General features: G+C 47.8%; 4 protein-coding genes across 10 annotated transcripts in view; 1 reads left to right on the top strand and 3 right to left on the bottom strand.

Annotated features, from left to right (window-relative positions):
• Positions 1-27,629, top strand: part of VPS37B (VPS37B subunit of ESCRT-I) — a 30,496-nt gene extending 2,867 nt beyond the window's left edge. For 2 of the 3 annotated variants that reach the window (XM_002823913.4, XM_054528376.2), the window contains exons 2-4: positions 21,906-22,077; positions 24,416-24,498; positions 25,343-27,629. In XM_002823913.4, coding sequence (XP_002823959.3) covers positions 21,906-22,077; positions 24,416-24,498; positions 25,343-25,834 — 747 coding nt within the window. In that variant the 3' untranslated portion in view covers positions 25,835-27,629. Of the gene's footprint in view, positions 1-14,744; positions 20,981-21,905; positions 22,078-24,415; positions 24,499-25,342 lie in introns of those variants that run through there. The other variant, XM_054528377.2, reaches the window with a different exon arrangement.
• A 2,244-nt stretch (positions 27,630-29,873) lies between these two features.
• HIP1R (huntingtin interacting protein 1 related) lies at positions 29,874-57,805 on the bottom strand. 3 transcript variants are annotated; one of them, XM_024256087.3, is made up of 32 exons: positions 57,556-57,805; positions 44,496-44,559; positions 43,980-44,122; positions 43,730-43,786; positions 42,613-42,693; positions 41,720-41,796; positions 41,334-41,395; positions 38,669-38,809; positions 37,883-37,940; positions 37,717-37,792; positions 37,441-37,581; positions 37,228-37,289; positions 36,937-37,009; positions 36,670-36,853; positions 36,489-36,577; positions 36,285-36,401; positions 36,107-36,208; positions 35,617-35,811; positions 34,589-34,736; positions 34,403-34,489; positions 33,890-33,997; positions 33,640-33,776; positions 33,302-33,412; positions 33,008-33,066; positions 32,747-32,777; positions 32,614-32,676; positions 32,299-32,399; positions 32,038-32,143; positions 31,783-31,906; positions 31,632-31,693; positions 31,310-31,516; positions 29,874-31,118 (listed from the first exon to the last, which is right to left on the bottom strand). In XM_024256087.3, the coding sequence occupies exons 1-32, from the start codon at positions 57,610-57,612 to the stop codon at positions 31,071-31,073; spliced, it is 3,171 nt and encodes a 1,056-aa protein (XP_024111855.2). In that variant the 5' UTR covers positions 57,613-57,805; the 3' UTR covers positions 29,874-31,070.
• An 8,234-nt stretch (positions 57,806-66,039) lies between these two features.
• CCDC62 (coiled-coil domain containing 62) lies at positions 66,040-118,670 on the bottom strand. Of its 3 annotated transcripts, XM_024256649.2 has the most exons (13): positions 118,486-118,670; positions 115,503-115,695; positions 111,883-112,049; positions 107,383-107,484; positions 104,559-104,730; positions 101,358-101,459; positions 96,022-96,110; positions 95,222-95,337; positions 91,588-92,313; positions 86,849-86,993; positions 79,185-79,334; positions 69,152-69,245; positions 66,040-66,151 (listed from the first exon to the last, which is right to left on the bottom strand). In XM_024256649.2, exons 1-12 carry the CDS (start codon positions 118,519-118,521, stop codon positions 69,192-69,194), a joined length of 2,052 nt encoding a protein of 683 aa, XP_024112417.2. In that variant the 5' UTR covers positions 118,522-118,670; the 3' UTR covers positions 66,040-66,151; positions 69,152-69,191. The 3 variants fall into 3 exon arrangements, with proteins under 3 accessions (XP_024112417.2, XP_054384349.1, XP_054384348.1); XM_054528374.2 differs by lacking the exon at positions 79,185-79,334 and having other exon boundaries at positions 66,135-66,154; XM_054528373.2 differs by lacking the exon at positions 66,040-66,151 and having other exon boundaries at positions 69,152-69,242.
• Positions 118,671-122,130: 3,460 nt separating this feature from the next.
• Positions 122,131-139,830, bottom strand: DENR (density regulated re-initiation and release factor). The gene is given in 8 exon segments (NM_001131123.1): positions 122,131-123,977; positions 124,088-124,227; positions 125,394-125,510; positions 127,621-127,704; positions 130,093-130,177; positions 130,812-130,831; positions 138,879-138,993; positions 139,738-139,830. Coding segments are annotated over 7 exon segments (597 nt in total). The 5' UTR covers positions 138,985-138,993; positions 139,738-139,830; the 3' UTR covers positions 122,131-123,932.
• Positions 139,831-141,660: the final 1,830 nt, after the last annotated feature.

Below are 141,660 nucleotides of genomic sequence, written 5' to 3'. Positions count from 1 at the left end.
ATGATGCCTGTTAGTACTTAACACAGCCCATCAGTAGGGCTCAATAAAAAGTAATTGCAATAATTAATCACTTATATTAATAGTTCTCTTTTTGAAAGATGACTGACAGACAATCATTAATACCAGATCATCCTGAAAGTTACTAGGATCCCATTTCAAGAATGTTGAGTCAATTATTATTTGCAATTAGCCTAAAAAACATTTACGTTTTCCTTTTTTTTTTTTTTTTTTGAGAAAGGATCTTGCTCTGTTGCCCAGCTGGAGTGCAGTAGTACAATCTCGGCTCACTGCAACCTCCGCCTCCTGGGTTCAAGTGATTCTCGTGCCTTAGCCTCCTGTGTAGCAGGGCTCACAGGTGTGCACCATCACACCCAGCTAATTTTTGTATTTTTAGTAGAGGGGGTTTCAGCATGTTGGCTAGGCTGGTTTTGAACTCCTAACCTCAGGTGATCCGCTTGCCTCAGCCTCCCATAGTGCTAGAATTAAAGGCGTGAGCCACCGCACCCCGCTGCCACCAGCTAATTTTTTATTTTTTATTTTTTGTAGAGAAGGGGTCTTGCTATGTTTTCTCTTGAATTCCTGGCCCTAAACCATCTTCCTGCCTCGATTTCCCAAAGTGCTGGGATTACAGGCATGGGCCACCACGCCCAGCCAAACATTTATCTTTCTGTGGTCAAAATGATTATGTATTTGAATAGGTATAGGGTGAAATGGTAAATATAACAGGCCTTTCACAGCATAGAGTCTCTTAACCTGAACCGAAGGATTTCTTTTTTTTTTTAAATTGGCAGAAGGAAGTGTTTTAAATTGTAGAGTAAGGCTTCTTTAAGCCTGAGGGGATATTTTGTGGAGGCTGGAAAATGTGGCTAGGTTTTGAAGGCATTCACTGTTAGGTTTAAGTGCAGCTGTTCATTATGCTTCACTTACATTGTTTTAATTGTGGCGTGTGAGTTTCAGTGCAGTTTAAGTAGTGAACATGATTTCGGAGCTACAGTCCTCATTTTCTGGGCCTCTGTGTCAGTTTCTCTCTTCCTGTTCCTCCTGTTCATTATGCAATTCCCTAAATGTAGTATATCCTTCATGATCTTATGCTCTTGTCTGTGCTGCAGGCTAATGTTGCATATGCATGTATTTTATTTTTATTTAAAGTTATTGTTACATGGCAGTGGAATGTGCCTTCATCTGTCCACTTTAACCCCATTGGACTTGCAGGGCACTCCCTTAAAAGGAACTGTCGCTTAGGGGATTAGGCAACTAAACCGGACCTCTTGAGTTACTTCTTCACTGTGCTTTCTGAGGAAATGCTGATTGGTTGCTGCTAAAGATTCCACTAACGATTCAAATTGGGGATCTTTGTTCCCATGGCATGAAAATGCCATGCCCGCTTGCAAAAATGCTGAGGGTCTGAAAGACAGATTGTTTTGTGGAAAGTAAAGAGCTCTGGTCTGGAAGAAGCTGTTTCCCTAAGGCGTGTTCGGGTGTGATTTGTGTGTGGGGCTGAAAGCTACTGCATGAATCATAATGGCTCATTGAAATGTATTGACCTTGCTTTAAATCCGGGGACGGCTCCCGAACACACTCTGAATGCTGGTGAGACTGTTTTAGAAGCTAAGATTTGCACTCTTGAGTATAATACTACTGGAGTTTGTTTTTATCCGTGTTTTATGATCATTATGTACGTGTAAAGGCTTCAACTTCTACGTTTAAATCTTTTCCATGGACCTTTTACATGAGTAAAAAATTACTGTGCCTAGGAATATGTACTGAAATTCAGTTGTATGTCATTTTATCGTTAAGTGAGGCATCAAGATTTCATGGAAAGCATGGAGCTGAGGTGTGTGACTTTAAGTGACTTAAACCTTGTGCTTCAGTTTCCTCAACTGTAAAGGAAGGATAATATGCCTATCTTTTAGGGTACTTGTAAGGCTAAATGTCACAACAGAAGTGGTACAGAGGAAGCATTCAGTAGCGGCCAGCTCCCTTTTTTTAAGATGCAATTTTCAGAATATGTAGACTGGCTTAGATGAAATTTGATCAATTTATTTATTTGCTCTTCTGCATTTGCTAAAAGTGCAGTGGGGGTGGCATCGCACAGTGGTCGGAGTCAGAACTGGCTTTTGATACCAGTAGTTGACAAGTATTTAGTCTTTTTAATTGTAGTTACCTCACTGGAAATTAAGGAGAAAATAACAATAACCTTTTTCATAGCATTGTTGGGTAGATTAAATGAAATAAGTAAGATGCCTAATATGATACTTAGCACAGAGTGAACACTTGGGAAATAGTTATTGTCAGCTAACAGGCGTAGTTTCCTTGATGCCCAAATGGAAGATTCCATTTCAGTTCCACAGCTCTTGAACACTTCCCTGTGCAGGGCATTGTAAGGGATAGATACACAAGTAGGACATAATCCCTAGATTATAATTTGGGAATAAACTAAAAACAGAAATGTCTACAATACAAGAGGGAATAGGGAGTTTGTTAGGGAAGATGAAGGGCTCTAGAGGTAGATGGTGGTGATGGTGGCATAATAATATGAATGTACTCAGTGCCACTGAACTGTCAACTGTTCTCTTAAAAATGGTTACGATGGAAAATTTTATGTATATTATACCACAGTTTTTTGAAAAAGAGAATAAGAAAAGGCCAGGCTGGGTGCAGTGGCTCACACCTGTAATCTTAGCACTTTGCGAAGTCAAGGTGGGAAGATTACTTAAGCCCCGTAGTTTGAGACCAGTCTGGGCAATATGGCGAAACTCCATCTCTACGAAAAATAAAAAAATTAGCCGGGCATAGTGCCACACACCTGTAGTCCCAGATATTCAGGAGGCTGAGGTGGGAGGATCGCTTGAGCCTGGGAGGTTGAGGCTGTGGTGAGCCATGATCATGCCACTGCACTTCAGCCTGGGTGACAGAGTGAGGCTGTCTCAAAAAAAAAAAAAAAAAGCCAGATGTGAATTCTAAATGACATTGAAGTTCAGATGAAAAAGCTCTCTGGCTACATTAGGTTTCTGATGCAAGAGACAGACTTTTTTTGGTTTTGTTTTTTAACTTACGTCCCCACAAAACAAAAGAGACAGACTTTGATAGGTAGGTAAACGTTAAGAAAATAAATGATTAAATAGAATAATATCTACCAGAGGGCACAGAGAATAAGGAACTTTGTGTACCTGCCACCCAGCCGAGGAAGTAAACACTGCCAACCAGCGGAACCCCCCACCTTGTGCTCTGCCCTCCGTGTGCTCTTCGCCATGCCCACTGTTGTGAATTATTTATTTCTCTAAGGAGGCTTTCGATGGACAAAAGTGGGGGCTCAGGAGGAAGTGACACAGGCACAGAGGCAGGAAAGCAGGGATGGGTTTGTCCGACGAGTGAGTTCTCGTCTACTTTGACCAGATGGCATGTACTTGTGTGTAGAGAAATGACAAGAAATAGGGCTGGTGAGGGGGAGTGCCAGGGTGTGCGCCCCGTGGTGGTTAATTTAGGAGGAAACAAGGAGCTTCGTGACCATTCTGGAGCAGAGAAGCAGTCGGATGAAACTTTTTTTTTTTTTTTTTGAGACCGAGTTTTGCTCTTGTCTCCCAGGCTGGAGTGCAGTGGCACAATCTCGGCTCACCGCAACCTCTGCCTCCCGGATTCAAGCGATTCTCCTGCCTCAGCCTCCCAAGTAGCTGGGATTACAGGCACGCGCCACTATGCTCGGCTAATTTTGTATTTTTAGTAGAGACGGGGTTTCTCCATGTTGGTCGGGCTGGTCTAGAACTCCTGATCTCAGGTGATCCGCCCGCCTCGGCCTCCCAAAGTGCTGGGATTACAGGCGTGAGCCACCGTGCCCGGCCTGAAACTGCTCTTTAGGAAGGTTAATCTGGCAGCAAAGCGTGGGCTGGCTTGGCGTGGCAGGACCAGGTTGGCGGCAGAAGTGGAGGTTAGGAGGAAATTAGGATTTGAGCTAGGGCTCTGGGAGAGGTATTCGGACCAGCTGGCCAGACTCCCTTTCTCACGTCCCCTCTGCTGCTGACCTGAAGTGCTTTCCCCACCTCTGTCACAGGCACGTGGTCCCTTAGCTTCTTTGTATACCTCTCCTGTGGCACTTGACACACATTTTGTAAGTCACTTCCCTGTGTCCCCCACTGGCTTGGGGGCTGCATTTTGTCATGTTTGTCTTTTTGTCCTTGGCACCCAGCACAGAGCCTGGCACCCAGGATGTGCCCGGTTAGTGCTGTTGAGTGAGTGGTGATAACCGGGCTTCAAGTGGAAGTGAGTAGGAGACAGGGCTCTGGTGAGCGGGGAGGGGAGGGGCAGTGGGGGTGCAGGAGGGAGGGAGTTATTGAGGCTGGATTCGGCTGAGCATGAGGGATGGGCAGGGCTCTGTCCTGCAGGCAGTTGGAGTGTGGTTCTGGAGCTCAGGGGGAATGCTCTGCTTGGAGATAGAAATTCAAGCCATTCTCCTCCAAGTGCTTGTGGAAATCAAGGAGAATATAAAAGTTTGAAAGGCCACTAGGAGCTATTAGTGGGTTGGGAGAAGGAAAGAGGTGCCATCGAAGGGAGGGGAGAAACGAGAGAAACAAGTTGGATGACCTAACATCCTGTTAGAGACTGGCTGGAAGAGGAACCCAGAAGTAGACTGCACTGTTTGACCCTCACCGGTTGGTCGTATGCAGAGTGGTTGTGCTCTTGAGCTGAGGAATGCCAGCCTTGTTGCCTGTTTGGCTTTGATTACAGTATTTGTAGCAGAATGTTTCTATGGGGATTCATGCCAGGTACGCAGTGGGAGGTGATCTAGAAGACTGTGTGTCAGCCACTCGTAGGTAATCACTGGCGCTCAGAACATGCTGAGACAAGAGTTCTCGTTGGTTTATTTCCTTCCCCAGCTATGTGAGTTTTCAAATTTCATCATTGGAAATGATGTCTTACCCAATGATACAAAAGCAGAGGAAATGCCTTTGTAGAATTTCTTCCAAGGGAAGAATGAAAGTAGAGAGGTGACTTAGCTTAGCTTTGTTGTCTCTAGAATACATTACAGTGTGTCAAGGGAAAGCTTTTCAAAGTATTTGTCAAGGGATTGTGAGGAACATAGTCCATTACTTTGTCAAAGAGTTTATGTGAAAAGTAGATATGTGAATAATTTCTTATATTTCAAGCAGCGTTAGAGCTAATGTTTCTTTTAAATCAAACCTTTTATCTCCAAGGTTAACTAATGGCACCTCGAGGTTATATTTATATCTGCAGCCCAGTGTCTAGGATAGTAAAGGAACATAGTGCAAATTCATGTTTGTCATCAGAGCTGGTTGTGGTGGCTGACACCTGTAAATCCAGCTACTCTGAAGGCTGAGGTGGAAGGATCTCTTGAGCCCCATGAGTTTGAGACCAGCCTGGGCGACATAGTGAGACCCTGTCTAAAAGAAAAAAAACAAAAGTGGTCTAACATGTTTGCCATCAGACAGCAGTTTTCATTAATGTGAACATGACTGAGGTCAAGAAGTTTATTCATGTACCCAGCCTTTGCGGAGCATCTGTGGTGTGCCACTTGGGGGATGTGAAACCAGTAACCACATAGTTTTCATCATTTAGGATCATGCAGGTGTACAGGGTACATGTGAAACAGTAGTGAGGCCCACACGCTGGTGGGGGGAGATCCAGTAAGCCTTTGGAAGGTGGGGGGTCAGCAGGGAGTGTTTCCTGGAGAAGATGAATGACTTATAAGTTGTGATTCAGAGAATGAGTTAAGAGTTAGCCAGGTAATGAGGGAGAAGGGCTTCCAGGCATATGGGAGGAACAAAGGCACTTAGGGAAGAAGCTGGGACAGAGTGTGTGTGCGTACAGGAATATTATAAGTATCGCTGGAGGGACCAGGGCAGGATGTAGTGGGGGCTGAGGCCCAAAAGGCAGTCAGGGACCAGATGGCCTCATATGCCCTGTTAAGGAGCTTGGGTTTGATCCTCTAGGCAGGGAGCCGTTGGAGGATTTAAGCTAGGGAGTGCTGCGGTTGGTCACACTCGCCGTTTATGTAGATGATTTTGGCAGCCAGGGGAAGGATGGATTTGAGGGGGATGAGATTAGAAAGCTGGGATATGAGTTAGGAGGCTGAAAGATGGTTGATAAAAATGATCTTTGGGCAGCCAAGATAACTGACTTCAAGGACATATACTGGACTCATAGCAGAGCCTGTTGAGTCTTGCTTTGCACACAGTTCAAATAATAATTCACTTAGTCATATGGTTTATCTGCCAGTGGCAAATGTTAAGACTGGGGAAAAACTAGAAGAACCAATAACATCATCAAGAAATAAGTGACAGAAAGAGGAGGCAAAAGTCATAAAAGCTGTACAAAAATTGGAAAGTTGACTGTTGAAGCATCGTGGTTAAGACAGGATTTGTGTTGCTAGGAAACTTTGGGACAAGTATTTAACCTTCCTAAGTGTCAGTTTCCTCCTCTTTAAAATGGGAGTTAGTAATACCATCCTTATTGAATTATTCTGAGGATTAAATAAGATGTGTATAAACTATTTTACACCATGCCTGGCAAGAAAAAGGACCCAGTAAGTGGAAGCTGTTACTGTGAATACATTTTGTGGCCGTTTGATTAGGGTAGTGTTTTCCTTAGATCTCTAATTTTGTGGATGTTAATTGTATTATAATTACATTAAAAAGAGTTCCATGGTAAATAAATTTGGGAATTAAAGAGGGGTTTGTTTTTTGTTTTTTTGAGACAGGGTCTCACTCTGTCGCCCAGGCTAGAGCGTCGTGGCGTGACCATAGTTCACTGCAGCCTCCATCAAACGAGCCTCCTGAGTAGCTGGGATTATAGGCGCTTGCCACTACGCCTGGCTGACTTTTTTGATTTCTAGTGTAGATGAGGTCTTGCTATGGTTGCCTAGGCTATTCTCAAACTCCTGAGCTCAAGCAATCGTTCTGCCTTGGCCTCTCAAGTGTTGGGATTGTAGGCGTGAGCCACCACACCGGCCAAGAGAGGTTTTGTTTCTTCTGCTAGAGTGTGGTGAAGCTCCAGAGGGGCAGCCTACACAGTATTTCTCATTCACACTTCATTGCAGCTCTTAGAAAAGCTCACAGGACTGAGTCCTTGGGGGCACACTTTGGCAAATGCTTATTTAGGGGAGAAACATACCCGTCTGCTTCCATAGCCCAAGGGTATTGCTCTATCAGAGACAGCACCATAGTTACTTGATATTCATAACGACAATTCTAGATCATCAAGGAAAGCTACCTTAGTTTCATGTACTCTGTTTAAGAAGGCAGGGAAGTATAATAGTATGTTTTATTTCTGATCCCAACTAATCAAGCTTTTAAAAATAATGTTTTACATGTTTATTATAGAAAATTTGGAAAACACAGCCATAAAGAAGAAAAGTGTAATCACATCATATCACTACCCAGAGATAAACACTGTTAACAAAGCATTTAAGTTTTTTTCCTTTGTTGTCCCCTTTTGGGATGATTTTTTAGAGTTTTTGTAGAGTTTTTGTTTGATTTTAACCTAAAGTTATACTCTGGGTATTTTCTTATTTTTTAAATCAGAATATTCTTACATGACATGATTTTTAACAGCTATGTGATCTTTCGTGTGGATATGTCATTTATATAACCATTCCTTTATTGGATATTTAGGCACTTTTTTGCTGTCATAAATTATAATGCAGTTAACATCTTTGAAATCTGTTTAAAACAAATCCGTTAAAGTGATCAACATTTAACTTTTTTTTTTTTTTTTAGTAAGTCTTAAGTGTCTAGGCAGTTTTTAGGTAAAATATCTGATCCCCTACATGAAATATGATTATATAGTTTTTTTATTATGAAATTTCAGTGGAGTAATCTCAACAGATTCCCTTTTGACTAATCCCTTTCCCTAACCACAGACTGAAAAAAGAATTCCATTGTTAGAATAGCATTTTCTCATTTAAACAGAACAGAAGATGAGTAATTGGAGTCGTTTGAGAGTTAAATTTTATCTGTTGAACCAAATTCCGGGTCAGGTGTTGGAAAGTTCATGTCATGATGTATTTTAAACAATTTTAAACAATTTTAAACAAAATTGTCAAAAGATACCGTCTTACTAAACATAAATCCAGGGTCCACCTGGATAGGCACTTTCTTATCTGCACCTGTGTAAAGACTAGTCCGAAGAATTCTTAGACATGAATTTCCAGAAATTGTAAAAAGGAAATAGAGATGAGGGGGAAAAAACAAGCAAAACAAACAATAAAACCCGAAGCTCTTCCTAAACAAATGAATGCTTTGGTTGTTGGTCCTGGCCAGAAACTATTAATCAGAAAATCAGAATTTAGGAATTCTGTCTTCCGTAAGCTGCTTTTTTTTTTTTGAGATGGGAGGGGAGTAGAAGCTATTAACTGACACCCCTCATGCTCATGACTAGGTATCTGGACATTTCTGCTCCCACACTGGAATCTCATACACACACAGGATCAAATGTGTTCACTCCCAGATCTGTTCATTCTGGTTTTGTTACAGTAGTTCTGTGGTTCATTAAATCCTGGGCAACTGGATTTTTGCATGAGTGCGAAGAGAAAGTTATTTCTACAAAAACTGTCAACTGAGTGCTTTGGAAAGCATTGATATAAATTGATTCTCTCGAAAGAAAACTTGGTGGTGAATTAGGTTTGGACTAGATAGGGGGAAAGTGGAAGAATTCCCAAAGGATTCTGCCCTCTGATTGCTTATCCAGTGTCCAGTTCTCACCCCACATGAAAAGACGTGGTCTATTTGAAAAAGAACTTTTGGAACTTGAACTAGTGGACCCCTTCTCTTAAGAAAAGACCTTTACCTTAAATGAAACATTGACAACAGATCTTTAAAATGTTTAGTGTGTGCTTTAACCAAACTGCTCAGTTACAGGGACCTAACTGGTTCTGATGATGTGGAGTGGAGGGCTCCGCTGTGCGTTTCCTGGCCTTTACTGCTGAGATTCTAATTCGGAAGGCCTAGGATAGGGCCAGAGGACACAGGCAGTTAACTTTGTGATCAGTGTGGGTGTCCCATCTTGTCTTCTGATCCTCACTCCTGCCCTCCTTCCTCCAAGGTCTCCAGTTATTCTGAAGCCAGTTAGGACGTTTTATAACATATGCCAGTTATCAGAACCATTGACACCTGTTAGTATATTTCTTTATTACTGACACCATCATCCACATAATAAGTCCAAGAAGAAGGGAGAGCTTGTTTTTCCTCTGAGTATTAGAAAATATGTCTTCTGGCCAGGCGCGGTGGCTCACGCCTGTATTCCCCAGCATTTTGGGAGGGCAAGGCAGGCGGATCACGAGGTCAAGAGATCGAGACCATCCTGGCCAACATGACGAAACCCCATCTCTGCTAACAATACAAAAATTAGCTGGATGTGGTGGCGCACGCCTGTAGTCTCAGCTACTTGGGAGGCTGAGGCTGGTTGAACCTGGGAGGTGGAGGTTGCAGTGAGCTGAGATCGTGCCACTGCACTCCAGCCTGGTGACAGAGTGAGACTCTGTCTCAAAAAAAAAAAAAGAAAAAGAAAAAATATGTCTTCTAGGAAAAACCAAACCCACCCTTGGTAAGTTGTGCCTGCCAGCCCTAGAAACTGTCAAGTGTGTCACTTTCCATCTTACCTAGGAATAGTCCATTTATTTTCGAGCCTAGCTTTTTGTGTTTCTGTGGTTAGCTGCACTCACACGTACCAATTTTTAGATTCACGTCAGCTACATATGGAGGGAATCGTTTGAGTCTAGATCCCACTGTCTGTTCCTTTTCGAGGGAAGCAAGTTTTCTCTCAAGAAGGATTTTGATGTCTCCGATAAAAATAGCTATCTTTATTAATCTAATAGTTGGAAGTTAGAGGTTCTGTGTGTGGAGTGGGTTGTTTGGTGGAACATTCGATAAGCAGCTGGTAAGTTTCCTTCCTGAGTGGGCTGTAGCCTTGGAGATGGTTTCACACAACCCCCAGGATTGTCGTATTTTAGGACTGTTTCATAATGTTCTCCGATTCTTTAACTATATTTCTGTATTTTGCAGATCTTTTAATTTTGTCAACATGTTAAATAGTCCAACTCTGCAACTGTTAAGTTTTTTTCAGTAAAACTGGATTTGAATTAAGCCACATTGATGTGTTTACAGCACATCTATGGGGCATCGTAGGCTTGGATTACAGGCTTCACCTGAACACCTGAATTCAGGTGGAGACTGGTGAAATGAGTTTGTCATTGGGAATATCTTTTTACTGAATGAAGGTGAATTTGGGCTTTTAAATAACCTAGCCTTTAATGTAAAGCTCAAACTCAAATTGCATGTTACTTTGGTGAAATTTACCTTGAAATTAGTTGGTGCGATAAATCAAGTATAGTAAAATAAAAAGAGATGCAGTTAACCTAGCTGAATGTACGGCAGCCTTTCTTTATCAAACGTAACCCATAAGCCTGCTGCATTTAAGGTCTTAATGCAATTTGAGAATATTTCTAGTAGTAGAATAGTACAAAAGCTAAGATTTGTTTTATTCCTTTTCTTTGTGTTATAGATAACTTTGAATTTAATTTTATCTGGAGAGGAAAAGATGAAAATCAAATTTCCCACCAAAAGGAACTAGTACTCCTTTGAGAAGGGCCAGCTCAGCTTGGGGGCAGCAAATGTACAGGGTGGGTCTTAGACATACTTTACTGGAGAGCAGGGCAGCAGTGGTGTCCCAGAACAGCCTTTTATCGGAGATAAAAACTTCATCACTTCATAATGATACTCCCAAAAAGCTTATGGGTCATTTTTGGAGTTTGCTCAGGTATGAACTCAGTCTTCCAAAAGTTGGTTTAAAAAGAAAAAAAAAAAAAACCAAGCATTTATCCAGCTTTTCCTATATAAACTGTATTTCACATAGTCAGATAGATGAGGCAAAAAGTTTTTTATAGAAGAAATTTGAGCCAACACATGCAGAGGATGATATTAAAGGATTATTGTTAATTTTGCTAAATATGATTATGGTATTGTAGCCAGGGTTAACAAGTTCTTACCTGTTAGAAATGTAAAATTTTTAAGCGTGAATGATGATGATGCTCGAAGTTTGCTTTAAACTACTTTAAAAAAAAAGTGGGAGTTTAGATGAAGTAAGATTGGCAAATGTTGCTAATTGTCGAACCTAGGAGACGGTTATACATAGTTTCATCATACTCATCTCTCTACCTTTACTTTTTGAAAGTATCTTCGATAAAAGGTTTTTTAAAAAAGATATAAATAGCAATGAACCTTAGATGATTGTTGCTATAACGTGAAAATAGAGAAATAGTAAACTAGTAGGTTTCCGTTTGATCCTGTGCTGGAGCGTAGTGGTGCGATTACAGCTCACTGCGGTCTTGCCTTCCCTGGCTCAAGCAATCCTCTTTCCTCAGCCTCCCAGTAGTTGGGGCCACAGGTGCATGCTGCCATGCCTGGCTCATTTTTAATTTTTTGTAGAGATGGGGTCTTACTTTGTTGCTCAGGCTGTTCTCCAACCAACTCCTGGGCTTAAAACAATCTGCCTGCCTGGGCCTCCCAGAGTGCTGGGTTTACAGCCATGAGCCACCATACCTGGAATAATTTATTTTTAGAGATAGGGTCTCACTATGTTGCCTAGACTGGCCTTGAACTCCTAGGCTCAAGTGATCCTCTTGCTTCAGCCTCCCAAGTAACTGGGGCTACAAGCGTGAGCCACTGCACTGTAGTAAGATCGCAGCTCTGGAGGGAGTTACTAGCAGTTGTAACTTTGACAGCTCATTTAACCTTCCTAAGATTGTGTTTCCTGTCTCTTGAGTAAAATGAGGACAAATTTGTCTCACTGTCGCAGAGGATAGAATGGAGACAGTGGAACTAAGAGAAGGTGGCACATGCTAGCCATGCTCAACAAATGTCAGCAAATTTTGTTGAAATGTGGAAGATGCTGACAAGAGCAAAGTTTTCAGATCAGCACCAGTAACTTGTCTTACTTAAACCGTTAAAATCACATCTGTTTTGATTTTTCCCCTTTTTCTCTTTTGAGCCTTTTATTGGAAGAGCAGATGCAGTTTGTGCGTGTATGCACTGCTGCAGTACGAAGTGAATGGCACCCCCTGGAGTTGGGCAGTGCACAACGCTCAGTGCCTTACGTGGGAGGATGGGCTTGACTGAGACTCTGAGCCAGACTCCCTGTGATGATGGTGTCTCCCCCAAGCCTGGCACACAGAGGTGCTTCCCAAGTATTTCTTGTATGAATGAACGAACAGATGAATGGGCCAACCACTGTGCTGGAGCATGTCATTGTGGCCCTGATGAGCTGTAGATATGGAAGCTTGGGATTAGGGTTTTTCTGTGTGTGTGTGTTTTTTTGTTTTTTTTTTTTCCTTTCTGTGGAGATCGGTGCCTCACTCCGTTGCCTGGGCTGGTCTTGGTCTCCTGGGCTCAAGCAATCCTCCTGCCTCTGACTTCCTTAGTGCTAGAATGACAGGCGTGAGCTACTGCACCGGTGTGTAAATTACACATGTGTAAATATAGTGGCTTCAAGGCTCTCATGACAGTAATGTTACTCTAACATTCTGATACGCTTTCTAAGTGGGAGAGGGCTGATTTCAGTGAAGAGAAGCGTCGCACAAAGCCAGCTTGTGTCTTTGTCTCTGTGTGTGTGTTTCACCACAGTTAATGGGTAGCTTCGCTTTCCAGCCATCAGTGTGATCATCTTCATTTTTCCCCTTTCCATTTCACTGCCAAACTGTTATCACTGCTGGAGTAAAAGCTAGGAATGCAAGTAGTTTCCCAGTTTATAGCTGGTTGTATCAACCCATGACGTTACTGTTTACGAATTTGAACATTCAAAAAGGCTAATCTTCAAAAAAACTTAGCAGGATTTTCATAATGACTGACAGATAGTGGCCTGAGGCCCCAACTATGAAGATTCTTATGGTTGAAATTGAGCAAGTTTTTTTTGGAGTACATTGGCACGATCTCGGCTCACTGTAGCCTCTGCCTCCTGGGTTCAAGTGATTCTCCTGCCTGCCTCAGCCTCCCAAGTAGCTGGGACTACGGGCACACACCACCATGCCTGGCTAATTTTTGTAGTTTTAGCAGAAATGGGGTTTCACCATGTTGGCCAGGCTGGTCTCCAATGCCTGACCTCAAGTGATGCGCCCGCCTCGGTCTCTCAAAGTGCTGGGATTATAGGCGTGAGCCACCGTGCCCAGCCAAGCAAGTATTTAGCTATGTGCCTGTGTTAGCCTAGGCACTATGCTAGGTTCTGGGCACAGGGGAATGATTAAGACATGGTTCTGCTCTTAACGGGCTTTATGGTCACCATTAAAAGAGTGGATGTGAGCTCAAGTGTCATTTTGTGTCATGGGGTAAACTGTTCTAACTATTTCAGTCAGGCTTTTGGTGAGACATGGCACAGTCAGCATGAGGGATTGGTAAGGAGTTGAATAAAGGGATTCCCCACAAGGAGAGGGCAGCGTGGAGACCCCCAAAGCCTGATGCAGGATTAGCAACAGCCATGCACTTCTCACTTCAGGCCTGAGGGAGGGGCAGGGGAGAGGGCTGCCTTGGAGGAAGGGAGGGTGGGAGGACCTGGCCCAGCTGCAGCCCCACCTCAGCGAGGCAACCCGGGGAACACTCCCCATCTCCGCTGTCCCTTTTCATCTTCCTCCTACCGTTGATCCTCATTGCTGAATCCAACCAGAACCTGAGGGTGAGTGTCCCGGTGAAGGGTTGGTATAGGTCAGCCAGGTGGCTGCTGGGGCACAGAGCAGGATAGACAGTGGTTTTCAAGAACAGGTGGAAGATTCCAGCACTGTACTAGTCCTGTGGCTGCTGTAACATGACCACAAACTGGGCAGCTTGCAGCAACAGAAACTTAATTCTGTCACAGCTCTGGAGGCCAGAAGTCTGAAATCAGGGTACCCTGTTCCCTCTGGAGGCTCTAGGGGAGGACTCTTCTTTGCGGCTTCCAGCTTCTCACATGTGCTGGCGTCCTGGGCTTGTGACTACATCATGCTGTCCCCGTCTTCACATGGCTTTCACGTCTGCCTCTGTCTTCTCCATGTGTCTCTTAAAAGGACTCTTGTCGGCCGGGCAGCGTGGCTCACGCCTGTAATTCCAACACTTTGGGAGGCCAAGGCGGGCAGATGACTTGAGGCCAGGAGTTCAAGACCAGCCTGGCCAACATGGTGAAACCCCGTCTCTACTGAAAACACAAAAATTAGCTGGGGGTGGTGGCGTGCGCCTGTAATCCCAGCTACTCAGGAGGCTGAGGCAGGAGAATCTGAGGCAGGAGAATCGCTTGAACCTGGGAGCGGAGGTTGCAGTGAGCCGAGATTGCCCCACTGCACTCCAACCTGGGGGACAGAGCCAGATTGCCTCAAAAAAAAAAGGACTCTTGTCATTGGATTAGGGCCACCTAGATGATTAAAGATGATTGCCTCATTTCCAGATACTTCATTACATTTGCAAAGACCTTTTTTCCAATAAATGTAGGTTCTAGAGATGAGGGTGTAGGCACATCTCTTTGGGGGAGGGGGGCACACCATTCAGCACACCACAAGCATCCTGTCACTCCCAGGAGACTTAAAACACCTTCATGACACAGCAGTGGACAGGTTTTTTGTTTTGTTTTTCGTTTTTTTTTTTTTTTTTGAGACGGAGTCTCCCTCTGTCACCAGGCTGGAGTGCAGTGGCACAATCTTGGCTCACTGCAACCTCTGCCTCCCGAGTTCAAGTGATTCTCTTGCCTCAGCCTCCTGAGTAGCTGGGACTACAGGCGGGCACCACCCTGCCCGGCTAATTTTTGTATTTTTAGTAGAGATGGGGTTTCACCATGTTGGCCGGGGTGGTCTTGATCTCTTGACCTCGTGACCCACCCGCCTCGGCCTCCCAAAGTGCTGGGATTACAGGTGTGAGCCACCGCACCCGGTCTAGCAGTGGACAGATTTTATGATTCTGTTTGTCATATTTAGTAGCTGCACTCTCCTAAGGACAGGAACCTCACCTTCCTGTTCACTTTTCTGTCTCCATTGCCTGTACTTCCCAGAGCCAGCCCGTGATGATGCCTGAAAAAAATTTTTTTGATGTATGAATAGATGAACAAACAAGCACAGAAGAATACAGTGTGAATACAGTGAAGCCAGAGGTGTACTCTGTGAATACATGAGACACCCTTGAGCGGAATGGTTTCAGTAGATGTATTGAATGAGGTGTGAATTGTATCTCAATCAAGCAGGGCCTCAGGGAATGCCCACCACTAAGGGTCTAGCTCTGTGTGGCGTTGGTGGGGCTGGGGGAAGTTTAGAAAAGGCTCCATTGCTAAGACCTTGGTTACGGTAGGGTTTGCAGCAGAGATTTGGATAGGAGGGCGTTCCAGGCTGAATAGCCAGTGTGAACAGTCTTGGTGGGAAGAGCATTTTATATTCCTGGACCTAATGCTTGTTTAACAAGATGCTTGCTTGTGGCTGGGCGCAGTGGCTCAAGCCTGTAATCCCAACACTTTGGGAGGCTGAGGCGAGAGGATCGCTGGAGCTCAGGAGGTCGAGGCTGCAGTGAGCCATGATTGCACCTCTGCATTTCAGCCTGGGCGATAGAACAAGACCCTGTCTCAAAAAATAAAAAAATCACAATAAAGATTGCTTGTTAAATAACATGTGATTTATTTACTTTGCATAAATACTATGCCTTCTGAGAATGCTGTAGGTGCGGGCATACTTTGTTTTTATCCTAACGCAGCCCAAATTCCAAGTACACACTGGATTTTGAGCATTTAAAGGACTTCCGGTGCTATTAAGGATTCCCATTTGTTTGTTCAAGTTTGCTAATTGAATTCAGTCATGTCACTTACTTAGTTGTTGTATTATATTACAGTGTGAAGGGGAAAAAAGAACTGCTATGAGTATCTTTCCATGAAGAAGTTTTAGCTTGGAAATGTGGGCAGATTTGTCTGCCTTTGTGTTTAGGAAGGCACAATTATAATTACAGATGGAGGAGCTAGACACTGGCCAGCTGGAATCAGAATTTCACATTGTAGAAGTGTCTGGTCTGGAAAGCATCCACGGGAAACCTACACCCTTGACCCAGCATTGGCCACAGAGCTGCAGGCGGTCTCCCGCCCCTGTCTCTGCCCCTGCGTGCCTCTCCTTTGTAGCAGCCATGGTATATGCAGAGGGGACTGTAGATCTCTTTTCTTTCTTGCTGACTTTATTTTCTACCACACTCCCCCAACCCAAATAAAGAAATAATGACATGTGCATTTGAGATAGTGTGTGGTTTTGTTTTGTTTTTTTTCTCTTTCTGAGATGGATTCTTACTCTGTTGCCCAGGCTGAAGTGCAGTGGTGCGATCTCAGCTACTGCAACCTCTGCCTCCCAGGTTCAAGCAACTCTCGTGCCTCAGCCTCCCCAGTAGCTGGGATTATAGGCACCCGCCACCGCAGCTGGCTAATTTTTTTGTATTTTTAGTAGAGGTGGGGTTTCATCATTTTGGCTAGGCTGGTCTCGAACTCCTGACCTCAAGTGATCCGCCCGCCTTGGCCTCCCAAAGTGCTGGGATTACAGGTACGAGCCACCATGCCCAGCCAGACTGTGTGTTCTGAGAGAGTTACATATATTAATGTAAGCATCCCAAGAGATAAAAAGAGACCTCCACATTTCTGCCTGGATAAGTATATATAAGATACTTTTTTAACTTAAAACAAAAAAACGCTTTCTCTACCAAGTTATGCATGCTTGCTCTAATGAATCAAACACTGTGATAGTTAAAAGTAGAAAGTGGAAAGTAAAAAAATCATACCACTCGGGCTGCTGCTGTTACCCTGGGGTGAGCATGCTTCCAGAGAGTTCTCTGTGCTCATGCACAGATAGGTGGGCAGAAATAAGTTTAGACAAGCCAGGTCCTACTACAAGTGCTGTAATCAGGCATCTCATTTTTCTTCACTTACGAGAAGTAATGGAAACTGAAGTGAAACTGAGTAAATTTATAAGATGTTTCTTTACCACAGAGAGATTATTTCCTGAAAAGACTTTTCTATGGTTAACAAAAAGGATCATGAGAATGATTAAGAGGTTGGCATCACTGTTTTCAATTTCAGGTATCTGTTGGTGCCTACCATGAAACAAAGACAGTGGCAACTTAAGATTTTTTTTTTTTTTTTTAGTTTGATGGTTCCTAAAATACCTCTCAGCATTCTCAGATTTACTGTACAGATTTGGTCACAGACATTGAGGCTGGAATCAGTCCAAGAGGGGTGGAGAGCCGGGTGTATGTGGCCAGAGTGGCTGCCATCTGGGCCTTGCTGAGTGGTGTGTGCTGCGCCCGTGGAGGCCTCCCGGGCCTGTCCTGGCCAGTTTGCCTTTGCTTTGCAAATGAACAAAGCTGTTGTTTCTCCTCTCCCTTTTTTTTTTTTTTTTCCAACCGTAACAACGAAAAGATTGAGGAAAGAGTTTCTACATTGATTGTAGCATCCAAGGTGTGTTCTGGGGCAGGTTTTGAGTGTTAAAAAGTTTTATCCAATTCTTAAGAAAAGACATCCACCTTCAGCACCTGCATCCTGGCCATTGTCCCCACTGCCATTATCCTGCAGGGTGCTGTGGCTATTCTCTGGGTGGCCACTTAGAATTTACCGTATTTGTCTGGGTGTGGTGGGTCATGCTTGTAATCCTAGAACTTTGGGAGGCCGAGGCAGGGAGATTACTTGAGGTCAGGAGTTCAAGACCAGCCTGGCCAATGTGGCAAAACCTCGTCTCTACTAAAAATACAAAAAAAAAAAAAAAAAAAAAAAAATTAGCCAGGTGTGGTACACACCTGTAATCCCAGCTACTCTAGAGGCTGAGGCACGGGAATCGCTTGAACCTGGCAGGCGGACGCTGCAGTGAGCTGAGATCACGCCACTGCATTCCAGTCTCAGTGACAGAGCGACTCTGTCTCAATTTTTAAAACAAGTTATCGTATTTATATAAAAACATCTGAATACCCAAAGGATATAAAAAAAATCACTGCCAGTTTAACAGTCCTCAGTTGGAGTTTTGTTTTTGTTTTTGTTTTGTTTTGTTTTGAGACGGAGTTTCACTCTTGTTGCCCAGGCTGGAGTGCAATGGCACGATCTTGGCTCACCACAACCTCTGCCTCCCAGGTTCAAGTGATTCTCCTGCCTCAGCCTCCGAGTAGCTGGGATTACAGGCATGTGCCACCATGCCCAGCTAATTTTGTATTTTTTGTAGAGAAGGAGTCTCTCCATGTTGGTCAGGCTGGTCTTGAACTCCTAACCTCAGGTGATCCGCCTGCCTCAGTCTCCCAAAGTGCTGGGATTACAGGTGTGAGCCACCGCACTCGGCCTCAGTTGGAGTTTTATTTGGCCTCTTTTGATGCCTGGTGGCTTATGTGTGTCCTATACAAAACAAATTGCCTTTTCTCCCCAGACCCCAGAAATGTGGACACGTGAGTTGTCTTTTTATTATAGTGCACGCTTTCCTTGTGTTCTTCTCCTCTAGGACTTTCTAATATGTAGAACAAGTGATTTTGACTTGACTTAAACCCTACGGAAATAAGATTTTCTTTGTAGATGCATTTTTATGGTGAAACTGAAGCAAAAGTCTTCAGCTTAGCAGTATATATCAACAGGGAGCTTTGAAGGCAGCATCCATGCCTGGCCCCTCCTGAAGAGCTTGACAGGTGGGGGTTGGTCGGGACATTGAGATTTGTAACAGCAGCCTCCCTACTCCCCAGTAAACGGGGATCGTAAGGCACAGCCGAGGCTGAGACTGCTGTGGGGTAGTCTAGGCCGCCTGCTGGAATGTCGGTCGGTGCTGCATTGAGCTGTCTTTCAAGTGGTTGCGTGGGAGACCTGCACTTGCTGTGTGCTACCTTGACTGAGGACTTTTGAGGAAATTCTGTTTGACAATTACTTTAAGGTCCAGCGTGACACCCTCCCTCAGACTCAGTCTCTAGTGACTTTCTGATGGGAGCGCCTCTGCTTCATCGAGGATTGGAGGCACTTAGTGCTCAACAAATTTAGGTCGCTTTTTTTCCTCCACAGTTTTGTTACCTCCCTGATTTGCCAGGCTTGGCTTTGAGTGAATTTTGGCTTTTTTGGGGTTGTGGGGGGCTCTCTGATTCATTCAGCAGATCTTCACTGAGTGGCAGATGTGTGCAAAGTGCTTGGGATGCCAAAGACAAGTGTGTTGTCTGTATTTAGTGTTGGGACAGACAGTGATTGAGACAACAGATTTAATCTTCACTGATGACAGTGACGATGCCACAAAAGACGTGGGCGCTGACAGAGGGTGGCTGCTGGTGTAGGCAGGATGGTTAGGGACCTCCTTTCTCAGAACTGACCGGGAAGGGATGGTGGGGACCAGGCCATTTGGGGCCTCACAGATCAGGGCTGATGAGTTTGGCTCCATTTATGCTTGACTCAGTTTATTTGAGGGTGGGAGCACTCCTGTTTCTCAGAATTCCCTGTGCCTAACCCCAGGCGTGGCAGATAATACTCGCTCAGTAAATGTTTATTGAACAAATAATTGATTGAGAGTGATGGAACACATGCAACTGTGGGGCTGGGAGCAGGAGCGCGAGGCCTGTCTCTGAATGCAGCCTGGACAGCGTGCCCTTCTCATCCGCCAGGTGAGACCAGCAGGAAAAAGCCATCTCAGCAGTGGTTGGTGGTTGTATTTATGGTTAAATTTTATTTTGAGATGCTCGTAGTCTCACATGCAGTTGTAAGAATACTGAGGGATCCTGTGTCCCCTTCTCCCAGCCGCCCCCTGGGTAACATCTGGTGAAATTCAACGCACTCTCAGCACCAGGATCGGGGCACTGATACTGCCAGGACACAGAACATCAGGACGGCTCCGTCCCCGTGCAAATCCGTCATGTCGGCCTTTTATAGTCCCACACACACCGCTAATATGTTCTCTGTTTTTGTGATTTTGTATTTCAAGGGTGTTGTCTGCATGGGGTCGTGGAGTGAGTGGCCCTTTGGGGTTAGCTGTTTTCATTCAGTGTGATTCCCTAGAGCGTTCTCAGTCCCGCCAGTCAAGTTTCTTCCTTTTGCTGCTGAGTGGTATGTTGTGGCCTGGCTGGCCTGCAGCTTGTTTAACCATTCACCTGTTAAAAGACACCTGGGCTGCGTCTCGATTTTAGTTGTTACAAATAAACGTTGCTCTCAACAGTCCTGGGCAGGTTTTTGTTGAATGTAAGTTTTCATTTCTCTGATATAAATGCCCAAGAGTACAATTTCTGGGTCATAGGGTAGTTACATATTCAGCTTTATTAAAAAGTGCCTGTTTTCCAGAGTGGCCATACAGCGGTTTTTGTTTGTTCTTTTAAATGGCTTAACAATGGAAGGAAAGGCGCTTCTGCAGGACCTGGCATAGAAAGCCCATGGAGAGCTGCCCTGTGGGTGGGGAAGCGGGTGACGGGAGCCCCACTGCTTCTCAGAAACCCGAGTGACACTGCGTCTTTCCAGTCCCAAGATTCTCCTTTTTTGCTAAAGGCATCAGAAGAGATGAAAGCATTTCTACTACCCACATTTCGGGGACACTCCTAGCTTTTACTTTAGAGTTGGGAGAGAGGCTTGGTTTTCATTGTCATTTAAATCCTGTCGGGTTTTCAGCAGAGCCTGATCTTTAGTGCCCTGGGTGCAGCTATCGGTCTGGAGATGCAGATCACTGTCTGTTGAAAAGAGCCCTCCTGCTGGGGTTAGGGATCTCCTGATTGAGGCATGGATCCAAGGGCTTCTTTCTTTGTTTCTCTGATTCCCTGAGCCTCTTCCTTGTGTGTGTGGTGCATGTGCACTTGTGTGAGCGCACCAGGAACCATGACAGCAATCAACGAGTATGACTGGGGGTGGGGAGCAGAGGCAGCATGGCCAGGAATCTGTACTCGAGCTACCAAGAGGAAGGAAGTCGCAGCAAAAATAGCCTGGGTGGGGTGGTAGAAAATATTAAGGGGAAAATGAGATGACTGGGGTGGGGTTGAAGAAGAGCTGCTTAAAGAGAAACAGGGACACACACTGGGTAAGGAATCGCGTGCTGTTGAAACTGACAGTGTGGAAGGAAAGTTAGGTGGCGGCGGTTGGGCTGTGATAGAGGAAGCCGATCACCAGTGAGTGAAAAGGGAAGTGTAGGGTACCCACGCATTTGTGTTTTTTGTTTAAACTTTGGCTAAGTTTTGCTAGGAGCGTTTTGCCTTTTTTTCTCAGACCTTCTACTCTTGTCTTTCTCCCCTAAGTTCTGGGCATGTGGCTTCTTCTCTACTTACCAGGGTAGCCTGTCATTGCTTTAAAGGACAAAATGAAATCCCCGATGGGCAAAATATGTCTCCCTTCTTCCCCCAGCTTTTGGTTGGCTTTGCTCACCCACCAACAGCTAGGAGCTGGAAGGCTCAGAAGAGCTGGGGCGGGCGTGGAGAGACAGAGGAACCCCGGTGGCTGGAACACAGTTCCTTCCCAGGGTCTCTTCAGCTTGCTGGTTGGACCTCTCAGCCGGCTTATGAAGCCTGAATTGACATCATGCCAACTGGTCTCCTGCTGATAAGTGATTCCTTAACTTCCTCTGGAGCAGCAGAAACTTGTTTTGAAAAAAATCAGATTCTAAAATCTTTACAGCTGTTTACTTCTGCAAGCACAATGGCCGTAGTAAGGAATTCAAGTCACAGCGCAGCCGTGGCAGGGAAGGCTCTGCATGGAGTCACAGGACAAAGCCTGTCCTGGAAACGTGCCGGAAGGAAGTCGGCCTCATTCTTTACGACGGGCAGCAGCTCCAAATGAGAAACCAGGGGGCTTGGCTCTGGGTCGGTAGCATCTGCCTGGCATGCGGTGCCAGCTGTGGAGACCAGTGAGGCGGCAGCAGCTGCAGTGGGATCATGGGGTGTGCGTGGGGACCTCAGGGGTTTAGGAGCTGATATACTTTTGGTTCTCATCATCTTGTGTGTTCCCTGCAGACACAGAATGTTCAGCTTAACAAAGAAATGACACTTGCCAGCAACCGGAGCCTAGCAGAAGGAAACCTTCGGTACCAGCCCCAGCTGGACACGTTGAAGGCACGCTTGACCCAGAAATACCAGGAACTCCAGGTTCTCTTTGAAGCCTATCAGATAAAGAAGACCAAATTAGGTAACTTTTTAAGGGTGATCATTCGAGAATAAAGAGAGAAGGACACATTTTCAAGCTATTGCCCTACCAGGAAAGAAATATTATGGAAAAATTTCAGGTTAAGATAGCGACTCTACTGCAGTGAAGAAATAGCTTATGTATATTATTTATTTATTTTTAGAGACGGGGTCTTGCTCTGTCTCTCAGACTGGAGTGCAGTGGCGCAACCATGGCTCAGCGCAACCTCCTGGGCTCAGGTGATCCTCCTGCCTCAGCCTCCTGAGTAGCTGGGACCACAGGTGTGCACTACCCCAAGCAGGCTAGTTTTTCATTTTTTTGTAGAGAGGTTGTCTTGCTATGTTGCCCAGGCTGGTCTTGAACTCAAGCCATCCTCCTGCCTTTGCCTCACAAAGTGCTGCTATTACAGACGTGAGCCACTGTATTGGACTAGTTTATGTATGGAATATGGAGGGCCCCCAGACCTGCAGCCTCTCTGCACTTGCGGTTCAAGAGGGCAGGGTGTATAGCAGGACTGCCCCCTCCTCCCAGTGGCCCTGACTGGTGGCAGTGACTGCTGAGGTCAGCCCAGGTCCACACGCACCTCCAGGGTCTGCAGCGTGAAGCAGGTGGCAGAAACGTGGGTACCTTGGGGCAGTTACCGGAAAAGGGGCTGGAGATGAGGAGGAAGCCAGCCAGTTTAGCAGTCACCAGTTTAGAAGAGGAGACTTAACCACTTTTTAAATTCAAGACCCTACCTTCTCTAAACAGCATAGAAAAAGCTTTCTGAATTATGATATTAAACAGATGTCTTATGCCGTTTGCCCGTTTGTTTTATGCTGTTTGTTAATGGTAAAAAAAAAAAAAATACGCATCACTGGAACACTTCATTTTAATGGCATACTTTAATTTGCAGCCATTAGGAGGAGACATCAGAATTAAAGACTGTTGAGCATCCTGAGTGCTTTTGATAGTTATCAAAGGGACATTTAGATAAAGTCGGAGCTGGGGGTGGTGGCACACGCCTATGGTCCTAGCTACTTGGGAGACGAAGGAAGGAGGATCGCTTGAGCCTTGGAGATTGAAGCTGCAGTGAGCCATGATTGCAGCCCTGTACTCCAGCCTGGGCGACAGAGCGAGACTATGTCTCCACAAAAGAAATGAAATAAGCCGGGGGTGGTGGTGCTCGCCTATAGTCCCACCTACTCTGAAGGCTGAAGCCACAGTGAACTGTGATTGCATTACCGTACTCCAGCCTGGGTGACAGAGACCCCATCCCTTAAAAGAATTTGGGTTAAAGATCACCTTCTGCAGTGAGGTTTACAGTGATGTCTGTCACTACTTGCTATCATCTTGTCATTTTCTCCATTAACTTCAGTAAAAATTTACGATCACACACCCAAACCAGAATGACGAAAAGTAAAAAGACCGGCAGTAACAAGTGCTGGTGAGGTGCCGTGCATCTTGCTGGTAGGAGTGTCCGTGGGTCATCTGGGCCTTGTAGGCTGCACCGTCACAGCCGCCTCCTTTTCTCGTTTCACCTGGGGAAGGTTGTTGGGTAGCACCTGCTAAAATGAAAAGTGTGTATGTGCTGCAGCTCAGCAGCTCTGCTCCTGGGTGTATACCCAACAGAAGTGGACATTAATGTCTCTCAGAAGACAGGTACAAGAATGTTGTATCTTTATTACCTTAGAATAAAATTTGGAAACAATAAAAATGTCCGTCTACAGAGTGATGGGTACATAAAGTCTGTTTACACAGTGGAACACTACATAGCATTGGAAAGAAATGAACTGATTCACAGACCTGAGCAGGGTCTCAGAGACGCGGTGCTGAGTGGAAGAAGCCAGCAGAGTGTATCCTGTACTCTCTGATTCCAGGATGTGGAGTCAAGACCAGGCGGACCTCCTCTGTGGTGGTGGAGGCCAGCGTAGGGGTTATCTGGCGGGTGCAGTGGGCGTGAGGGCGCCCAGTGGAAACGTTCTGTGTCTGGATCTCGGGGGTGGTGGTTGGGGGTTAAACACGTGGAAATTTGACTTATACACTTAAGATGTGTATACTCGATGTAAGTTACCACTCAAAACATAAAGGAAATACAAAGTGGCATGATGAGAATGTCACTGTCCCATATTTGAAAACAGCTGGCTGTAGAAGCAGCTGGTGACACAGGTTGCTCTGACATGGGATGTTGGCCCCTGGGTACTGGCTTGGTGCACTTGTTTCCCCTGTAGGTTTTCAAGCCTTTCACATTCAGCTTCCTGGAAAGGAAGGTGCAATCCAGCCGTGGTCTGTGTGGACGGCATCATGAAGGGCTTTACCTGGACGCCTCTCACTCTTGTCGTGCCTCTTGCTTCTTTTCCAGACAGACAGTCTAGCAGCGCTTCCTTGGAGACCCTGTTAGCACTTCTTCAGGCAGAAGGGGCCAAGATTGAGGAAGACACTGAGGTAAAGCCAACCAGCCTTGGTGGAATCCTTGGGGCGCTTTGGGCAGTCAGTGGGCCCACTGCCTCCAGGGACCGTGAGTGCCACACCGCCACGGCTAGGAGGTGGTGCCTCCCAGGTGTGCGGGCTGTATGCCAGCAGGCAGCCTGGCCTGTGTGCTGGGGAAAGTGCCAGGCAGGGGTCCAGGGAGCAGCAGGGTGAGTGAGGGCCAAGAGAGGGCATGCGTGCCACCCTGTGAACTCCAGCCCTTGGGGCCAGTGGCGAATTACCACGTGCCGTGGTTCAAGGGCCAGCTGGGGGCTACGGAGCTTCTGGGACACGTCCAGCTGCGCATTAGAGCCTTGAGCCTCGCCAGGCGATAAGGAAATGAGTCAAGGTCGAATGGTGCGCAGTTGTCGCAGGCTGGGGCCGGCAGGGTCTTGCCAAGATAGGGCTGGGTTTGATGAACTCTGAAGACCTGGGTGGCCCCGGTGGGCACAGGTGTTTCTGTCTTGCTTACCCACCCAGGTCGAGTCTGTCAGTCAGGGTGCAGCCGCGTGGAAGCAAGGAGGTGTTGGACTCCAGCGGGCTCGAGAGGGGCCTGGGACCCAGGAGTCAGCTCCTCCGCCTGTCACACTGGTGGTGGGGTGCGCAGCAGGGCTGTCATCCTCTCCACCTAGTGGCAGCCCATGCTGAAGCCTGAGCCCATGACCTCTGGGATCTGGAGCAGGAGCGAGGCCCTCTGGGTGGTTACAGGGAGGGGCAGTGTCGGAAGCAACTGGGCGTTGCCTCTCCTTGTGCCTAGACCCGTGAAGGGAGCATCCTCCCCATCTGGTTGTCCCTGTAACCAGGTTTCTGCCTCTTTCAGAACATGGCAGAGAAGTTTCTGGATGGAGAACTTCCTCTGGATTCCTTCATTGACGTCTATCAGAGCAAACGGAAACTGGCCCACATGCGACGGGTGAAAATCGAGAAGCTCCAGGAGATGGTGCTAAAGGGGCAGAGACTCCCGCAGGCCCTGGCCCCGCTGCCGCCCAGGCTGCCCGAACTGGCACCTACTGCCCCCCTTCCCTACCCTGCCCCAGAGGCCAGTGGGCCCCCCGCCGTTGCACCTCGGCGCATCCCCCCCCCACCACCCCCGGTGCCTGCAGGACGCTTAGCCACCCCGTTTACTGCGGCCATGAGCTCGGGACAGGCCGTGCCGTACCCAGGATTACAGTGCCCGCCCCTGCCCCCCCGCGTGGGCCTCCCCACTCAGCAAGGATTCTCTTCGCAGTTCGTGTCCCCATATCCGCCACCTCTCCCCCAGAGACCCCCGCCTCGGCTTCCTCCACACCAGCCGGGTTTCATCCTCCAGTGAGCGCCGGCGCGGTCCTTCCCGGGAGACTTCTTCCGCCTGGCGTGTTGTGCTCTGCTCACGGGAAGGAGGCTGGAGGTCCGCTCTGTGCCAAGGGCTCTGGGGCCCTGGGCCAGCGTGTCCGTCTGATTTTAGAACTGTAGGTCAGTGGTGAGTAGTAGGAGCCCAGGCTTTGGGCAACAAGGCAGTTGTGTGTGCCGGGTTGCAGCCTGACACCTGTGCGTTGCATCGGTTTGCATTCTCCGTGTGATTTCTAAGTATCTTAGCGTTGATGAACTCATGTTTGGGAAGAAATAGGCCTCTCCCCCAGTCCCACTTAGAATCGTGGTCCTTCCATTGCAGTTTTATTTAATGAGCATGGTTCATGATACTTATTTTATTTTCGAAAGACAGTCCTATGTGTCTCACCCACCGGCCACTGCAGCCCTGGTGAGGGCGGGTTGGCGCTGGCCGGCCTGGAAGAGCGCCGTGGCCGGGCTGCCACCTGCGGCTGCGTTGTTGCTCACAGAATCTGTTGGGGAGAGGTCACCATAGTCACCACCTGACCTGGCTGCTGCTCTTGCTTCAGAGCCACAAGCAAAGTTTGCACTGGGCCCACCGCCGAGTCCAGAGGCCGGAGAACGGCCACCGGTGTGGGAGGGGAGCGCACGAGTGGGACTTTGCACAGCAAATTGTGTCCCCCAGCTCCTCCTCTCCCTCCTGCCTGGAGCCGGCCCTGAAGGTTTCTATGAAGAAATAATCCCCCAATATTTTTACTACGTGTGTGATTTTCCTGTTTTATATTGAAAAAACTTTTTTGACACTCCCAAGACCATTCAGGGAAATTTTATAAAAAATGCAGATACTGTCTTGAGCAGATTGAAATGCCGATGAAGTGGATGCAATTTCCTTTTGTGCAAGCAGTGCACGGTGCCCCCCTCGGGTGTCCGTGCTGTGCCTTAGCTTCCCCAGGTGCCAGGACTCACACCTGCTAGGGGCTGGGTAAGGCCCCGGCTCTGCTTTCTCTGAAGGGCTTGTCCAAGTTCATTGCCCTGTTACAGGTGGTCAAGACGTCCGGCCACCTTGACCCAGGCTACCCTTAGCCAATATCCTCTGCCCCTGACTGGCTGGTGGCTGGGCCTCAGGGTGGGAAGCGTTAGGGGTTTGGCGAAAGCCCACCCCATGGGATTGAGGGACGGGGCTGCACTCCGACCATCTGCACCTGCTCTTCCCCCCACCCCTGTGGGACCTCATCTTCACGTGCCATGTGTGCTGAAGGCCCAGGGCCCAGCAGGGGACAGTGGCACCTGTTGACCGAAAAGGCCGAGGTGCTTACCAGTGGACCTTCTGGCCTGCCACTCCCCTGTCACTTGTCAGGCATCCAGGGCCCTGACCTGTGCCTAGCCGCCAGGGTGACAGAAGGCAGAACTGAAGCGGGGTCTGTCCCACTGGGCCACCGGCCAGGCCACTGCCTTTTGTCCTCAGTGACCGTACATTCCTGCTCTCGGACTTGAACTCTACTGTAACTGTTTTCTTAAAGGAAATGAAGCTGTACAGGACGATTCACTGCCATGCCAGTCAGGCAGGCTTGCCATGTTCTGTGATTCTCGAGTGAGCGGTGCCACCCGTCCCCATACCTCTGCCACCGGCCGCTGTCGGGGATGCCACAGCCTGGCCACGGTCGCAGCCAAACGTGAGCTTGGCATCGAAGTTGCAAAGCGGCCCCTGGCCAGGCTCGCCATCGCTGTTCAGGGCCGTGTCCGGTGCTGTGGCTGTAAAGCTGTAGGACCCTTTTTAATAAATAGAGAATTATTAGTAACAGGCCTGTCACTTATTTACTTGAGGACGTGGATGTTCATGATGTCTGGTTCTGAAACATCAGTGATCAAAGTTCCAGCAGGGAAGCTGGCTGGGACATCTGTTTTTTGAAGCTGAAGACAAAATCTCTGCCTGTCCAGGGCCCCTGGCACAGGCGGGGCCTCTTACCCTCTTGGTCACCAGAGTCTCATAAACAGCAGTCACGGACAGAGCATGTTCTGTGTCTAAGAGCGTGTCTTCAGGATCACAGCCACTGTGTCCAAGTAGGGGACTGAGGGTGACCTCAGGGCTCAGACTGTGCCTGCTCTCTGTCCGTGAGGTTGCCGCCACGTGCTGTGTGAATGGTGGTACTTGTTAGGATTTTCTGTGTTGGTTTTTAGTGGGAAAACCAGTGGCTCTGATGTTTTGCTTTGGGGACTTGCCAGCAGGTGTTTCAAGAAGGCGGTTGCCTCTGCCCACTTCAAAGCCCAGTGGGTGCTGCTTCCTTCTCTAGGCTGAGAGGAGGGGACCCTGCAAACTCTGCCTCCTTGCAGAGCTACAGAACTGCCCTGTGCCCGCCGCCCCGGCTGAGCCCTGTGCCTGCGTCCTCACCACCCCGGCTGAGCTGTGTATCTGCGTAACAATGCCCCTGCGAGGGACTTGAGGAACTGAGATGAGAGCAAGCTCACCTGTTGCTGTCTCCTCTAATAGCTGCCATTCCTGGCACATCATTGTTCTATGAGAATGTGCAGGAGAAATTTCTGTGGTTTTTCTGTGAGGAAGAGGGAAGCATTTCCTGAGAAGCCAATTAGCCTTATAAAGTGTCTGATAGTTTCTTTCTTCCCAGTGGCTGCCAGAAAGCTTATAGCCAAATCTGTTGTCCAGTCCAGGGAGGATGCTGGACTTCACAGAGTCTTGTGGCTCCTGAACCTTGCCTGTGGGAGCCTCTCCTCCCGCTGTGTGTTCCGTTCACAAGGAGGACCAGGGAGAGGCAGTGATAGGTCCAAGAGGGTGGGGGAACAGGACCAGACCCCAAGCTCCTGCTTTCTAGCCCCACACTTGAGGCAGCCTTTTCAATTAAAGGTTTCGGCCAGGCACAGTGGCCTGTAATCCCAGCACTTTGGGAGGCTGAGAGGGGCGGATCACTTGAGATCAGGAGTTCGAGACCAGCCTGGCCAACATGGCAAAGCCCCCATCTCTACTAAAAATACAAAAATTAGCCAGGCATGGTGGTGCACGCCTGTAATCCCAGCTGCTCGGGAGGCTGAGGCAGAATTTCTTGAACCCGGGAGGAGGTTGTAGTGAGCCAACGCACACCACTGTATTGCCGCCTAGGTGACAGCAAGATTCCATCTCAAAGTTTGGTCATTGAGGACTGAAGAATGATTAGTTAAGTGTTGTCAATGCCTGTCGATTTTCGTTTGTATCTGGTGGAGAATCAGTTCCGTTGGTGTTTTCCGAAGCCATTTTGCCGTGTGAACAAGAGCCAGGCACGGGGTCTGTCTTAGCCCTCGTGGTCAGTTTGCAAGGCCCTTTCACCCTAACCACCTGGCACAAGCACCCTGGCCACGCAGCCCCAGCTGAGGCCTCACTTCATCCTCCAGGAGACCTGGGCACAGGTGGGAGGCTTGTCTGAGGCCATACAGGAGCCAGCCAAGGGGCCTTTTCTCTCCCCTGACCCACCCTGTGCTGTTTCTCCATAAATGCCAGTGATCTTGGCAGGGGTAGTACAGGTGAGCGCCCCCACCTCAGCCTTCCCTCTGGCATGTGCTCCTGGGTAAAGTGGGTGCTTGTGAGGCTGCCACACACCCAGGGACGTTCACCCTTCCAGGTTTCCGGTAAGTGCAAAGGCTGTGTGTGGCCATGGCTCAAGTCCAAGCCAGCCGGGAGTCAGGGTACCCACCTTAACTTAGCAACTGTCAGGCATGGTCTCAGACACACTGAGGGGGTCAGCAACTGCTGGGAGCCCCAGGGAAGCTGTGGGCATCGAGGCTGGGAGTGCAGGTGGCCTCTGTGGAGGCAGCTGGCTCTTGGCCTCCTGTGTAAAAGGAGGGCCCTGAGGCCCATAAATCCTCCCAGAGATGGAAGGCAGACACACACAGCCAGTGACAGCCCTGCTGAGCTTTTCTGCAGTCCCAAGTACTCTAGCATTAAATGCAGACACGAATAGGTCCCCACCCCAGCGCCTGGCCAGGGCCTAGGCAAGGGAACACGTGTCCCTGGAGGAATGAAGAGCCAGGCACAGCCCCTCCCTCTGGGGCATCAGTGACAACAGTCAAAGTGCATTTTATTGCCAACAGAACACTTCAGGAGGAAATGCTAACACAAAGCCAAGGCGCTGGTTCTGGCTCATTTTTGCTCCTCCTGACCTTGGCCAGTATCTGGTAGCCTTTCCAGAGCACAGGGTGAACGGCTAAAGGGCTAGGGCTGGGGCTGGGGCTGGGGCCGGGGACGGGGTGCGGGGAGCAGAAGGGCATGGCAGCTGCTGGCTTTGTCCTCCCAGCCTGGTCCCACCCCTCCTGCCGCTCTCCTCAGGCTCAAGGGACACACATTCATTCAAATCTGATGGGCAAAGCCAGGGCCTAGTTTGCTCTAGCTGCAGGGTCCCCTCCCTGAGGGCACTGGTCCAGCAGCTGGGTTTCTGGGCTTTTTCTGGCTGAGCTGGAGGGCCTAGGGCCAAGCCCACTCTCCGGAGGGCTGGAAACCACCCCTTCAGGTGGGCAGTGGGGCGCGGCCAGAACGGGGGAATGGAAAACAGGAAATGGGGGTGGCTGCAGATTCCAGCTGGAAATGGAAACTCCAGGAGTGAAGGCAGCGCCTGGGCCGCTATGTCTTCACCTCACTCCCCAGAAAGCGGCCCCTTCCAGCATCTGACCCCTCCTGGGGGCTCCCATCACGGAGGCCCGAGGGCCAGGCCTGAGGAGTAATGGGCGACATTCCTCTAGCCCACCCAGAGCTTGGTCTGCGGAGACCACGCAGCTGGAGGGCCTGGTAGAATCGGTGCCCCAGAAGGCCACAGACAGGATGCCTGACCCCCGTCCCATCAGCCGGCACGGGCTGTGTGCCTTCCGTCCATCCACGACCTTCAGGAGTCCAGAAGGCAGGGAGCCCCACGCTGGCCCAGTTTCCCAGTGTGCTGACTACAAACGTAGAAAGAAGAGCTCTAGCTCGGAATATTAAAAACACTCTATTTTCTGAAGAGTTGAGGCTCAGGCCTACCGGGTCCTGGCTGCACCCCAAAGTTCCTTCTGCAGGTAAATAAGAGACAGACATCCAGAAGCACCACCCACATGGCCCAGGACCCTGTAGGCTCAGTAAGGGCCAGGGGCCTTGAGGACACTGATGCAGACGGTGGGGCAGAAGGCTTGGGCACCAGGTGGAGGGGCAAGGCCCCTCGGTCCTGTCAGGGCAGTTGCAGAGGCCCAGGCCTGTCACCAGCCACCCTGCTGGACCCCTGGGGGGCCTAGTAGTTCACGAGTTGAGCTGCGTAGATGCCATCCTTTTTGTCAAGCTGCAGGGGTTAAAGGTGGGGGGTCAGTGGTCACGGCCAGGCTCCTGGGGCCCCACCTCTCCCTTGAGCAAGCTCCTCCCGGCATGTTGTCAGTGGTCCCTGACTTCCCCAGGGACGTGCACCATGTGCCTCTCTAGGGCTGGGGATGGCACCCCCATCCAGGAACTCCCCCATCCCAGTACAGACGGCACCTGGTGGTCCTGTCTGGGGGCCACGCTGGGCTTCTGGGCCAGGGGTGGTTTCTTGGTGGTTACACTTCGGGGGGCAGTGCTGGGCCGGATGGCCGCCGCCTCTCCAGGGCTGCCTGATGCCCCAGCCAGCACATAGTGTTGCTTCCGCAACTCCCCCAGCCGCATGCGTTCAGCCTCCAGCGTCTTCTCCAGCTCCAGGACACGCACCTGTAGCCACACGGCCTGCTCAGCCCAGCCCAGCCTCCCCAGGGAGCTCTCTCCTGGGTCCAGGCTTCGCTCGAGGGATGAGCTCAGAGGTCACGGGGCAGCCATGGGCGCCTACCTGGGTCTCCATCTCCTGCTTCTTCAACTTGATGAGGGACAGGCCGGAGAAATCCATGGTGTCTGGCCGGAGGACAAGGGGGTGAACATCTGGGCGCCCACCCCCATTCAGTCTCGGGAGCCAGCAGCCCTCGTTGGCACCTGGCACTCACCTCTGTCCTCAATCTGCTCCTGGCCTGACTTGGTGGAGGCCACCACACTGGCAGCCCTCTCATTGACTGTGCGAGAACATTCCTGCAGGCGGCTCAGGTGGGGGCTGTGCTTGTTGGCCTTCACCTGAGGGGCGAGAGGTCAGAGTGGGCCCAGGTCTCCCAGCTCAGGGCAGCAGCAGGCCTGGGCTTGGCAGCCACAGCCCAGGCCAAGCTGGGCCCAGAGCCCGGTGTGCTGCTGTCGGCGTGCAAGCTCACCTTGGAGGCCGCCACCAGCTGGGCCGTGCTGGCTGCGATCTCGTGGGAGCAGACGATGAGCTCCTCATACTTGCCCGTGTGAAGCACCACCTTGTCAGCCGCCTCCCTGCGGGGCAAGGGCCAGTCAGGGCCAGGGTCTCTGACCCCATGGACAGCTGGCACCACTCCACACCCCCTCTACTTTCTGCACCCTGTTGACCCCCAAACTGCTCCAACTGGCAGGAAGCAGCCCCCTGCACCCCCCTACCCAGGGGAACCTACACCAGCTGTGTGGCTCCCCAGCCCACAGCCTTGGAGGCCGAGATGAGGCCTTCGGTCCAGCGCGAGTTCTTGGCGTAAAATTCCTGCTGCGTGGCTGCCCCCTAGTGGCGATGGGAGAACAGGGCAGGACATGCCAGTCAAGGACACCAAAGGTGGAAAGGGGTCCACAAGGGCCCTTCTCCCCCTCACTCTGGCCATAGGGCAAATCCCTGAGGCCTCCCTGTGGTAGCGGATGGGGGGTCTCATGCCCAGGGTGGCCTAGGCTAGGGGTCAGGCTCCTTGTGGACTGTGCCCTGCTGCCGGCCGGCCCCTCACCCTGCCGCTCTCCACGATTTCCTTCTGCAGGCTAGTGGATGTCGTCACCAGGAGCCGGATAGCCTGCCGAGACCAAGACAGCAATGACTGGTGGCCCTCCAGGTGCAGACCCCCCCGGGTCACAGCCCCTCACCTTCATCAGGTCTGTGCAGGAGTTGAGGATCCTGGGGGAGAGAAGGAGAGACTTAGCTGCTGCTCTGCAGGACAGCCCGCAGGGCAGCCCACACGACACCATGGCGGGCCTGGCCACAGCAGGGCTCAGCAGCTGGGGAGAGAGTGTCTGCTCTGAGCCAGGCCTTCCTTTCCCCTGAGCAGAACAGTTGGGGGCAGAACCTTAGGGGCCATGGGGAGCCCACCTCAGGCTGGGCCTGGAGGGACAGAAGGGGGGGCTCACCTCTCGTTCACCTCCAGCTTCACCCCCGAGCTGGCGTGGCGTGCCTGGTTCATCATGTCCTGCACCCAAGAACAGAGCTGTGAGCTGGCTGGGAGGAGGGGACTGTGGTCCTGGGAAAGCCAGGGCTGCCTCCTGCCCTCTCAGCTCTGACCTCACAGGCCCCTGGAAAACACCATCTGTCCTCTGTCTGGAGGCTGAGAGCAGGAGTGGGTGCAGCCTGTACCCAACCCAGTTGGGGCCTCTGGCCCCCAAAGCTCCACAGGAATGAGGGGAGTCCCCAGATCCCGTGCTCACCTCGATCCTCCGCACGGCATCTTCAATGGCTGCGGATGTGGCCGCCATCTCCTTGTCTACCATGGCCCCCAGCTCCTCCTGCCGCACATCTAGGCTCTTGGGTTTCAGTTCCTGGTGAGGATGGGAGTCAGACAGGGGTAGCCTCCATCCCCTCAATCCCACGGGCAGCCTGGGAAAGAGGTTGGGGGCCACAGGGATCGAGGAGGGTGCATGGTCCCCACCCTGTGTCCTGAGGCTGCAGGCTCCACGCACAAACACCTGTTCAGCCAACCCAGAGGCGGGTGCAGAGGTCAGAGGCAGACCCAAGCCTCTCAAACCCACACTCAGCTGTGCCTCACCTGGCCCAGCTGAAGGATGCCCTGCAGGGGTGTCCGCACCAGGCTGGCCTGCATGTGCCGCAGAGCCTGCCGGTCCTGCAGCTGCCCCATGAGCTCCAGAGCCCGGGCCCCACACTCCCTGCAGGTGTCTATGAGACCTGGGGTGAGAAAGGACCGTGAGTGGAGCCCTGCTCCCACAGGCCCCACAAGGACCCCCAGGGTAGACAAGCTAGTGAGGCGGACAGAACCTGCCATCCCAGGACCCACTTACGGTCGGCAGGGTCGGTGGGAGCTAGGTGCGAGGTGGCACCGCCATTGACGATGGTATCCGCAGCCAGATGGGAGAAGCGGGTCAGAGCTGCCACCAGCGTGGAGGCATCTGTGCGGGTGTGTGGGGCCGAGGTTGGGGGAGGATGACACTGAGACACTAGCACTGGGACCACCATCAGTGGCCAGCTATCCCAGGAGGAGGAGGAGGAAGAGGAAAGGAGGGCTCGGCAAGACAACGTCCAGGAGGCAGTGGGAACCACACCGCAGTGTGTGTGGCCCTGGGCCCTTCAGTGCTCTGCCACCTGCAGACATATGGTGGCCCAGGCCCCAGAGGCAAAAGCCTATTTGTCCACAGGGCAGGGGTGGGTTCCTGGGAAGGAGCAGGCAGGGGGCATCTGCTTGGCTTCCCAGAGAGGTCCCTGCTGTCTGTAAACCTCCCAAAAGGCAAGAGGTGGCCATGGGCACTGGAACTGGGACACAGCCCCCGCCTCCGCGCTGCCCTGGCTACACTCACCTGCCAAGGTGGTCAGGTACTGGGCGTGGCCCTCCTCCAGGGCGCTCACGGCATCCAAGGCCTCCTGGGCCCTGCTCACCAGGTAGTCTGCAAGCACAAGGAGAACTGAGGTCCCTGCCACCCGCTGCTCAGGGCTGGGGATGGGAAGGAGGCAGGGGAGCGGCTGAGTGTGGCCCCACTGTCTACCTGGGGAGCTGGTACAGCGCAGGTGCAGGGGGTCATCCAGCTTGCTCACAGCATCCTGCAGGATGCCCGCGGCCTCGGCAGCAGCGCCCCGCAGCACTGCGAACTGCTCGTCCAGCAGCCTCTGCCGCAGCCCCTGCTCCTGAGACTCCTGGCAATGGGGGGTGAAGAGGGCAGGTTAGAGACCCTCCCCAAGGCCAAGGATGTGCCCCAGCCCTGGACCGACCCATGGGCCACCAGTTGGAGCCCAGCTGAGACCCTCACTGGTCGGGGGGTGGAGATTTCTAGAAAGAGGCTTCCCACAGTGCACAGCTCAATAATAAAAAGATAACCCAATTAAAACGTGAGCTCAAGGTCCTAAAAGACATTTCTCCAAAGATACACAAATGGCCAGGTAGCTCATGAAAAGATATGTAGCACCCTTTGCCATCAGGGAAACACAAATCAAGACCATGAGAAATCACTCCACACCCACTAGGATGGCTAAAATAAAAAGAAGACAATAAGCGTTGGCAAGGATGTGGAGAAACTGGAACATTCATGCGTTGCTGGTGGGAGTGTAAAATGGTGCAGCCACTTTGGAAAACAGTCTGGTAGTTTCTCAACAGGGTAACAGAGGTGAGACCCAGCAGTTCTACTGGGTTCCACACACATTAGCTATCTATCCAAGATAAGTGATGGCAGATATTTACACACAAACTTGTGCTCAAAGGCCCACAGCAGCACTATTTACAACAGCCAGAAAGTGGCAACAACCCCAATGTCCACCAAGTGATGAACAGATAAACACAATGTGGTCTGTCCACACGGCGGAGTACGACTCAGCCATAAAAGGATGAGGTGCTGACACAGGCTATGATGTGGTGACCCTTGACAACGTGATGCTCAGTGAAGAAGCCGGACACAAAAGGATGCATCGTGTATGATGCCCTTTACGTGAAATCTCTAGAACAGGCAGATCACGGAGAGAGATCGATGGCTGCCAGGCGGCAGTGAACTCAGCAGTGCTGCTGCATCTGGGGAGGCCATACCCTCTCTGCCAGCCGGCCCTGCAACTCGCTCTGCTCCTGGGAGCTGCGCTGCTGCTCCCGGCTCAGCGCCGCCTCTGTCTCGCGCACCAGGCTCTGCGCCGCCAGCAGGTCTGCCTCCCGCTGCCGCACAGCTCCACTCAGCGCATCCTTCTCCGCACTCAGCATGTCCAGCCGTGAGCTCAGCTCCGACTTGCTCTATGGACAGACATGGACACCTGGTATGTGAACAGAGCTCCCAGGCCCCGCCCACCCTGCCCCCACACTTACAAACTGGGCCCTGGGGGGTTAGTGATCACTTCCATTAGACTCAGGGCTCCCTGAGGACCAGCGGTAGGTCCTGTCTCCCATGTAGCCCCTGGGTCTGGGTCAGGGCTGCATCCCAGGATCACCGAGTGGCACCCAGGTATGGCCCGTTCACGGGAAAGAGGACCTGACTTCCACCCAGGACTGGCCCCAGAACCCCACCCCCAGTCATCGAAGCCAGATGCACCTGCTCTGTGTGGCTCAGGGCCTCCTGCGCGCGGGCCAGCTCTCCGGCCTTGGCCTCCAGCTCCCTCTTGAGCTTCTCCAGCTGGTCACTCTGCTCCTCCAGCTGAGACAGGACAGCGTGTCACTGGGGCAGTGGGCTGGGGATGCCGGGGCAGGGCCCTGTGCCACAAGGGACATACCTTCAACTCTGACTCCCGCTTCACCTGCTCCACCTGGAAGGCCAGCTGCTCCTTCACCCTCGCCACCTCCTCCTGGCTTTGCTGCGTCACCGTCAGCTGCTTGGCTGTGTCCGCGTTCTGCACGGGCAGGGGAAGGGCTCATGCTCTGCTGCCAACCCCGAGAGGCCCTGCCACCGGCTGGGATGGAGAATGGGCTGCACCTACCTTTCTAAGCAGCTCTGCGTGCACATGGACGAGCTCACTGTGCTTTTCCTTCAGCTTGTTGTAGCGCGCCTCCGTGGCACTGGCCTTCCCTGGGGGCAACAGGAGAGGCAGTGATGCCCCGTGTGAGGTGGCAGGGGCTGGGGACACACCCTTGGACCCCTGTGGCCGAGGCCCCACGTACTCTCAGCCTCCTCACGCAGGCCCTGGCTCCGCTCGCCCTCCAGCTGGGCAGCCCTCAGCTGGGCCAGCTCGTGGCGGAGCTGCTCATTATCCACCAGGGCCTTCTGCTTCTGCTTCCGCTGCTCCTCCAGCTCACCCTCCAGTGCATTCACCTGACTCTTCAGCTGCGAGATGTACCGCTGGGCCTGCGGGAAGAGGTGTGATGTGGGGCCCTGCCTGAGCTGTGAGGGGCCCCGGCCCCCGCCCCCGCCCATCCCCACCCTGGCACCTCCAGCTTGATCTTCTCCAGCTCAGAGCGGAGCATTTCCACCTCTCTCTTCAAGCTCTCAATCTGGAGGTCCCTGGGGACAGAGGTCCTGGGGTTCAAGTTAAGTCAACCAGAACAGTCAACAGACCCAACACAGGAACTTGTCTCCTCCTCAGTGGCCACTCAGGATTTGGGCACCTCACGGGTTCATGTTCCCCACCCGTGGCCTTTCCAGACAGAAATGTCCAGAGCACAGCTCAGCTGAGGCCGTTTCCAACCACTCCCAGCCCAGTCGGCTCCTCCAGCCCTCACCTGTCATCCTTCACAGAGCCATTGGGGGGTCCAAACGTCTGATCGAAGAGGTCAGCCACCACCTGCCACAGCAAATCATGGTGACCCCTGCCTCACTCACCTGTGCCCTCCAAGCCGGGCAGTGGGCAAAGGGAGGGCTGGCCACCCAACACTCCCGTTGGCCTCATGCTGCAGCTGGAGGACTGGGGGACATGGGCTGGGCAGGGGGCTCACCACTGGCTCCCCCGCGGGGGGCCCTGTGCTGATCTCAATGAGATTCTCCGGTTCCTCGTCCTCCGGGGCCTCCTCGGGGATCACCACCACCGGCTTGATGTGCTCAGCCAGGGCTGAGGCCCGCAGGAAGTTAGGGGGTCCCTGCAGGGGCGGCAGGTGGGACCTGCTCAGCTGTCCCCCAAGCAACCCTCCTTCCGCCATCTCCATAGCCTGTGTGGGGCCCAGCCAGGTGCCTGGGGTCCTCGAAGGGCCTCGGGGCCCTCCTGGGGGAGGTACCTCGGGCAGCCGGGGGATCTGGATGAGCCGCTTGAAATACAGCATGTCAGAGGCTCTGCGGAAGAAGTTCCTGAGGCTGCAGAGATGGTGGGAAGTTCGGGTTCAGGAAGGGGCCACGGAGCCTCTCCCCCACCGGCCTTAATCCTGTCCCTGTCCCAGGCAGTACCTGTGAAACTGCTCGTGGAACCGGTCCCTGTGGCCTTGCAGGGTGTCCGCAGGGAGACCTGGAGGGTGGCACAAGTGTAACAGGACTTCTCTGCACACTGCTCAGGGGTTCACCTGCCCTGCCTTGTTCCTCCGTATGCTACAAACTCACAGATCAGAGATCACCCGAGACTGGGCCAGGCCCGCTCTCCCATCGGGAGGGGGAGACCTGTGGGAGACGCTGTGGGAGGGCTCAGTTCAGACTGAGCTAGAGAAGGAAACAGCCAATGGAAAGGAAGGCGCTGCGGCCACATCTCACCTAACCCACACCTGGCTTCAGGAGGCACTAGCAAGCCGCTTTCACCAAACACATTTGTCCCGGGCTGACACTAACACAGTGGTTCTCAAAGTGTGGTCAAGGGACGAGACCCTTTCAAGGGGTTGGTGAGATCAAAACTCTCCTAACACCCCAGACACCTTTTGCCTTTTTGCGCTCGCACCCCCAGGGTGCCTGGCAGGAGATTCCTGAGAGCAGGTGGGGCCTCCGTCCTGGCCGAGCCAGGCATTCAGTTGTAAAAATGAAAACCGAGCCACTCACTAAGTTTTTTGCTTGGTAAAGTAGTGGGGTTTTTTGTTTTGTTTTGTTTTTTTCATAAAATGTATGTTATTTCTATTAATGGGTAGTGGGTTTATTACTGCCATTTTTAAACGAATAAACCTCTAATTTTTCGACTTTGTTTTTTGACAGTGAACGTCTAAGCCCCATAAACATAGCCTTCCGGGCCAGGGGCCGCCCTGGGCCACTCACAAGAGTGTAGCTTGAACAGGAGCTTGACCGTGTAGTGGTAGAGGTGGCTGCAGTCCTGGATGACCTGGATGAGCGGGGCCAGGCGGCACTGGCCTGAGGACATCTGGGATACGGCGATGGCCGTGTTGAGCTGTCGGAAAACTGTGCAAAAGGGGCAGGAGGAAGAACGTGAGCCCTTGGGAGCTGGGCAACCTGCCCAAGGTGGTCCAACTGCGAAGCAGGGCCCTAAGCCAGCTCCCACACACCAGTGTGCCCCCTGCCTCCAAGACAGGAGCCTCGCGTGCTGGTGGCTGCCCCAGGTCAAGACCAGATGCTCCCATGAAGGAGGTCAACGGCAACAGCAAGGTCAGGGCAAAGGAGCTCCAGCCCAGCTCAGCAAGGGCTTCCAGAGACCTCCACCTGGGAGCCCAGGACGAGGTGCCCGACTGACAAGGGTGACGGACAGCTCCATGCCCACGGGCCTCAAACCCACACTGAATGTTAGAACAGGAAGGAGGCTCACGATGGAGCACCCCAAATGCCTAACTTTACAGATGTGGGAACAGGCAGGGCTTCTGCCAAGTCACATGGCACTAGGGTCACAACTTGGCTCTGCACACCCCAAGTGACCCTGAAACCTCGCTTGCCCCCAGGGCCCATCTCCCCTGCCCCTGACAATCGGGTCTTGTATCAGAACTACCAAGTGGGAGGGACAAAGGACAAACATGAGGCTGCCTCCTCCTTGGCTGGCAGCTTCTCTGGGGCAGAGAGAAGAATGACAAAGAGCAGGCAGCTGGCCAGCACGGGAGAGCAGCCAGAGAGCCCCCGCTGCACAGACCTGTGCCCCGGCCCCTCAGGTCCTGCTCCCGCCTTGCAAGTGTGATGGGACCACTTGCAAATCTCTGCAGCAACAGGGGAGAGCCTGGGGGGGAGGGGCAAGAAGGAATACACAAAGTGCTGCCCCTTGCCTTTTTAAAAACTTAATCTCTAATTACATGTCATGCTAAGTATGTTTTCCTTGCAAAAAATTACAGCACACATAAAGTACTGCTTGGATCTTAAACACGTATGTCTACACTGTTCGGCAATCTGCTTGATTTCACACAGTAGAATGTTTTCTAGATCTTCCCGGCCATCCCAGATTCGACACGTCTCTCTTCCCGCCACCCTCTGTTCTCTGCTCTGCACAGACAGCGAGATGCAGCCAGGCCTCTGCCATCACAGATTCGACGCATGTCTTTCTTCACCGCCGCCCTCCATTCTCTGCTCTGCCCAGACAGCGAGATGCAGCCTCCGCTGAGGCATGTTTAGGACGTTTGTGTTTCTTTGCTGTTACAGGTCCTGAGGCAGGGAAGCCCCTGCACCTGTCACCTCTGCAGATCTGGGAATTTCTCCAGCAGATGCTGGTACACCCCTTTGTGCTTCATCAACACACCAGCGTCACCAGGTGGGGAGCGTGCCTGCGTGTGTTCACTTCCCTCGTGGGACCACTGCCTGCCCACACTGGCCTTCTCCCATGCCAGGGGTACCTGGCTCCTAGCTGGTGGCCTCTGTGCTGAGAGGCTCAGACTTAGCACATCTCTGCCAGGACACAGAGCCTGGTAGCCCGGTCCTGCTGCACAGTTGGGGCCACACCTTTGGACACCTGACCTCTGCTCTCCACGTCAGATCCTGAGCAGGCTCTTCCCAGGCACAAGGGTCCAACTCTGAGCCCACCTCTCACCCACTGGAACTGAATGCCCATCAGGCTCACCCAGCTGCAGAGGCCAGACCTGGGGACTCAGGGAGGCTGCCCAAACTGCCTCTAACTCCCAATTTTCCCTTAAGGAGGCATTTGCTTCTTGCCCTCTGATGAAGAGCACTGAGTCACCCATGAGTTGTTTTGAAGCTGCCACCCAGAACAATCAGTTCTCCAGCCTGGAAGCTGAGCCCTCTGAGATTTCCTGTCCAACAGCGGCCGGGTTCCCCCGCTAGGAAGTCTGACGTGACTCAGAGGCTTTCTAGAGCAGAAAATGGCAGGATGACCCAAACCTCTCTTTCAACTGGGCTCTGCAGATGGCCCAAGGCTGGGGCAGGAACCTGGCAGGGTGGCTCCTGTGCACACCTCCTCACCCTCCCCGTCTTGGGGCTGATGGAGTGACACTCACTGGATGGAAGGGATGGCTGAACGTGTATCCTGGATGTACCCGCTGGGGCCTGCCATGCTTTGGAGGGGCCAGGAGGCCCCATTACCTATCCCTGGAGGTGCAGGGACCCCAGGAGGGGCAGGGGCAGGGGCATTTCTTTTGTTTTGTTTTGTTTTTTTGAGACGGAGTCTCACTCTGTCGCCCAGGCTGGAGTGTAGGGGCACGATCTCCACCGCCCGAGTTCAAGTGATTCTCCTGCCTCAGCCTCCCGAGTACTTGGGAATACAGGCGTGCGCCACCACGCCTGGCTAATTTTTATATTTTTTTAGTAGAGACAGGGTTTCACCATGTTGGCCAGGCTGGTCTTGAACCCCTGACCTCAAGCGATCTGCCTGCCTCGGCCTCCCAAAATGCTGGGATTACAGATGTGAGCCACTGCGGCTGGCCAGGGTCATTTCATAGTGATCAGTCGGTCTGATCACTCATGTCTTTTTTCTTCTCGTCCCATCTCTGGGGACTTAGCAATACACTCAGACCCCCGAAACCCCTTTACGGCTCACCTGATTCAGAAAGCTTCAGCTCACAATCCATGTAATCAAACATCTCCACAGTGAGCTGGAAGCTATGCAAGAGAAGTGGAGGAAGAGATGAAAAAGGGTGGGTGGGCCCACCAACTCGTCCTGAGACCCCCCCTCCAGTGGGGATGGGGGCGTTGCCGACACCATGGCTCTGGTGAGTCAGCATGCCTCTGCCAGGATGACAGTCCTTCAAGTACACCCCACCCTTTTAACTTCACCCTCTGTCCTTGGGAGCATGAGCGTCAACCAACAAGGCCACGGACTCATTCAACTCCACTGCCCCATGCGGACGCCTGGGCTTGAGACGCAATAGGAAGGAATGGGGAAGCTGAGGGGAAGTGGCCATGCAGCCATGCAGAGTGACTCACATGTTGTTGACATCAGTCCCAGCTGCCTTCTCCAGTACCTCGTCTGTCACCTCCAGGCCCGCAGGAAACTGGGGATGCTGTGGAGAGAACCCCCACCCAGCGGCCACTGAACCAGGGCCCCCCCCCCCACCCAGCGGCCACTGAACCAGGGCCCCCCCCCACCCAGCGGCCACTGAACCAGGGCCACCCCCCACCTAGCGGCCACTGAACCAGGGCACCCCCCGCCACCCAGCGGCCACTGAACCAGGGCGCCCCCCCCACCCAGCGGCCACTGAACCAGGGCCCCCCCCCACCCAGCGGCCACTGAACCAGGGCCCCACCCCCACCCAGCGGCCACTGAACCAGGGCCCCCCCCCACCCAGCGGCCACTGAACCAGGGCCACCCCCCACCCAGCGGCCACTGAACCAGGGCCACCCCCCACCCAGCGGCCACTGAACCAGGGCCCCCCACCCAGCGGCCACTGAACCAGGGGTCCCCATGCTGGGCCCTGGGCCCTGGGCCCTGCTCTTGGCAGACCCAGGCTGTGGTCCACATAGGTGGCAGAGGGCAGTGGAGGGGGTTGGGAGGAGGGGAGCACCCGGCCAGGACAGCGAAGACTGAGGAAGCCCAGTGCTCATGTCCACGGAAACGCCTGGGGAAGCCCGTGCCCACGTCCACGGAAACGCCTGGGGAAGCCCGTGCCCACGTCCACGGAAACGCCTGAAGTGTTCCAGGAGCTTCCTGATGCCCTGGCTTCCCTGTCTCCCCTTTAGTCATAGTCGGGACAGGAAGGTGAATGGAAAGACTCATGGAGAGGACAGATCCCACCCTTGATGTCCCAACATGTGCCATAACGTCACAGTGGGAAGAGCCCACGGGCCCCTCAGCCCCATGCCTCCCCCAGGGAAACCACCTTGAGGTGGAAGGAGATCTTGGTCAGCAGCAGCTTGGTGTAGACATTCACCAGCTGTCCGTAGCGGTCATGCAAATGTCCCTGTGTGAAGACAGACAGGGTGAGGGGCCACGGCTCGTGAACACGTCCAAGAGTCCTCAAGGACCTGGGCATGACAGTGACCCACCACCGGGCACTTCTTCATTCAACAAACGTCTTCTCCCGGCCTCCACCCACCTCCCTCTCTGTCTCTAGCTTTTTCCCTTAATCTTCCTCCTTGTCATTCCTGCCAAAGAAACTCTTGTGAGAAGAGAGCTCTTTGTCCAGGGCAGCAGGCCAATTCTGAGCAGGGACGCTTTATTAAAGTGCTGGTGCTGGCAGGGAGGCACATCCCGACGGGCGCCTGGACACATCCTCCCTGCTCCCTCCTCCAGCCCCGTGGCCCCTGCGGCCGGGCCAGCTGGGCCTGCATCTGCAGGTGGCACCATGGGCAATGTTTTCCTCGCTTTAAGGGAAGTGAGTCAGGGCAGTGGTTCTGGGTTGGATAATGCCCTGGTCAGGCCTCCCTGTGGGTCCAGGGCCTGCCCTGCTCCTATGTCCCTGCCCAAGCAGACGAGCACCCCACAGTGCTCCAGAGAGAATCAGGCCAAGGCCCTCTGCCCACCAGGGACATCTCTAACTCCTGAGGTCTTGCAGTGCATCCATATTGCAGGCCCCCCAGGGCTCTCGGGCCTTACTGTGTCTAAGGATCATCCAGCAAGTGTGCTCAAAATGCAGACCTCCAGTCCTGATTCTTCAGCAGCAGGTCTGGGGGAGCCCAGGAACCTGCGCCCTGCCACAGGCTCTCTAACCACCACTGAGGTGCCCGGACTGTGGTGTTGCCACATTTCCCAACTCGTGAGGACTAAAGGGCCCGGGTGACTTCAGAGCTGGAGGGCCCACTGGTTATGCGTGTGGAGCGCCCTGGGCTAGGCCTTCAAAGGCAAGCAGCATCTCCTCATGCTGCCCCTCCCACTGCGGCCCCTGGGAAAACCCAGCCACCCGCAGGGAACTGCCCACAGGGAGCCACCCTTCGCTCAGCCCCACATGCTCAGGAAAGCCCTGAATGCCAGGCAGGACCTAGACTGGCTGGACCTACCCACAGGTCTCCGATCTCCCGGATGTTGCTGCGGTACCGCTGGCAGTCATGCAGCACCTGCAGCGCAGGGAACATGGGAGAGGGGGAGCGTCCAGGACCCTGTGGTAGGGCCCTGAGACACGCACTCCCCACCCGAGGCGGGAGGAACAGCCCAGAGCTACGGGGACAGGGACAGGAACAGGGCCAGAGCCCGCATGTCAGCGGGACAGTGCCCCAGCTCCGGGGAGCAGAGGAAGCAGCTGCTACTCACATTGGGGTGCCCGTCTCGAAGGACCTTGTGGAGGACATGGCAGAACTTCCAGCTGAGAATGGAGCTGCTGGGCAGCGGCAGTCCAATGGCGTAGGACCAGAAGGTGAAAGCCCCCTTCTCGTGGTGTGTGCCCAGAATGATGCCTGCAATGTCAAGGCCAAGTGTGGAAGCAGAGACTGGAGCGCGGGGGCTCAGCAAACCCGGCTGAGAGAGGCCAGAGCCGCCGGAAGAGGGCCGGCCCCCAGTCACGTGCCCATCAACCCCGGGTCACCAGAGCTCCAGTGTCCAGCCAAGGGGACAAGAGTTAGGGCAAGACAAGGAAACCTTCATTGGGCCCAATGGGGGCGTTTTTGTGATGAGACTGAGATGGGAAGGAGCCAAGCTGCACAGAACCCTCCTCCCTGGGCTCAGCGAGGGACCTTGTGATCCCGGCACAGCTGACCGCAGGCCACCTGCAGCGCTGTGCTGCTCCCACATCCACACCCAACTCCTGGCCCAAGAGCCGGCCAAGGATACGCCGGGCGTGCTTCTCCTTCACGGGGGCCTCCTGGGTGTTGATGGCTTTGCTGATGCTGATGGCCTGTGAGGGACAAAGGAGCAGTGTTTAGAGCCCCAGGCAGCCACCCCAGGAGACACCACCCCAAGGGGGAGAAGCACAATACTGAACAGGATTCTGCCTGGGTTCAAGGCCAGCGGAGCGATGTGGGAGACAGGAATCCCCTCAACCTAAGCCTCTGAAGGACTTCCCTGTGCCTGATCGATGCAGCTGAACTACACTGAACACCAAGAGCTCCAGGAGTCAGGGGACAAGGACCAAAGCTGGGCTATGGCTCCGGGAGGCCATCCTGCCCAAAACCTGCATGACTTGACTCTCCTGCCAGATGTGGTGCCCTGAGCCGCAGGTCATGGCCCAATGTGGTGTCCTCCGGCCCTATCTCCCCTTGGGGAAAAGCAGCTGAGACTGGAGCCCCCGGCTGGGGCCCACCTGGCCTTTGCGGCACCCCATGAAGGGTGCACATCACATTGTCCCCACTCTCTCGGGAGGCATTCTCAGGAAACTTAGGCTAAGCCCAGGGCCTGTGGCCCACTGCCCCATAGGCTGCCCCTCTCCTGGGTGGGGCCTCGCCCTGTTGAACTGTGTCAAGCTCCTGCTGCCACCTGCAGCCCAGCCAGGGGTGGAGGAAGGCCCGAGTGGGATCTGCAGCTGTCACCCGGAGCTGCGCAAGTGGCACCTTCACAAAGTGCCACCTGACCAAGGCCAGAATCTCAGCATCCCTCCCGCTCCACCTACGGCAGTCTCATCCCCTCCCCCACCCCCGGCTACTGCCTCCTTTTCCGAGAAGGCTTCCTGGACGTGACTGTGCTCTCGAGGAAGGCTCACGGCGGTACTGTCACTACCACCCAGCCCTGGCTCCGTGGGGCATGGGGTATTTCTCATGCGGGAACAGGTCTGCTAAACCTCTGTCCCCCACCACCAATGTCTGTGAACTGAGAAGAGCTGCCCAGGCCATGGGCGGGAGGGATGGGGCCTCGACAGATGCAGACACTGAGATAGGACATGCAGCTCCGGGCCAGCCTTTCTCCCCAACCCCCAGCCTCAGCCAGGGCAGCTGGGCTCCTGAGCCACAGGCTGGCCTGAGCCAGGCAGGCCTTGCAGGGCAGGGAGCCGGCTTGCAGGACAGTGCAACCCTCCTGCGCTTTCTCCCCAGACGCCACTGCGCTCTCCCACCCAGCACCGGAGCAGAGGACATCCAAATTAGGGTCTACTGTGGAATTTCCTCTGTGAGAAAAGCCAGCCCAGGAAGCTGGGGGGCCCTTCCTGGTGGGACCTCAGATGGGAGCTGGGGGACTGTGGGGCTGGGCCAGGCAGCCTCTGGGCCGCCCCCGGCCCCTAGCGCGATGCTGGCCCCCTTTCACACACAGGGCCCATTGTACTGGACCCTCCCAGGCAGGCGTCCTGGGGCTGCCCTGAGCCCTGCTCCCCGTACTCAGGAAGCAGCTGCGGTCCCATCTCAAGGAACCAGGACCTGAGGAAACGCACAGAGGCTCTGGTGGGCCTGATCCTGAGGGCTGCCCAGCCAGTGGACCCCAGGCCTCAGCTCCTTCCTTGAACAAACTCGTATCCACCAACTGTGAGAAGCCATGGCTGTGAGTGTCACGCCCCCACTGAGGCGGAACATTGCCCATGACAGCAGCGATGATGATGATAAGGATCCTGAGTGCCCAGCCCCAGCTAGGCATGGGCAACTCGCCTCCCAGCAACAGCCCAGGGAAGTGGTGACTAACTCATTTTCCTGGTGAGGAAACTGAGGCACAGAAGGCTTATATACTTGTCTGTACAGCTAATAAGGACAAAGGCAGGGTTCAAAGCCAGGTCTGTCTGATTCCACAACCTGTGTCCTTTAGTGACTCTGAACAGCCCCCAGGCAGTTCCTTCCGTGGGGAGGGGCTCCCAGGGCAGGAGGCAGGGGCTGTGACTTCCCCCAGCTCATCGGCAAGCAGCTGTCCCGTCACAAGCCAGGCGTCTCCGTCTCCGGGGTGTGTAACCCCATCCCCAGCTGCCGACACCTGAGCTGCCACCTGGTTCGGAAGATTCCTGGCAAGAAAGGTGGAGGCGAAGTGACTGGTGCAGACCTGGCACCAGAGAGGCTGTAGACACAGAGATGCAGGGGTTTCTCCTGACACTGAGGAAACCCCGGGATGGGGCTGAGATAGGGACCGTAGAAGCAGAGAACACATTCTGGGGGAATGGGCTTCCCTCTCCTCTTTGTGAGGAAAGACACAGTGAGGCCAAGGTGCAGCCACCCCTGTGTCCCCAGGCCCTAGGCTCCAGATGCCCACTCAGCAGAGCTCCAGCTCCCCACACCCGGCACTCTCACACCCTCCTGAGGCCGCCCTGTTGAAATCTGCACCTCCTGGACGGATGGACTCCGAGGGCCGGGCACCCTCAGACAGTGGAGTGTTTCCTTATTTATCACCCTCTCCCCTCACCCAGCAGTCAGCAACACGAGGGGAAGCAGATCGGCCTATAGGTGCTGCTGAACCCCCAGCTCCTCAACAGTGCCTGGCACACAAATGACTTTCATGGCAGGAGGGAGGCCCCAGGAATGCAGCGTAACGGGGCATGCCTTGGGCACATGGCATGGTCTGCTGTGCGCCTGGGCCTCAGTGCTGCCTGCTCCCCGCGCTGGCGGCAGGGGACAGGATCCGTGGCAGCAGGGCCCTCCCGGGCAGGGTGCCGGCTGGCTCTGGGAACACAGCCCCGTTGTGTCTAGGATGGGCAGATGTGTGCACCAGGCTCGGAGCGCCACACAAGGAGGCACAGTGCTCACACAGTGGGAGTCTGTGGCTGCTTCGTGGGCCTCGCCTCTGACCAGGCAGTAGCAGCTAAGCCCTGTCCCAGGAGAAGCCCGGCCAGGTCCCAGTGATGTCCCACCTACTCCCGTCTGCTGCTGACCCTCCCTTGCGGAAGTGGCTCCAGGGGTCTGAGGGACTGCAGCAGCGCAGGCGCTCAGGGGCTCACTCTGTGGTGAAATCCACACAGGGTGTCCTTGACACAGCTCTGCTCTGAGGCTTACAGTCCCGAGGCAGGTCCAACTGCCAGCAATACTTGGTTCTGGGTCCTGAGGTTCTCAACATGCTATCCTCATAGCTGCCGAGTGGGGTGAACGTAGTTCTCCCCATTTTGAAGGTGGGGACACGGCAGTGTGCCATGGGAGGTAGAGGGCTGCCCGGGACCATCCCTGGGTTCTCTCTAGCCTGCATTTGTGCCCCGTGTGGCCCCTCGGGCCAGAACAACCCCAGCAGCTCTGACACAGGCCAGAGGCTGGCTGGTCAGCTGCCACAGAGACACCCCTTTGGGGCGGGGCGCCGCAGCCTTTGAGGAGTGGAAGGGATTGATTATGGACCTCAGCTCAGGGTGGAAAAACCCAGTGCTAGAGAAAGGAAGATCATAAGGACACATGTGACCGCGCTGGGGTCTGTCCACTACTCAGCACCCACAGCTCCCATCCGGCTCCCAAGAAGCAGGGGCCTCACACAGAGCCTGGCAGGGCAGTTTCCACACAGCTGTGAGTGGCTGTGGGACCAGGGCTCTGCAGGGGATGCAGTGATAATGTGCAGCATGAAAGCATGAGGAGGGGGATGCTGTTCTTCCCACTGCTGGGCACAACAGGGAGGGGTGTCTGGCTGGGGCAGGGGAAGTCTCTGGAGGAAGCAGGACAGAAGCGGTAATGGAGGGGGACCAGGCGCAGTGGCGCACGCCTATAATCCCAGCACTTTGGGAGGCTAAGGTGGGAGGATCACTTGAGCCCAGGAGTTCAAGGCCAGCCTAGCAAGACCTCATCTCTACCAAAAATAATTTAAAACTTAGCCGGGTGTAATGGTGCACGGCTGTAGTCTCCTGCTACTCAGAAGGCTGAGAATTGCTTGGGTCCAGGAGTTCCAGGCTGCAGTGAGCCATGATAGCACCACTGCACTCCAGCCTGGGTGACAGAGTGAGAACTTGTCTCTAAAAAGTAAAAATAATAGGCCAGGTGTGGTGGCTCATGCCTGTAATCCCAGCACTTTGGGAGACCGAGGCAGGTGGATCACTTGAGGCTAGGAGTTTGAGACCAGCCTGGCCAACATGGCAAAACTCCCGTCTCTACTAAAAATACAAAAATTAGCCGGGCATGGTGGTGTGTGCCTGTAATCCCAGCTACTCAGGAAGCTGAGGCAGAGAATCGATTGAACCTGGGAGGCTGCAGTGAGCCAAGATCGTGCCACTGCACTCCAGCCTGGGCAACAGAGCTAAACTCCATCTCAAACAAAACAAAACAATAATAGAGAGTTCCACAGCAGCTGTGAGACACCTTGCGGAAGGGAGCTGGAGGGTCCGCAGAGACAGCAGAGAGGGGCAGAGTGAGGTCAGCTCCTGCCTGGTTCCACAGACCCTGCAGCTTTTCGGGGCTCGAAAAATCTTCGGAGTCCATACCCACGCCCCAGGAGCCACCTGCTCACAACTCTCCGAGCCTGCTCTTCTCCTGCCCAGTGCCAGCAGCAAGAGGGGCCTGACCTTTAAGGGCAGAGAGTGGGGACAAAGCTCAGGGGTACCCAGGGGCCCAGGGGGCAGGTGAGGCTCTGCAGATACACTCAGGATAGCTGGCATCGCCAAGTGTGTAAGAACATGCCCTATGCCATAAGGCCAGCAGACAGGTCTCAATAACCTATTAATGAAATCAATTTTATTGAGCTCAGCCTTGTACTGGGCCCTGAGCAGACAGCTTTGTTCTGGTGTTACCTCATTAATACTCATAAGGAACCTCAGAGCAGGCGGGCGGGGGAGGACACTGAGGCTGCAGGTTAACCACCTGTCCAAGGTCATAAATAACAAAAAAATGTGGGCCAGAGATGGAGCCCCTCAGGCCCCTCCCAGGCGGCCCTGGGCTGCATGGCCTTCACAGTTCAGGGTGCGGGGTAGGGCTGGGTGCGGGAGAAGTGTGTCAACGTAGACATCCTTATTGTCCCACCACAGGAACCCCGCTCCCCAAGGGCCTGCTAACATGCCTCCAAATTGGGAGTGGGCTCTGGATCAGGATTTGTTCAAATCCCGAGTAACGAAGGCCTTGGGGCTGGCAGAGCCAAGGGGCCTTCCCACTGCCCCCATCCCTTGGGGTGAGGGCATCTGCCTCTGGGCTGTGGCCTTCAGCTCAGTCCAGTGGCCAGGGGGAGCCCAAGCCCCAGGATACACCTGCCCTGCTTCCAGGAACAATCAGGCCAGACGGGGCCCACTGACTCGTGAGCAGCCCAGAGCTGCGCTGGTCCCTGGACCACCCTGGCGAGCATCTCAGTGAGTGCTGCTTCAGAAGAGGGGAGATCAGGCAGGGGACGCTCTCGAGAGGCTGCTGGCCCAGGCCTGATGTGGAGTCCAGATGGAAACAGACTGCAGGAATGGGCACTGTCAGCAAAGCCAGGCGACTGAGCTGGGAGGCTCCAGGCAGCGGCCGCCCCACACGCCAACCCCGCAGCACCCTGTGGCCCAGGAGGCTCCGGAGTTGTCTGTCCACCGATCATACTGTCCCCACCTCCAACCCCCGAATACAGGGACATCTTCCTTCCTGCTCTATCTCTAGGCCCAAACCAACATCTGGCTGTCAGCAAATCCCCACTGGGCAAATGGAAGGGTGAACACTCGAAGGAACAAGAGCTCTTTCAAAGACAAGTACTGGACGACTTCAGGGCACTGAGCCTCTCTTTCTCCAGCTAATAATTTATCCACTAGAGCTGCATAATAGAAATAACTATAAAACAATTTCTATTTTTAAAATCAACGCTGAAATGAATCAGACGTAAGCCTCCTTGTGCTGTATTATCGTGGCACCTAACAGCAGCACTTGGCAGGGACAAGAACGTTCTTCAAAGAGCTGGGGCACACGGACGGACGCTGGCAGAGCGGTGGGTTATTTTGCTTTAACATTTCCAAAGAGTTGGTTGAAGGACAGAGAGATCTCATTCAAATGCGTTTGTCCCCTCAAAGGCCATTGACAGAGCAAACACAGGGTTTCTGTAGCTGAGGAGGCCGGGATACAGCCACATGCAAAGCAGCGAGGTGGACAGCTGGGTCAGCTCCGGCAGACAGGAAGTTAGGGGCAACTGCTCCGCTCCATTTAACCTGTATCTCCCCTCACTCTCACCCAGGCCTGCTTGGTCCTGGCCACTCTGTCATTTCAGCGTTTAGGAAAGCTCCCGAGGGGAGCATGAGAGCCCAGGTTCCTTCCCCAGGACGCTGGTTACAATGTTGTCGCCTGACCCACTGCCATCTCCGCCCCAGGCTTTGTGGGTGACACCCAGTAGTAGGAGGACTGTTCCTGCATCACCCCTCTGCCAGGCTGGCTCTGGAAGTGACAGGCAGCCAGCTCGTGCAGTTTTGTTCCCTGGGCCCTGGTGACATCACTCCACAAACCCGTCTGTCCCAAAAGCCAGGAGCCTGAGTCACCTCCAGGCAGATGAACCTACTGCAGTTTGAAGATCATGTTTATTTTAGCCAGAGAAAAAACAATCTCGCCCCAAATAAACTTTTCTCCAGGCCTCAGTCATTCTCTAGAATGGATGGCCATGAGCCTTTCAGACATCACCAAGAAGACAGCATCAAAGAAGGGAGACCACTGGCCCCTGAGCATCCACTCATCCAGCCACTTACGACGTGGCCCTGCCTGAGGACCCCAGGGTAGGTGGCCGGTGCAGGTCTGGGCAGTTGCTCGGGGAGCTCAGCAAGGTGACACACTCCCACTTCTCAGGTGAGCCTGGTCTACACACGTGCCCACCCCATGTCTGTCTGCTTCCTCCCGCTCTGCTGGGCCAGCCGCAGTGTGTCAGGACAGATGTGGAAGCAGCACAAATAATGTCATGAGGACTGGGCAGCACAGAGAGGCTTGGGCAGGAGGACGGCAGCGGGTGGCTGCACAGAGGAGGTGATATTCAAGTCAGCATCGCAGATTACCAAGTTGGGCGGGGAGGGGGCGGGTAAGGGCATCGCCAACAGAGCAGCCAAGGCGTCTCAGGTTAGCCGGCTGGGTATCCCTGTCCCTCGGCCAAGCAGGCCTGGACTCCACTCAGAGGCTTTCCACTTTAAGCTGCTGGGATCCAGTGGCTAGCTGGGTTTCATTCACGAATGACCGGTGCAGCGCTGGTTGGGAGGCTGGCGTCTGGATCAGGTCAGAGAAGGGGCCTCGTCTGCGCCTGTCCCTATTCAGAGGGTGAGCAGTTCTGCCAGGGAAGGCTCTTGCTGGCTTTGTCCGCACCTCCTGAGGCTGTCGTCCCCCAGAATATCCTCCCAACCCTGGAGAGTCTTCATAATGTGGCACCTCTGGGCTCACTCTTCCAGGGAAGTGCTGTCCCCACCTGCCTGAGTCCCCCAACCTCTGTGCAGATCCACTTTTCTCCCCAACCGCCCCAGCACACAAGGCCTCCGCTTACAGCTAATCTAAGGGCACTGGGCAGAGCCCAACAGGGAGCTTGTTTCTTTCAGCCCAGCCTGCTCTTCCGAACACAACATAACAGCCAACACTTACACAGCATTCACTACACACCAGGCACTATGAACACCTGTAAATCTTCACAACCACTCCAGGAGGTATGTAATATTATTGCCCCCATTTTGTAGATGAGGAAACTGAGGCAGAGTGGTGAAGGGACAGAGCCAGGGGCTGAACCTGGAGCTTGCTCTTGACTGCCCTGCCATTCCACACGTGGCCACAGTTCGCATCTCTTCACCTCTTAGAGGGTACAAAGATGACTCGGACCTTCCTGGGGCATACCCCAAAGCTACAGGAACAGGCCAAATGGTGAGACAGCAAGCGGCGCTCAGGAATGTGTCACGGGCATCAAAGCACATCAGAGACAGGGAGGGGGAGGTCAGGGATGGGCGGCCCCTTCCCACCCCAACCTGGACCAAGAACAGCCTCTGGAATAGCTCTCCCAGGGAGGCAATATGCAGCCCAGGGGTCGGGAAGTCAGCGGCCTGCCGGGCATCACCACGACGGCATCGCCATGTGGGCTGATGGGGTGGAACCGAGCAGAGGATGTCACGGGGCGAGACAGCAGTGGGCACGCCCAGGAACGACGAGCTCAACGCCCGTGCCATGCTGCGGGCAAATCACTCCTATACACGTAAACGTTGCCCTTTTCTAAAAGCCACCAGATGATTCTAACACTTGCACTGTCCGGCACAGCAGCCGCTGGCCGGTGGGGGCTGTGAGTATTGGAAAGGTGGTGAGTCCAGACTGAGATCAGCTGTGAGTGTCCAGTACACACCTATTTCAAAGATTTAGTAGGAGAAAAAGAATGTAAATTCTCCTACTCATAATTTTTGTGGCAATTACATGTTGAAAGGGCTATCTTTTGGATATACTGGGTTAAATAAAATATGCAATTACAGTTAATCTCACCTGTTTCTGTTGACTTTTCTAGTAGTTACTAGACAATCTAAAAGTACACACATGGCTTGCCTCTGGTTCCTCCTGGACAACACTGCTCTACTGTGCGCCGGGGCTGAGAAGCCCTCAGTTGTCAATAAATGTTAATCTTGACAGGATTTTGGTTTCACGGGGGATGCTAAGCATGTATGTCATCGACCTGGAAAACTGGACCTACGAACTGTTTCCACATATTGCTGCCCTAGACAGTCCCTGCCCCGCAGGAACCCCTCACACCTGGGTAGTTTTATGTCTACAGTTAATGCTCACCTGCCAGACTTGGCTCACTCAGCAGTGGCCAGAGGCCTTGCAATGTAGTAAAGGGTTTCTCTCATCCTAACCTGAGAGGAATCTTCTGGGCTTGATCTCCATCCTCTGGGCCTGCAGCGGAAACTGAGGCCCAGTGAAGCAGAAAGGTTCACAGATCAGGAAAAGGCAGGACTCACCATTAGCATTTCCAGTACTCCTAACTGAGTCCTTCTCCATAATATGCTTCAAAGATGCTTTCTTCTCTAGATTTTAAACTTTTCAGCAGAGGGAGGGAAGGGAGAAAGACGGTTGGGCCGAGTATCTGCTGAGGCCCTGCTATGCCCTAGGTGCTGTTTCATGTTTACATACTGGATGTATTAGTTCCTTATGGCTGCCATAACAAATCACACAAACTCGTAGTTCTGGAGGTCGGAAGTCTAAAACAGGTCTCACAGGACTAAAAGCAAAGTGTCAGAAAGGCTGTGTTTCCTCCTGGAGGCTCTAGGGAAGAATCCATTTCCTCGCCTTTTCCAGGTTGTGGAGGACACCCATACTCCTTGGCTAGTGGCTCCTCCCCAGCAGCAGGCGGTGAAGTCTTTCTCACACGGCCTCACTCCAACCTCCTCTCCTGCCTCCCTTGTCCACATTTAAAGACCTTTGTGATTACACTGAGCCCACCTGGTAGCCCAGGAGCATGGCCCCATCTCAAGGACCATCTCAGCTGATGAGAAACTCTAATTCCAGCTGCAACGCCTTACTAAGTCATTAACATAGTCACAGGTTCTAGCTGCCACACGGTCTCTTTTATACCTTACAACAGCCCTATACGATAGCTGGAACGATCTGTATGGTTTTTTTTTCAGACAAGGACATAGATTTACGAGTTAAGCAACTTGCCAGGGACACAGGCTAGAGCCTAGGTCTACCTACCTACTAGTGTCTTTATGATACCACACCCTCTTTTTAAATGGTACAGGCAGTGTTCAGGTTCCAAATACAAGCATGCTGTATTTTGTAGTATTCTGTATTCAGAAAACAACAGCAACAAGACAATAAAAGTTTGTCACCTCCATATTGAAAAGGGTTTTTTTTTGTTTTGTTTTTTACCAAAGGGACTAAAGTCATAGGGAAGAAAAGCATACACTGGTTTTCTGGACATTCCCTGGGATTATACACACACACCATGCAACAATCACAGGCACCAGCTCCCAGCAGGCACATGATCGCCTCTCTTCACACTCCTGAGCGCTAACCCCAGAGATATTTGCAAACAGAGTGTGTCCTGTCAAAAAAGCTCACAGGAAAGCTATTATCTTCCTCCTGACCCAGGAGCCCAGGGGAGGAAAGCGAGGTTGGCAGGCTAGTGAATATTTAAATTCTAAGCCAGCCTAGTGCTCCTGCCACAGCACACAGTGCACAAGCAGCATATTACAAAGGAAGCCAGGTCCCTGGACTGCATGTGCTAATTTCTGTCCCGAAGGAGACATGGAAGTAGCAACCTCAGCTCTCCAGGTCCTTTTCCACCACGGGGCCTGGCTGGCGGCTCACCTGATTATTTCTGGGAACGATCTAATTAAATATTAACCACGTACAAAACCTCATTCTTACATTCCTCAATAAGTCACTGTGAAGACGAGCAAACCCAGACAATGAACTCAAACTCCATCTTTCCAGAAAATGGGGCCCGAGAATAGGTAAGTCCTGTGACATTCACCCATTGCAAAGTTACTCATTGTAAGTGGCCCTCTTAGCCTCTGAGAAAAACCCAGAGCAAAACAAAACAAAACAATCCACCTTTGGTGAGACGCCTGTAATCCCAACACCTCGGGAGGCCGAGGTGAGGTGGGTGGATCGCCTGAGGTCAGGAGTTCGAGACCAGCCTGTCCAACATGGTGAAACACCTTCTCTACTGAAAACACAAAAATTAGCCAGGTGTGGTGGCGCACGCTTGTAGTCCCAGCCACTTGGGAGGCTGAGGTAGGAGAATCACTTGAACCCGGGAGGCGGAGGTTGCAGCGAGCTGAGATCATGCCATTGCACTCCAGCCTGGGCAACGAGAGAGACTCTGTCTTTAATTTAAAAAAAAAAAATCCACCTTCTTGTGTATCAAACCAACCACTAAAATGTGTGGTCCTGTATCAGAGAGTCTCTCTTTGACACTCAGGAAGGTTGCCCTTCTTATCATTTAAGAGTAAGATCAATGAAGTTGGTCCTTCACATCCCATCTCCTCCATGTAGCAATCAGACCTCTTTATGCCTCCTCAAAGGCACGGGAAAAAACTCAGTGAATAAACAAAGTTTCTGACAACATCCAGATCTGTCTGCCAATTCAGGTTTTCTCCCTATGATCTACAAGTTCTTGGCACAATTATGTATTGGTGACTTTAAATTTTTTTAAAATGACGGGCTAGCCGGGCTGAACCAGTTCATGGTGATGAAGCTCACAAGGATAAATTGGTAATTTGCAGCCACCTGGGTTCCAGCACGTGGCATTTCTAAAGCCTTGATATCCTCAGGATTTATTATCGCTTTCTGGGTCAATCCCAAGCACAAAGGTTAGAAGGTCTCCCTGCGTTCTCTCTCATTTCAAAACGAAAGCTGTTGTAGAGTGCATGTGCTAACTAGATGTGAAGGCAACCGCAGAAGTCATCGCTCTCTGCAAGGACAAGTGGGACGGAACTTGCAAATAGCCGCCACAAACGCAAATGTCACCAACCTGCATTAGACAGAAGTGGGAGGGGTCCTCTGGCTTCCTTTACCTCTAGAGTAAAATTTTTCAGCCATTTCAGTCCTGGTTGACTTATTTTGGCAAATAAACAAGTATGCCCCCCCTCCACCGCCCATCCCCCAAGCCTGAGAGCACTTCAAGAGTTTGTAAAATAAAAAGCAACAGGAAACCAGAAACGCAGCAACGTCTGCATCGTGGGTCCCCGGCACAAACACAAGTACAAAACGCACACCCGCGCCCTTATTTAATTTCTAAAGCCTTCCCAGGATAGGCATCATCTGGAAGAGATACAAGCGTGGGAGGCGCAGGAAAGGAGCCCCAGGAAGTTTCTGTCTGTCGGGCGCCGGTATTTAATGAGGGGGTGTGCACCTATTTATACGTGGGCAGCGCTCGGGCAAACAAGTCTGGCGACATACGAGAAGCTTTTCACCCAGCAAATAATAGGAGACTGTGCAGCCCTGGGAAACTGCTCACGAGAGAAGGAAGCTGGGAGTTTAAGGAATTTCCTTTAAGGAAACTGCCCGTGGGGGCATCGGTTTCAGCGGGTAGGAGACGGGGGCAGGAGCCGGCAAGGAGAGGCACGGAAGGGCGGGGACCCCAGTCGGGCCGCGCCGGCCCCGGGAGCACCTGGATCCCCAGCCCCCTCGGCCCCCGGCGCGCTGGGCTCGCGCACACCCAACCCCGGCCCCATCTCCGTCCCCCGCCGCCTCAGCTCCGGCGCTCCCGGCCCGCGCACACCCTGACCCCGGCCCCCTCAGCCCCGGCGCCTCTGGGCCCGAGCGCCCGGCAGGAGCGGGGAGCGCGGCTTCCGGTTCACCTGCGCGCCGGTCGGCTCGGGCCGCGGAGCTCTCGGAGAGCCCGGGCGGACACAGGCCCTGCCCCCGCGCCGTCCCCTGCCCCTGGCCGGCGCCTCCCGGGCCCCAGCCGTTCGCGCGTGAGAGGACAGGGACGCCGCTTGCCCGCCCGCCGCCCGCCGCCCGCCACCCGCCACCCGCCACCCGCCACCCGCTCGCCTGGGTCTTGTCGAACTGCTCGCGCTCGGCCTCCAGGCTATGGCCCGGCCTGCGGCTCAGCACCCGCGCCGGCACGTTCTTGATGCTGTTCATCCTGCCGCCACCGCCCGCTCTTGCCCGGCTCCGTCCGCGCGGCTCACAGCCTCACGGTCCGGCAGCCCCAGCCTAGGCACCGCGAGGCCACCGCGCCGCGCCCGGGTCCGCCCGCCGGGGAGGAGCCTGCCTCGCCCCGCCCCCAACTCCAGGGCACGCCCCTCCCCCGCACACCTCCAACCCCGCCCCCCGCGCCCGCAAACGCCTCGCCCGCCCCCAACTCCAGGGCACGCCCCTGCCCCCGCACACCTCCAACCCCACCCCCCGCGATCTCGGGACACGCGCCTCTCCCCGCACACCCCCAACCCCCCAACCCGCGGCGACCCCGGCACACGCCCCGCCCCGCGCACACCTCCAACCCCCACCTCACTCACAAGGTTGGGGCACAAGCCAAAAGCCCCCCCCAGCTCCTCCCCACCTCTAATCCCCTGCCTAAACCCGGAGGGGAAGGGAGGGGGAGGGGGAACCCATCCCTCCTTCTTCCACCCAGGGTAGGGACCCCGGCCAATTCCCTCTCCCCACCCCTTCCCCGAACTCACTAAGTCTTGTCTGCACCAGGGCAAGATCTGGTTAATTGGAGAAAATCTGGCCTCCATGAGCCTGGTCGGTGGCAGCACAGATAGACGTTTTTTTTCCTTTTTGGTCTTAACGTATGTGTCAAAAGGCACACAATGACACTCTCCTCTCTTTGTGCAATTCTGACATAGCTGCAGCTGTTATCCATGCGGGGATGCAGGACGCATTTCCAGAGACGCAGCCGGCTCCGCAACCGGACACCTCGCCAGCGCCAGGGACAATGGGGGCTGAGGCCGGGCGGTATTAGGCTGGGACAGAAGGCAGGCGGATCTGAACAGCAAAGTACACTGAGGAGATGCCGCCAGGGGTGGCGTGAGGCTTTTTAAAAACATTATTTTTGGCTTCCCCTTAAAATTACTGGTCACAAGACTGAAGTAAAAAGATAAATAAAAGCCCAGAGTCCTCTCTAAGCGTAGCTCTCAGATGGGTATTGTGTTTCTGCTGTTTCTCTTTCCTATCGGAATGCAGATGTGGAATCACACATAAAGGTCCCTTGCTTTTGAAGGGAGAGGCACCGCCTGCCTGTAAGGAGGAAAATGACGACCACGTAATCCTGACCCTTGTCTCCCTAGTGAGACTGTAACCTGTCTGAGGTCAGGGACCCTTTCCTTTTCTTTCCCTTTCCCTCTCCCTTTCCCTTTCCTTTCCTTCCTCTTTTTCTCTTTCTTTCTTTCTTTCTTTTTCTTTCTTTCTTTCTTACCTTTCTTTCTCCTTCTTTCTTACTTTCTTTTCTTTTCTTCTCTTTCTTTTCTTTTTCTTTTCTTTTTTTTTTTAACCGAGCTTCACTCTTCTTACCTAGGCTGGAGTGCAATGGCAGGATCTCACCTCACTGCAACCTCCGCCTCCTGGGTTCAAGCAATTCTCCTGCCTCAGCCTCCCAAATAGCTGGAATTACAGGCATGTGCCACCATGCCTGGCTAATTTTGTATTTTTAGTAGAGACGGGGTTTCTCCGTGTTGGTCAGGCTGGTCTTGAACTCCCGACCTCAGGTGATCTGCCTGCCTCGGCCTCCCAAAGTGCTGGGATTACGGGCGTGAGCCACTGCACCCTGCCAGGGACCCTTTTCTTTAACTGATTCCTCACCCTCCAGCCCAAGAGCTAGAGCTGACCCCAAAAGATACATTTGCCAAGACTCTCCTCTCACTCCACCAAAAGGAGAAATTAATCCTGTTTTCTCTAATTCCAATCACTAAAAAGCTTCTTTATCAGAATAACAGTAGAATCACAATAGTTGATATGTATTGAATGCTTATTATTTGGCAGGCACTGGGCTAAACCCTTCATATGTAACTTAGTCAACTTAGTCGATAGCTGTGCTGGAATAAAGACCACAGTAAAAGAGCTTTTTGCTGTACTCCAGCTGTTTCTCACACTCCTTTTTCCACAAGGAACAAAAGTGGTTCTCCTGTGATCCTTCACGCATATACAGCATCCCTTTTCAACCAGGCAACAGCTCCTCTAGGTCTAGCACATCTGCCACAGTGACTTCCCATTAGCAACCGGCTTTTTAAATAATCATAGAGCCTATTACTGTGCCAGGCACCAGGCTCAGCATTTGTTAAACAGTATCTCACTTATTCTTCTTTAAAGTTGTTGATGAGGCTGGGCACAGTGGCTCACGCCTGTATTCCGAGCACTTGGGAAGGCTGAGGCAGGTGGATCACTTGAGCTCAGGAGTTCGAGACCATCCTGGGCAACATGGTGAAACCCCATCTCTACCAAAAAATACGAAAAACTTAGCCGGCCGTGGTGGCATGCCTATAGTCCCAGCTAGTCAGGAGGCTGAGGTGGGAGGATCACTTAAGCCTGCAAGGCTGAGGTTGCAGTAAGCTGAGATCACGCCGCTGCACTCCAGCCTGGGCAACAGAGTGAGACCCTGTCTCAAAATAAATAAATAAAAATAAAGTTATAAATAAATAAAGCATCAATAACTTTTTATTTATTTATTTATTTTTTTTGAGACAGGGTCTGGCTTCATTACCCAGGCCGGAATGCAGTGGCATAATCATAGCTCACTGCAATCTCTGCCTCCCGGGCTCAAGCGATCCTCCTACCTCAGCCTCCTAAGCAGCTGGAACTAGAGGGATGCACTATCATGCCCAGCTAATTTTTTTTTTTTTTTTTTTTTTGAGATGGAGTCTCGCTCTGTTGCCAGGCTGGAGTGCAGTGGCACGATCTCGGCTCACTGCAACCTCTGCCTCCCGGGTTCAAGCAATTCTCCTGCCTCAGCCTCCTGAGTAGCTGGGACTACAGGTGCCCGCCACCATGCCCAGATAATTTTTGTATGTTTAGTAGAGACGGGGTTTCACCATGTTGGCCAGGATGGTCTCGATCTCTTGACCTCGTGATCCACCCGCCTCGGCCTCCCAAAGTGCTGGGATTACAGGTGTGAGCCACCACGCCTGGCCATGCCCAACTAATTTTTAAAATTTTTTTGTAGAGACAGAGTCTCGCTACGTTGCCCAGGCTGATCTCAAACTCCTGGGCTCAAGTGAATTTGCCCACCTTGAAAGTACTGGGATTACAGGCCGAAGCCACTGCACCTGGCCTCTTGATGGTATTTTTTACAGACCAACAAACAAGCTCAGGCTCAGAGAGTTTAGCCCAGGTTCATACAACTGGCAAACTGTGCATTCGGGATCCAGACCCAGATGTGCCTGATTGCAAAGCCAGTGCTCTCAACAGCCACGCCATTTGGACTACATTTTGTGATCAGTGACTTTCAGTACTATACTACCTTGGGCTTGCTGTTTGGGACCCGAGAGCACTCTCCTAATACATCTCTAAGGGATTGTACTTTATGTGCTTGTAGGTAAGATTTTGAGCTATTAGAGGGCCACCCTGTCTTACTCAGTTTTATGTACTCAATGCCTAGCGGGGCACCTGGCACATAGCAATGTTCAATAAATGTATGTGAAATGAAGGGCTGAAAGAGTGAGTAAACAAATACCCCATTTGGTATACTTCAGCATATAGCTAATCTCACGAAAGAGCATCACTGAGGACATAAGGATACAAACTTCCCTACTCTTTTGTTTGTTTGTTTTGTTTTTGAGACAGGGTTGCCCTCTGTCACCCAGGGTGGAGCGCAGTGGCGCGATCTCAGCTCACAACAACCTTCGCCTCCTGGGTTCAAGCAATTCTCCTGTCTCAGCCTCCTGAGTAGCTGAGATTACAGGCATGCGCCACCACAGCCTGGCTAATTTTTGTGTTTTTTTGTAGAGACAGGGTTTCACCATATTGGTCAAGCTGGTCTCAAACACCCCACCTTAGGTGATCCACCCGCCTCGACCTCCCGAAGTGTTGGGATTACAGGCGTGAGCCACGGCGCCCAGCCCAAACTTCCCCACTCTTAATTTTTCTGGTTCATCTCGCTAACATCTTCAGGCAGGAGGCCTCGTCTACTATTGTCCCTGTCACTGACTGGCTATTTTTTTGGGGGTGATACAGGGTCTTGCTTGCTCTGTTACCCATGCTGGAGTGCACTGGCTGGATTATGGCTCATTGCAGCCTAAACCTCCTGGGCTCAAGTGATCCTCCCACCTCAGCATCCAGAATAGTTGGGACCACAGGTGTGCACCACCATGCCTGGCTAATTTTTAAATTTTTTGCCGAGACGGGGGTCTCACCACATTGCCCAGACTGGTCTTGAACTAATGGACTCAAGCAATCCTCCCACCTCAGCCTCCCAAAGTGCTGGCATTACAGGCAGGAGCCACTGCTCCCAGCCTGAGATTCTTCACGCCATCAGAATCAGGGTCTGTTTTGGTGTATCTTGAGGGCTGTTGAATTCCTGCTCACCCCTATTACAAAAGCAAAGCAACTGGAATACAAATAAGACCTTGTTTTAAGGAAAATCCAAGATGCACAGGAGAGTTTACATCATCTGGCCCACTAAAACATGGTATGCTACCACACCCGCACTGACTTATCGACTCGTATGCATCATCTGGCCCCAGCCTCTGTCTCTGGCTTCATCTTGCACTATCCTGGCCCATCAGGTCCCAGATGCGTCATGTTCCCTCCCACCTCAGAGCCTTTGCACAAGCTATTGCTACTGCCTGGAATTCTCTTCTGCTTCCTGTTCGCCCTACTTAGCATCCACTTGTCTTTAACTCTTGGCTCAGATGTCACTTCTTCAGGGAAGCATTCTCTTAACACTCCACCCTTCACCTGAGTCCCTATTATAAGCTGTCATCATATCTCAAAGCTTTCTTTTGTAGCACTAACCAGTCTCTCGTGAACTATGTATGGGATTCTTAGATTAGTGTGTTTCTACGACTAGATTGTCTGCTTTGCTCACTGTTGTGTCTCCAGTGGCCAGCAAAGCACGTACTGTGTGCTCAAAATTCTTTGATTCTTTTTTTGTTGGGTTTCTTTTTGTTGTTGTTGTGGTTGGGTTTCTTAAGCATGCATCTGGCTGAGAACCCACACATCATCCTTTAGAGAACTGATTCATGTACACTTTTCATTCAATCAACTTCTCTCAAAGACTGTTCTGGGTGTTTTTTTGTTTGTTTGAGACAGGGTCTGGCTCTGTTGCCCAGGCTGAAGGCATGGCTCAACCTCAGCACACTGCAACCTCCGCCTCCCAGGTTGAAGTGATTCTTGTGCCTCAGCCTCCTGAGTAGCTGGGATTACAGGCACCCACCACCATGCCCAGCTAATTTTTGTATTTTTAGTAGAGAGGTGGTTTCGCCATGTTGGCCAGGCTGGTCTCGAACTCCTGACCTCAAATGATGTGCGAGCTTTGGCCTCTCTAAGTGCTGGGATTACAGGTGTGGGCCACTGCACCTGGCCCCATTCTGGTTTTTAAACCTCCCTGTCAGCTGCAGTCTTGATGAATGTGTCTGGTTTCTTATTTTGATCCTATTCACTCTGTTCTCTATCACACCGGAGGTTGCTAAGATTATTCTGTTGAAGGCCTAGAATAATGAACTTTCCTGCAATGTGTCCTAACAAAATCATCATCAAATGGCTCAAGAGAAACAAAAGTACAACACTGCAAACCCACCACCCCAGCTACAGGTGTCAAACCACACAAAGCCACAGGAGAAGACTCCAGGATCAGTTTGCCAGAACATAACAAGGATTCAGTCTTCAGTCTCCTTCCTGAAACATATGTAGCCAACTTTATTCCACACAGCCAAGAAGTTCTACACATTCTCTTGGCACTTTTGGGGTAAAGCTGCTTTTAGTGTTTATGTTTTATCTTAATTCAGAACTTTTTTTCTTTGGGGGTATTTCTATTTCTGTTTTTAAAAATCTGTTGGCCGGGTGCAGGGGCTCACACTTGTAACCCCAGCACTTTGGGAGGCTGAGGTGGGTGGATCACCTGAGGTCAGGAGTTCGAGACCAGCCTGGCCAACATGGTGAAACCCCATCTCTATTAAAAATACAAAAATTAGCCAGGCATGGTGGCAGGTGCCTGTAATCCCAGCTACTCGGGAGGCTGAGACAGAAGAATCTCTTGAACCTGGGAGATGGAGGTTGCAGTGAGCTGACATCGTGCCACCGCACTTCAGCCTGGGTGACAGAGTGAGATTCCATCTAAAAAAAAAAAAAAAAAATTAGGCATGGTGGCACGTGCCTGGAGTCCTCGCTAATTGGGAGGCTGAAGCAGAAGAATCACTTGAACCCAAGAGTTTGAGGCTACAGTGAGCTATGATGATACCACTGCCCTCCAGCCTGGGTGACAGAGTGAGACCCTGTCACTAAAAATAAAATAAAATAAAAATCCATTCAGAGATTCTAAAAATACCCTTATGTCAGTCTTTTCCAATGCTGAGATTATTTCTGGCAGGCAGATTGTAGTATAATTCATTTGCCTCCTCTTCGGATGTGTTGATCTTAAGAATGTTGGTGATAAAATATAAATGCTAAAATCTAGTTTTATCTTGTAACTTTCGAATATGCTATGAGACTGCCTCTCTGCATCCATTAAAGTATAGAAAAAAAAAGGAGACTGCCTTTCTAACAGAAATTGCTCAAAGCTTAGGTCGGGTTATCTGCACTCCACATTCACTGCAGCACTGCTCACAACAGCCAAGATGTGGAAGCAGCCTAAATGTCCATCAACAGATGAGTGGATAAAGAAATGTGGCGGCTCATGCCTGTAACCCCAGCACTTTGGGAGGCTGAGTTGGGAGGATCACATGAGGCCAGGAGTTCAACACCAGCCTGGCTGACATGACCAAACCCCATCTCTACTAAAAAAAACAAAAAGTTAGCCAGGAGTCGTGGTGGGCACCTGTAATCCCAGCTTCTCAGGAGGCTGAGGCAGGAGAATTGCTTGAACTCGGGAGGTGGAGGTTGCAGTGAGCTGAAATTGAGCCACTGCACTCCAGCTGGGCAATAGAGCGAGACTCCGTCTCAAAAAATATATATATAGTATATATATACACAATGGAATACTATTTAGCCATAAAAACAAATGAAATCCTGTCATTTAAATAACTTAGGTTGGGCCAGGTGTGGTGGCTCACGTCTGTAATCCCAGCACTTTGGGAGGCCGAGAAGGTGGATCACAAGGTCAGAAGTTCAAGACCAGCCTGGCCAATATGGCGAAACCCCGTCTCTACTAAAAATACAAAATTTAGCTGGGCATGGTGGCGCACGGGAGGCTGAGGCAGGAGAATCGCTTGAACCTGAAAGGCGGAGGTTGCAGTGAGCCGAGATCACGCCACTGCACTCCAGCCTGGGTGACAGAGAGAGACTCTGTCTCAAAAAAAATAAAAAATAAAAATAAAAATAAATAAATAAATAACTTAGGTTGAGCTAGATACATTGCTAATATTAAATTTCTCATTCTTTTTTTTTTTTTTTTTTTTTTTGAGATAGAACCTCACTCTGTCACCCAAGCTGGAGTGCAGTGGTACGATCTCGGCTCATTGCAACCTCCGCCTCCCGGGTTCAAGCAATTCTCCTGCCTCAGCCTCCCAAGTAGCTGGGATTACAGGCGCGTGACACCACGCCCAGCTAATTTTTTGTATTTTTAGTAGAGAGGGGGTTTTGTCATGTTGGCCAGGCTGATCTCGAATCCCTGATCTCAAGTGATCCACCTGCCTCAGGCTCCCAGAGTGCTGGGATTACAGGCATGAGCCACCACACCCAGCCGAAATTTCTTATTGTTGGATTGCATATGGAACGATAAGGTGGTGGGATACAATAGGTGTCAGGTGTCGTAGGTACTATAATCCTATGAGCTAAAATACATTTAGCCATAAAATCATGTTTAATTGTTATCAAATCTTTTAGTTCCCTGACATTTTCCTATTTAGCATCTATTCAGTGTTGCCTTTTCACTAGGCAAGTTGATGTACAGCCATGAACATGAAAAGGAGGAGAAAATTTAATATTTTGATTCTTAGATTGGAAGTCAGCCTCCCAAGGGTCATTTTAGGTTTCTACTTGGCAGGCAGCAGCTCAGAAGCAACTATACCTTTCTCAGTTTTGCTCTGGACAGCCCAGCCTGAGGGAGAAAGCACGCATTGATAAAGAACATAACCAAACCTCACCCAACTTCTCTTTTCAGCACCCTAATTAAAAAGGCTAAATGAGGTGGCTCTTCCCCACTCATGAAAATCATCTCTGAAGTAACACTGAAACCTGTTAACAAAGGGGCATTTATTCAGCACAACAGAACTTTGATATCTGCAATGCTTAAAAAAATACATCCCCATTCCTGAGGAAATTAACTTGCCAGGTTCAGTTTAAAGCGATGAACATTCCTTCCTTACTTTACTCCTGTAAAATAAAAAGAAACCAAGGAAACATATTTTTTCTTTAATATTAAAAATATCTTTTATTGACTGAAGTTGATCTATTCTTTTAGAGAAGACACAGAGGCATATAGTATAATCTTTAAAAAATTAAATTACAAGTTAAAATGGAAGTGTTTTAGTCTTTAAGATTTTTAAAAATGCATCTAAAACTTGATCTTCCAGCAAGCTTTTGTTTGTGTCAGTAGGTGGGACTACTATAGACCCAGAAAGATGGGGCTCTGCTCAGCTTGGGACAGAAGGACCTCGAGCTATTTTCCAGTTACATTTTATATTTTATATCAAAGCACCTTATGTCTATTTACACAGCAAAGTCAAGAACTAAAACCATGAGAGAATACTATTTCTCATATATTTTGAGCTGACTCTGATAAGCTATTATTTAGAATTTAAATATATGCACAGATTTTTAAAAAATCAGATAGTTAAAACAGCACTTTCTATGCAGGGGTTCTTTCTCTATTTGAGGTTCACATTTTTAAAGAGCTTCTCTAACTGTAGTCTGTATCTTTACAGAGAAGTCTTTTTCATTCTTAGCATAATTTCAAGTTTTTATATGTACAATAAGGTCTACTTTCTTACACATGAAAATATTTCTTCAACACAAAAATGGTTAATTTGAAAATAAAGTGTAGATGTTTAAAAATTAACTTTCTAGTTCTGATCCCAGCTGGAATTAAGTGCTGTTTATGAAGAACTACAATCCTCTTTCAGTTTTACGGTTAAGTATTCATTGAGTATTGGTGTCTGCTTTCTGCCTTCCACATAGATGAGAAATCTGCTTTTGGATGAAGAAAACACGACGTTAATAAAATACAATCAATTAACATTGGAGAGCATGATATAAGCTCCTGGCATCTAAAATATTAACTGTACATCCTGATTTTCATCAGCATCAGGACATGCAAAATACTATAAATATGAAAACTCAGCAGAGAGAGGGAGGGGAGAGAAGAGGAGGGATGGGGGCGGGGATGGCGCTGCTCAGGCTCCCTGCTTCCCCAGAGTCTTTGAAACGCTGATATGCTTACCTTGAAAAGATCTGAAATGCCTGTACGCTTTAGCTTATCAAACTGGGTTCTGAGGAAACCGCATATGAAATGCAGGTTTGATAGAAGTAAACACAAATCCAGAAAGTGCTTACTGGGTCAATAAACGTTTTTATGAAGATTTTACCCCATGTAAAACTTTTTTTTTTTTTTTTTTTTTTTTGAGACGGAGTTTCGTTCTTGTCGCCCAGGCTGGAGTGCAGTGGCCAAATCTCCACTCATTGCAACCGCCGCCTCCTGGGTTCAAGCCATTCTCCTGCATCAGCCTCCCCAGTAGCTGGGATTACAAGCATGCACCTCCATGCCCGGCTTTTTTTTTTTTTTTTTTTTTTTTGTATTTTTAGTAGAGACAGGGTTTCGCCCTGTTGGCCAGGATGGTCTCAAACTCCTGACCTCAGGCGATCCGCCCACCTCAGCCTCCCAAAGTGCTGAGATTACAGGTGTGAGCCACCGTGCCCAGCTACCTCATGTAAAACTTCTATAAAGCTTTACTCCACATAAAGACTTCTTGGCCAGGCGTGGTGGGTCACGCCTTTAATCCCAGCACTCTGGGAGGCCGAGGCGGGCAGATCACTTAAGCTCAGGAGTTCGAGACCAGCCTGGCCAACATGGCGAAACCCCGTCTGTACTAAAAATACAAAAAAAAAAAAAAAATTAGCCGGGCATGGTGACACATGCCTGTAATCCCAGCTACTTGGGAGGCTGAAGCAGGAGAATCGCTTGAACCCGGGAGGTGGAGGTTGCAGTGAGCCGAGATCGCGCCACTGCACTCCAGCCTGGGAGACAAGAACGAAACTCTGTCTCAAAAAAAAAAAAAAAAAAAAAAAAAAAATTAGCCAGGCGTGGTGATGCGCACCTGTAATCCCAGCTGCTTGGGAGACTGAGGCAGGAGAATCGCTTGAACCCAGGAGGTGGAGGTTGCAGTGAGCTGAGATTGCACCACTGCACTCCAGCCTGGGTGACAGAGCAAGACTCCATCTCAAAAACAAACAAACAAACAAAAAACTTCTTTCTGGACAGACAGATGAAATGCTGAAACATTAATTCTGATTTTTTTTCAGCTATAATTTTTTTCTTTTCTTTTTTTTTTTTTTTTTTGAGACTGAGTTTCACTCTTGTTGCCCAGGTTGGTGTGCAATGGCACGATCTCGGCTCACTGCAACCTCCGCCTCCCGGGTTCAAGCGATTCTCTTGCCTCAGCCTCCTGAGTAGCTGGGATTACAGGCATGCACCACCACACCCAGCTAATTTTTTGTATTTTTAGTAGCGACAGGGTTTCACCATGTTGGCCAGGCTGGTCTCAAACTCCCAAACTCAGGTGATTTGCCTGCCTCGGCCTCCCAAAGTGCTGGGATTATAGGTATGAGCCACCATGCCTGGCCCATATACCATATTTTCTTTATCCATTAGTTGATTGATGGGCATCTGTGCTGGTTCTGTATTTTTGCAATTGCAAATTGTGCTGCTATAAACATGTGTGTACAAGTGTCTTTTTCATATACTTTTCCTCCACGTAGATACCCAGTAGTGGGATTGTTGGATCAAATCAGAGTTCTACTTTTAGTTCTTTAAGGATAACCTCCACACTGTTTTCCATAGTGGTTGTACTAGTTTACATTCCCACCAGCAGTGTAAAAGTGTTCCCTTTTTACCACATCCACGCCAACATCTATTATTTCTTGATTTTTAAATTATGGCCATTCTTGCATGAGTAAGGTGGTACTGCATTGTGGTTTTTCTGTTTGTTTGTTTTTTTGTTTGTTTGTTTTGAGACAGAGTCTCACTATTGTCACCTGGCTGGAGTGCAATGGAATGCGAGCTTGGCTCATTGCAACCTCCGCCTCCCAGGTTCCAGAAATTCTCCTACCTCAGCCTCCCGAGTAGCTGGGATTACAGGTGCCCACCACCACACCTGGCTAATTTTTGTATTTTTAGTAGAAACGGGGTTTCACCATATTGGCCAGGCTTGTCTCGAACTCCTGGCCTCAAGTGATCCACCCGCCTTGGCCTGCCAAAGTGCTGGGATTACGGGCATGAGCCACTGAGCCGGGCCCGCATTGTGGTTTTGATTTGCATTCCCCTGATAATTAGTGATGTTGAGCATCTTTTCATATTAGATTCTGATTTTTAAAGCTGTGTCTATGTATTCACTTCCCTAGATTTAAAATTCTAGGTATTGAGAATAATAACTGTTGTTTTTTTTTTTTTGAGACAGAGTCTTGCTCTGTTGCCCAGGCTAGAGTGCAGTTGTGCCATCTTGGCTCACTGCAACCTCTGCCTCCTGGGTTCAAGCAATTCTCCTGCCTCAGCCTCCCAAGTAGCTGGGATTACAGGTGCCCACTACTGCACCTGGCTAATTTTTGTATTTTTAATAGAGACAGACTAGGCTGGTCTCGAACTCCTGACCTCGTGATCCACCTGCCTCAGCCTCCCAAAGTGATGGGATTACAGGTGTGAGCCACCGCGCCTGGCCTTTTTATTTTTTAAGAGACAAGGTCTCACTGTCTTCCCAGGCTGGAGTGCAGGAGAACTTTTTGATCTGCATTTATTTGCAAGTAATTGACATTTTACTCTGATTAAATTTAGAAGTATGCATAAATCGGTCGAGCAAAAGAGAAAGTATTACAAGTCAAACAAATGCATGGCCTTGACTCAACGTTATCGATGTTCCCAAGTTACTTATTAAATATTAATTGAGATATAAGGTGAGATAAGCAAAGGTGACTTACTCGTGATCACGATGAATACTGAAGTTGCCTTTTGTTTCCTTCAATAACTGACAAAGGTATTTTTTTGAGCTGACTCTTCTGGGACCTCTGACTTCTGGAAAACAACTCCCAGATTAGTATCCAGGATAGAGAAACTAGAAAATTCTTAAGAAGACTAAACACAAATATAGCAGGAATGCCTTTAAAAGACGTTAGATGAGGCTGGGCGCGGTGGCTCATGCCTATAATCCCAGCACTTTGGGAGGTCAGGGCGGGCGGATCACTTGAGATCAGGAATTCAAGAGCAGCCTGGCCAGTATGGTGAAACCTCATCTCTACCAAAAATACAAAAATGAGCTGGGCATGGTGGCGCCCACCTGTAATTCCAGCTGCTTGGGAAGCTGAGGTGGGAGAATTGCTTGAACCCAGGAGGTGGAGGTTGCAGTAAGCCAAGATCATGCCACTGCACTCCAGCCTGGGGGACAGAGTGAGACCCTGCCTCAAAAAAAAAAAAAAAAAAAAAGAAAAAAAGATATTAGATGAAGAGATATCTGCACTCCACTCCATCTTCACTGCAGCCAAGATGCAGAAGCAACATAAGTGCCTGTCAGCAGATGAGTGGATCAGGAAAACGTAGCATATACGCACAATGGAATAATATTTAGCCATAAAAACAAACAAAATTCTGTCATTTGCAACAGCGTGGATGAACCTGGAGGACATTAGGCTACGTGAAAGAAGCCAGGCACAGAAAGACAAATACTGCCTGATCTCACTTACATGTGAAATCTAAAAAATGGGGAACTCAATGGCGTGAACCCGGGAAGCAGAGCTTGCGGTGAGCCGAGATCCCACCACTGCACTCTAGCCTGGGCGACAGAGCGAGACTCCATCTCAAAAAATAAAAAAAAAATGTGAAACTCATAGAAGCAGAGAGCAGAATAGTGATTACCAGGAGCCTGGGGAGGGAGTGGATGGGGAAAGGGGAGCTACTGGTCAAAGGTAGAAAGTTTCGATTAGACAGGAGGGAAAAGTTTTAGTGATCTACTTACTGCATAGCACCACGACTATGGTTCATAATAATGCACTGGCCCGGCGCGGTGGCTCACGCCTGTAATCCCAGCACTTTGGGAGGCCGAGGCAGGCGGATCACAAGGTCAAGAGCTCGAGACCATCCTGGACAACATGGTGAAACCCTGTCTCTACTAAAAATACCAAAATTAGCTGGGCGTGGTGGCACGCGCCTGTAGTCCCAGCAACTTGGAAGGCTGAAAGGAAGGAGAATCGCTTGAACCTGGTAGGTGGAGGTTGCAGTGAGCCAAGATCACGCCACTGCACTCCAGCCTGGTGACAGAGTGACACTCTGTCTCAGAAAAAAAAAAAAGATAAATAAATAATGTAGTGTGTGTGTGTGTGTGTGTGTGTGTGTGTTTAAATTTATAGAGACAGGGTATCCCATTGTTGCCCATTTCTGGCTTCATGTGATCCTCCCGCCTCAGCCTCCCAAAGGGCTAGGATTACAGGTGTGAGCCATTGTGCCCAGCCAATAATAATGTATGATATATTTCAAAATTGTTAAATGAATAGGTTCTAAATCTTTCCACTACAAAGACATGATAAGTATGTGAGGTGATAGATACGCAGCTGGTTTAATCATTCTACTATGTTATATACATATTATAACATTGCACTATACACTATAAATATATACAATCATTATTTGTCAATTTAAAAAAGACCTTAGTGGCTGTGCGCAGTGGCTCACACCTGCAATCCCAGCACTTTGGGAGGCTGAGGTGGGAGGATCTCTTGAGCCCAGGAGTTTGAGACCAGCCTAGGCAACACAGGGAGACAAAAAATATACTTAGAAAAAATTAGCCAGGTGTGGTGACGCACACCCGTAGTCCCAGATATTCAGGAGGCTGAAGTGGGAGGACCGCTGGAGCCTGGAAGTTTGAGGCAGAAGTGAGCCATGATCGTGCCATTGCACTCTAGCCTGAGCGACAGAGTGAGACCCTGTCTCAGAAAATAATAAATAAATAAGACCTTAGGGAATGAATAAAATATAATGAAGTGACTGCATACAATTGCCATCCATCCATCCAACAAAGGCTTCTTGACTTCCCATTCATGTGTGGGGTCCCCTTTGTCTCTAATCTGGAAGGACTTCTCTGTCTGCTTTACCGTGTGTGTTACAGCTAAACGCTGGCCATCAGCTAATGCCCAGATATGACTGGCTCATTGTCAGTCCTAACACAGGCACCGATCCAGTGATCTCTAAGTGAGCCCTGTTGAAAACAATGGTCAGTAGTTAAGCATCAGCAACTCTAAGTGCTGCGGTGCCTCGTTAGCCTTCTTAGGTGTCTGGGTGGGGAAAAGAGGAAGGAGGGGAGTGGAGAGGTGAGGGGGAGGAACGAAGGGGAGATGATGTCTGAAAGACTCCGGTGCATTCCGTGGTGACCCCTGGCTTGTAGGTGAGCCCACCTCCTCACCTCCTCCTGCCTGTGTGGCCTGCATTCCAGCCACGCTGGGATCCCTCACGGTTCCTCAGGGGCACCCAGGGGTGCTTCCAGGCCTCTGTGCTTTTACTCATGCTGCTTCCTCTCTATGCAAATTGCCCATGTATTTTACCATCTGATTTTTTTTTTTTTTTTTTGAGACAGAGTCTCGCTCTGTTGCCCAGGCTGGAGTGCAGTGGTGCGATCTCGGCTCACTGCAACCTCCGCCACCTGGGTTCAAGCAATTCTACCGCCTCAGCCTCTCGAGTAGCTGGGATTACAGACACGCCACCATGCCCAGGTAATTTTTGTATTTTTAGTAGAGAGGGGGTTTTACCATGTTGGATGGGCTGGTCTGGAACTCCTGCCCTCAGGTGATCTGCCTGCCTGGGCCTCCCAAAGTGCTGGGATTACAGGCGTGAACCACTGTGCCTTGCTACCATGCTATGTATTTTCTCTTATTCGTTTAAAAACTTCATTCTAAAAGGGATCTGCAGGCTTTATCAGCCTGCCACGAGAAAGGCCAAGAGCCCCAACAGGTAACACCAACCATCTCAAGCCAGCAATAAGGACGGCCAGGCCCACGCAGCAGGCACAACTCCAAGCTCAGTTTATGGTAGGGTCCGCTCCTCACCCCTACGCTCGAGGCAAGGAGGAAGCCCGCCATGAGGCAATGTGCTCAGCTGTGTGCTTCCTCTTACTCTCGCTCCTTTCTTCTCCTTTGTCTATTTTTAAATTATTGGAGTTTTTCTTGAATAGTTTAAAAATCAAAATAATAAAAACAGGTATAAACTGAGAAGTCCCGCTTCTGCCTCATCCCTCATGCCTCCTATTGGTAAAATTTATATCATCTTTCCACTGTGTCTTTGTGCAAATATATATTCTTATTTCCATCCTCTTTCTTTTCTTCTTCTTTTTTTTTTTTTTTGAGACAGGATCTTGCTGTATCGCTCAGGCTGAAATACAGTTGCTCAATCACAGCTCACTGCAGCCTCAGATTCCTGGGCTCAAGCGATCCTCCCGTCCCAGCCTCCCGAGTGCCTGGGACTACAAGTGTGCACCACCATGCCCCACTAATGTTTTTAAAAACCTTTTTTTGTAGAGACAGGGCCTAGCTATGTTGCCCAGGCTGGTCTCGAACTCCTGGGCTCAAGCAATCCTCCCGCCTTGGCCTCCCAAAGTGGTGGGATTACAGATGTGAGCCACTGCTCCTGGCCATCTCCTTATGTATGTGGAATGCCATATGAACCTTCAGTATCTTGCATGTTTCTCACTTAGCAATATATCTGGAAATATTTCCACATCCTAGAGCACCTCATTCTGTTCTATGGCTGCTCAGAACTCCACCGTGTTGGTGGACCACAGCTTATTCCCTCGGTTCCCTTTTGCTGGACACTGGGTGGCCTCCTACCATTTGCTATTGTAAAGCAATGCTGCAAAGAAACATGTGTGCCTATGCCATTTCATACACATGCAGAAGTATCCGTGGGAGAGATTCCCAAAGTGACACTGCATCGTCAAAGCGTCAGTTCTTCAGTGATTTTTAGAAAACACTGCCAATTTCCCCACCAAGAGGACTGAATCATTTCATGCTCCCTGGCAACGTGGGAGAGTGCCTGTCTCACAGCAAGGCTCTGAATTGCGACCCTTGTCTGTAGCGACAGATGGCAAAGCCCTGGAGAAGCACACACGCTGCTCAGAACTTTACCCTGCTTCCTTATTGCAGAAATTAAGAATTTTTAAACAAAATTATTTGCTTTTTTGGTACCTAGCTGTACTCAGTACAAAGGCATGGAGGGAGGAGTTTGTAAAGCATGTTGCCAGGTAAATCCCTTTTATTTAAATTCTGTCTTCCCAATATCTCTAGAATCAGTTAATGCACCAGAAAATGTATGATATCTGGAGCCAACAGTTTTTCCAATTAAATGATTTTCTGATTCTAGCTGTACTTTGTTGACCAAAGAGATTCGGTCATTTTTCCCTTCCTGTAAAATGTAAGGTTGGAATTAGATATCTCTTCTGGTTCTTTCTAGCTCAAACACTCTCAAAAAAATATATTTTTTGAGACAGGGTCTTGCTCTGTTGCCCAGGCTGGAGTGCAATGGTGTGATCATGGCTCACTGTAGCCTCGAACTCCTGGGCTCAAAGTCGTGATCCTCCTACCTCAGCCTCCTGAGTAGCTGGAACTATAGGCGTGAGCCACTACACTTGGCTAATTTTTATTTTTTAGCAATGGGGTCTCACTATCTTGCCCAGGCTGGTCTCGAACTCCCAGGCTCAAGCAATGCTCCTATGCGGTCCTCCCAAAGAGCTAGGATTACAGGTGTGAGTCACTGTGCCCAGCTAATTTTATTATATTTTTCTTAGATAGTATCCCACTCTATGGCCCAAGGTGGAGTGCAGTGGTGTGATCATAGCTCACTGTAGCCTTGACCTCATGCTCAAGCGATCCTCCCGCCTCAACCTCCCAAGTACTCAGGACTACAGTCATAGGTCACCACGTCCAGCTAATTTTTTTTTTTTTTTTGAGACAGAATCTCGCTATGTCACCCAGGCTGGAGTGCAGTGGCGCGATCTTGGCTCACTGCAAGCTCCACCTCCTGGGTTCACGCCATTCTCCTGCCTCAGCCTTCCAAGTAGCCAGGACTACAGGCGCCCGCCACCACACCCGGCTAATTTTTTTGTATTTTTAGTGGAGACGGGGTTTCACCGTGTTAGACAGGATGGTCTCGATCCCCTGACCTCGTGATCCGCCCACCTCGGCCTCCCAAAGTGGTCGGATTACAGGCGTGAGCCACCGCGCCCGGCTATATCCAGCTAATTTTTGAATTTTTGTAGAGACAAAGTCTTGGTATGTTGCCCCAGCAGAACTTGAACTCCTGCCCTCAAGTGATCCTCCCACCTCAGCCTCCCAAAGTGCTGGGATTATAGGTGTGAGCCACTGCACCTGGCCAGCTTTGTCTTTTTTCTGCATGTTCCTGTCAGTTCCATTCAAGGTAGGCCCTGAGACCCCCTGTGGCAGATGTTGGGTGCTGCAGCTAGGGTGCCAAGGTGGAGAAGGGTCCTGAGGCGCTCACAGTGAGCAGGAGTCATGGACACAGTCACCTGTTGGCTACCTGACGTGCACTCTGATGGAGGCAGATACACACACACACATGCATGCATGCACACACACACACATGCAGGCACACACACGCAGAGCTACGCTAGCAGGACAAAAATGAGGGAGTGATTGATTATATCTCAGGAATTTGACATAAAACCCTAACGAAGAGGTTGAGAGAACAACCTGAAGCCACGAGGACAGAGACATCTGTTGCTATAATGCTTGTTTGGAAAATGTGAATTTGGGCCGGGCATAGCGGCTCACGCCTGTAATCCCAGCACACTGGGAGGCCAAGTTGGGAGGATCACTTGAGGTCAGGAGTTTGAGACCAGCCTGGCCAACATGGTGAAACTCTGTATACTAAAAATACAAAAAATTAACCAGGCATGGTGGCTCACACCTGTAATCCCAGCTACTCAGGAGGCTGAGGCAGGAGAATCGCTTGAACCCGGGAAGTGGAGGAAAGAGTGAAACTCCATCTCAAAAATAAAATAAAAATAAAAAAATAGGCCAGGCATGGTGGCTCATGCCTGTAATCCCAGCACTTTGGGAGTCCAAGGCGGGTGGATCACAAGGTCAGGAGATCGAGACCATCCTGGCTAGCATGGTGAAACCCTATCTCTACTAAAAAAAAAAAAAAAAAAAAAAAAAAAATTAGCCAGGCGTGGTGGCAGGCGCCTGTAGTCCCAGCTACTTGGGAGGCTGAGGCAGGAGAATAGTGTGAACCCAGGAGGTGGAGCTTGCAGTGAGCCAAGATCATACCACTGCACTCCAGCCTGGGTGACAGAGCAAGACTCTGTCTCAAAACAATAAATAAATAAATAAATAAATAAAATTAAAAAATAAAAATAAACTGGCATGTAATCTTTATTCCATCAAAGTTCATGGATCCCATGAATTCTATTCAACAAATTCTGATTAAAATTATCTGTCCAACAAATCCACAGAGACAGAAAGTAGATTGTGATAACCAGTGGCTGTGGATGTGGGGTCTCTTTTTGGGGTGATTAAAATATTCTAGAATTAGATAGGGGTAGTGGCTGCATGATTTTATGAATATGATTTAAAAATACCACCGAACTGTACACTTTAGAAGGGTGAACTGTATGTAAATAATAAAATGTGAATTCTGTCTCTCTCTCTTTTTGATATAGGGTCTCACTCTGTCACCCAGGCTGGAGTGCAGTGGCAAGATTATGGCTCACCACAGTCTTGACCTCCCAGGATCAAGTGATCCTCCCACCTCAGCCTCCTGAGTAGCTGGGACTACTGGTGCATGGCAGTGTGTCCAGCTAATTAAAAAAAAAATTTATTTTGTAGAGGTGGAGTCTCCCAATGTTGCCCAGAGTGGTCTCAAACTCCTTGGCTCAAGTGATCCATCTGCTTTGGCCTCCCAAAGTGCTGGGATTACAGGTATTAGCCACCATGGCTGGCCTATATCTCAATTTAAAAAATGTATTTTAAAGAAATAGCTGCCAAAGAATGACCAGAAAAGTCATAAAGGTTCTCCCCAGACACAGGGGAAGAAGCAGCCTCACTGCATACATTTAAAGGGATAGCTAAGCACCAAAATAGTTTTGTCATTAAAAACCTTCCTCTGCCCCAATATAAATGCAATGCTTCACTAATGCCTCAGAGACAGCTTGTGAAGAAGAAACCTTCCTAGGAAACACCAGAGTCCATCACGATTTCCACTTTGAAAAGCTTATATGGCACTCATGGTATACTTTGAAAAATTTCTATTTTTGGATCCTGTTCTGCTTTAAGGTAATCTCTGCAACTACCTGTTTAGGCTCATGGCAATGACCATCTTGATTCTAAAATGATTAATGTTCTAGTTTTGGATCTACTCACGGCACATAGAAACTGCTCCAGGGAACTCTGAATCTAACAAAATACCAATCTGAAAAAGGACTAAGCAAGAAATGCCATCAGAGAGCATTTCGTGAAATAAGGCAAAGATGTCTGCTCCCCTCCTTCTATTCAACACTCATTTGGAGGTCCTAGCCAGAGCAGTAAGGGAAGAAAATGAAATAAGGCATAAATATTGGAAAAAGGAATAAAACTGTCTCTATTCATGAATGATATGATTGTGTAGAAAATCCTAAGGACTCTACAAAAAAACTACTAGAATAGGCTGGGTGTGGTGGCTCACGTCTGTAATCCCAGCATTTTGGGAGGCTGAGGCGGGCGGATCACAAGGTCAGGAGATGGAGACCATCCTGGCTAACATGGTGAAACCCTGTCTCTACCAAAAAATGCAAAAAATTAGCCGGGTGTGGTGGCAGGCGCCTGTAGTTCCAGCTACTCGGGAGGCTGAGGCAGGAGAATGGCGTGAACCTGGGAAGCGGAGCTTTCAGTGAGCTGAGATCGCACCACTGGCACCAAGGCCTGGGCGACAGAGCGGGACTCCGTCTCAAAAAAGAAAAAAAAAAAACAAAACCTGTTAAGTTGGACGTAATCAAAATTTTAAATTTCGCTTTTTAAAAGACACTGTTAAGAAAAGCCAGGCCAGGCGCAGTGGCTCACACCTGTAATCCCAGCACTTTGGGAGGCTGAGGCAGGAGGATTGCTTGAGCCCAGGAGTTTGAGACCAGCCTGGGCAACATTGTGGGACCGTGTCTCTACAAAAAATAAAAACATCAGCTGGGTGTGGTTTCGTGTACGTGTAATTCCAGCTACTCAGGCTGAGGTGGGAAGATCACTTGAGCCTGGGAGTTGGAGGTTCAAGTTGGCCCTGCATTCCAGCCTGGGTGACAGAGCAAGACTGTCTCTGAAAAATAAATAAATAAGCTGAGCACGGTGGCTCATGCTGATAGTCCCAACACTTTGGGAGGCTAAGGCAGGAGGATTACTTGAGGCCAGGAGTTCAATCAGCCTGGGAAACATAGTGGGCATGGTAGTGCATGCCTGTGGTCCCAGCTACTTGGGAGACTGAGGTGGGAGGATCGCTTGAGCCCAGGAATTTGAGGCCGCAGTGAGCTGTGATCATGCCTGCGAATAGCTACTGCACTCCAGCCTGGGCAACAGAGGAAGATGCCATCTCAAAAATAAATAAATCAATAAAATTAAAATTAGGCCGGGCAGGGTGGCTCATGCCTGTAATCCCAGCACTTTGGGAGGCCGAGGCAGGTGGATCACTTGAGGTCAAGAGTTCGAGACCAGCCTGGTCAACATGGTGAAACTCCGTCTCTACTAAAAATAACAAAAATTAGCGAGGCATGGTGGCGGGTGCCTGTAATCTCAGCTACTTGGGAGGCTGAGACAGGAGAATCGCTTGAACCCAGGAGGTGGAGATTGCAGTGAGCTGAGATCGTGCCATTGCACCCCAGCCTGGGCAACAAGAGCGAAACTCAGTCTCAAAAAAAAAAAAAAAAAAAATTAAAATTAAAAGTCCATATCTGTTAGAGAGACATCATGATCATGAAATATTTATGAGTGACATGATATGATGCTGAGATTCGCTCTAAAATGCTTCCAAAGAAAACGTGTATGGATGGGGTAAGATAAAATCGATGGTGGTCAAAGGTGAGTTACCGTGCCATTCTTTCCACTTCAGTGCATATTTGAAATTTTCTTTCTTTTTTGTTTTTCGAGGTGGAGCTTTGCTCATTGCCCAGGCTGGAGTGCAATGGCACGATCTCGGCTCACCACAACCTCCACCTCCGGGGTTCAAGCGATTCTCCCGCCTCAGCCTCCCAAGTAGCTGGGATTACAGGCATGCGCCACTATGTCCGGCTAATTTTGTATTTTTAGTAGAGACGGGGTTTCTCCATGTTGGTCAGGCTGGTCTCAAACTCCTGACCTCAGGTAATCCACCCGCCTCGGCCTCCCAAAGTGCTGGTATTACAGGCATGAGCCACCACGCCCGGCCTTTAAACTTTCTATAATAAAATTTGGTTTTTAAAACATTTCCGGCTGGGTGTGGTGGCTCACACCTGTAATCCTAGCACTTTGGGAGGCCAAGGTGGGTGGATCACTGGAGATCAGGAGTTTGAGACCAGCCTGGCCAACATGGTGAAACCTTGTCTCTACTAAAAATACAACAATTAGCCGGGCATGGTGGAGTATGCCTTTAGTCCCAGTTACTTGGGAGGCTGAGGCAAGAGAATCACTTGAACCCAAGAGGTGGAGGTTGCAATGAGGTGAGATCGTGCCACTGCACCTCAGCCTGGGCGACAAGAGCAAAACTCTGTATCCCCCACCAAGAAAAAAATCCCCAAGAATTTATCTTCATATGCCCCAGATCATTAGAAAGAGGAAGTTTGGGTCCAGTGACATCTGAGTGTAACTTTTTCCTCCTTAAAACAAGCATGTTCCCTTTCCTCCCTAGAGATACAGAAACTCTCCCTCTAACAGAAAGGCCACCCTGCCGGTGATATTTGCACACTGGTGTTCAGTGGTGTGTTCAGATGTGACAAATATAGTCAAGAGAAAATGAAATGCATACATTTGTGGCACTGTCAGTGAGATTCTCATGGCTGATGGGCAGCAGCGTGCTCAGCTCCAGGTCCGTCACCATCTGACGAGATTCTGCCAGCAAACGCTGGAGCTTGCTGGTGGGCGAGAAATCATCCTGGGAGGGTAACACAATTGAAGCCTACAGGAAATTAAGAGGCACCTTTAAATGCTTAGGTTTACAAACACAAATGCTAACTACCTAAGAATATTGTTTTCTTTTTTTTTCTTTCTCTTGCTCTGTCGCCCAGGCTGAAGTGCAGTGGCACAATCACAACTGACTGCCTCAAGCTCCTGGGCTCAAGTGATCCTCCTGCCTCAGCCTCCTGAAAAGCTGGGACCATGGGTGTGTGCAACCACACCCAGCTATTTTTTTTTTTTTTGGTAGAGGTGGGATCTCACTATGTTGCCCAGGCTGGTCTTGAACTCCTGGCCTCAAGTTATCCTCCTGCCTTGGCCTCCCAAAGTGCTGGGGTTATAGGTGTGAGCCACTACACCTGATCACCTGTGAATATTTCTTTGTCTTTAGGGGTTACAAAGCAAAGCAGGACATCAAATAGTAGAATAAGAATAACTAAATTAATTCCTTTTCTTTCTTTTTTTTTTTTTTTTTTTTTTTTTTTTTTTTTTTTTTTGAGACGGAGTCTCGCTCTGTTGCCTAGGCTGGAGTGCAGTGGCATGATCTCGGCTCACTGCCAGCTCCACCTCCTGGGTTCATGCCATTCTCCTGCCTCAGCCTCCTGAGTAGCTGGGACTACAGGCGCCCACCACCATGCCTGGCTAATTTTTTTTTGTATTTTTTAGTGGAGACAGGGTTTCACTGTGTTAGACAGAATGGTCTCGATCTCCTGACCTCGTGATCTGCCTGCCTCAGCCTCCCAAAGTGCTGGGATTACAGGCGTGAGCCACCGTGCCTGGCCTCTTTTTTATTTTTTTTGGAGACAGAGTTTTGGTCTTGTTGCCTAGGCTGGAGTGCAATAGCGCGACCTCAGCTCACTGCAACCTCCACCTCCCGGGTTCAAGTGATTCTCCTGCCTCAGCCTCCCAAGTAGATGGGGCTACAGTTGCCTGCCACCACGTCCGGCTAATTGTGTATTTTTAGTAGAGACGGGGTTTCACCATGTTGACCAGACTGGTCTTGAACTCCTGACCTCCAGTGATCCACCCGCCTCGAACTCCCAAAGTGGTAGGATTACAGGCATGAGCCACTGCACCCAGCCCTTTTTATTTCTTAGAACCTACTCAGTTAAATAATTTGACTTAAACAGAACTTACTACAGCTAATGAAGCAACACCCATGTGATAAAAGAATCCTAGGCATTGGTTAATTCTCCTCAACCAACTTGTCAAGGCAGTATTTAGCATGTCAAAATACTGGCAAAATAAGACAACATTAAAGGCTTATAAGCCTTGAAAAATATGTGGGTATGTGCCTTCATTTATTCCTATTAAATTTCAACTTTGGGATCTGAAGTTTAGCATGAAAATGAGTCACTGCCAACTGCTCTTAAAGGGGCCTAGACTGAATTTTTTTTTTTTTTTTTTGAGATGGAGTCTCACTCTGTCGCCAGGCTGGAGTGCAGTGGCGCAATCTCGGCTCACTGCAACCTCCAACTCCCGAGTTCAAGCAATTCTCCTGCCTTTCAGCCTCCCGAGTAGCTGGGACTACAGGCATGTGTCACCACGCCCAGCTAATTTTTGTATTTTTAGTAGAGACGGGGTTTCACCATGTTGGCCAGGATGGTCTCGATCTCCTGATCTCAAGATCTGCCTGCCTCAACCTCCCAAAGTACTGGGATTATAGGCATGAGCCACCGCACCCAGCCCTGATTTTTTTTTTTTTTTTTTTTTTTTTTTTGAGATGGAGCCTTGCTCTGTCGCCAGGCCAGAGTGCAGTGGTGTGATCTCGGCAGGTTCAAGCGAATCGCTTGGATTCCCCTGCCTCAGCCTCCCGAGTAGCTGGGATACAGGCACGTGCCATCAAGCCTGGCTAATTTTTTGTATTTTAGTAGAGACGGGGTTTCACCATGTTGGCCAGGATGGTCTCGATCTCCCGACCTTAGGTGATCCCCCTGCCTTGGCCTCCAAAAGTGCTGAGAGTACAGGCGTGAGCCACCATCTGATTTTTTTTTTTTTTAAGAAAACTTAATTTCAGGCGGGCGCGGTGGCTCACACCTGTAATCCCAGCACTTAGGGAGGCTGAGGAGGGCAGATCACCTGAGGTCGGGAGTTTGAGACCAGCCTGACCAACATAGAAAAACGCCATCTCTACTAAAAATACAAAATTAGACGGGCATGGTGGCACATGCCTGTAACCCCAGCTACTAGGGAGGCTGAAGCAGGAGAATCACTTGAACCTGGGAGGCGGAGGTTGTGGTGAGCTGAGATCATGCCATTGCACTCCAGCCTGGGCAGCAAGAGTGAAATTCTGTCTCAAAAAAAAAAAAAAAACAAAAAAAAAACTTAATTTCTTTTAAAAATTATTTATTTATTATTATTATACTTTAAGTTCTAGGGTACATGTCACAATGTGCAGGTTTGTTACATATGTATACATGTGCCATGTTGGTGTGCTGCACCCATTAACTCGTCATTTACATTAGCTATATCTCCTAATGCTATCCCTCCCCCCTCCCCCCACCCCACAACAGGCCCCGGTGTGTGATGTCCCCCTTCCTGTGTCCAAGTGTTCTCATTGTTCAATTCCCACCTATGAGTGAGAACATGCGATGTTTGGTTTTTTGTCCTTGTGATAGTTTGCTGAGAATGTTGGTTTCCAGCTTCATCCATGTCCCTACAAAGGACATGAACTCATCATTTTTCATGGCTGCATAGTATTCCATGGTGTATATGTGCCACATTTTCTTAATCCAGTCTATCATTGTTGGACATTTGGGTTGGTTCCAGGTCTTTGCTATTGTGAATAGTGCCACAATAAACATACGTGTGCATGTATCTTTATAGCAGCATGATTTATAATCCTTTGGGTATATACCCAGTAATGGGATGGCTGGGTCAAATGATATTTCTAGTTCTAGATCCCTGAGGAATCGCCACACTGTCTTCCACAATGGTTGAACCAGTTTACAGTCCCACCAACAGTGTAAAAGTGTTCCTATTTCTCCACATCCTCTCTAGCACCTGTTGTTCCCTGACTTTTTAATGATTGCCATTCTAACTGGTGTGAGATGGTATCTCATTGTGGTTTTGATTTGCATTTCTCTGATGGCCAGTGATGATGAGCATTTTTTCATGTGTCTGGTGGCTGCATAAATGTCTGCTTTTGAGAAGTGTTTGTTCATATCCTTTGCCCACTTTTTTGATGGGGTTGTTTGTTTTTTTCTTGTAAATTTGTTTGTGTTCTTTGTAGATTCTGGATATTAGCCCTTTGTCAGATGAGTAGATTGCAAAAATTTTTTCCCATTCTGTAGGTTGCCTGTTCACTCTGATGGTAGTTTCTTTTGCTGTGCAGAAGCTCTTTAGTTTAATTAGATCCCATTTGTCAGTTTTGGCTTTTGTCGCCATTGCTTTTGGTGTTTTCGACATGAAGTCCTTGCCCATGCCTATGTCCTGAATGGTATTGCCTAGGTTTTCTTCTAGGGTTTTTATGGTTTTAGGTCTAACATTTAAGTCTTTAATCCATCTTGAATTAATTTTTGTATAAGGTGTAAGGAAGGGATCCAGTTTCAGCTTTCTACATATGGCTAGCCGGTTTTCCCAGCACCATTTGTTAAATAGGGAATCCTTTCCCCATTTCTTGTTTTTGTCAGGTTTGTCAAAGATCAGGTAATTGTAGATGTGTGGTATCATTTCTGAGGGCTCTGTTCTGTTCCATTGGGCTATATCTCTGTTTTGGTACCAGTACCATGCTGTTTTGGTTACTGTAGCCTTGTAGTATAGTTTGAAGTCAGGTAGTATGATGCCTCCAGCTTTGTTCTTTTGGCTTAGGATTGACTTGGCAATGCGGGCTCTTTTTTGGTTCCATATGAACTTTAAAGTAGTTTTTTCCAATTCTGTGAAGAAAGTCACTGGCACCTGGCCATAGCCAGAAGGTGTTTCACCATGTTGACCAGGCTGGTCTTGAACTTCTGACCTCAGGCAATCCACCAGCCTCAGCCTCCCAAAGTGCTGGGATTACAGGCATGAGCCACCACGCCCAGTCTATTATTATTTTTTAAGACAGGGTCTGGCTCTGTCGCCCAGGCTGAAGTGCAATGGCACAATCTCAGTTTGCTGCAGCCTCTGCCTCCCAGGCTCAAGCGATTCTTCCATGTTAACCTCTTGATTGGCTGGGACCACAGGCACGAGCTACAACACCTGGCTAATTTTTGTATTTTTAGTAGAGATGGGGTTTCACCATGTTGGCCAGGCTGGTCTTCAACTGCTGACCTCAGGTGATCTGCCCGCCTCAGCCTCCCAAGGTGCTGGGATTACAGGCAAGAGCCACCACGTCCAGCCTGATAAGTGTTTTATTAGCATAGTGCAGAGAGGAGGTAAATTTGGAGAAGTAATTAAAGAAGGGATATTCTACACAGACATAAAGAATAGTGTCTCTTTGGGATTGAATAACTGGCTAGAACTTCTCTATCAGTTGAAAACAAAGCTATAAATATGGTGGTTTCACATGTAAAAAGATGCACAACATTGTTAGTCATTAGGGGAATGCAAGTTAAAACCACATTGAGATACCTCTTCATACCTATTAGAATGTCTGGAATTTAAAAATTGACCATAGCAAGTATTGACTGGAATCTGGAGCAGCTGGGACTGTTATACACTGATAGTGGGAATGTAACTGGTATAACCACTTTGGAAAACATCTGACAGTTCCTTAAAATGTTAAATATACCCCAGCACTTTGGGAGGCTGAGGCAGGAGGATTGCTTGAGGTCAGGAGTTTGAGACCACCCTAGGCAACATAACAAGACCCCATCTCCACAACAAATGTAAAAATGAGCTGGGCATAATGGTTCATGCCTTTGGGAGGCTGCAGTGGGAGGATTACTTGAGCCCAGGAGTTTGAGACTGCAGTAAGCCAGGATTGCGTCCCTGCACTCCAGCTTGGGTGACAGAGTGAGACCCTGTCTCTAAAAAAAGAAAAAAAAAGGCCGGGCGTGGTGGCTCACGCCTGTAATCCCAGCACTTTGGGAGGCTGAGGCGGGCGGATCACGAGGTCAGGAGATCGAGACCATCCTGGCTAAAACGGTGAAACCCCGTCTCTACTAAAAATACAAAAAATTAGCCGGGCATAGTGGCGGGCGCCTGTAGTCCCAGCTACTTGGGAGGCTGAGGCAGGAGAATGGCGTGAATAATCTGGGAGGCGGAGCTTGCAGTGAGCCGAGATCGCGCCACTGCACTCCGGCCTGGGCGACAGAGCAAGACTCCGTCTCAAAAAAAAAAAAAAAAAAAAAAAAAGAAAAAAAAGGTTAAATATACACCTACCATATGACCTAGCTAGCATTCCATTCCTAGATAAACAAAAAAAAAAATGTGTCTATACAAAGACTTATTACACATGAATATGCAAGCAGCTTTATTTGTATTACCCAGCACACCAGAAACAACCCAAATGTCCATTGACAAGTGAATGGTTAAATCACTGCGGTAATAGCTTGGTGCAAAAGTAATTGCGGTTTTTGCCATTACTTTTTTTTTGGGGGGGGGAATTGAATCTCGCTCTGTCGCCCAGGCTGGAGTCCAGTAGCACGATCTTGGCTCACTGCAATCCCCGCCTCCCGGGTTTAAGCAATTCTCCTGCCTCAGCCTCTCGAGTAGCTGGGATTACAGGCACACACCAGCACAACAGGCTAATTTTTGTATTTTTAGTAGACAGGGGGTTTCACCATGCTGGCCAGGCTGGTCTCGAACGCCTGACCTCAAGTGATCCACCTGCTTCGGCCTCCCAAAGTGTTGGGATTACTTTTAATGGCCTGCCATTACTTTTAATGACAAAGACCATACTTACTTTTGCACCAACCTAATATATCCACACGAATAAGATACTTGTCAGCAACAAAAAGGAATTATTTATACACACAGTCACATAGGTTAATCTCAAGATAATTACACTGAGTGAAAGAAACAAGAGGGACACAAAAGTTTGAAAGCATTTATATAAAATTCTAGAAAATGCAAACTAATCTGTGTTACAGAAGACAGATTAGTGAGTGGTTGTCTGGGAATAGGGAGGGATGCACAGGGCAGAGGAAGAATTCCAAAGGGGTTTGGGTGTAATGAATGTGTCACTATTAGTCTGTCACATACAGACTAATGTGTGGTAAATGGGATTTCTTTATATAAGAAAATGTCTGGCCAGTTACAGTGCCTCATGCCTGTAATCCCATTAGTGGGATGAAGGTTTCAATTTGCCACCCTGGTATCTTGGTAAATCATAGATGTTAGATGTTTCCCTTTTTTGTTTTTTTTGAGACAGAGTCTCGCTCTGTTGCCAGGCTAGAGTGCAATGGCGCAATCTTGGCTCACTGCAAACTCCACCTCCTGGTTTCAAGCGATTCTCCCGCCTCAGCCTCCCAAGTAGCTGAGATCACAGGCACCCGCCACTACACCCGGCTAATTTTTGTATTTTAGTAGAGATGGGGTTTCACCATGTTGGTCAGGCTGGTCTCGAACTCCTGACCTCAGGTTATCTGCCCACCCCGGCCTTCCAAAGTGCTGGGATTATAGGCGTGAGCCACTGTGCCCGGCAATGTTTTCCTCTTTCATGTTTTTAAAATTTTATTGAAACAAAAAATAGAGGCAGGGTCTTGCTATGTTGCCCATGCTGATCCTGAATTCCTGGGCTTAAGCAATTCTGTCACCTTGGCCCCCCAGAGCGTTGGGATTACAGGCATGAGGCACTGTACCTGGCCACACATTTTCTCATATAATGAAATCCCATTTACCACACATTAGTCTATATGCACGTCTCTGCAGATAGAGAAATCTGTAAGCAAGCCCACCAACATGTCACCTGGGTCTCTCTAGACACTGCCAGGGGTTGTGTATTTGGAGGAAGGGGCAGCTGAGACCAGGCAGTTAGGTGATATCTACATTTCTGTATTGTTCTTGTGGTTTGTTTTTCTTTTTCTTCCTTTTTTTTTTTTTTACAACCAACATATATCAAGTTGCCAAAAAAAAAAAATACAATTTTTCTCAAAAGAAAAAAAAGTAGTCCCAGCACAGTGATTCACACTTATAATCCCAGCACACTTTGGGAGGCCAAGGCAAGAAGATCACTTGAGCCCAAGTGTTCAAGACAAGACTAGGCAACAAATTGAGACCCTGTCGCTACAAAAAAATGAGAAAATTAGCTGGGCGTGGTGGTGTGTGCCTGTAGTTGCAGCTACTTGGGAGGCTGAGGCAGGAGGATCGCTTGAGCCCAGGAGGTTAAGGCTGCAGTGAGCCATGATTGCACCACTGCACTACAGCCTGGATGACTGAGTACCCTGTCTCAAAGAAACAGAACAAAACACAAAATAACAAAATAAATAAAAGGATTGTCTTAAAAGCATCTTAAAATCCTAGAATTAAAAAAAAACAACAACGGAGGAATAGCCAAAATAAGCAAGCTAACAGTGGTTGCTAGAGAAGCATTAAAAGCCTGTTGGTGAGAGGCCTGGCTTGAGTAAGCTGGGGATTTCTAAGCAAAATACAAACCTTTTCATTGAATGCTGGTGCATCTTTGTAGATTAACAAACTCTTAGGTGAGTTCTTTTTATCGGAAGAGGACTCTGTCTCATCTTCTCTCAAGGCAGATTTTGAAGAACCCAAAGAGTGGGAATCTTGGATGGCAATTAGCTCACTAAGAATAAGAAAACCCAACAAAAACAAATATCTTAAAACAATATCATACACAGATCACTCTTAAAAGTATCTTAAAAGGACAAATAAGTGTTTTTGTTATTGAAGCAGCTCAAGTTTGAGTAGAACATTATAGATTGGAATAGAATATTATAAGTTAATGCATACCTTTTGCAAATAAGAATTAAAACAAGGCTGGGCATGGTAGCTCACGCCTATAATCCCAGCACTTTGGGAGGCTGATCTGGGTGGACCACAGGGTCAGGAGATCAGGACCGTCCTGGCCAACATGGTGAAACCCCATCTCTACTAAAAACACAAAAATTAGCAGGGTGTGGCCAGGCACGGTGGCTCACACCTGTAATCCCAGCACTTTGGGAGGCCGAGGCAGGCGGATCAGGAGGTCAGGAGATCGAGACCATCCTAACACGGTGAAACCCCGTCTCTACTAAAAATACAAAAAATTAGCTGGGTATAGTGGCGGGTGCCTGTAGTCCCAGCTACTCGGAAGGCTGAGGCAGGAGAATGGCGTGAACCCAGGAGGCAGAGCGTGCAGTGAGCCAAGATCGCACCACTGCACTCCAGCCTGGGTGATAGAGCGAGACTCCGCCTCAAAAAAAAAAAAAAAAAAAATGAGCTAGGTGTGGTGGCACGTGCCTGTAATCCCAGCTACTCAGGAGGCTGAGGCACGAGAATTGCTTGAACCCAGGAGGCGGAGGTTGCAGAGAGCCGAGATCGCGCCACTGCATTCCAGCCTGGCAACGGAGCAAGACTGTCTCAAAAAAAAAAAAATAATAATAATAATTAAAACAAAATTATTAGGTAAAGATAACTATAGAATAGAGAATGTTCTCCCTAAAAATACAATGAAATGAAGGTTCTAGAGATAGGATCATCTAAAAGGGAGGCAAAAATTAAAACAGACATTCTCAAAAAAAAAAAAGCCGGCCGGGTGCAGTGACTCATGCCTGTAATCCCCATACTTTGGGAGGCCGAGGAGGGCGGATCACCTGAGGTCAGGAGTTTGAGACCAGCTTGGCCAACATGGTAAAACTCCATCTCTACTAAAAATACAAAAATCAGCCGGGCATGGTGGCGCGCGCCTGTAATCTCAGCTACTCTGGAGGTTGAGGCAGGAGAATAGCTTGAACCCGGGAGGCAGAGGTTGCAGTGAGCCGAGATCGTGCCATTGCACTCCAGGCTGGGTGACAAGAGCGAAACTTCATCCCAAAAAAAAAAAAAAAATGGAACCAAGTGCAGTGACTCGTGCCTGTAGTCTCAGCTACCTGGGAGGCTGAGGTGGGATCACTTGAGCCCAGGAGTTAGAGGCTGCAGTGAGCTATGATTATACCACTGCACTCCAGCCTGGGTGACAGCGAGACCCTATCTCTAAAAAGAGAAAAAAAAACCAACATGGAATAAGGTTATACTTGTGAACATTTTAGGTTTTCAGTTTGTGAGATTGATTTTTGTTAATGGCTTTGTTTATTTATTTATTTATTTTTGTTATTATTAGAGATGGGCCATCCTGTTGCCCAGAATGGCCTTCAACTCCTAAACTCAAGAGATCCTCCTTGCTTTGGCCTCCCAAAGTAGTGGGATTACAGGCATGAGCCACCTCACCTGACCAATGACCTTTTTTTTTGAGACCGAGTCCCATTCTGTTGCCCAGGCTGGAGTGCAGTGGCATAATCTTGGGTCATTGCAACCTCTACCTCCTGGGTTCAAGCGATTCTTGTGCCTCAGCCTCCTGAGTAGCTGGGACTACAGGCGTGCACCACCACGTCTGGCTCATTTTTGTATTTTTAGTAGAGATAGGGTTTTACCATGTTGGCCAGGCTGGTCTTGACCTCCTGACCTCAGGTGATCCGCCTGAGTTTGACAGCAAAAGCTGTTCTGGAACAGACCAGAGGCACTAGAACTGCTTCCTTCCCTGTAACCTACAATGAAGTGAGAACAGGCTGCCCCCGGTTTCTCCCTGCACGGGTAAACCTCTGTTTGTCAAACGGAATGCTGGCACAAATGTGAACATTTTAGTTAGATAATAAAGTAGGTAAGCAAGTTCTTATAATCTATGGAAAAACAGAAAAACATAATTATCTTTCTACTTAATCACATATTTGTCATGTGATATCTTGGCATCCGTCTCTGCTGGCAGAACAGGCAATCACTTCAATCATTTTAAGTCGGTGAGGTCAAAAGGGCCTTGAAAGAAACTCTGAATGTAAATCTGAACTTATTTCATACATTAAATTTAATCCTCTATGCTCTTAAAACTATCTGACATAATAAGCTTGTCCCTTAATATATGAGTGTCCTTGTTCAGTAGTGAAAAATAGGCATTGTGTCCTGATACTTGCAATTATCCAAAGATCTTTAAAGACCAAATATGAATAGATGACATTTAGCGTGACGACCGACTTTTTAAAATAATTTGCAACTGGCAGAATGACTATCTGCATGACCTTTAAACAATTCAAGTCTCTAAAAGGGCCAAAGGAAATAAATAAACAAAATACAATTAAAGAGCCAAAGGATACTCCAAATAATTAAGCACTAGAAATAAACTTTAATCATAAAGTCCTATAAAAGACAATGTAATGATTAAAATACGCCTCTCAATATAGAAACTTCATCCTTTCTGTAATTTAAGATTAAAGAGCTATGCTTTATTTAAAAATAGCAGACATTATTATGACGCCACTCACATACAAAATTCAGCTATTCCAACAATAAGACAAGCCTGAATAAGGCAGCATATGCCTTATTCTCTTAAATTTTCTTCTCTTAAAAAAAACCAATAATTTACCAGCTTGTTAAATACAAGGATCCTCTTTCCTGAATGATTTTCAAAAATTAAGAAAGTTTGGGTAATGTAAAGTCTCAAACAGATATGAAATGAATGAACACAAAGGCAGGCACGGTTGGATATGTAAATAGACTAAGTGACCCTAGATAAGAGCTGAGAGATGCTGGACGTGGTGGCTCACACTTGTAATCCCCACAGGTGAAAAGATTGCTTAAGCCCAGGAGTTCGAGACCAGCCTGGGCAATATCGTATCACCTCATCTCAATTTTTTAAAAAAGAGCCATGACAAATGTTTTTGAAATAGAGTCTCACTTTGTTGCCCAGGCTGGAGTGCAGTGGCACAATCATAGCTCACTGCAGTTTCAAACTCCTGAGTTCAAGTGATCCTCCCACCTCAGCCTCCCAAGTAGCTTGGACTACACGTGTTTGCCACCCATGCCCAGCAAATTTAAAAAATTTTTTTGTAGAGATGGAGCCTCACTATGTTACCCAGGCTAGTCTCAAATTCCTGGACTCAAGTGGTCCTTCTGCCTCAGCCTCCCAAGTACTGGGACTACAGGTGTACACAACCATGCCCAGCTAACTTAAAAACAATTTTTTTAAAATGTGTAGAGGCCAAGTATGGTGGCTCATGCCTGTAATCACAGCAATTTGGGAGGCCAAGGTGGGTGGATCACTTGAAGTCAGGAGTTCAAGACAAGCCTGGCCAATATGGTGAGACCCCATCTTTACAAAAAATACAAAAATTAGCTTGGCATGGTGGTGTACACCTTTAATCCCAGCTACTTGGGAGGCTGAGGCAGGAGAATGGCTTGAACCCAGGAGGTGGAGGTTTCAGTGAGCCGAGATTGCACCACTGCACTCCAGCCTGGGCGACAAAGCTAGTCTACATCTCCAAAAAAAAAAAAAAAAAAAGCATAGAGATAGGGTCTCACTATATTGCCCATGCTGGTCTCAAACTCCTGGCCTCATGTGACTCTCCTGCCGTGGCCTCCCAAAGTGCTAGAATTACAGGCATGAGCCACCACAATGCACCAAGAGACTTTTTTTTTTTTTTTTTTTTTTGAGATGGAGTCTTGCTCTGTCGCCCAGGCTGGAGTGCAGTGGCGCGATCTCGGCTCACTGCAAGCTCTGCCTCCCGGGTTCACGCCATTCTCCTGCCTCAGCCTCCTGAGTAGCTGGGACTACAGGTGCCCGCCATCACGCCCAGCTAATTTTTTTGTATTTTTTAGTAGAGACGGGGTTTCACCGTGTTAGCCAGGGTGGTCTCGATCTCCTGACCTCATGATCCGCCCACCTCGGCCTCCCAAAGTGCTGGGATTACAGGCATGAGCCACCGCGCCTGGCCTAAGAGACATTTTTATATGGGGTCTAGGTAATGCCATCTGGACCAGAAATGGTTGGCGTGTCAGTTCAGAATGGCTTCTGGGGTGAGGAATGCTCTAGGGTGGCATTCCACTCTGTGCAGCGATCCACCCGTTTGCTTTTTAATAAAACATATTTGCCCAAGTCGTAACAACTGGTTTTGTTTTTAAACAAAACCTTTGCCTCAGAAGCCGTCCTCAGTATAAATGCGTCCCTGAAATCTAATAGAGCCTCTATAATTAAAGACTCAACAGTCCAAGCTGTGATGAAAAGAGGGAACCATTGGTCCTAAGGAAGATTTCTGTTAGCAAACACGGCTTCTGGATTAATAGTAGGTATGGCGTGGCTTCCATCACCCTTTGTATTTCTAAATACTGGCATGTATGCTCCGTGGGTGTTTACAGATGTGAACGTTACTCACCTTGCCGGGGAGTCATGTTGTGTCCCACGGATGCTTTCTGAACAGGTGCACCCAGATTTGAGGCGGACAATTCTCTGCATTTTGGAAGGCTTGAAAATACTCATCCACTCCACGTCGGACATGTGGCCTGGGGCTTCAATTATGAAGTTACTCGGGTGGCAGCACTTGGAGTCACACATGCCACTTTTGCCCAGACAGGCTTCATTTTTCTGGCAGCATGAGATTTCGGACCTTTCCATCTGATCTTGACATTCTACATCCAGCTTTTCTGGATGTTTTGAACTTGGACAGTTGGTCAGGCCCAGGTAAACACTGACATCGTGCCACTGCTTCTCATCAGATAAAGTGGGTGTTTCTGAGGGTTGTTTTCCTTCGTTCTGAACCCCAGTGTCATGACATTTTGGTGATTTTGCATGGATCTTGCACAATGTAATTTTGTTTTCGGGTTCAATCTGGGTTTTTCCTCCCAGAGACCAAGATTTGCGTTTCTCTACTAAGTCTTTGGTAAATATGGATGACAGCGTAATTACACTTTTCTCCCCAAACACAGTATTGATCTGTTGTTTCTTCTCTTTGCATTCATCACAAGAGCTCTTGTCTGACCTATTTTGCTGAACCAACATGGCTTCAAATTTCTGGTCCTTAAACAGTGATTTCTGATTTTTTTCCCTCTTAATATCGACTTTTGGGTGGTTATTTTCAAGGTCTGATAAACACATGTCTCTGCTATGGTGGCATTAGAAAAAAAATGGAGGTTATAAGATATACTTCATGCTATCATTCTAAACATTTCACCCAAAACTCAGTAGAGCTAAATCCCAATGAGACTCATTTGTCTGAACCTCAGAGCCCAATTCCAGCCCGACCTTCTCCAGGAAGCCTTTCTGACCACCAAGCCCACATTCCCTTTTCCATCATCACCTCTTATTGCACTTACTGTCTACATGAGAAAAAAAGAATACTACAGAAATGTGACAAAACCTTTTCGTAAATCTTCCTTTAAAATTTTTCATGTCACTTGTATTCAGGTATTCTAATCGGCATCATTCTGATATCTTAGGAAATACAACTCTCTCTTTCCATAATGCTATAAACTATTTTATGCTTAAAAAAATTTTTTTTTGAGGCGGGGCACAGTGGCTCACACCTGTAATCCCAGCACTTTGGGAGGCTGAGGCGGGTGGATCACCTGAGGTCGGGAGTTCGAGACCAGCCTGACCAACATGGAGAAACCCCGTCTACTAAATATACAAAAGTTAGCCGGGCGTGGTGGCGCATGCCTGTATTCCCAGCTACTTGGGAGGCTGAGGCAAGAGAATTGCTTGAACCTGGGAGGCGGAGGTCGCAGTGAGCCGAGATCGTGCCATTGCACTCCAGCCTCGGTGACAAGAGCGAAACTCCATCTCAAAAAAAAAAAATTTTTTTTTTTTTTATAGAGACAGGGTCTTGCTATGTTGCCTAGGCTGCTCTTGAACTCCTGGCCTCAAGCAATCCTCCTGCCTTAGCTTCTGAAAGCACTGCGATTACAGGTGTGAACCATGGCACCCAGCCCATTTTAAGGAATAACCTCAACTCATCTAGTACCTCCTAGAGGCAATAAAGGTCAAAAAGGAGAAAGACAGCCTTGGCAACACGACAAAATCCCACATCTACAAAAAAAAAAAAAGTAGCTGGGCATGGTGGCGCACGCCTGTGGGCCCAGTTACTTACTTGGAAGGCTGAGGTGAGAGGATCGCTTGAACCCAGGAGGTGGAGGTTGCAGTGAGCTGAGGTTGCACCACTGCGTGCCAGCCTGGGCAACACAGCAAGACTCCATCTCAAAAAAAGGAAAAAGGAGAAAGAGCCAGTATGTTAGGGGCTTCTGCCTACAAGAGAACTCTGAGTTAGTCTGGTGTCTGGTGGCAGTGGCAGCAGCTAGGATCCAGAGCCACAGGCCACAACCCCCCTCAGAGGGCCCCAAAGGAAAGTGAAGCAAGTGCAGCGGAAAGCAGGGTGGTCCCAGCCACACGCCACATGCCTGGGGTGATCCCTGCAGTGCTGCAGCTACTAAGCCCTGCTGCTCTCAACTCCATTCTCCCAGGGAAAGTCACTGCTGCAACCCAGTCCAGCCTCCATGGTTCCAACCAGCCATGGGGAGCTTCCCTAATCCCTTTCCCTTTCAAAGACTTCTTGTAACACTTCGGCTTAGAAAAGTAGACTAAGTTGAGCTGTGGTACAGTTATATGCCTGTTAAATTAAACCACACTTTATATGTTTATATTTTAATTTTACAGAAACCAATTTAATTCCCACACTGCTTGTTGTGGGGAAGGGAAGATGTTTCCTATTAATGAGGCAAGCAGGAAAATCCAGTTAAGGGCACAGATCACCCTCGGTGGAGTGGGGCTCCTACTCAGCAATCAATGCATTCCTTGGCATTACTTCTTTTGGGCGAGTGCCATGTCCTATATACCTACATGTGCCCAAGTCCTAGCCTAGTGTCCAAACACTGAATGCTGGATGGATGGATGGATGGATGGATGGATGGATGGATGAATGAATGATTCATCTCTGTAGTGTCTACTCTAGCTCAAAGCCTTCTACACAACAGAAGGGAAAATCAGGTTAAATAAATTTACTTCTATTCAGTGGCTAAATCAGGATCATGACTAAAATTCTTAGATCGGGTCTTCCTGCAACTGAGGATTATGACAATCATTATTAGCTCACACATATTTATTTTATTTATTTATTATTTATTTATTTATTTATTTTTCATACGGAGTCTCACTCTGTCACCCAGGCTGAAGTGCAGTGGCGTGATCTCAGCTCACTGCAACCTCTGCCTCCCGGGTTCCAGCAATCCTCCTGCCTCAGCCTGCCGAATAGCTGGGACTACAGGCGACTGCCACCATGCCTGGCTAATTTTTTTGTATTTTTAGTACAGATGGGGCTTCACTGTGTTAGCCAGGATGGTCTCGATCTCCTGACCTCGTGATCTACCTGCCTCGGCCTCCCAAAGTGCTGGGATTACAGGCATGAGCCACCGCGCCAGGCCTATTTATTTATTTTTTGAGACGGAGTTTGGCTCTTGTCACACAGGCTGGAGTGCAATGGCGCGATCTCGGCTCACTGAAACCTCCACCTCTGGGGTTCAAGTGATTCTCCTGCCTCAGCCTCCCAAGTAACTGGGATTACTTGTGCCCGCAACCACGCCCAGCTAATTTTTATATTTTTATTTATTTATTTATTTTGAAACAGAATCTTGCTCTGTTACCAGGCTGGAGTGCAGTGGCATGATCTCGGCTCACTGCAACCTCCACCTCCCAGGTTCAAGCGATTCTCCTGCCTCAGCCTTGCGAGTAGCTGGGACTACAGGCATAAGCCACTATGCCTGGCTAATGTTTGTATTTTTAGTAGAGATGGGGTTTCACCATGTTGGCCAGGCTGGTCTCGAACTCCTGACCTCAGGTGACCCACCTGCCTTGGCCTCTCAAAGTGCTGGGATTACAGGTGTGAGGCACCGTGCCCGGCCACATTTATTTCCTACCATATGGGGAATAGCAGTCAGTACTGGCCAACAGTAAGTGCACAGTAAATACTGACTGATGGACTATAATACAAGATCATATTAATTGCATCTTGCTAAGATTACCTGGAGTCCAGGGCCTTTGATTCCTCCATCTTTGAGTCATACATCTGTATTAATTCCTGAGAATTTTCCACATTGAAATTAAGAAACTGCAGATCACTCTGCTGTTTCACATAAATCTGTCATAGATATTGACAAATCAACATGAAATGTAATAACAAAACTAAACTGAACCAACAATTTGGCAGTTTCCCTGAAACAGTTCACAAATCCTAAAACAGGTCAGATAGTTACTAGAGAAATATGCTAAATATGTCTGCTTTTAATTTTCCTTTGTTAGCACTACGATTTGCTAGGATAGCTGGGCTCCCAAACTTTGATCACCACAAGCAAGACCTATTTGCTGTACTAAACATGATATACAGGCTGGGTGTGCTGGCTCACGCCTGTAATCCCAGCACTTTGGGAGGCTGAGGTGGGCGGGTCATGAGGTCAGGAGTTCGAGACCAGCCTGGCCAACACAGTAAAACCCTGTCTCTACTAAAAATACAAAAAATTGGCTGGGCGTGGTGGTGGGCACACATAATCCCAGCTACTTGGGAGGCTGAGGCAGGAGGATCGCTTGTAACTGGGAGGTGGAGGTTGCAGTGAGCCGAGATCAGGCCATTGCACCCCAGCCCAGTTGACAGCGCAAGACTCTGTCTCAAAAAAAAATAATAATAAAAATAAATAAACATGATATACAACTAATGTAGTTAGGATTCCAAACCACCAATTAAAATCAACGGGCATACATTTTTCCTAATTTGCTATTTGTTTACAAACATTTCTTTTGTGATAGAGAAGGATGATTGAGGACATACCTGTCTCAGATTGTGCAGTTCTGAATTTGTGCGTTCTTGCTTTGACTTCGCAATATTAAGCAATTCATCTTTCCTCTTTTCTCTCTCTACTATTTAAGAACAAGTATTATTAACATTTTTCAACAGCTGTATCAACACAAACCTCTCCATTTCCAACAATTTAATGCTCAGCTAACATTTTTGTTGTTGTTGTTCCTGAACTTAAAAATAGCAGAATGGGCTGAACGAAGTGGCTGACACCTATAATTGCAGCACTTTGGGAGGCCGAGGTGGGTAGACCACTTGGGGTCAAGAGTTCGAGACTGGCCTGGCCAACATGGTGAAACCCCATTTCTACTAAAAATACAAATTTAGCCGGGTGTGGTGGTGCATGCCTGTGGTCCCAGCTACTTGAGAGGCTGAGGCAGGAAAATCATTTGAACCTGGGAGGTGGAGGTTGCAGTGAGCAGAGATTGCGCCACTGCACTCCAGCCTGGATGACAGAGTGAGGACTTTGTCTCAAAAAAAAAAAAAAAAAAAAAGTGATTTGTAGATTTGTAGATTCAGGGATTATTTGTCTTTCCTTTTGTGGGGGATAGAATAAGGGTGATTTCCAAATCTCTATACTTAATACATATTACTTTAATTATTTATTTTTAAATTTTAAAAGATAAAATATTTTAAAAAATAGAGATGGGGTCTCACTATATTGCCCAGGCTGGTCTTGAACTCCTGGGTTTCACCATGTTAGCCAGGTTGGTCTCGAACTCCTGGCCTCATGTGATCTGCCTGCCTCAGCCTCCCAAAATGCTGGGATTACAGGCATGAGCCACCATGCCAGGCCAAAACTGAGACATTTTAACAGTGGAAGTGATATCCGTAGTGCATCTGACTCAGTGGGTCTCAATTCTACATGCCTTTCATGTTAACAGCATCCAAGCAGGGTGTACTCCTAATGTTTAAATAAACCTGTTTTGTTATATTTCCAGCTACTTCGGAGGCTGAGGTGAGAAGATTGCTTGAGCCCAGGAGTTTGAGACCAGACTGAATCAACACAGCAAGACACTGTCTCTTAAAAAAAATAAATAAATACTTGTTTTGGATATAGCATGGTCCCTAAACAAAAGCCAACTACTTTATCTGGCCCTCAGAGTAATTTTAAATATATCTGAATGTTGGCCAGTGGGGTTGTTGGGGGGCGGTGGGGGAGGGCAGGTGGTCAAAGAAAAACAAAAAATATATATATATATATATTTGAATGTTGCCTTAATCTCTGATTTTAGAATAATCTACTTTTGCGTAAGAGGCAATGCCACTGTAAATATAAATATTTCCCTAGTTCAGATAGTTTTCTCCACGGCTGGGTTTAGATGAGAGATCAAAGTGGATTGGGTCTGACTATTTTCACAAGTTGGCCACAGAAAACAAAGAGGTAAGGAACTCTCTGCTGTTATCTGCCTGAACAAGCAGCCTAAGATAAAACAATGGGAAGGGCCTTAGACGCCCGGAACCTGCTGAATTCTGATCAAGACTCTGCCTTTTACCGCCTGGGAGACCTGAGGCAGACACTCAATCTATAAGAGCTCACCTACAGGACTGTCAGGACCCACAGAAATGTAAACTAGTATCATTGTTCTCTTTGCAAACTCCTTACTCCTAGTTATGTACAAGCAAAACATGTCCCTCAGCCTATGTAAGGAACACGCCTGTAATCCCAGCACTTTGGGAGGCTGAGGCGAGTGGATCACGAGGTCAGGAGATCGAGACCATCCTGGCTAACACGGTGAAACCCCATCTCTACTAAAAATACAAAAAATTAGCCGGGTGTGGTGGTGGGCGCCTGTAGTCCCAGCTACTCGGGAGGCTGAAGCAGGAGAATGGCATGAACCCAGTAGGCTGAGCTTGCAGTGAGCCGCGAACGCACCACTGCACTCCAGCCTGGGTGACAGAGAGTGAGACTCCGTCTCAAAAAAAACAAAAAAACAAAAAAACCCCCTGTATTTTCAACAAGTTTTAAAATTAAAAGTAAAACTTTAAGACATCTTCCAACTTCAAATAAAACGTGGTAACATCTGACTGGGTGTGGTGGCTCACACCTGTAATCCTAACACTTTGGGAGGCCGAGGCGGGTGGATTGTCTGAGCTCAGGAGTTCAAGACCAGCCTGGGCAACACAATGAAACCACGTCTCTACTAAAGTACAAAAAATCAGCCAGGTGTCGTAGCGTGTGCCTGCAGTCCCAGCTACTCCGGAGGCTGAGGCATGAGAATTGCTTGAACCCAGGAGGTGGAAGTTGAAGTGAGACAAGATCGCACCACTACACTCCAGCCTAGGCGACAGAGCAAGACTCCATCTCCAAAAAAAACAAAAACAAAAAAACATAGTAACATTTAGCCATAGCACTTGACAGCATATTATCATGTTATGCCTTTAAAAATTCTTTTTTGGGCTTAAGCCAAGCATGATGGCTCATGCCTATAATCTTAGTACTTTGGGAGGCCAAGGCAGGAGGATTATCTGAGGCTAGGAGTTCAAGACCAGCAGCCTGGGCCACATAGCGTGACCCTGCCTCTACTAAAAATAAAAATAAATAAAAATAAAATCAGCTAGGTGTGATGACACATGCCTGTAGTCCCAGCTACTCAGGAGGCTGAGGTGGCAGGATCACTTGAACCCAGACAGTCGAGGCTGCAGTGAGCTATGATTGCACCACTGCACTCCAGCCTGGGCAACAGAGCAAGACCCTGTCTCTACAAAATAAATAAATACTTTTGTAGGCTTTGTTCACTTTTATAGTTAAAAGTAACTATAAAATTGGTTATATAAAATTGTCTATATTTTGAAAAAGAATAAAACATACAAAAATTGTTTTCAGACAATGGTGTGAGATTGTCTTCAGTTAAGAAGATGTTTAAGGAATCAATTTAGGATGCCAGGTGTGGTGGCTCATGCCTGTAATCCCAACGCTTTGGGAGGCAGAGGTAGGAGGATCGCTTGAGCCCAGCAGTTCCAGACCAGACTGGGCAACATAGTGGAACCTCATCCATACAAAAAGTTTAAAAATTAGGCATGTGTGATGGCATGTGCCTGTGGTCCCACCTACGCGGGAGGCTGAGGTGGGAGGATCACTTGAGCCTCAGAGTTTGAGGCTGCAGTGAGCCATGATTGTACCACTGTACTCCAGCCTGGGTAAAGAAATCTGCTTAGGATATGATAAAAATCTTTCACAAAATCGATTTATTATAATATTAGCTAACAAATTCCATGTATTTTACTTAGTAACACACAGTAGAGTGCATGGGTAAAAAGTGATTAATCAAAAAGAAAAGAGACTAACGTATTCGTTAAGCTTTGTTCTTTCCTTTGATCTCTCATAGCATTTTATGCATAGCAGTTATATAGTAGTAAATTCTGTGGGCCTGTGAGCTTCTGAGCATATTGCAGGGCACTTGGCATACAAATGCTGGTCCAAGGACTGTGTGAATGCAACTGTAAAGCTACAAATATGTGATATCTTTAGCAGCGTAACGGGTTATCATTACTTGCAGATGCAGCAATCCTAGAAATGGTGAAAATAGTGACCTCTAGTGGCAGAATACCACACTTTCCCCTCCATCTTTAATCACAAGAGATTAAAATTAAGAATTCCATTTCACTTAAAACTTCTTAGGCCGGGCATGGTGCCTCACACCTGTAATCCCAGCACTTTGGGAGGCTAAGACAAGAGGATCACTTGATCCCAGGAGCTAGAGACCAGCCTGGGCAACACAGTGAGACCCCTTCTCTGCAAAAAAATTAAAAATTTAGCCAGGCTACTTGGAGGGCCAAGGCGGGAGGACTCCTTGGGTCCAGGAGTTTGAGGCTGCAGTGAGCTGTGATTACACCACTGCACTCCAACCTAGGTGACAGAGTGAGACCTTGTCTTTAATTTTTTTCCCGTTAATTTACAGACAAACTACATTCCATTCCCTGCCATATTCCTTACCTACCCCCAGTATCTCAGAGTTTCCACTGGTGAAGGCCTCCTTCTCCACTCCCAACTGAGAATGACTGACATAGAGAGATTGTTGACATCCCTGCCAGCCAAGTTGATTCTACTGGGCTTTCTTTTCAGTGGTTTGTGTTAGGAAAGTCATCGATTTAGAGGTAAAGTTCCGAAGAGAAAATCATATGAACACTTTTTGGTCTACTGATACCTACCCTCAGTCCCCCTTTTACTAGGGGTACGCATTCATTAAAAAACTCCTACTTTGAGCACCCATACAACTATTCTGTTTTTCACTTTCAGTAAATTACATGATATATTCAACAATTTATTATAAAACAGCCTTTGTGTGAGATGATTTTGTCCAAATGCAGGCTAATGCGAGTGTTCTGTGCATGTTTAAGGCAGGCTAGACTGAGCTATGCTGGTGGGTAGGTTGGCTTCATTAAATGCATTTTTGACTTGCGAGGGGTTTATCGGAATGTAACCCTGTAAGTCAAGGAACATCTATGTTATGTTTTTAGTGAGAAGCAGAGTCACACGCTCAAGCTGGAAGGGAGAGTAGCTCATTTTACAGAAGAGGAAATAGTGACTGGGAATGGGATGGCAGCATTAACACTCGCTGCTTGGCCCCCCATCGATCCCGCAAAGGGTGTTAAAAACAAACAAAAAGACCGGGCGCGATGGCTCATGCCTGTAATCCCAGCACTTTGCGAGGCCGAGGCGGGCGGATTATCTGAGGCCAGAGTTTGAGATCAGCCTGGCCAACATGGTGAAACCCCGTCTCTACTAAAAATATAAAAATTAGCCAGGCATGGTGGCCCGTGCCTGTAATCCCAGCTACTCGGGAGGCTGAGGCAGGAGAATTGCTTGAACCTGGGAGGCGGAGGTTGCAGTGAGCCGAGATCATGCCACTGCACTCCAGCCTGGGCGACAGAGTGAGACTCTGTCTCAGAAAAGAAAAAAAAAGCCGGGCTCATGCCTGCAATCTCAGCACTTTGGGAGGCCAAGGCCCGTAGATCACTTGAGGTTAGGAGTTCAAGAAGACCAGCCTGACCAATGTGGTGAAACCCCGTCTCTACTAAAAATACAAAATTTAGCCGGGCGTGGTGGCTCACACCAGTAATCCTAGCTACTAAGGAGGCTGAGGCAGGAGAATCGCTTGGGCCCGGGAGGCAGAAGTTGCAGTCAGCCGAGATCGCACCACCGCACTCCAGCCTGGGTGACAGAGCAAGACCCTGTCTCAAAAAAGACCCTGTCTCAAAACAAAAACAAAAACAAAAACAAAAAAGCATTTTGGGAGAGGTATAATTCCTTTAGCCTGTCATCATAGCAAGTCTAGGTTACAAATACATTCGATCATCTGTTTTACCAGTAAAAAGCAATTCATCATGCAGGCAACTTTTCTCTTGCTTGAGGCGAATGATCTCTTCCCGTTGCTCGTTATTTTCTGTTGTCTTTTCGTTGAGGTCCTCTTCACAACAGAAGAAAGAGAAAGTCCTCAAATAAATACTAGTTTCCAGTCCTCATATACACACTATGCCTAACTCTCATGTCCTCAGCGGCCCCTTCCGGTCCTGATGGATCTATAGACAAAATCTGTTTCACAGCCAACATCTCCACACCTGGCAAGGACCCTGGTTGGAGGCTTCGCTTACTCTCATCTGACTGACCTCCCTGCACCAGCCTTGCCTCTCCTGTGACAGCCCAGTGTACACAAAGCAATCTTTTAAAAATCAAAATCTGCCCAGTGCAGTGGCTCACGCCTATAATCCCAGCACTTTGGGACCAGCACTTTGGGAGGCCAAGGCGGACAAACCACTTGAGGCCAGGAGTTTGAGACCAGCCTAGCCAACATGGTGAAACCCTGTCTCTACTAAATATACAAAAATTAGTTGGGTGTGGTGGCATACACCTGCAATCCCAGCTACTCGGGAGCCTGAGGCAGGAAAATCGCTTGAATCCAGGTGGTGGAGGTTGCAGGGAGCTGAGATCATGCCACTGCATTCAACCTGGACAACAAAGTGAGACTCCAGCTCAAAAAAAAAAAAAAAAAGTAAAGTAAAATAAAAATAAAGGCCAAGTGCAGTGGCTCACACCCGTAATCCCAACACTTTGGGAGGCTGAGGCGGGTGGATCACTTGAGGTCAGGAGTTCGAGACCAGCCTGGCCAACCTGGTAAAACCCCGTCTCTACTGAAAATACAAAAATTAGCTGGGCGTGGTGGTGGGCACCTGTAATCCCAGCTACTCAGGAGGCTGAGGCAGGAAAATTGCTTGAGAGGGAGGCGGAGGTTGCAGTGAGCCAAGATTGCGCCATTGCACTCTAGCCTGGGCGACAAGAGTGAAATTCTGTCTCAAAAATAAATAAATAAATAAAACTAAAAATAAAAATCTGCTCGTGTCATTTCTCAGTGAAAAGCCTTGCTACTGCACTGAGGATGAAATCCAAATTCATTACCGCAAACTGCAGAGCCCAGCATGACCTGACCCGCCCATCTCCCCACTGCCGTTCCCTCCTTTCCTTCTGTTCCTTGAATATGTCTGTGGTATAAGAAGAAACAGATGTGGTTTTTGTCCTCTGTTCCTGGAACAGAGCTCCTAAAACTTGTGGAATTTCCTAAGTGACAGAAGCATCTTTTGTCATTCATGAAGAGCCCCAGTTGATTACACCAGAGTACATGCTAACGAGGTGACTCCGGGTGGAGCTCTTACGTGGCCTCAGGATGCAGACAGCCACCAGAAGACAGGGCTGGAACATGCAGTCCTACTTGTGGACCTCCAGGAAGGGGAGGGAGGGCTGGAGATTGAGCTCTATAAAAATTCCTCTTCTTCTTCTTTTTTTTTTTGAGGCAGGATCTTGCTCTGTTGCCCAGGCTGAAGTGTACTGGCACGATCTTGGCTCACTGCAACCTCCACCTCCTGGGCTCAAGAAATCCTTCCACTTTGCCTCTCGAATAGCTGGGACTACAGGATCACACCACCATGCCTGGCTAATTTTTTGTAGAGAAAGGGCTCTGCCATGTTATCCAGGCTGGTCTTCTTGAAGTCCTGGCCTCAAGCAATCTGCCTGCTTTGGCCTCCCAAAGTGCTAGGATTACAGATGTTAGCCATCATGCCCAGCCACTATTTTTCTTTTCTAAAAAAAAAAAGTTTTAAGCTGGGTGCAGTGGCTCATGCCTGTAATCCCAGCACTTTTGGGAGGCCGAGGCAGGTGGATTACAAGGTCAGGAGTTTGAGACCAGCCTGACCAACATGATGAAACCCCGTCTCTACTAAAAATACAAAAATTAGCCCGGCGTGGTGGCACCCACATGTGATCCCAGCTACTCAGGAGGCTGAGGCAGGAAAATTGCTTGAACCCAGGAGGCGGAAGTTGCAGTGAGCTGAGATCACGCCATTGCACTCCAGCCTGGGCAACAGAGCGAGACTCCATCTCAAAAAATAAAAAAAGTTTTAATATTGAATTTATAAAATGTTTTAATATATAAATATTGACAGAATAGACTTCTTTCTACATGAATATTTTACCTCAGTATATATAAACATTCAATAAATACCAAATACCTAGAGTGTAGCCCTTGTGCTGTGCTATTAACGGTACACTGAAAAAGAGAAGCAGAGTCTGTTCCTGCTGCCAAGGGGATGATAATACGATTATGGTTTTAGCTGAAGCTACAAATGGAGATAAGACCTATGGCTAACCATAGGTCAGGGCATCATAAGGACAACATTTTCGAATGCTGAATCTTTTAAGTTAAATCAGCAAAGATCGGCTGGGTGTCTTGGCTCACGCCTGTAAATCCCAGCACTTTGGGAGTCCAAGGCAGAGGGATTCACCTGAGGTCGGGGGTTCCAGACTAGCCTGGCCAACATGGCAAAACTCTGTCTCTACTAAACATCCAAAAATTAGCCAGGCATGCTGGTAGGTGCCTGTAATCCCAGCTACTCGGGAAGCTGAGACAGAATAGCTTGAACCCGGGAGGTGGAGGCAGTGGTGAACCAAGATTGTGCCACCGCACTCCAGCCTGGGTGACAGAGTGAGATTCTGTCTAAAATAAATAAATCGGCAAAAATAAAAATTCCTAATTTCAGAATCAGAAGTTTCTGCCCTCACCATAGGAAGAAATGCCCTGGCTAGCCTGCTAGCAAGAAGATGAAACATGGGAAGAAAAACTGCCCAGATGGGAAGCTCAGTGAGGCCCAACTGCAGTCAGCCAACTCCCATTTGCCTCTAGAGGTGTGGGTTTAATAAATGCTAGGACTGTCTGCCACTGAGATACTGATGTTGTCTGCCACAAAGCATGTATTAGCAACAGCTAATGGTACAGCCACTTCAACTAAGGCAGGATTACTTTAAAATATGATACATTCTGCAGTTTTCCCCAACTCTGTTGTATATCTTATAAGACACAAATTGCAGCATAATCCTATATAAATGAAATGGACATTTCACGTTAGGGTCTAAGGCCAGGAATTGATCTATTCTCAAGCATAAGGTTAAGTGAACCCAAATGAAGAAATATATTCCCAAGATAATACATTTGTATCTTAAATGTAGGTCTCTTCCTTACCTTTTAGTTTGTTGACTTCAATCTTAAGTGCCTTCAATTTCTGCTTATAATCTTGCTTTTCTTTCACAATACAAGTCTCCGCCATCCTGGCGTCACGTAGGGCATGCTCTAGCAATTTAAATTTACCCGAACAGTCTGCAATGTGATTAACTGCCTCAATAATATCTTTGTCCTAAAAACCAAATTTGAAAACGGTTATCCTAGATTCTTAAATTCCAATTAACCAAGAAGAAAAGATAACACTTACTAAGATCTTATCGTGGGCCAGGTTCCATTCTAAGCATTTTTCGCATATGAATTCATTTAATCTTTACACTAACTCTATGAGGGTGGTACTATTGTTCTTGCCAAGTGACAGATGAGTCAACAGAAAGGCTGTGTTCCTTACCCATGGTTACACAGCTAGTTAGTGGTGGAGCCACCATTTGAACCTAGCTGGCTGCCTCAGACACTATGTACTGAACCACTACCCCTTACTCTCTCTCAAAAAGTTAGAGCCAGACCATTCCATTACCTAAGAAACTATAATAGCAACAGGAGGGTGGGTGGCCCCTGGGTGGGAAAATCATCCTCTGGATTATATAGGTAAGTCTACTGGCCCACCATTCCCTCCCATTTTCCAGCTTGTTAACATGACAGACTCCACAACAACATCATTCCAAATCTCCCAAATTAGAATCTCTTAATTGTTGAGGCAGTTTTAGTTACCAAAAAAGGTATCTGCTTCTTGAAAACTCAAACAACACCTAAAAGTATAAAAATAAGTAAAAGTTCTATCCCTCCCCCACTCACCTGGAATAACTGTTATTAAGAGGTTTTACCCCTACTGAAGTCTAAATGTTTCTGCTACAGCATCATAAACGCACTCCTAAAAATCACATTGTCTGCACATCTCACACTAGGACTTATAGAATAATAGGGTTGGGGCAGGCCATGCAAAAACCCATGGAACTTTGCGACCAGGTCAGGAGCAAAAAATAACCGTTCTAATAAATACAAGAACACAGTTCCATTAACACCAGGACACCCACAACAGTCAATCCCTTTCAGCCTTAAACCTGGGATTCCTACTTGCTCCTTTGATAAGGATGTCCTTGGAGGGCATCTGCTTCTAATGGAAACCATTTTCATCAAATAAAATCTCTAAGACTAGGAAAACACAGCCTTTTTTTTTTTTTTTTTTTCAGATGAAGTCTCGCTCTGTTGCCAGGCTGGAGTGCAGTGGCGCGATCTCGGCTTACTGCAACCTCTGCCTCCTGGGTTCAAGCAATTCTCCTGCCTCAGCCTCCCAAGTAGCTGGGACTACAGGCGTGTGCCACCATGCCCAGCTAATTTTTGTATTTTTTAAAATAGAGATGAGGTTTCACCATGTTAGCCAGGATGGTCTCAATGTCTTGGCCTTGTGATCCGCCTGGCTCAGCCTCCCAAAGTGCTGGGATTACAGGTGTAAGCCACTGCTCCCGGCCTTCTTTTTTTTTTTTTTTTTTTTGAGATGGAGTCTTGCTCTGTCGCCCAAGCTGGAGTGCAGTGGTGCAATTGTAGCTCACTGCAACCTCCACCTCCCGGCTTCCAGGGATCCTCCCACCCCAGCCTCCAGAGTAGCTGGGATTACAGGCGTGTGCCACCATGCCTGGCTAATTTTTTTGTATTTTTAGTAAAGACAGGGGTTTCACTATGTTGGCTAAGGCTAGTCTCGAACACCTGACCTCAAGCAATCCACCTGCCTCAGCTTCCCAAAGTGCTGGGATTATAGGCATGAGCCACGGCACCCGGCCTCCAGGAGCACAGCCTTCCTAACGCACCCACTGTTTTAATGGTGGGGAAATGCCGTGGCAGCACCTTCAGACATACCTACAGCTTTGCCAGAGTTTGCTATGATGGAAACCAGAGAGGTTGTTGAAGCCACTAAACTGTCTGCTACTTGACTAAAGACATGACTGTAGGTTTTAATATCTTCTCTTTAATTTAATTTAATTTAATTTTTTTTTTTTTTTGAGACGGAGTCTCGCTGTCACCCAGGCTGGAGTGCAGTGGCACGATTTCGGCTCACTGCAGGCTCCGCCTCCCGGGTTCACGCCATTCTCCTGCCTCAGCCTCCCGAGTAGCTGGGACTACAGGCGCCCGCCACCCCGCCCGGCTAATTTTTTGTATTTTTAGTAGAGACGAGGTTTCACCATGTTAGCCAGGATGGTCTCGATCTCCTGACCTCGTGATCCATCTGCCTCGGCCTCCCAAAGTGCTGGGATTATAGGCGTGAGCCACCGCGCCTGGCCTTTCTCTTTAATTTTAAGAGCACTTGCCCCAATCACTTGAAAACAATGTGCTGAGAAAAAATCACATATTTATTAGCGTGAGCATTTCATTATACCAACATTGTTCCCTTAAACACCAATTGTCAAAGACACATGTAACAGCAGGAGAGTGTGTATCGTTGTATATTGCATATTGGTGACTACATCAACTGCTTGATTGCCAATGGTTTTTCTCTCCATTAAAAAAAAACTATCAAGCAATCTAATGGCCCATAACTCTATGAGACCTAATAATGGATACCCGGGGAGAAAACAAGTTAATTCAGACCTGCCAGCCCACAGAATGGGCCTTGGAGACAGAAGACCAGAAGCAGAGTCCTGCCTCCTTTCTTCATGCCTTGGGAACATCATTTTAAACTTGTTTCCCTCATTTCTAAATGGGCATTTTAAAAAACAAGAGCAACGTTGGTAGCTTCACATTTCTGGGATGCTAGGGACTTGGGTAAGATAATGAATATGGATATAAACTACCAAGCACTCTGGCAAATGAAAGAATTCTTATTTTTGATTACCTTTAGCTTTATCATTGTCGTGAGAGCTTGTTCTCGAGCTTGTAGCTGTCCTACCTGAGCAGAAAGTTCCACTAACGTGTTGCTGAGAGTTTCGTTTCTAGCCTACAAGAAAATAACACAGATGATACTGCTTGAGTCCTTTTAAAGCTTTCACTACTCTTGCTAGCCACAATCTGCCTTATTTCTCTATTTTGTTTTTTCCTTGTTTAACTCATTAGTAACAAAAAAGAGTTGGTAACGGAGTGGGTTAATAAAGCCCACATTGTTTTAGTAACAAAGTGGGCTAAGAAAGCAGTCATCAAAAAGGAATACAAATATATATTTCTCTATTAATTCTACCATCCTCTCAGTACTTGTATTTGCCCTACTGAATTATGTTGGTGATGCTTGTAAACATGTCTATTTCCTAATATCTTTTATATGTAATTTTAGGTTGAGAAGAGGCAAGAAAATGAATGAATGAGAACTGTATTAGTAAGAGATTTCCTTTGTTGAAATAAAGTAGCATTAGTGAATTCTGTGAATTTAAAAAATATTCTTTGTCGAAAGAACTTCATACTGGGGTATTCCTACTCAACAATTATTTAAAAAAAACACATAGTGCTATATCTGATATAATTATTGTGTATACAATCTATTTACTAGTTGAGAAAAATAACCATCAGGCTTTTTATTTTTTGAGACTGAGTCTCACTCTGTTGCCCAGGCTGGAGTGCAGTGGTGGGATGACCTTGGCTCACTGCAACCTCTGCCTCCTGGGTTCAAGTGATTCTCCTGCCTCAGCCTCCAGAGCAGCTGGGATTACAGGCACACGACACCATGCCTGGCTAATTTTTGTATTTTTAGTAGAAATGGGGTTTCGCCATGTTGGCCGGGCTGGTCTTGAACTCTTGACTTCGGGTGATCTGCCTGCCTTGACCTCCCAAAGTGCTGGGATTATAGGTGTGAGCCACTGCGCCTGGCCTTTTTTTTTTTTTAAAGAGATAGGACCTCACTCTGTCGCCCAGGCTGGAGTGCAGTGGTGCACTCATAGCTCATAGTAACCTTGAACTCCTGGGCTCAAGCAATCCTCCCACCTCAGCGTCCCGAGTAGCTGGGACTACAGGTGCTCACCATTATGCCCAGTTAATTTTTATTTTTGTATTTTTTGTAGAGAGGGTCTCGCTATGTTGCCCAGGCTGGTCTTGAACTCCCGGCCTTAAGCGATCCTCCCACCTTGGCCTCCCAAAGTGCTAAGATTACAGGCGTCAGCCACTGCACCCAGACTAATTATTATTATTATTATTATTATTATTATTATTATTATTATTGAGATGGAGTCTTGCTCTGTCACCAGGCTGGAGTGTGGTGGCATGGTCTTGGCTCACTGCAGCCTCCGCCTCCTGAGTTCAAGCGATTCTCCTGCCTCAGCCTCCCAAGTAGCTGAGATTACAGGCACGTGCCACCATGCCCAGCTGATTTTTGTATTTTTAGTAGAGATGGGATTTCACCATGTTGGTCAGGCTGGTCTCGAACTCCTGAGCTCGTGATCTGCCCGCCTCGGCCTCCCAAAGTATTGGGATTACAGGCATGAACCACCGCGCCTGGCCTCCGAGCCTAATTAGACTTTTAAAAAGATATCTTTCGGGGGAAATTTAAATGCATGTTACTAAGTGAAAAAAGGCAATCTGAAAAGGCTATATACTGTAGGATTCCAAGTATATGACATTGTGGAAAAGGCAAAACTATGGAGGTGGTACAAAGATTCGTGTGACCGGGGTGAGGGGGAGGAAGGGATGAACGGTAGGTCACGGAGGATTTTTAGGACAGTGAAACTATTCTGTACATACTATAATATAGTAGAAGATATGTGTCATTACACATCTGTCAAAACCCCACAGAATATAAACACAAAGAGTGACCCCTAATGTTAACTGTAATCTTTAGGTGACAATGAGGTATCCATGAAGATTCACCAATTATAAGAAACGTACCACCCTGGTGTGGAGGTCAATCGTGGGGAAGGCTGGGTGTGTGGATACAGAGTGTGTATGAGAACTTTCTCTACTGTCTGCTCAATTTTGCTGTGAACCTAAAAATGCTCTAAATAAATAAAGTGTATTAGTTAAAAAAGATCTCTTCCACTTTTTCATGCAACATAATCAGTAGATATTCTAGAATAGTTTTTACTTATTTTATAGCTAGAAACTATCTAGAATAGTATTCTTTTAAAAACCATAAAATAAAAATCTATACTATTATGAATTAAGACTCATTATATTACCAAGACGTATATGAAATATCACTAAGAAATAAAAGAATGGGGCCGGGTGCGGTGGCTCACGCCTGTAATCCCAGCACTTTGGGAGGCCAAGGCGGGCAGATCACGAGGTCAGGAGATCGAAACCATCCTGGCTAACATGGTGAAACCCCATCTCTACTAAAATACAAAAAATTAGCCGGGCGTGGTGGCCGGCGCCTGTAGTCCCAGCTACTCGGGAGGCTAAGGCAGAAGAATAGCGTGAACCCGGGAGGCGGAGCTTGCAGTGAGCCGAGGTGGTGCCACTGCACTCCAGCCTGGGCGATAGAGCGAGACTCCGTCTCAGGAAAAAAAAAAAGAATGAAGGATATAACAAATAAACAGGCTGGCTTTCTGCACCTCTTATAAGCATGAACTCAAAAAATATCTGATGACTGACCAGTTAGAAGAGAAAACCAAAAAAATCCATCTTTTTTTTGACAAGGAGTCTCGCTGTTTCCCCCAGGCTGGAGTGCAGTGGTGCGATCTCGGCTCACTGCAACCTCTGCCTCTCAGGTTCAATTGACTCTCCTACCTCAGTCTCCTGAGTAGCTGGGACTACAGGTGCCTGCCACCACACCTGGTTAATTTTTGAATTTTTAGTAGAGATGGGGTTTCACCATGTTGGCCAGGCTGATCTCAGACTTTGGACCTCAAGTCATCTGCCCACCTCGGCCTCCCAAAGTGCTGGGATTATAGGCGTGAGCCACCGTGCCAGGCTCAAAAAACCAGTCTTACAGTTTTTATTCCCAATATGCCACTAACATTATAAGATAAGACACAATAATTGGCTGGGCACAGTGGCTCACACCTGTAATCCCAGCACTTTGGGAGGCCGAGGCGGGCGGATCACCTGAGGTCGGGCATTGGAGACCAGCCCAACCAGCATGGGGAAACTCCGTCTCTACTAAAAACACAAAATTAGCTGGGCATAGTGGTGCATGCCTGTAATCCCAGCTACTCAGGGAGAGTGAGGCAAGAGAATTGCTTGAACCCAGGAGGCAGAGGTTGTGGTGAGCCGAGATCGTGCCATTGCACTTCAGCCTGGGCAACAAGAGCGAAACTCCATCTCAAAAAAAAAAAAAACAAAAAAAACCACAATAATTTAGAAAACATCATTGAGGCTACCAAAACTTGATTATACCCTCTCATCTTTGAGGAAAGCTTTCTAAAGTAACTCATTGTTGATTAAATGGTAGCTGCTACTAAACCAAATGGCATAATAGTTAAAAAGTGTTGTACTGAAGCTCAATCTCTAAGACAGGATAGTGCTGTGCAGCTAACCAAAACTGTAGGATAAACACAAAACTACAAAGGGTGGATGAGTGTAGATACCTTCATACACACATGTATGCATTTTTGCATTGGTTGCTTGTTGTTATTGTTGTTTTTTATTGAGATGAGGTCTCATTATGTTGCCCAGGCTGGACTTGGACTCCTGGGCCCAAGCGATGTTTCTGCCTCAGCCTCCCCAGAAGCTGGGACTACAGGTGTACACCACTGTGCTTGACTTACATATGCTTTTTTTTTTTGGTCACCCAGGCTGGGGTGTAGTGGCACAATCACAGCTTATTGCAGCCTTGACCTCGTAGGCTCAAGTGATCCTCCTGCCTCAGCCTCCCAAGTAGCTGGGACCACAGCAGTGCACCACCACACCCAGCTCATTTTTGTATTTCTTCTTTTTATAGAGACAGGCATTTGCCATGTTGCCAAGCCTGGTCGCGAATTCCTGGGCTCAAGCAATCCTCCCACCTCAGCCTCCCAAACAAAGAGCTGGGATAACAGGCATGAGCCACCAAGCCACTGTGCCCAGCCTCACATGCATTTTTAATGAAACATTTAAATCTAATTTTTCTTTTTTCTTTTTTTTTGAGACAGAGTTTTGCTCTTGTTGCCCGGGCTGGAGTGTAATGGCGCGATCTTGGCTCACTGCAACCTCCACCTCCCGGGTTCAAACGATTCTCCTGCCTCAGCCTCCCAAGTAGCTGGGACTACAGGCGTGTGCCACCACGCCCGGCTAATTTTGTATTTTTAGTAGAGATGGGGTTTCTCCACGTTGGCCAGGCTGGTCTCGAACTCCTGACCTCAGGTGATCCGCCCGCCTTGGCCCCCCAAAGTGTTGGCATTACAGGAGCCACCGTGCCCGGCCAAATCTAATTTTTCAATAACTGAAACACAAAGGGAATTTGGACTAGTGAAGCTTATCAAAAAATAATCCCAACCTCAAGGTCTTCAGAGAGAAGAGAAGAATGCGTTGCCTTTTGAGCCATTTCCTGAAGCTGTAGTTGGGTCTTTTGGAGAGCTGTTTGGCATTCCATTTGATTGGATTCAAGAGTTTTTACCTTCTTCGTGAGTGACCTGATTATTTCAGTTCTTTTATGTAGTTCACCTGAGGGGAAGTTCATCAGTAATTTGTAGTCAGACCTTCAGCTTAAAAGGCATTATTTTCAAAATGGGTGGTTAAAAAGTAAAAATGTGCTAGAGAATTTTTAAAAAGACTATCTTCTTTTAAAACCTTTTATTATGAAATGCACAATATCACACCTAATCAAGAAACAGAACTGTGAGCAACTGGAAGCCTCTGGAGGTCACTTCCTGAACATAATCACTCCAGTTTCCACTTTCCCAACCATGACCCTGATCTTAGAGTAATCACTTCCTAGCTTTTCATTACAGTTTTACCAATGACCACATGCCTCAAAATTATAGTTTAATTTGAACCATATAAAAATGGAATCATATTCTGAGAATTCTTCTGTTTGCTTTTTTTGCTTAAGATGATGATTCTGAGATTCACTCAGTTGTGTGTAACTTGTGTTTGTGCACTAACATTGCTAGGTAATATTCCACTGAATGATTACACCAAAGCTTATTTCTTTTTTATTTTATTTTAATTTTATTTTATTTTTGAGACAGAGTCTCGCTCTGTTGTCCAGGCTGGAGTGCAGTGGTGCGATCTCGGCTCACTGCAAGCTCCGCCTCCTGGGTTCACACCATTCTCCTGCCTCAGCCTCCCTAGTAGCTGGGACTACAGGCGCCTGCCACCACGCCTGGCTAATTTTTTTGTATTTTTAGTAAAGACAGGGTTTCACCGTGTTAGCCAGGATGGTCTCGATCTCCTGACCTCGTGATCAGCCCACCTCGGCCTCCCAAAGTGCTGGGATTACAGGTGTGAGCCACTGTGCCCGGCCTTCTTTTTTTTTTTTTTTTTTTTTTTGTTGAGACGGAGCCCCCCCTCCATTGCCCAGGCTGGAGGGCAATGGCACGATCTCGGCTCACTGCAACCTCCACCTCCCAGGTTCAAGTGATTCTTCTGCCTCACCCTCCCAAGTAGCTAGGATTACAGGCGAGCACCACCATGTCTGGCTAATTTTTTGTATTTTTAGTAGAGATGGGGTTTCACCATATTGGCCAGGATGGTCTTGATCTCCTGACCTCGTGATCCATCCTCCTCAGCCTCCCAAAGTGCTGGGATTATAGGCGTGAGCCACCGCACCTGGCCTACCAAAGCTTATTTCTAATATTGATGGTCATTTAGGTTATTTCCACTTTGCAGCTATGATAAACAATGCTGCTCTGAATATTCTTTTACATGCATCTTTTTTTTTTTTTTTTTTTTTTTTTTTTGAGACAGAGTCTCGCTCTGTAGCCCAGGCTGGAGGGCAGTGGTGTGATCTCAGCTCACTGCAACCTCTGCCTCCCAAGTTCAAGCAATTCTTCTGCCTTAGCCTCCTGAGTAGCTGGGCAAGAGCCAGCATGCCCGGCTAATTTTTGTATTTTTAGTAGAGACAGGGTTTCACCATGTTGGCCAGGTTGGTCTCGAACCCCTGATCTCAGGTGATTCACCTGCCTCGGCCTCCCAAAGTGCTAGGATTACAGATGTGAGCCACAGCACCAGGCCTTTTTACATGCATCTGGGTGCATATTTTCAAGAGTTTCTTGAGAGCCTTGCTTCTCAAAATGTGGTCCCTGGACCAGCAGCGACAGTGGCATCGCCTGAGATGCCTGTTAGAAATGCAGACCCTTGGGCCCCAGACCTATTGTATCAGAATCTAAATTTTAACAAGACCCTTAGGTGATTCCTGTGTCTATTAAAGGGTGAGAATATTCCTAGAAGTGGCTTTGCTGGGCTGTAGGATATGCACACCTTCAGCTTCACTAGATGCTACCAAATGATTTTGCACACTAGCAGTGACAACTGACTCCCACCAGCAGCGTCTCAGCTTTCCCTTGGTGCCATACTTTACCAACACCTGATAATTTCTGCCAGGCTGGTAAAGGTAAAATAGTATCTCAATTTGGTTTTCATTTGCATTTCCCTAACTACTAATGAGAATAGGAAACTTTTAATATATTTATTGGCCATTCAATTTTCCTCTTTCCATAAGGTGCCTATTCAAATCTTGCTCATTTTAAAATCAAATACTGATGGCTACATATAATGTGGGTTATATATGTTATATGTGTTATCTTTGTTCTTTAACATGTTTATGTAAGAGCTATAAGATGTTATACTGCATTTAATGAGCAACCATTTTAAACACTGTGTGTATATACGTGTGTGGGTGTGGTCAGAGTAAAATCAGATGGTCATCAAAAAACGAAAATATCATATATTTGAGTTTTTTGTTTGTTCCTTTCTTTGTTTTGATAGAGTCTTGCTCTGTCGCCCAGGATGGAGTGCAGTGGCGCAGTCTCAGCTCACTGCAACCTCTACCTCCCGGGTTCAAGCAATTCTCCTGCCTCAGCCTCCTGAGTAGCTGGGACTACAGGCACCCACCACCATGCCCCGCTAATTTTTGTATTTCTAGTAGAGACGAGGTACACCATGTTGGCTGGGCTGGTATCGAACTCCTGACCTCAAGTGATCCACCTGCCTCAGCCTCCCAAAGTGCCGGGATTACAGGCATGAGCCACTGCGCCCCACCAAAAATGACAGATTTGGATTGTCACATTTACAGAATCCTTTGAGTAATGTTAAGTGAAAAAAGGTTATTTTTCTATTATACAGATCTAGTGTTTTCTCCTCTAATGCATTCTACTAACAATCTAGAGTCAATGGAACATTCAGATTTAGGGCAGCACTAAAGGAATGACAGAATTAAAATATGGTATCAAATAAACTTTTTGCAACCATTTTTGAGACAGCTGTAATTTTTTTTTTTTTTTTTTTGAGACAGGGTCCTGTTCTGTCCGCCAGGCTGGAGTGCAGTGGCAAATCTTGGCTCACTGCAACCTCTGCCTCCTGGGTTCAAGTGATTCTCGTGCCTCTGCCTCCCGAGTAGCTGAGATTACAGGTGTGCGCCACCACGCCCAGTTAACTTTTTGTATTTTTAGTAGAAATGGGGTTTCACCATGTTGGCCAGACTGGTCTCGAGTTCCAGAGCTCAAGTGATCCGCCAAAGTGTTGGGATTACAGGTGTGAGCCACTGTGCCTGGCCGGACAGCTATAATTTTAAAAGATGACCATTTTAGGAATTTAAGATCAAGTTCAATACCAAAAGCCTAAAATCTTTCAGTTTAGTTTAAGAGAAATGGCTAGTCATATGGCATCTTCATTCATACTCCTGTTCAAAACTTCTGCTTCACCACTGGCGCTCACCCCATGTTAACTGGAGCTCTATCCAGCCCCCTTTCTATATTGAAATACTTTGCTTGTCCTACTTTATTTGTGTGTGTCTGTCCCACTGTGGCTGTTCATAAAGTCCTCCTGTCTCCAATGAGCCTAAACTTGACGAAAGCAGGGATTGCAGTCTTTACTTCCTCTCTATCTTCCCCATGAGCCCATCAATGTGTTAGCACACAGAGGTGCGTAACTGTTGTCACTGAATGTATTTCTGACCTTCTAATTTGCTGCAACGTTCTTCCAATGTCAACACTTTCTGCCGATCCTCTTCCCATGAAAGAAGCTGTTGCTGGTGCACTGCAACCATGTCATTGAGCTCTTTATCTCGATCTTTCAATTCTCCAATGAGCAACTGCAGCTCCTTCCGTTGTTTCTCAATAGTGGAAATCTCAACTTCTGACCCAATGTTCTAAACATAGAAAGCGGTTTCACATCAAAATAGAATGAAATCAATAACAAATCAGCCAAAGTCCCTTTTCCAAATAAGTATATCTTCTTTTGCTGCCAATTCTAAGTAGTTCAATTAAGTTTTAAGTTAATAACATGGCAGCAAAAGATTATGTATACTTAAAACATGTTCAAGTTAAAATCTACCATGCACTCTGCCTCTCTACAATTTTCTGTCATGCCATACGTACCATGCCTAAAAAGTGGGACTGTTTCTAAAACCCACTGGGTAAACAAATAAACCTATTTCTGCACTTTTTCTCCCCCTTTGCCAAGAACCCTTTTCTCTGCCAATCAATAACATTATCCCTCACCTTGCCCCAGCAATTTGAGTAACCAAGTACAGGTAAACATGAAATAGTGGCCAGGCGTGGTGGCTCACGCCTGTAATCCCAGCACTTTGGGAGGTCAAGGTGGGCCGATCACCTGAGGTCAGGAGTTCGAGACCAGCCTGGCCAACGTGGCACAACCCCATCTCTACTAAAAATACAAAAATTAGCTCAGTGTGGTGGCACGCGCCTGTAATCCCAGCTACTGAAGAGGCTGAGGCAGGAGCATTGCTTGAACCCTGGAGGCAGAGGTTGCAGTGAGCTGAGATCGTGCCATTGCACTCTAGCCTGGGCGACAAAAGCAAAACTCTATCTCAAAAAAAAAAAAAACAAAATCATGAAATAGTTACTGTTTAAATGTAAATGATCCTTACTAAAGAATGGGAATTTTAGTCTATAAAAAGAAAATTAAGTCTTCCAGTGTTCAATATTCATGACAACTACAACATCTAAGGCATCTATACATACTCAATCTATTAAGGGCAATTTAATATTGTAACTGATCCAAATACAACATACATCATTAAAAAACAAATTCTGTAAGGAAATTTTTCACATGTACCCAAAGACAATAGTACGATAAACTCCCATATACTTAGTGCCTGGGTTCTACCATTATTGAGATTTCACTGCGGCTGCTTCAATGTCCTTTTCTTTTCATTATTGGTTAAAAAATACCATTTCACCCTTACATACTTCAGAATGCATCTCTAAAAATGAACATTTCCTATATAACCGTGATGCCATTTTTATGTCTAACAATATTATCTATTAATACAATAATTTCTTTGAAGCATACAGCATTTTAAAATCTAACAAGTTGGTCTGACCAAATTGTGATCCCAGAATTAGCCACTTAGTGGCTACATAACCTTGGGCAAGTTACTTAACTTCTCTAAGCATTAGTTTCCTCACCTGTAAAACGATAGCAACTAGCAAGGATAGCAACAACGGCATTTTAACATCTTGGAGTGGCGAAGATTAAACAAGACAAACTCTGTAAAGTACTGAGCACAAAGCCTGGCCCGTTGTAATCACTCAACAAACATCAGCTCTCATTAACACTGTAAACCACATTTCAAATCATGGTGCTGTCCCTGCCTATGAAATAAACAACTAAAAGTGTTACTTTAATAGAGTTCCACCTTAAAGACAGTAATTAAAGGTTCACCAGCGGCCCTTTGTACCTCCTTACTGCTTTTTGAAAAGTAAGATTTGTAAATAAACAAGAATAATGAGGTTGGGCTCAGTGGCTCACACCTGTAATCCCAGCACTTTGGGAGGCCGAGGTGGGCAGATCACCTGAGGTCGGGAGTTCGAGACCAGCCTGGCGAAACCTGTCTCTACTAAAAATACAAAAATTAGCTCGGCATGGTGGTGGGCGGCTGTAGTCCCAGCTATTCGGGAGGCTGAGGCAGGAGGATCGCTTGAACCAGGGAAGCAGAGGCTGCAGTAAGCCGACATTGCGTCACTGTGCTCCAGCCCTGGGGACAGAGCCAGACCCTGTCTCAAAAATAAATAAATAAGAATGATGAATAAATTACAGTTACTAGTCTTAACAAGGAAAATGGAATTTGGAGTCAAGGGATTTCAAGTCCCAAGGCTTGAATTCCAGTGTTGGATTAGCCTTTCATTCATGCATTCAACAAATAATTTATTGAGTGCCAGTGGCTGGGCCACAGACCGCCAGGCAAGGAGCACATATTCCACTCTAGGAAAACAGGCAGTAAACCGAGTACACAAAGGCAGGTCGTCTACACTGATGGACACGAACCTTGGGCAAGCCCACTTCCAGACTTTTTGGTACAGTGGAGCTGTGAGAGCTCCTTCCCCTACTTGCCAGGTTGTGCAAATTAAGGACACCCAGCGAGGTAAATGGGAAAGCAGCTCCCCAGACGCCAACCGTCCTCCTTAAACAGTAAGCACCGGGTACGCGCTACTCTGTGGCCTGGGCTGAATAACAAGGTGTTATTGGGTTAAGGAAACGGTCGTGACGCCGTTTTCCTCTAGTGTATTGTTTCTTTTTTTTTTTTTTTTGAAACGGAGTCTCCCTCTGTCACCCAGGCTGGAGGGCAGTGGCGCGATCTCGGCTCACTGCAAACTCCGCCTCCCGGGTTCACGCCATTCTCCTCCCTCAGCCTCCCGAGTAGCTGGGACTACAGGCGCCGGCCACCACGCCCGGCTAATTTTTTTTTTTAATTTTTAGTAGAGACAGGGTTTCACCGTGTTAGCCAGGATGGTCTCGATCCCCTGACCTCGTGATCCGCCCGCCTCGGCCTCCCAAAGTGCTGGGATTACACGCGTGAGCCACCGCGCCCGGCCTGTTTCACATTTGAAGTAGACACCGTTCTTGAGAAGCAATAGATTTCGACCAATGTGCACCGTTCCCGCGGCGCCCCGCCGCGCCCGGAACCGCCGCTTACCTGGCGCTCGGCAAGGAAGGCTGCCGGAGGGTTCATAGGTGTTTCCTCCGCCTCCGGAGAAGGCCGGTGTGGACGACGTCACCTCAGAAACGCCATCGGCGCGCCTGCCCCGAGCGGCGGGGGCGAGCCCGGAGCCCCGGAGCCCCGCGCCCTCGGCCGATCCCCGCCCCGTACCCCAACCGCCTGCCTGGCGCCCACGCGGCGTGCGCCCGCCGGGGCTCGGGGCTCCCCGCCAGGGTTTCCCGGCCGCAGCCCCGCTGCGCTGGTGGGCACTGTCCTTCTACCTCGGAGACTGGGGGCTCCCAAGTGGCTCAGGCTGCGTATGGACGCTTTTTGCCCACGCCCGAGGCTCCGGCGCTGGAAGGCCTCGAAGAACCGGCCGTTCACCACTACCCAGGGAATGAAGAAGTGAATAAAGGCTGCTGCGCTGCCCCCAGCTCTCTGGTTTATGACATTTGAGTTGCTCACTTCCCTATCTTCCATCTTGCTCGCTCCTGTGTAGCTGGCTCCGAGAACAGGACCTGACACTCGAATGCGTGGAGGCAGAGCCCAGCCCTCGGGGATAACAGTTGCGGGCCACCCTAGCACCTTTGATACTTTAAACCAAGAATCACAGATGAAGAGGGGGAAATTTAATTTTGGGGGCTCCTGAAAAGCAATGAGGAGAACCACGGTACTCTGTCATGACAAAATCTACGATATTCTGGGTTGAATCTAAGCTTTTTCACCTGTCCTTCCATAGTCACCTCTTCATCCCCCTTTCACTCTTCCTAAGATGTGGGAACAGGACCAGGAAAAAATAAGGCTTATCACACTTCAACCCTGGCTGCCCATCCCTGAATGCTTAACCCATCAGACAGCAAGACAATTACTAAATACGGCCTTACAGGGTTTCAACTTTACTTTTTGGTTGAATATGAAATACCAAAACATGCCCTTGTGTTCAAAAAATACAATCTGAAAATGGAAAAACAAAATTAAGATTTCTTACTTTGAAGCTTTACTGATAGGCTATTTGGGAGACCAAGGCAATGTCTTAGAATTTAAAATCAAGAAAGCTGGGCGCAGTGGCCTGTAATCCCAGCACTTTGGGAGGCCAATGTGGGAGAATTTGTTGAGTTCAGGAGTTTGAGACCAGCCTGGGCAACATGGTGACACTCGTCTCTAAAAAACTTTTTTTTTTTTTTTTTTGAGATGGAGTCTCGCTCTTGTTGCCTGGGCTGGAGTGCAATGGCACAATCTCAGCTCACTGCAAACTGCCTCTGGCCTCAAGCAAATCTCCTGCCTCAGCCTCCCTAGTAGCTGGGATTACAGGTGCCCGCCACCACGCCACCTTTTTTGTATTTTTAGTAGAGATGGGTTTCAGTACCTTGGCCAGGCTGGTCGCGAACTCCTGACCTCAGCTGACCCACCCACTTCGGCCTCCCAAAATGCTGGGATTACAGGCGTGAGCTACCGCACCCGGCCAAACAATAAATTTTTTTTTAAACTGGGCGTGGTGGTGCACTCCTGTGGTCTCAGCTACTCAGGAGGCTGACTTGAGCTGGGAGATGGCAGCTCCAATGAGCTGTGATCATGCCACTGCATTCCAGTCTGATCGACAGTGAGACCCTGACTCAAAAAAATAAAAATCAGGCCAGATGTGGTGGCTCATGCCTGTAATCCCAGCACTTTGAGAGGCCAAGGCAGGCGGATCATGAGATCAGGAGTTTGAGACCAGCCTGGCCAATATGACGAAACCCTGTCTCTACTTAAAAAAAAAAAAAAAAAAATTGCCACATGTGGTGGTGCCCACCTGTAGTCCCAGCTACTCGGGAGGCTGAGGCAGGAGAATCGCTTGAACCCAGGAGGCGGAGGTTGCAGTGAGCCAAGATTGCGCCACCTCACTCCAGCCTAGGCAATAGAGGGAGACTCCGTATCAAAAAAAAAAAAAAAAAAACACCAACCACCACTACCACCAAAACCCAAAACCAAATAGCCAATAAATACAAAAAGGTGGTCTACTTCCCTGACCATCACAGAAATGCAAAAAAATAAAAATAAATAAATAAATCAACAAAGCAAATTCTGGGTAGTTGCTAAAAACAGCCTAGCAGTAGATGACTGCATTAAGTTGGTGGTGATGAGATGTAAAGGAATGTGGGTTGAATGTCAATTTTTGAAGCGAGGAGTGTTTTAATTCACATTTCTTAGGTTTCACCATTGTTAAGACTTGGTATTTTTCTAGAAAGTCCTCGAGTGCCATTGTTCACCAGGCAACGATGTGTAACACTCAGGTAAAAACACGTGTACAGGCTGGGCGCAGTGGCTCACACCTATAATCCCAGCACTTTGGGAGGCCGAGGTGGGAGGATAGGTTGAGCTCAGGAGTTTGAGACCAGCCTGGACAACATAGGGAGACCCCCCCAACTCTATAAAAAATTTAAAAATTAGCCGGGTATGGTGGCATGTGCCTGTGGTCTCAGCTACTCTGGAAGCTGAAGTGGGAGGATCACTTGAGGCTGGGAGGTCAAGGCTGCAGTGAGCTGTGATCACGCCACTGCATTCCAGCCTGGGCAACAGAGTGAGACCCTGTCTCAAAAATTAATAAAATTGTGTGTATCTAGAATAGTAAGAAATTAGGCTCATCTTGATTATGGTTCATAAATAGTAACAAAGCATGGTAAGAGGATTATGATGGCAAGGTACAAATTAAAAATCTCAATAGTTTTTACCTTCGCTCCCCACAGGTTTTCTTTAAAACAGCAACAGAAAAAATTAAAGAGAATACATAACTTTAAAAATATGACAGAGGTGAGAGCTACAAGAATTACACTGCATCTGATTTTATACTCACACAGTCTAATCCAAACTGAAGTTCTGAATGAACTTTTCCCAGTCTCCCTATTTGATTTCCTAAATAAAGGAATTTAGTAAATAATGAGAACAGGGAACTAAAAGATAAAATTCATCTTTAAAACAGTAATTTATCAACTTTTAAACTAAAGAGTGACAAAGCTACCACAGACTGGCTTTTATGTAATAATAAAAAGTTTAAAATCACTTACTGTCAGCATGTTTTTTAAAAATGAAACTCATCAAAACTATATGCAAAAAGTATTTGCAATAAAAGTTGCCAGCTTAATCATGGAAAATCTCTTATAAGGCTGCTTAAAGGTTCACGTTTTTTACTAAAAATGGTAGACTGTGAGAATGTGTAAAATCAATTTTTTAACTATTAGTTTTTTTTTTTTTTTTTTTTTTGGAGACCAGGTTTCACTGTTGCTCAGGCTGGAGTGCAGTGTCGTGATCTCGGTTCACTGCAGCCTCAACCTCCCAGGCTCAAGTGATCCTCCCACCTCAGCCTCCCAAGTAGCTGGGACTGCAGGCGCACGCCACCATGCCTGGCTAGTTTTTGTATTTTTTGTAGGGACAGGGTCTTGCCATGTTGCCCAGGCTAGTCTTGAACTCCTGGACTCAAGTGATCCTCCCACCTCAGCTGGGATTATAGCCGTGCATCAAAGCAGCTTAGCCCTATTAGCACATTAGGTGCTGGGATTACAGCCGTGCATCAAAGCAGCTTGGCCCTATTAGTACATTTTAATCAGAGATTAGACTATGTTGCATTTTAAATTTCAGTTTAAAAAAAATGATTCACACATGTTATACACAAGGACAATTTTAATCCTGCATTTTCCTGGAGTAACATCTACTGCTGGCTATCTATGGATTGTAACTGCATTTGCTAAGAACTGTGAACACGAAACTTTACATGAAGTCACATGTTGATACAGGCACACAGACATCTTTCAGCACCAACAGACTACATACGTAACGCATAGCAGATAGTCTCGATGGATAAATCTGCTTCACCAGTAATTCTATTTGGTAAAATCCACAGTTAATGGAGAATTCCATTTTTTAATTTTACATCTTTATTACACATTTTTCTAATACTTTATTTTTAAAAAACACTCATTCAAGATTGTAATTTGCATGGCAATAAACAAGGGTTCTATATGTTCTAAGTTTCTTAAAAGTGTCCACAGCAATTTAAAACACAAGTCTTCTTTGCAATTTGCAGCACCTGACTTAAAAGTTTAAATTCATCTAATACATCATTAAAACTGTCATTTTCTCTTGTGAGAAGACATGTTTCAATTGCTATTTCCAGGACTATATATTGAGCATGGGTGTACAGTATTTTTAACTGGTTAGCGGAATTTTACTCACGTAATTTATAGCCAGAATAAGAACCTCTAGCCCCTCTGAACGGCCTTCCACTCAGAACAGATGATGATGATAAATGTCTAAAATGTATCTGGGGTACTCCACTTGACATTACCAAACATGCTTCCAAATAATCTTAGAAAATATGATTCTTTAAACATATGCATAATATTCTACCACACAATGCACCATCACTTCTTTAACCATTTCCCAATTGTTCATTTATAATATTTGCAATTTTTTATTATAAATAATATTGTGATGAATACTTTCATCCATAAGTTTTATGCAAGGCTGATTTCTTCTAATGTCTTCTAATGTCAAAGAAGTGGCTTACTGGTTCAAACAGTGCACATACATGGTTTTAAGGCTTTTAGTATACTTTACCAAATAATCTCCAGAATAGCTCGAACAGCTCCTACCAACATTATGTTATTGTGCCCATAGGGTGGACTTCATAACAACAAAGCAAATTCAACCACAAATCTATTAGATTCTCACCCATCTCAAAACTATCACATCAAAGAAGCAAGGAGACATATTACTGGTGAGGAAGCCAAATTCAAATTCTTTTAAAAAATCACTCAGCTTTAGATCAGTAAAATAATCAACAAAAATGCTCCCTACAAAAAGTCTACCGGGTTTTTCAAAAAATTAAGTTAAAGAGAGAAAGAGAAACTCAGGCTGGGCGCGGTGGCTCACGTCTGTAACACCAGCACTTTGGGAGGCTAAGGTGGGCCAATCACGAGGTCAGGAGTTCAAGACCAGCCTGGCCAACATGGTGAAACCCCATCTCTACTAAAAATACAAAAATTAGCTGGGCGTGGTGGTGTGCGCCTGTAATCCCACCTACTCGGGAGGCTGAGGCAGGAGAATCACTTGAACCCGGGAGGCGGAGGTTGCAGTGAGCCGAGATCGCACCACTGCATTCCAGCCCAGGCAACAGTGCGAGACTTTGTCAAAAAAAAAAAAAAAAAAAAAAAAGACAGAGAAAGTCAGTACCAAATGACCAAAATTTTTTATTTGACTAAATTCTATTCATGCATGAGCATGACAGTCTCCCCTGTTTATTTGACTTTGGCAATAAAAAAACAAGCAGCCTTGTACAGAACAGTGAAAATGCCAAGGACGAGGGCAGTCTACAGTTTTACTGTAGAATATGTATTTTAAAAGGCCTCTCTCCCTTTGGCCATATCAACTCTCAGTTCAGGCCATTAAATACAGACAAATTTTCAAATTCACTTCTTTACTTCTCCAAGATCTTCGATGCTGTCATCATCTACCTATAAAACACAAATAATTATATCTCATGAGTTGTGGTTGCAATTAAGAAAAAATGGAAGCAATTTGCTTTAAAAACATTTCTAGCGATGTATGTGTTCCATGCACTCACCTCTGGCCATTTTTCCTGAATGACGTCAATTATGTCATCTGTAAAGTCTCCCTGAATGATAATTTCATCCTCCCCTGTTACTGAGGCACCACAGGAGAATTTTTGAGCAAAAAATCTTTGTGCTTCTTTAAGATCAATTTCTATTTTTTTAAAAAAAGAAAGAGCAAGAACTGTAATTGGAATTGTGCAAAGATGTTTTTCCATTTTGAAATTTAATCTGCATTTTAAAATCATAAAACAGATTGTTAATGGGTTTTATATTCCTTTCAGAACAATACAAACTACCATAGAGATCTTAACAATGCAATTTACACTTTCAAGGTCAAATAAAGGCTCAATACATAAAAACAGGATCATCTATACTACCCCTAACTCATATTAAGACCAAAATAAATCCAGGGACACTTTATTCATTTTTTTTTTTTGAGACGGAGTCTCGCTCTGTTGCCCAGACTGGAGTGCAGTGGCTCGATCTCGGCTCACTGCAACCTCTGTCTCCTGGATTCAAGCGATTCTCCCGACTCAGCCTCCTGAACAGCTGGGATTACAGGCATGTGCCACCACGCCTGGCTAATTTTTGTATTTTTAGTAGAGATGGGGTTTCACCATGTTGGCCAGGCTGGTCTCAAACTCCTGACCTCAGGTGATCCGCCCATGTCAGCCTCCCAAAGTGTTGGGATTATAACAGGCATGAGCCATCACGCCCAGCCTCTTTTTTCTTTTTTAAGGCTAGTCAAGTGAAGCAGTGGGAGTAAAGAAGGAACAAAGAAATCTTAAGTGGTTGTGATCATTTAGTTGTAAACACCACTGTACTCAGACCAGCCTATTGATTGTTTTTCAATCTGTGTTGTCTTATAGAGGCATCATAGTTTAGATTTTCACCCAGTTTCACTACTCATTCAAGGCTTCCAGGAACTGAGGGGCTCTAAAGAAGGACGTTCTGCCACCTTCCTCAACCTCTGCTGTCATTCCCAGAGGGGATGAGCCATTTTGCAACCTTTTGCCACCATGCCTGCAGAGGACAGAGGAGCAGCACTGACTGGTTTCAAAGAGAATCCTACCCAGCCCTCCTCATCCCACATAAAATGTGCCCAAGCAGGAATTCCAGAAAGTAAAAAGTCCCCTCTACAAAAGATTTTGACATTTCTCTAAAATTTAATTTTGAAGCTATAGTTAGAAATGCAAAATTTATCTTCTTAGCAAAAAACAGACCTGTGAAGTTTTCATGGTATGTGAGAGAGACAGAGATGGAGACAGAGAGAGAAAATAGTTCACACATTTTAAATATACTTAAGCCTGAACTCACCAAAAGTTGCAAGGCCACATACTCTTGTCACATATTTCTTCTTTGCTCTGGGAATTTTGGCTATAGTAACCTTCTGTGGTACGGTCTTCTTTTTTTGTTTTATTTGACCCCTTCCACCTTTATTTATTAAGAAAGAGCTTAGCATTAGTTGTTTTTGACGTAAGAGAATACTGTCTTTAAATTTATTAATTCTCAAAAGGTTTAAGTTTCTTTTTCTCTAATACAAAAATTACTAAACACATCCAAGTATTCATTCAATAAATATTTATTAAGTACCTACTATGTGCCTAGCACTGGGATAAGAGCCAAGGATACAAAGATGAACAGAACATAGCCCCTGCCCTCCAGAGACTCAGTCTAGTGAAGGGAGTAAAAAGTTACAGCAACCTGATATATACAATAATAGGATCCATGAATAAGGCTTTATGACAGCTTTGCAGAGAAACAACTTAGTCTGCTTCCAGAGGACACAAAGTTTCCTAGAGGAAGTAATATCTAGGTGGAGTTTTGAAGAATAAGGAAAGGTCCAGGTAAAGGGAAAAAGGCTGGAGAGGCATAAGAAAGGACATTCCAGGGAAAGGGAACAAGTACAGAGATAAGAAAAGGCGTTGTATTTGGGAACTTCACTTGTCTTGATTGAAGGATGCTTATGAATATGTAGCAGATGAAGCCAGAAAAGCAAAAGATTACATACACAGCAGTCACTGGATCTGTGAAGAGTAAGACTGATAGAAAGGCCCCTACAGAGGCTCCTGCGTTAGCTCAGGCAAAAAACTGAAAGTAAAGCAGTGTCAACAGTAATGGCCACTAGGCCACAGGCAGGACAGGAGGGAGGGGAAAGAACAGAAGCTAGAACTGAGTAAAGAGAGAGAGAGAATGTAAGATGGTTCTCAGGGCTTTGGTTTAGATGACTGAATAAATAGTGTTGTCACTAACCAAAATAGAGAAAAAGAAGTCAATTTGGGACTTGAGACTCAAGACTCAGTAAGCTTAATTTCCAAAGTGCAGTGTTTGAGGTGCTTCTGGGATAAAGCACACTTCTAGCCTAGAGACACAGGCCAGATCCAGGGATACAGATTTGGGAATTTTAAGTGTATACTGGGCAGCAGAAGTTAGGAATGTGATAAAATCATCCAACAAGAATGTGCAGAATGAGAAGTAAGTGGGCCTAGGACAGAATCCTGAAAACACCGACTTTTAAAGGACAGAAGAAACAGGAGAAGTCCGCACAGAAGACTAAGGAGGAGACTAAGGAGGAGTGATAGGAGAGCTAGGAAGGAACAGAAACCAAGCAGGGACAATGTTTCAGGAAAGAGGGAGTGCCATGTGAGCTTATTATTTAGCAATAAGTAAGCCACTGCTGACCCTTATCGGAGGAGCTGCAGTGGCCAGAAGTCAGGTTAGGATGGACTGAGGAGTGAACAGTGTACCACAGAACAGAAGTGGGGATAGGGAGTCTGGCCTTAGTAAAGAAATCTGGCTAAGGGAAGGAGAGGGATAAGGTAAAGAAAGACATGAGCTTTGGGGAGAGTTTTTCTTTTAAAGACGCAAAGTCCTGAAAATATTTATAAGTGAATTTTAGTCACAGGGGAAAATAATGAATGAAAATGAAACAGGTGGGTACAGGATCCACAGCACCAGGAGTTGGTTTGAGAAGGAGTGAGTCAAGTGTATGCAACAGCTGTAAAACAAAGTTTTCAACTGAGTTATCAGAAGTAATGAAGTAATGAGAAGATAAAATCTTTTATATAAATGTCCTCACTCTACTTAAATAGAAGACACAGGAATTTTAGCTGTCTGTTTTTTACATACAAACAGGGCAAATAAGCATGTTTTCCTAGGTCCAATTTACTGACACAGCCCAAATCATACCACATCCAACCATGATCCTGAGACTATTAGTATGTGCCTCTCTGTATGATATACATGGGGAATTACAATAACAGGTACATGGTATTAACGTTGAGAACCTCCCCCTTTTTGTAAGAGATGAGGTCCTCACTATGTTGCCCAGGATAGAGTGCAGTGGCTATGTGGAGGAATGATCATTGCATACTACAGCCTTGAACTCCTGGGCTTAAGCGATCCTCCTGCCTCAGCCCCCTAAGAAGCTGCGACTATAGGCGCCCACCATTGTGCCTGGCTTTGGGAACCCTTTTAATTACTTACATCTTCTATCGCAGTGACGGTATGACTGTACAAATCAAGATATGAATTTAGGTCTCACCTCTCTTCTGTTTTTTCTTCTCCTCTTCTTCCCCTGCTGTTCCTTGACCCTCACTAATTCCAGCTTCTTGTTTGGGTGAATTTTCTAGATATAAAAATGAAATACAAAAGCATGAACATCATCTCACACTGTTAAAAAAAATCACCTTTGAGCAACCTCATATACAAGTAAGGCATCTTACCAAGAGCTGAGCATGAAATTTGTAAAGCAATGGATTACACTGCTAGATTTCTATTCAAGTCTAGTTCTAAAATCATTCTAGTAAGTGTATGGTAACAGAAGAGAAAAAAACCCAGTCTTTTGATATGTGAGGGCTGAAAGTTTTAGCCACAGGAAAGGAGCATAGAACACTTGGGCTCTATAGGAGTGCTCTAGCATCTAAACTTACTAATTTTGTTGACATCTGGAGAAGAGCTCCCCACCCGCTCAGACATGATCCTATCCCAGGAAGGTCCCATTCAGGGACAACCACATGTAGACTGAATATAAAACCAGACTTGAGGGTTCTTATCCAACCACTGACAGTGATGGAGTAGCTACCAGCCAAAAGGGACTTACCAAGTTAGGGGTTTGTGTGTCAGGGAAATCACCTGAAAGTCAAGGAGCAATGAGTGGGGCAGCACTGGGTGTCTCTGAGCAGGCCTGTTCCCAGACCAGGCTTTCTCTTCTTCTTGCTACTGCCTTCATTTTTACCAATCTTGCAAGAGAAGCCATTAATATGAGCAAACTGAGGAATTCCGTTCCTCCATAGCCTTCCCACCTCTGGCAATGGCAACTCCATTTTTTTTTGAGACGGAGTCTCACTCTGTTGTCCAGGCTGGAGTGCAGCGGTGCGATCACGGCTCACTGCAAGCTCCACCTCCCGAGTTCACGCCATTCTCCTGCCTCAGCCTCCCTAAGTAGCTGGGACTACAGGCACCCGCCACCACGCCCAGCTAATTTTTTGTATTTTTAGTAAAGACAGGGTTTCACCATGTTAGCCAGGATGGTCTCAATCTCCTGACCTTGTGATCCGCCCGCCTCAGCCTCCCAAAGTGCTGGGATTACAGGCGTGAGCCACCGCACCTGGCCTCTTTGGTCTATTCTTACCAGAGCAGCCTAAGTGATACTGCTGAAACAAGTCAGACCTTATCACTCTTCTGCTTAAACTCCTCCAAAAGCTCCTCATCTAACTAAGAGCAAAAGCCAAAACGGCCCACAATGCCCTACCCGGTGTGGTCTACTCTGACTTCATATCAAACTCTTCTCCAGTCCTTCAATAAGCTCCAGACACAAAGGCTTCCTTGCTGTTTCCTGAATATACTAGGAAAGCTTCTGCTCAGGGCCACTCCTCAGGCTGTGTCCTCTGCTTAGAAATGTTCTGCCAGATACTCAAATGACTCATTCCCTCAGTTCCAAAATAATCAACTGCCACCTTTTCAGCAAAATCTTCCCTGGGTACTACCTAAAATTTCAAATTCCTTCCCACCAATTCTTATCTCCCCCTTTCCTGCTTATTACTGTCTACATACTATGTTTTGCTTATTTAATCTGTCCCCCTTTCTAGAATGTAATTGCCACAAGAGTAGGAAATCTTTTATTTACTGGCTTATCCTCAGAATCTGAAACAGTGAGTAGCATATAGTACGCTTACAATAAAAATCAATATATATTTGCCCCTAAATCATTTACTTTTTTTAATTTTGCTTTTTTGAGACAGAGTTTTTTGCTCTTGTTGCCCAGGCTGGCGTGCAATGGCGCCACTTCGGCTCACCGCAACCTCTGCCTCCCGGATTCAAGCGATTCTTCTGCCTCAGCCTCCTGAGTAGCTAGGATTACAGGCATGCGCCACCATGCCCAGCTTTGTATTTTTAGTAGAAACAGGGTTTCTCCATGTTGATCAGGCTGGTCTTGAACTCCCGACCTCAGGTGATCTGCCCACCTCAGCCTCCCAAAGTGCTGGGATTACAGGCGTGAACCACTGCGCCCAGCCAATCATTTACTTATTTTTTTTTGAGACAGAGTCTTGCTCTGTCGCCCAGGCTGGAGTGCAGTGGCGCTATCTCGGCTCACTGCAAGCTCTGCCTCCCAGGTTCACGCTGTTCTCCTGCCTCACCCTCCCGAATAGCTGGGACTACAGGTGCCTGCCACCACATCTGATTTTTTTTTTTTTTTTGCATTTTTAGTAGAGATGGGGTTTCACTGTGTTAGTCAAGATGATCTCGATCTCCCGACTTTGTGATCCGCCTGCCTCAGCCTCCCAAACTGCTGGGATTATAGGTGTGAGCCACTGCGCCTGGCCCATTTACTTTTTTATATAAGAAAGTTGATATTCAGACCTATCCTATCTCAGAAAGAACTTAAACAGCTAACAGATAAATGTTAATTCTGTAATAACCTACTAAAGGAGGACTTTTGTATCTTTAGAATAATGCCATACATGCATTTGTCTCAGGTACAGAAGTTTAATGCAAGAAAAAAAAATGTTCATACCTACAGTAAGTTTTGCAAATTCATTTGGAAAATTCTTCTCTAACCATTGTCTACATTTAGCAACATCAGGCATATATTCACAGTACTAGGAGAAAAAAAAAGAACTGAGTCACAACAAAACATTTTCAGTCAAACAATGTCGTAATTAAAAATCACTCCCTATACTTGTTAATACAAAGAATAAAACAAACCACTCCCATCTGACTTCTTATCCACAGGAAATCTGTATTCAACCAGGATATGTCCCATAAAAAATTAGATATTAAGAAGGATTAGGTACCTCTTCACAGTATCAATTTATTTCTTCTCCCTCTATTTCTTGCTTTGAGCACATAAGTGCCTCATTTTCATGACTTGCTCATAGAGCTGGACTTAGAAAGTCTTACACATAATTTATACTGCTCTTTCTTTCCTCTGCTCATTTGTGTAGATTTTGGCATTAAGGTTACTCTTATTTTATTAGCTGACTATTCATAAGTCCCATGCAAAAATCCAAACTGCACAGCCATGTGCAAAAGATGCACATGTATGATTTTAAGGTGTAAATTTAGGAAAGAATATATAAGACCAAAAAATTATTCTAAATCAAAGTTCTCTATAAAAGGTTAAAGCTTTACTATCAAATAATCAAAAATGAAAAATAAAGTTCTCAAGGTAGCTTTAAAACCAAGAATAACTTCAAATACATAAGGTAAAAAAAAAAAAATTAAAGAACTTACCTCTGTTGGTAATGAACAGACTGAGGAAATAAAAAGAAAAAAGATTTGAAATGTTAAACACCTATATGTACACACATACACAGGGCTTATCCTTACTTTTATATTTGAGAAAATGTTTCATTTTTACATTTTTCCTATAAGTTTTCTATACCACTTTTCAAATGCTACTCTTCAGTGTTTTTGAGGTGAAAGGCACATGGTTATTTGAGATGATACTATTTTGACTTTTTCATCTAAAGAGTGTCTCCATCAGCTGATGGAACATCAAAATATGCTATTTTGTATATAATGAGGTCTTACCATAAGAATTTCAGCAGGTCAAAAAATTAAGCTAAGACACGAACAATTTCCCATACATCAGAGTTTGAAGGAAACTAGTTATTTCTTTTCTTTTGAGACATGGTCTCGCTCTGTTGCCCAGGCTGGGATGCAGTGGTGCAATCATGGCTCAATGCAGCCTCCACCCCTCCAGGGGCTCAAGTGATCCTCCCACCTCAGTCTCCCGACTAAATGGGACTACAGATGCACATCACCATGCCCAGTTAATTTTTTGTAGAGACGAGGTTTCACCATGTTGCCCAGGCTAGTCTCAAACTTCTGGGCTTAAGCAATCCACCTATCTTAGCTTCCCGAAGTGCTGGGATCACAGGCGTGAAGCACTGTTCCCAGCCTGGTTATTTCTTTTGATAGTTCTACCAAAACAGCCACCACTTTTTATTCATACTGACACATTTATAAACTTTAGCAGCATTTTTACTACCATCTTTTTGCAATATATTTTTCCTTTTTTCTTTTCTGAGACAGAGTCTTGCTCTTTCTGTCAGGCTGGAGTGCAGCGGCACGATCTCGGCTCACTGCAACTTCTGTCTCCTGGACTCAAGAAATTCTCCTGCCTCAGCCTCCCAAGTAGCTGGGATTACAGGTGTGTGCCACCACGCCCGGCTAATTTTTGTATTTTTAGTAGAGACAGGGTTTCACCATGTTGGCCAGACTGGTCTCAAACTCCTGACCTCAGGTAATCCGTCTGCCTCGGCCTCCCAAAGTGCTGGGATTACAGGCGTGAGCCACCGCACCTGGCCTATTTTTTTTAGAGTAAGGGTCTCACTCTCACTCTGTCACTCAGGCTGGAGTGTAGTGGTGTGTCCATGGCTCACTGCAGCCTCGAACTCCTCAGCTCAAGTAATCCTCCCACTTCAGCCTCCCAAGTATCTGGGACTATAGGCGTGAGCCACTATGTACAGCTAAGTTTTTTATTTTCGTAGAGACGGGATCTCGCTATGTTGCCAAGTCTTTTTCATGTTATGCTACATAAGATCATGAAAGTGTAAAGCTAGAAGGAATCTTGGTTCAATCCTGTCATTTGGTATTAGAGCCTGTACAGGCTAATAATGGACTAGAAGAACTGGAAAAGCTTCCAATTAGTAATTATAATACTGAGTCAACTGCTTATTTTGTTTTTATTTTTAAGGTTTAGAATGGAGTAGTTCAGTGTGTCCAATATCCTGAGATTTCTCAGGGAGAGGAAGGTGGTATACCATGTAATCACAGCAATTACCACACACTGGGCACCTAGTATGTGCCAAATGCTTTGCTATGCCTTATATCCATTATTATGTTTAATTGTCTCAACCTTGTAAGATAAGTACCATATCTATATTCAGATGATGAAACTGAGGCTTAGAGTACATAACCACTTGCATCTGGATAACAGGATTTGAATCTGCCTGTTTCTGACGCTCATGCTGTTAACCACTAACTTAGATTACACGAAGTAAACAAGCAACTTAGTGGCACCTGACAGCTGAAAATGATCTGCCTTCACCTTACCCTAGTAACATTCTACCATGCTACCACACAATCACTGTTTCATAGATGAGGCACTAAAAGAGTTAAACAGCTCATCCAATGACAAAGGTGGTGTGTGGCAGAAGAAAACTGGAATCCATTGGTTTTGTCCAGTCTAGTCTATTATAGTTTAGGGTTATTTCCACCAAAGATCTCCCTGGTTAGCTACAGCCCTATATTCCTCACAATTCAAGTTCAAATACTAGGCATAGTTGTTCAGCCACACTTTCAGGATATAACTATACAATTATTGGTTAAACACCATCACAGCAAATACTAACGCTACAAATTTTGTATACTATTTCAAATAATATTTAGTTCAGAAAAAAAAAAAATTGGGGTTTTGCTTTGTTGCCCAGGCTGGAGTGCAGTGGCACCATCTCAGCTGGCTGCAACCTCTACCTCCTGGGTCCAAGTGATTCTCGTAGCCCAGCCTCCCGAGTAGCTGGGATTACAGGTGTGCACCACCACACCCAGCTAATTTTTGTATTTTTAGTAGAGACAGGGTTTTGCCATGTTGGCCAGGCTGGTCTTGAACTCCTGGCCTCAAGTGATCTGCCTGCCTTGGCCTCAGCCTCCCAAAGTGCTGATTACAGGTGTGAGCCACCGTGCCTGGCCCGATTCAGCAAAATTCTAATGCAATAAAGAAATTGGGGGAGCTCCTTTAAGTTCACCATTATTTGCTTTAAAAAAGTCAATTTCTCTTTACAGATCACGTACTTATTTGGAAAGGGAAAACTGTACCTTTTCAATGCAAACATCTAGCCGTCACCTTCAAATTTAGCATCACTAATAGTGAAACATCTGACATTATGAGCTCTTGATGCAATGCAACATAACGAACGAAACATCATCCACGAAACCTTCTTGCCAAAATCTGCTTAACTTGAATCTAATCAAGCCTCTAGGCCGGGTGTGGTGGCTCACGTCTACAATCCCAGCACTTTGGGAGGCCGTGGTGGGTGGATCACCTGAGGTCAGGAGTTCAAGACCAGCCTGGCCAACATGGTGAAACCCCATCTCTACTAAAAATACAAAAATTAGCCGGGTGTGGTGGTGCACACCTGTAGTCCCATCTACTCAGAAGGCTGAGGCAGGAGAATCGCTTGATCCTGGGAGGCAGAGGCTGCAGTGAGCTGAGACTGTGCCACTGCACTCCAGCCTGGGCAACCGTGCAAGACTCCATCTCAAAAAAAAAAAAATTAAGCCTCTAGACTCCAACTTTTTTTGTTGTTGTTAAAGAGACAGAGTCTCGCTTTGTCACCCAGGCTGTAGTGCAGTAATGTGATCTTAACTCATTCAGCCTCGAATTCCTGGGCTTAAGTGTTCCTTCCACTACAGCCTCCGAGTAGCTGGAACTACAGGCACTTGCCACCACACCTGGCTAATTAATTTAATGTTTTGTAGATGCCCAGGCTGGTCTCAAACTCCTGAGCTCAAATGATCTGCCTGCCTCGGCCTCCCAAAGTGTTGGAATTAAAGGTGTGAGCCACTGTGCCTGGCCAAATGAGCAAAGTTACCACCTCATGGAATGGGACTAATCCACAGCCAGGTACCTCTTGATAAAATGCACTGAAATTAACAGCACTTCTGTGGTGGTCTTGGCAGAAGATCATAAACTAAATCTAGTCTTAAGAATACATCAGAATGGCCGGGTCTGGTGGCTCATGCCTGTAATCCCAACGCTTTGGGAGGCTGAGGCGGGTGGATCACGAGGTCAGGAGTTTGAGACTAGCCTGGCCAAGATGGTGAAACCCCATCTCTACTAAAAATACAAAAATCAGCCAGGCACGGTGGCAGGCGCCTGTAATCTCCGCTACTCGGGAGGCTGAGGCAGGAGAATCGCTTGAACCCCGGAGGCGGAGCAGTGAGCTGAGATCGCGCCATTACACTCCAGTCTGGGCAACAGAGCGAGACTCCTTCTCAAAAACAAACAAACAAAAACTGCCTTTCTATAATAGAGAATGAACAGCCACAATCAAATAACTTCCTGAAAGTCAGTATTTTCAATTACAAATTTCACTGTCAACAGTCACCAAAATCACTAACTTTGTATATAGTGTCACTAAGCCTCAATCATCTCATACTTTAAAGTCTTCTAAATTTGGGGAGGAGGGTGGAAAAAATAAAAATAACAATAAAGTCTCCTAAACTTGATTACTGTGGCCAGTTTCAACCCATTTCAGGTAATTCCTCCTTCCTTCCAAATAGTTATTATCCAAAAAGATATAACCAATCACATCACTTCCCAGATTAAGAACTTTTCAAACATCTTATCGTACTTCTCCAGACTCAACTCCTACCACCCCATGGTCCGACCACAATGAACTTCTATCCATGCCATTCTTTTCAGCAAACACCTATTCATCCTTCAAGACTCTGCAAAGTTTCCTTGAAGCTGATGTTATAATGGCTTGCCTTAGATTTTAATCCCGGCCCCACCACTTAGACAATTGAGAAGCTTATTATCAATAAAACCATAATATCTCAGTTTTGAAGATTAAATGTACAAACATAAAATCCACTCAATACTTTAACTTTCCCTTTTTTCAGTTCTCCCAAGTAGATAGAACTGGTTGGTTCTTTATTCTCACTGCAGTCTGATCAGCCCTCTAGTATACAATTAGTACATTATAACTTATCTGTTAAAATGTTTGTCTTCCCAGTTAAGCTCAGTTTCCAGAAGATAATTATGTCTTATTTCTGTATATGGAGCACAATGTTTGCCACAGAGCAGATGCTTAAAATGTGTTTCCTAAATGAATTCGAGCTGCTCTCTGAAACCCTAGACTTTAGCTGAGAGCAAATTCTCTAATTTGCATCCTTTTTGCAAAAGGGGAAAGGGAGGGAAGGGGAAGGAATGTAAGAAAAATGCCTATGTCACTATCGCTTCTATTTTTCTCTTCAATCAGGTATTCTATTGGAGGGTTTTCCCTCTTCTCTAAGCACTCCAACAATACTAAATGTCTGCCAGAATTACATCCAGTTTATTTCTCCCCTCTCCCTTGTCCTCAAATCTGATTAACTGCTTTATACTGTTCATCCTACGATCATAATTTATTTTTCAACCTCTCTTCCTCACTTATGCCACTCATTAAAATGCTCATTAATTTTGTCTAAAGTCTTATTATAGCCTGGCCAATAAGCCTGCCTCCCTCAACTGTTATCTTGCTGCCAGATTCATCTTCATGTAACTTCACTGCTCCAAAACTTTCAATGACTTACAATTATCTACAAATCAAGTGCCCCAGAACTTGGCCCCAAACCACGCTGCCATAATTTCCGGCTGCCCCTCTTCATGAATTCCACAATACAACCAAACTGTAACACTCGAAACTCCCTCCACACTACCCACTATCAAATACTTTCCTACCTCCACTCTTTTCCCTGGCAAGCCCAACCTTCAGCCCTTCTGTGCCTGCCTGAATGCAACCTTTCCTTCAAATCCCCGTTTGGCTGTGGTTGCCTCTATGAAGTCTTCCCCTAATTTCCTATAAATCTCTCCCCTCCTGTACTGACACTGCAGCTATTAGTCCTTAATCTTTATTTCTTGTCTCTTTCTTTCTTTCTTCTTTTTTTTCTGAGATGGAGTTTCACTCTCAAAGGCTGAGTGCAGTGGCACGATCTTGGCTCACTGCAACCTCCGCCTCCCGGGTTTAAGCGATTCTCCTGCCTCAGCCACCCAAGTAGCTGGGATCACAGGCGCCTGCCACCACGTCTAGCTAATTTTTGTATTTTTAGTAGAGACAGGGTTTCACCATGTTGGCCAGGCTGGTCTTGAACTCCTGACCTCAGCTGATCCACCCACCTTGGCCTCCCAAAGTGCTGGGATTACAGGTGTGAGCCACCGTGCCTGGCCTATTTCTTGTCTCTTTCTTTCAGCATTCATCATCTTCCCTGTGTAAGTTATATGTAGACAGATAAGGCCTCTGCCAATTTATATGCCTCCAGAGAACTTAGCCGAGGACCTTATACATCAGAGATACTAGGTAAAAATTGTTTATAGTCTTTGTAAATTGTTTATTATGATGTGGACTCTATTAACAATGTCATCATACTTTCTTACCAAGCTGGCTAACAAAATCCACTACTTTTACAAAATGGTAATGTTAGAAAGAAATTAAAAGGTACAGTCTAATCCCATCTCCACTACTGGTTTCTTCAATTAAGCATAAGAATGTTTTTACATTAAGTGGAAGCCTGTACTGTTCTGGAGAGTGTTGACAAGGTAGAAAGGCACCTTTTGGTAGCTTCCACTTTAGTCCTAGTTCACTGACCCTTTGAGGTCACAGGGAATAGATATTATCCTTTACTCACACAGGTTTCCAAATTTAAAGTGTTGTTTCAAGGTAATCATTATATAAAAATATAACAGGAACCTATATTCTGAGCATCTTGTTAAAATAAATGTATCAGTTTTTCTCACATCCTTAGTTTTGTTTTTTATTTTTGAGACAGGGTCTCACACTGTTGCCCGGGCTGGAGTGCAATGGCGTGATCTCGGCTCACTGTAACCTCCGCCTCCCGGGTTCAAGTGATTCTCCTGCATCAGCCTCCCAAGTAGCTGGGATTACAGGTGCCTGCCACCAGGCCTGGCTAATTTTTTGTATTTTTAGTAGAGACGGGGTTTCACTATGTTGGCCAGGCTGGTCTTGAACTCCTGACCTCATGATCTGCCTGCCTCAGCCTCCCAAAGTGCTGGGATTACAAGTGTGAGATACTGCGCCCGGCCCCTTAGTTTTAATTCATAATTACAGAAAAATAAAACAAGATTTCTAGAGACTGACATTTTCACTGAGCTTCCAAACTTCTCACCAACTAAGCAATTCTCTATGTGGTGAAATCTACCCAGCTCACCTCGCTCCAGGTACACCCCAAGAATCTTTTGGCTTTTCTCTCTTTTTCCCTTAGAAAAGCTCATATACTGCCTCTCTCTGCTGCCGAATGCAGCGTACTTGGATTCTTCCATTCGGAGAAACTCAAATTCACTGTATTGCAAGTCAGCCTATTATCTATCTCCAAATCGAATCTTTCTCAAAGTCATCATTTTTAGTGGTGTTCTGGTTTTTCAACTCTCTCAATTGCGAAATATCTTTTTCTTTTTCACCATTAAACATTTTATCTTTTCTTTGATTAACCCTCTTTATTCACTTTTATACTGCTTACACTCTCAGCAAGGCACTTATTTACCTCAAATCTACATTTCTGAAAGTGGCCTTCAAATTTGTGGGTTCTATTTCCTCCAAATAATGCAGCATATTAATCTCTTGTCACTTTATTTTCCTGCTCAAAAAACGATTAGGTTAGTGCAAAACTAATTGCACTTTTTGCCATTACTTTTAATGGCAAAAAGACATCATTTCTTCTTCTACAGTACTTAAATGTCAGATGTGGTCTCTACTGCAGTCACAGAACATAAGGTCCACGTGAACAAGGATCTTCTGACTTATTCACTATTCAGGCCCCAGCACCTAAAACATCACTAGGCACACGGTAAGTTCTGAGAAATATTTACTGAAAAAATATTTACTTGCCCTTTTACTGTCCTGTATCTTCAAATTTTTCTGAAAGTTTCCAAGATGCGAATACATACAGCATTTACAATTCACAAATACTTCTATATTGAAAATGAAGAAAAACACTCGAAAGTGAAAAAGATCTTGATTAAACGTAATACATATATCATGAGTCAAACCAAGAAGACTTTCCTCACTGTCCTACCACCCAACACTCCAACCTCACCTTCTCCCACTTCTTAACGGGCACCCTCCCTATACGATACACCAGACAAACTCAAAGCCGCTCACTTCTTCACAGACAGCCACCAAGCTTTTTCTTACATAGTCGTTCGCTTTGTCTGGGACACCCTTCCCCATCTTCTCATCCAGTCCTTGCCATCCTTAACTCACAATCTTCCAAGAAGCCCTCCTTTGACAGCTAGACTAGCATACACCTTGAGGACCTTCAGGCTGACATAACCTAGTTGTACATCTCTATTCCAAAAGGACTGCAAGCTTCTTCAGGCAGAGTAGCTAGACACAAATCACCCAGGTTGGGAAACTCTGTTAATTCATGCCTCCTCCTCCCCAGGACCCCTCTCCCACAGTACAAACTCACCAAATGAAAAGGATGGGGAAAAAAGCTTAATACCACCAAATGTCAAACATTATAAGGCAAAAAAATATAGTGAGTAAAAGTCATTCTGTGGCTACGAACACTTGCCTCCGCAATAAAGGACTCGAAGTGGGTAATCGGCATCTAACTTGGCACTGTTCCTTGGGTCTCCTTTGCAGTCAGCCCCGCTGGATTCAGAAATGTCAGCTGCCATTTCACAAACCTATAAGCAAGGAAAATAACACACCCTCACTATTTTAGAACCAAGGCCCCAGAAGAGCAGTGTTCCTCTCAACAGAAACCTCCCCACCCCAAAGCTGTTTCAATTCTGTTGCTGAGTGGGGGATACAAGCTGCATTCGATTCATAAAATATGAGCAATCCCAGGCACAACATCTCCTTGCTCCACAGGTCTACGGGGAAGCAAACAGCAAATGGACCATGAAGGATGGGGCAGAGGGACTCAGTAGTGAAAAACAGGAAGCAATGGGGAAGGAAAGATGGGGTGAGTACCCACGGCAGACACGGAGCAAAAAGGTCTGAGGGTGATCTGGGAGGGATGCAAACTGCAGCAAGAGAGAAGGGCTACAAAGGCGCCGAATGGAGAGAGGCTGGAAGTGCCTAGGAACAAGGGGTGGGTCATCGGAGGAGCCCGGGGTGCAGGGTGTGGGGGCAGCTAAACGCCACAAGAGGGGCCTGGGCAGTCTAAAAAGGGCATGGGAGAGGGCGGGATGACCAGAGCCTAAGAAGGATGAGGAGAGAAAACGAGGACAGAATGTAAGAGCACTGAGGGGAAAAGGGCGATCAGGTCTGAGGCGAAGGAGCAACCCCGGGGACGCCAGAAGGGGCCCTTGTGGGCGGGGGTGTGGAGAGGCCCGGCCCGGCCCCCTTCCGCCAGGCAGCATCTCAGCTTCCCCCACACTCTCTACGAGCTTCTCGGGAGCGGGAGAAGCACTTGGGGTCGTTACCCAGGCGGTCGCACAGGCCCCGCCGGCTCCGCTCCCGCCGCTATCGCCAGCTGAACCAACACATGCAACTCGTCTCCCCGGCCAGGGCCGTCCGAGAGCCAATCCGCCAGCAGCGCTCCCGCGAGACAATGAGCCTTTATCGCGAGATTCCGGCCGCCGCGGGGCGGATGTTGCGAGAAGCCGGAAGACGGGGGCGGAGAAAAATCGGGGAGCGTGCGCCTTGCGCTCCGGTGGGGGGCGTGGCCAAGAGGCCAAGGAGCCGAGAGGCGGGCCGCCGGCAGGCGGTGCTCGTCACCCGTTGGAGAGGATGAATCCTGGAGATGGGCGCGCCAAGGGGAACGGGACTTGCAGACGCAGAGAGTGCACCTGAGTCAGAAATGACTCCCTATTAATGAGTCCGAGGATCATCGCCCCGGTGTCTGCGGTGCATCCTGGAGTCCTGACTAACCTCCAGCTACTGCATAAATCACTCCTGTGCAGGGAGATTGCAGCCAGATAGAGCGTTTGATTGCATTTTAACACCATACACTGAATTAAAGGAAGGTTTTCTCCCTCCCTCCTTCCCTCCCTTCTTTCCTTTCTTCCTTTCTTTCTCTCTTTACCGGATAGAGCGTTTGGTTGCGTTTTAACACCATACACTAAGTTAAAGGAATTCTTTTTTCTTTCGTGTTCTTTCTTTTCTTTCTTCTTTCTCTTCTTTCTGTCTCTTTCTTCCCCTTCCTTACCTCCCTCCCTCCCTTTCTTCCTTCGTCCCTTCCTCCCTTCCTTCCCTCTTTCCTCCCTCCCTCCCTTCCTTCATCTTTTTCTTTATGTTTTGACAGGGTCTCACTCTGTCACCTAGGCTGGATGGAGTGCAGTTGCACAAATACGGCTCACTGCAGCCTCAACCTCCCAAGTAGCTGGGAACACAGGCGCGCGCTACCACACCCAGCTAATTTTTAATTTTTTTGTAGAGATGGGGGAATGTCCCTATGCTGTCCAGGCTGGTCTCAAACTCCTGGACTCTAGGGATCCTCCCGCCTCCGCCTCCCAAAGTGCTGGGATTACAGGCGTGAGCCACCGCGCCCGGCCTACAATTTTAATGAAAAAAAAGTAAGAGTATGGGAATATGTGGGGAAAAGAAAGAGAGATCAGATTGTTACTGTGTCTGTGTAGAAAGAAGTAGACATAAGAGACTCCATTTTGTTCTGTACTAAGAAAAATTCTGCCTTGAGATGCTGTTAATCTGTAACCCTACCCCCAACCCTGTGCTTCCTGAGACCTGTGCTGTGTCAACTGAGGGTTAACTGGATTAAGGGCTGTGCAGGATGTGCTTTGCTAAACAAATGCTTGAAGGCAGCATGCTTGTTAAGAGTCATCACCACTCCCTAATCTCAAGTACCCAGAGACACAATACACTGCGGAAGTCCGCAGGAACCTCATTCTAGGAAAGCCAGGTATTGTCCAAGGTTTCTCCCCATGTGATAGTCTGAAATATGGCCTTGTGGGGAGGGAAAGACCTGACCGTCCCCCAGCCTGACACCGGTAAAGGGTCTGTGCTCAGGAGGATTAGTAAAAGAGGAAGGAACACCTCTTTGCAGTTGAGATAAGAGGAAGGCATCTGTCTCCTGCTCCTCCCTGGGCAATGGAATGTCTTGGTGTAAAGCCCGATTGTATATTCCATCTGCTGAGATAGGAGAAAACCGCCTTAGGGGTGGAGGTGGGACATACTGGCAGCAATACTGCTCTTTAAGGCGTTGAGATGTTTATGTATATGCACATCAAAAGCACAGCACTGTTTTCTTTACCTTGTTTATGATGCTGAGACATTTGTTCACATGTTTTCATGCTGACCTTCTCTCTACTATTACCCTGTTGTACTGGCACATCCCCCTCTTCGGGAAATGCCCGATAATGATCAATAAATACTAAGGGAATTCAGAG

Source organism: Pongo abelii, chromosome 10, assembly GCF_028885655.2.
Source record: "Pongo abelii isolate AG06213 chromosome 10, NHGRI_mPonAbe1-v2.0_pri, whole genome shotgun sequence".
NCBI classification, from domain to species: Eukaryota; Metazoa; Chordata; class Mammalia; order Primates; family Hominidae; genus Pongo; species Pongo abelii.
Note: the sequence above shows the minus strand (reverse complement) of the source record. Positions and strands in the feature narration are given on the sequence as shown.

What these genes read in the sequence shown, in the direction of transcription:
- HIP1R (XM_024256087.3), bottom strand. Translation starts at nt 57,612, where the DNA reads ATGGAGGCCAGATTTTCTCCAATTAACCAGATCTTGCCCTGGTGCAGA. An exon ending in TTCGAGACGGGCACCCCAAT is followed by an intron (nt 43,787 to 43,979) that starts GTGAGTAGCAGC and finishes CCTGCGCTGCAG; the next exon opens with GTGCTGCATGACTGCCAGCG. An exon ending in GGAGCAGATTGAGGACAGAG is followed by an intron (nt 31,694 to 31,782) that starts GTGAGTGCCAGG and finishes TCCTCCGGCCAG; the next exon opens with ACACCATGGATTTCTCCGGC.
- CCDC62 (XM_024256649.2), bottom strand. Translation starts at nt 118,521, where the DNA reads ATGAACCCTCCGGCAGCCTTCCTTGCCGAGCGCCAG. An exon ending in TGATGAATTGCTTTTTACTG is followed by an intron (nt 96,111 to 101,357) that starts GTAAAACAGATG and finishes GTTCTTAAATAG; the next exon opens with TAGAGAGAGAAAAGAGGAAA. An exon ending in TCACTGACAGTGCCACAAAT is followed by an intron (nt 69,246 to 79,184) that starts GTATGCATTTCA and finishes GTTGTTTTCCAG; the next exon opens with AAGTCAGAGGTCCCAGAAGA.